The sequence below is a fragment of the Bufo bufo genome, chromosome 3, assembly GCF_905171765.1.
Source record: "Bufo bufo chromosome 3, aBufBuf1.1, whole genome shotgun sequence".
Classification (NCBI taxonomy): Eukaryota; Metazoa; Chordata; class Amphibia; order Anura; family Bufonidae; genus Bufo; species Bufo bufo.
The window spans coordinates 555,324,764-555,446,659 of record NC_053391.1 but is presented as its reverse complement, the minus strand read 5'-3'; the positions used below and the strand labels follow the sequence as shown (position 1 = coordinate 555,446,659).

The 121,896-nt window shown below is 44.8% G+C and overlaps 2 protein-coding genes across 16 annotated transcripts in view; both read right to left on the bottom strand.

Moving 5' to 3' along the window:
• Positions 1 to 539: 539 nt before the first annotated feature.
• PRPF40B (pre-mRNA processing factor 40 homolog B) lies at positions 540 to 100,487 on the bottom strand. 12 transcript variants are annotated; one of them, XM_040425481.1, is made up of 28 exons: positions 100,417 to 100,487; positions 93,966 to 94,046; positions 88,302 to 88,445; positions 84,961 to 85,029; positions 84,140 to 84,173; positions 83,895 to 83,920; positions 82,311 to 82,361; positions 80,180 to 80,290; positions 52,793 to 52,913; positions 52,081 to 52,108; positions 43,776 to 43,961; positions 42,654 to 42,762; positions 41,424 to 41,488; positions 38,056 to 38,220; positions 31,500 to 31,608; positions 30,931 to 31,081; positions 30,665 to 30,798; positions 28,202 to 28,316; positions 26,846 to 26,937; positions 21,169 to 21,285; positions 20,944 to 21,081; positions 19,977 to 20,072; positions 17,242 to 17,397; positions 2,949 to 3,051; positions 2,802 to 2,863; positions 2,543 to 2,710; positions 2,349 to 2,431; positions 949 to 1,073 (listed from the first exon to the last, which is right to left on the bottom strand). In XM_040425481.1, exons 1-27 carry the CDS (start codon positions 100,417 to 100,419, stop codon positions 2,387 to 2,389), a joined length of 2,679 nt encoding a protein of 892 aa, XP_040281415.1. In that variant the 5' UTR covers positions 100,420 to 100,487; the 3' UTR covers positions 949 to 1,073; positions 2,349 to 2,386. The 12 variants fall into 12 exon arrangements, with proteins under 12 accessions (XP_040281411.1, XP_040281412.1, XP_040281414.1 ...); XM_040425477.1 differs by lacking the exon at positions 2,349 to 2,431 and having other exon boundaries at positions 540 to 1,077; XM_040425478.1 differs by lacking the exon at positions 2,349 to 2,431 and having other exon boundaries at positions 540 to 1,073.
• Positions 100,488 to 117,758: 17,271 nt separating this feature from the next.
• ATG101 (autophagy related 101) overlaps positions 117,759 to 121,896 on the bottom strand; it is a 9,680-nt gene continuing 5,542 nt past the window's right edge. For all 4 annotated transcript variants that reach the window (XM_040425473.1, XM_040425475.1, XM_040425474.1 and 1 more), the window contains exon 3: positions 117,759 to 118,367. In XM_040425473.1, coding sequence (XP_040281407.1) covers positions 117,963 to 118,367 — 405 coding nt within the window. In that variant the 3' untranslated portion in view covers positions 117,759 to 117,962. The remainder of the gene's footprint in view (positions 118,368 to 121,896) is intronic.

The following is a 121,896-nucleotide window of genomic DNA, read 5'->3' as shown; positions in this document are numbered from 1 at the left end:
CACATTTATTTTTTAGTCCCCCTAAGGGGCTTTAACATGTGGTGATCTGATTGTTTGTACCATAGACTGCAGTTGCTTACCATTGCAGTCTAAGGGAAAATCATTGTGTTCCTATCAAGCCCTGCCACAGGCAGGGCTTGGTAGGAACTTTGCTAAGGCAGGTCTTGGAGCCGTCAGAAGGCCCCAGACTGCTATAGCAACCGAATGGCTCCTGCAATCTTGTTGTGGGGGAGCCATTCGGTCACTTAGAGAATAGCGATCCTGGTAAATGAGCACTCAGATACAGTGGTCACAATCGACTATGGCATCTGAGGAGTTAAAAGTCTGTGATCGAACTTGTCCTCAATCATGGACTGCTGTGTTGTCTGCTGTGTAAAACTGCAGGCGCCTCATGGCTATGGCTAGAGATGAGCAAATTTCATGTTATGAAATTCATTCACACTTCGTTTGGTGGTAAAAGCAGAATTGCGTTATGGATTCCGTTACCACGGACCATAACGCAATTCTATGACGGAATGCATAATGGAATGCCTTTAGAGGCATTCCGTTATAATAGAAGTCTATGGCCTGCATAACGTATCCCTCCCGTTTCAGTTATGCAGGGGAGGCATTCCGTAATAGAATTGCGTTATGGTCCATGGTAACGGAATCCATAACGCAATTCTGCTTTTACCACCAAACGAAGCGTGAACGAATTTCAAAATATGAAATTCGCTCATCTCTAGCTATGGCCATAGAACATTGGGAATTGTGTCTAAAAACTAGCACAAATCATGAACAGTGATGCTGCCTGGCAACTGATTTCAGCTCTCCTTTTACAAATGAAAGAAATGTTTTGATTGTTGGTCAAGGACATGCACCCCATTTATATTTTGGACTATCTCTATACAAGACCTCCACACTTCTACAGAACCAAACCTCTCAGCTCAAACAGTTGAAATGTATAATCACAGCAGCACTCCAGTTTGTGATGGCCAAATCTATCTATTGATCATCATCCAGCTGCTGCAGTAAACATCGTCGCCTCTTCTCCAGTTCTCCTTCACTGAGCTCGCTGTCTGATGTGTCCCAGCCTGTCTGAAACATAGACAGCAATGAAAAACAGAAAGATGGCGACATTAAATAACCGGACATATGACTGGAATGCAGACACAAAGCAAAAAGAACAAGAAAGAAGAATGTATGAGGCACTGCAGGTATATGTCAGGCTGAAAATGTAGATACATACTGTTAATATACACCTATTTTTCTATATTCCATCAATCTCTGAGTATCTCTTTTCCCCTCCTCGTATGTCCTCGAATCCAGTCATTCTGCTACCCACGGAACTTAGACGTACTTATAGACTTTAATAGCCAAACGAGTGACCTTTTGGCATATATTAAAGGGGTTTTCCAAGACTTTAGTTCTGATGACCTATACTCAGTATAGGTCATCAGTATTTGATCGGTGGGAGCCTGACACCCGGGACCCCTGCTGATCAGCTGTTTGAGAAGGCAGCGGCACTCACAGTAGCGCTGCCACCTTCTCACAGCTTTCCCTAGGCCAGTGATGACACGTTCATCAGTGACATGGCCTAGGCGCAGCTTAGCTTCATTCAAGTAAATGGGGCTGAGCTCGATACCAAGCACAGCCGCTATACAATGTACGGCGCTCACAGGATCGCCGGTGCCTTCTCAAACAGCTGATCAGTGGGGGGGCCCAGGTCTCGGATCCCCACCAATCAAATACTGATGACCTATGGTCATCAATATAAGGCTAAGTTCACACGTACGTGTGTGATCCGTGGCCGTATTGCGGGCCACAATACACGGCCACAGTTCCGTGTAAATTCCGCATCACGGATGCGGACCCATTCACTTCAATGGGTCCGCAAATCCGGAATAGCGGAATGGCCGCACGGAACAGGACCCCTCGGAAGCACTACGGAGTGCTTCCGTTGGGTTGCGTCCCATATTTCCGTTCCGCAAAAAGATAGAACATGTCCTATCTTTTTGCGGAACGGCCAATGCGGCTGACCTACGGCCGGCGATCGTGCATTGCGGGCCGCAGCACGGGTCACACACGTTCGTGTGAACTCGGCCTAAAAGTCTTGGAAAACCCTTTTAAGCCAGTATACTTATACATAACTTTATTAAAATAAATACTTTTCTACACTTTGAAATTCAAGGTGATCCCACAAAAATTTATGTATACATGACTATTTCCAATGTAAATGTAACTATATAAGAATATATTTACATATGTCAATGTCCTGCATCACCCTTCAAACATGTACCAAATGCAGTGTAAACCAAGACTTGTTCTATCAATTTAGCATTCCTGTTTTTTGTTTTTTATCTACAAACCTGTGTGTATCCATGGTAACAGTCAACAAACTTTGTAGTCAGATCCTGCACCTTGCTCCCATCCATCTGTCCTCTACTTCTTGCTAATCAGAAAATAGGGAACAGGCGGAGGGGACTATGAGTGTAGGATCACATTTGCTATTTGAACTTTTTGATGTAGATATTTGTCTGCTTTGACCCCTAAAAACACTCACTTTCTCCTTCTGTGAGGCCTGTTTTAGTAATCTGAGGCGGCTGTCTGCAGACTCTGTCTCTTGGTCTTGGGCTCGGTCTTTCATTCTCTCTTTCGTCTGTTCACTATCTTGATCTCGCTCTCTCTTACTCCTCTCTTTTTCCTTCTCTGTTTCACTCTCAGGACTGTTCTAAAAAAGAAACTATGTTTCATTGTTGACTTCTCTTCTGTTACTGTACACTATAAGGTCACTCCTGAGGAAGGCCTGCCTACAGACTCACCGATTTGTGTCTCTTTTTCTTACTCTTTTTTTTCTGTCTCTTGGATTTCCTGGAGCTATGTTCTGGGCACAAATAAAGACAAAGCAAATAACAACTTGCTGACACCAAGTGCCACATCAAAGGACATCAAGTAGGTACAGACTATACCTGAATCGCCTGATGAGGAGACGTCAGACCCCGACTCTGAATGGTTTCTTTTTTTTCTTTTTTGTGAGCGATGTTGGTGATTTTCCTCTTCTGTCTCTGATGTCTTAAAAAAAATAAGAGTAAAAGTAAGAAGTTATCCAAATACTGCCAAGATACAGCTAGGTGTGCTAGTACTAATAATTGACAGCTATAACATTGTTGAGCTTTTTTCACACCTGTGCCATGGGCCTCTGGGGTTTCTGTAACTTTATAAGGCAAGAACAGTGCAGCATGCAGAGCTATACTTGCGGTCAAAATGGCAAAAACCCCAATGGACCCCATATTATTAACATGGCTCATCAGTTAAGCCTCATTCACAGGTCAGTGCTGTACATGTTCTCCACGGACAGCACACGTCCCCATTCATTTTAATGTGTGTATTCAGATATCAGTGTTTTAGCATGGTCCGTGGGGTAAGTATTTTTATCACGGATGCATGCTCTATTTTGTCCGTGTTCACGGATCCATCACGCCCATTAATAGTCTATGGGTCCGTGAAAACTACGAATGCAACACTGATGCCATCCGTGTTGCATCTGTGTTTCACGAATCATTAAGAAGAGATGCTTTGAAAATAATTTTTCAGCTGTTTAGCGTCAGTAAAACACAGATGGCACACGGACAGCAAAAACGGACACATGGACCTAACACGGATCCTTCACGGACAGCTTCACGGATGCATCACTGACCACCTGCTCACGGATTTGAGCACGAACCACACCTTATGTCATGAACAAAAGCCATAAAGCAAGTGTTAGAGGGGTTCTCCGTTCATTTGCTCTAATTAGCCCATAGTACTAGCCTGCGGAGAGAAGATGTTTCACATAGTACTTACCCTCCCTCGCTCCCCTGATGCCACTGTCTCTGCTGTGCTCACTGCTCTTCCTCTCGGATCCCGACCAGATGTGGATACATCCAGTTAGGATCCAGGAAGAAGAAACCGCAGCATATGTGTAACGGGGCGCCGAAGGCGCACTCGGTCTCCCATCAGCCGCAGACCTGCTGCTTAGCTTCGGGAGCGAGGATCTGTGTTTGGCCTCGTTCCCAGGGCTAGCTGGAAGGCTCCCTGCTCCTAGGTCTGCCTTTAGTGCTGAGCTGATCACTCGGTGCTCGACTTGTCTGTCTGTCATGTGACGCTGGCCACGTCACATGACCCTCACTTCCCACTATAAATACAGGCGGCCTGCTTACTACAGGTTGCCTGTGATTTTCGTCTCTAGGGCTGTGTGTACTATTATTATTGCTTCCTACTTGACCTCTGGTATTGACCTTGTTTGTTTCCTGACTTCGCTTTGCCCGCTCCCTTGGAACCTACGCTATCTCTCGGATTTGACCTCTGCTCGTTCTCGGATTTCGTCTCCTGCCTCATCCCTTGTATTGACGTGACCTCCCGGACCGACCTCGGCTAGTTGACCCGCTATTGCCTTTCCCATCACTGGGTACTGTTGTCTTATCTACCTCCCTGTCTATCCGTTTGCCTTAGTCTTGTGTACCGCCTTCTGCCTTGGCTGTCTGTTCCTCTCTTTCTCTGTTCGCTCTGCTCTACACTTACGTAGGTCAGGAACCGTCGCCCAGTTGCGCCCCGTCACCTAGGGCGGGTGGTGCAAGTAAGCAGGGACAGGGTTGAGGGTGGCAGTTTAGGGGGTGCACTTCTTCTCTACCTTCCTTACCCGTGACAATTTGCAAGTGCAGTGGAGAAGGCAGCATCGGGGGAGCAAGGGGGGGGGGAGTATTAAGTGAAACATCTCCACAGGTTTAGTACCATGGGCTAATTAGAGGAAATAACGGGAGAACCCCTTTAAATTGTCTTGATTAGCCTCTAAATTTCCTTTTGAATTACATTTTTGCTATCAAAACTCTATTCAAATGGGGCGTGGCTAGCAGCCGGCATGAACGGTCGCACCTGATCTGAGCTCCGGCTCCCAACTATAATCCTAAGCAATTCTGAGTGCCATTGCAGCCTATTAAACCGATCTAAAGGTATACAGCAGATTGATCCTTCACAGCAACCGGAGATGAGACCCAGTAAAGCCCAAGCTACTGCAGACCGGCTGAAAGAATTCGCGCGCCAAGAAAATCAAAATGGCGCCGCGGCAGCCGGCACACCTCGCACGCAGCATACCCGCGGCCAGGCGGCACAGCAAGCGGCTACTGAGGCGGCTGAACTCTCTCCGAAAGAGGCACATGAGCAGCTGATGTCGGCGATATTAGTTTGCCAAACTTCCCTCACCACAAAGATAGAGGAGGTACGTGTGGATGTGGGCCTCCTCAGGCACGATGTTCAGCAACTCAGAGAAAGAGTGCGGGGGACAGAGGATAGGATCTCTGAGCTGGAAGACCTCACTCGCCCCATACCTGCTAAAATACAGGCCCTGGAAGGTTCCGTCTCCTTATGGCAGCAGAAATGCGATGACTTGGAGAACAGGGCCAGGAGAAATAACGTGCGCATTCTGGGCCTACCTGAGAGAACAGAGGGACGCGATCCTGCAGCATTTCTTGAGACCTGGTTTAGGTCAACTTTTCCTGAGGCATCTTTCTCTATGGCATATGCAGTGGAGCGGGCCCACAGGGTCCCGGCTCGACCACCACCTCCAGGGGCACCACCCAGGCCGCTCCTAGCTCGCATGTTAAATTGGAAGGACCGCGACATAATCCTCACTCAAGCAAGGAAGTTGCAAACCGTCATGCATGAAAACACCAAGGTATCTTTGTTCCCTGATTTCTCCGCCGAGCTCCAGAAGAAACGGGCGACTTTTGTGGCCGTCAAAGAGAGACTCAGGGACGTGAACTTACCGTATTCCATGGCCTACCCCGCCAGGCTGAGAGTGGTGGATGGAGAGAGATCACATTTTTTCACGGATCCCAAAGAAGCGGATGAATGGGCCGCAAGAAAATCGCGGAGATTACCGCCACCTCCTTGAAGTATATTAATGAGTCAGCAATCCAGTTTTATTTTTGTCCAGGACCTTATTGGTCAGGCCGCATTGTTGATGATACCAACGCAGCCTTAAAATCTGCACCGGACACCGGTTTGATACTGTGCTTTCAGCGTGAGTTTTGCTGTTTACAATGCACACAGAAAGTTAGCTGCAGGCACGACTTATATCGTGCAGAGGGAGCTGGTCGGATACCGGCATATTCTTTTTACATCTAGTAATATGCTGGTCCCTGACTACTCAGCCACAGAGAAATTATTGCCTGATTTTTGGCATTATACTATGTATATTAATGCTAATCCACAACATAGTTGGTTCAGATTTAAATGTTTGTATTATGTTTTGGCACTGTATGGTATAACAATGTATACAGGCAGCAGCATATGTGTATTAGGAGTGATGAGGAGATGCAGACACTGGAGAATCCAGAAAGAGAATAGCCTTATGCATAGATCACTGATATTGATAAAATGGCTGCCATAGTGTTAATGTCATGGAATGTGAGGGGATTGGGGGATCCGGGTAAAAGAATATCTGTCTTTGCACATGTCAGCAGATATAACCCACACATAATTAGCTTGCAAGAGACTCATCTCACAGCCGAAACGGCAGCTAGATTACAGAAGCCCTGGGTACAATGGTCTGGTCATTCGTTTGGTACTTCTCACTCTAAGGGAGTGTCGCTAGTAATTAACCGCTCCATTAGATGGAAAAAACACGCAGTTGAGACTGACACGGACGGCAGGTATATTTTTGTATACGCACATGTGAATAATATCCCGTTTGTGATTATGAACATTTACTGTCCCCCTCCTGCAAATATGTCAGTCCTTCAAACGCAGCCACTTTTGCAGCTCAATACCCACATGCTAGGTTGCTATGCGTAGGGGATCTAAACATGGTCATGAACCCGCGGATAGATCGCTTCCACGATAATCCTGCACCCTGACTCTTAGCCCGCCCAGTTTAATAGCGGCCTGGATCGAGGAGATGGGATGGCTGGACTTATGGAGGGAAAAACACCCGGACTCCATAGAGTACTCCTGTTTTACTCCCTCTTCAGGTGCAATGTCTAGAATTGACTATATGTTTGGTACCCCTGATATGTGCCTGGAACTGTCGGAGATCTCACATGGCCCCCAGAGCGTTTCTGATCATGTGCCATTGATAGCGAGGTTCAATGACACGCTGGAAAGTAGGTCTAATGTTAGGACGAGAATACACCCATTCTGGCTCACCCTCCTGAAAGAACAGGATAGGATCCCTGACCAATTGCAAATGTTTTTAGAAGTACAGGACGCAGATACGAACCCCCTATGGGATACGTTGAAGGCTTATCTTAGGGGATGTCTTAAATCATCCATCTCCTTCATTAAAGGGTTTCTATCACTTCGTATGCCATAATTAGCTCTCAGACACTAGCGATCCGCTAGTGTCTGCTCTGGCCAACCATCCTAATATAAGAGCTTTTTGGGCAGCCGTTTTCCCTCCAGCCCGCCCATCTCCTGATGAATGCGATCCTCCGTGTGACGCAACGGACGAATTCTCGCGCATGCGCCGTGCGCGGCTGTATTCGGCGCATGCGCAGAGAATGTCTGACCGCTTCCCTGCTCAGACATCTCCACTGCGCCTGCGCCGATGACGTCATAGTGCTCCAAGGAACAGGCGCAGTGGAGATGTCTGAGCAGGGAAGCGGTCAGACATTCTCTGCGCATGCGCCGAATACAGCCGCGCACGGCGCATGCGCGAGAATTCGTCAGTTGCGTCACACGGAGGATCGCATTCAGCAGGAGATGGGCGGGCTGGAGGGACGCGCTGGGCGGTGGCTGTGTATGAAGGTAGACGGAGCCTCTAGGTGCTAATGACGCCCACATAGCACCTAGAGGCTCATTAGCATATTTATAAAAGTTCTTTTTTTTAGCAAAACGGCTGCCCAAAAAGCTCTTATATTAGGATGGTTGGCCAGAGCAGACACTAGCGGATCGCTAGTGTCTGAGAGCTAATTATGGCATACGAAGTGATAGAAACCCTTTAAGAGAGACACCAGGAAGAAAGAGGACTCTCTCAACACATGTGTTAGGGAGGCTGAGGCAAGGTTTGTGCTAGATCCCTCTGAAATAAATCGACAGGATTGGATGCAGAAAGGCAGGATGTATTTAGTTCACCTACATGAAAAAAGCAATCGTAAAACTATTCTTTTACAAACAACAGGCTTTTGAGGTGGGAGATAAGGCAGGGCGAGTATTGGCGCATATTGTCCATAAGAATTCATCAGCTCCACCAGTCCTGAGAATACGGGCCCCAAACGGTGAGATTAGGGATTCCGTATCAGATATTTTATCAAACTTCGCTGACTTCTATCAGAACTTATATCATACAAGAGCGGAACACTCGGAACTAGAACTTGAGCACTACCTAAATGAAATAGAGCATCCAACTTTATCAATGGAGGACAGCAATAGGTTAGAGGAAGATATAACCATAGAAGAGATACAGGAGGCTATAAGCGATCTGGCAAATGGGAAAGCCCCTGGCCCAGATGGCCTACCCTTAGAGATATAGTCCAAATATGTAGATATACTAGTACCTCAACTTAAAGTGATGTTTCAGGAGGCCTGGCGGACGGGCAAACTACCAGACTCCCTTTATGAAGCAACCATAGTTGTACTTCTGAAGCCGGATAAGGACCCTTTACTGTGCATCTTATCTGGCAAAGATCTTCGCCAATAGGTTGAACAAGATAATTACTAGCATTATACACAGTGATCAAACTGGGTTTATGCCTGGACGCTCGACCTCTAATAATATTCGTAGGACTCAAGTCATAGCCCAAATCGGAACCCACCATGACAGACATTGGGCCCTGGCCTCACTAGACACAGCTAAAGCCTTTGACTCACTGGAGTGGCCATATTTGATGAAAGTCATGGGAAAGTTCGGCTTTGGGCCTAGGTTTATGCAATGGATCCGGATACTATATAAAAGCCCTAGAGCTAACATCCTAGTAAATGGTACGACTTCAGCTTATTTAATTTGCAGAGAGGTACGAGGCAGGGATGTCCCCTCTCCCCCCTCTTGTTTGCAATTGCCATTGAACACCTGGCCATTCGTATTCGCCAAGATCAAATATACTCAGGAGTCGAGATGGGCGGTAGGGAAGACAGAGTAGGCCTGTATGCAGATGATCTCATACTGTTCATCAATAGAATGGATATCTCTCTACCGCGGGCGATCACTGTTATAGAATTGTTTGGGAAATTTTCCGGGCTGCATATCAATTGGTCCAAGTCAGCACTAATGCCACTATGGAGTTCTGACTGGCCCAATGTCTATCATAATCTTAAGATAGTAGACCATTTTAAATACTTGGGGATTTATATTACTAGAGAGCCAAGAGAGGCCTATACCAAAAATATTGCCCCATTAGAATCAATTTTTTCGGGCAAATTCAAAATTTGGAGAACACTGCCTATATCTTAATGGGAAGAATCAATTTGATAAAGATGATCCTCTTACCCAAGGGGTTATACTTATTGGAACATGCCTGTACTCCAATACCTCGGAGTTTATTTGACCGCCTTCACTCATTAATGGTTCAGTTCATTTGGGGCAGGGCTAGACATAAACTCGCCTTAAACACTCTGCAGCACTCTAAATTACAGGGTGGTGCAGCGCTACCAGACTTCCATTTGTACTTTCTTGCAGGCCAGCTGAGATTTTTGGCTAACTAGGTAAATGGGAAACCCCTTATGAATATGGAATATCATCTACAACAATATTTGGAATTGTCCAATCTATGGCCAGTGCTGGAAGGAGCTGAGTCTATATCTGGGAAACTGTTACAGATCCATAGGTTGGCACAACAGGTCTGGAGAGACACCAAATTGCGTCAATATCAGGACTGGTCAGATGATATACCCTTATGGGATAATCCATTATTCCCGCACTTACAGTCCATAGAGGGTACTCACATTTGGTTATCTTTAGGGATTACTGCACTGCGAGACTTATATAAGGACGGCATTATCTGTTCCTTCTCCCAAATTCAAGAGAAATTTGGATTGGAACGTACCCAATTTTTTAGATATCTGCAGATCAGGCACGCCTTGCAGGAACAATTTAAGGATCGGAACAGAGTCATTTCCTCCTATCCTTTAATTGGAGTCATAAAATCGCAGGGACCTAGGGGCATAATATCAGCTCTTTACACTTACCTGTTGGGTTTACGGATGTCCTCACGGCCCATACTGGCTGAGACTAGATGCAAAGGGAACATTCCCCATCTTACTGCAGAGGATTGGACGGGTGCGCTGGAGGCTGTGATTCATGTGTCCCCCTTGGTTAATAACAGACTCATCCAATTGTTTATGCTGCACCGTAGTTATTTGACTCCTACCAGGCTGCATAAGATGGGGAGTATGTCCCAGCCTAATTGTCTTAGATGCACTCACAATAATGCTGACTTCTGGCATATGATGTGGGAATGTAATCATATCAGATCATACTGGCGTGATGTACTTGAAATTTTATCATCTTTAGGTATGGGCCCTATACCTTTATGTCCCAAGGTATGTCTGCTGGGTATGTTAGATAATGATGGGTGGACTCACTATAATAAAATACTCCTGAGTGAATCCCTGTTTATGGCCCGCAAAGTGATTGCCCTTAAGTGGATGGCAGAGGAATACCCTACAGTAGGTATCTGGAAAAAGCTAGTAAACCAGATCATACCTTTTGAAAAAGTACTATACATGAATAGAAAATGTCCTGAGAAATTTCAGAAAGTGTGGGGTTTGTGGTGTGAATCTAACCTAACTACCTCGTCCGGCTCTGCGGTCTCTATAGACTCTTGAAACTATAGTAATAAATCTTACACGTTTATCATGATTCTAATAGCTTAAACTTATTATTACGGGTGTATGCATTTCATGTATAGTGAATTTAACGCAACTAAATCCGTTGTATTATATTTTATTGTACTTATATCAGAAATAGTCAATTTGCATGTTACTGTATGCTGTATAAGAATACTTTGTGTGCATATGTCTGTACCATGAAAGTGCCTTGTTACTCTTTTTCAATAAAACGAGTTAAAAAAAAAAACTCTATTCAAAATAGGTCCTATTATGTACGAAAGTCGCAATAATGTAAATGGCCATCTTATGCTTGTAACCTTTTGGGAGACGGTTAATGGATGGTTTAGGATGATTGAAATATGAAAACATACATGTTATGACTTTGTAACAACATCCACACTGATTGTAAAGCGCTGCAGAATATGTTGGCGCTATATAAATAAAGATTATTATTATCCAATGCATATGAGTCTATAATGTTAGCGGCACTACTACTAGTATAACTGTGCCCTATACAATTAATCCCAAGTAGGGATTGACCGATTATCGGTTTTACCGATATTATCGACCGATATTCAGGATTTTGAATGTTATCGGTATCTATTTTGCCGATATACCGATAACGTATGGGGAACAAGGATCGCGCTGCTGAGAGCGCGCTCATGTTCCCTCCAGTGGCGTCTCTAGCTTTCAAAATTTGGGGGGGCACACTGGGGGCCAGGACAAAAGTAGGGGGGCAGCTATAACAACGATACATTTACACAAGTACGCTTAGAAATGCTGCGATACTTTACCCAATACCTAAAACCGCAACAGGGAAGAAAAGTTCTGCTGTCTGTGGTTTAAAAAAATAATAAAAATCACTCAGATTTCAACATGTCCTAGTTGCCTGTGGATGACACTTTTATAGGGAGGGGGATCTGTGGATGGCACTGCTATGGGGGGGATCTGTGGATGCCACATACCGTATATAGCATCTTATGTGTCATCCACAGATCCACCCCATGACAGTGTCATCCCCATTTCCCCCTCCATAAGTGTCATCCACAGATCCCCCTCCCTATAACAGTGTCATCCACAGATCTCCCTCCCCGCCTCTCACAGGAGTGTACATTTGACATTTCTAAACTGTAATCCATATCCTGCAGTAACTTTAAATCAGGATTAAGCGGCCGCTCATCTCTACTAGTACCTTAACCTTACACCACTCGGCTAGCTTCGGTAAGAGGGCCAGGCTACAGCCTACAGGCACTGCCTGTTAGTTGTTACCGAGCGAGTGCTGATTTCTGCAGGTCAGAGCATACGGATTACAGTTTAGAAGAAATGTACACTCCTGTGAGCGGTCCAGACCAGTGGCGAATCCAGAGCCTGGTCTCGGGAGGGGCACTTCCAGATTATTTTCTGTCCGCCGCCACAGAACAAGGGTTCTTATAGAACAGACTACACAGTGTATAGGTATACTGTACATTGTGTGGCACAGTGTAGAGGTATACTGTACATTGTGTGGCACAGTGTAGAGGTATACTGTACATTGTGTTGCACAGTGTAGAGGTATACTGTATATTGTGTGGCACAGTGTAGAGATATACTGTACATTGTGGGGCACAGTATAGAGGTATACTTTATATTGTGTGGCACAGTGTATGCTATATGTGTATAACATAAACATATTTCACATGAAAACTTACAATTACTTGGCTTGGCCCTTAGGGATCTCAGACGCCACTTCAACACTTTGGCCAGGGGCTTGCCAGAGCTGATGTTGTGTTTTATCCTAATGAGAAAGATTTAATAATAAGGATTTGGAAAAAGGGCAGAGGGGTCACAGAGCAGGGAGAGGCTGGTGCTGCTACTAGGGGTTCATACCATGGGGGAGTAATAAAGCCCACCATAATGCCCCGCCAGTAGAAATAATTCTCCTTATAATGTGACAATGCAAAAAATACCCCCTTGTAATGCCCCCAGTTGAGCTAATGTCCCCCATAATGTGCCAGTATAAAATACCCCTATATAGTGCCCCCAGTAAATGCCCCCATAGTGCTCCTCTCCCCCCTTCCTCCTAGTGCCCCCCATAATGTACCAGTATAAAAAACCCCTTCTTAGTGCCCCCCGTAGATGACTCCATAGTACTCCTCTCCCCCCCTTCCCCATAGTACCCACCATAATGTGTCCTAGTATAAAATGCTACTGTACAGAGCCCCCCATATAAAATACCCCTTCTTTGTGGCCTCAGTAGATGCCCCTATAGTGCCCATCAATAATTTGCCAGTAATAAGTGCCCTCAATAACGTGCCAGTAATAAGTGCCCTCAATAACGTGCCAGTAACAAGAGCCCCCATCACGTGCCAGTAATAAGAGCCCCCCCAATGTTCCAGTAACAAGAGCCCCCCATCATGTGCCAGCAATAAGCCCCCCATCATGTGCCAGTAATAAGCCCCCCATCATGTGCCAGTAATAAGCCCCCCATCATGTGCCAGTAATAAGCCCCTCATCATGTGCCAGTAATAAGCCCCCCATCATGTGCCAGTATTGTAATAAGCCCCCCATCATGTGCCAGTAATAAGCCCCCCATCATGTGCCAGTAATAAGCCCCCCCATCATGTGCCAGTAATAAGCCCCCCCATCATGTGCCAGTAATAAGCCCCCCATCATGTGCCAGTAATAAGCCCCCCATCATGTGCCAGTAATAAGCCCCCCATCATGTACCAGTAATAAGCCCCCCAATGTGCCAGTAATAAGCCCCCCCCCAATGTGCCAGTAATAAGCCCCCCAATGTGCCAGTAACAAGAGCCCCCCTAATGTGCCTGTAAAACTATTGTAAAAAAATAAAAAAAAAAACACTTATACTTACCTCCATGTCAGCGATGCGATGCAGGCCTCTTCCGGCCTGTGTCCCACGCTGTATGGCTCAGGCAGCGCGATGACGTCATCGCGCCGCCAGCGCCGGCCTCTGATAGGCTGCCAGCCTAGTGCCTGCCGCCTATCAGAGGAAGGGGAAGGGACACGCTTCTCCCTCCCCTGCACCGCCGCAGCACAGGCAGATTACTATGGAGATGAGCGCAATGGAAGCGCTCATCTCCCTGTGCCCGACTGCGGCAGCTCACTTGGGGGGGCATTTTAGTTGGGGGGGCACAGCGTGATGTAGGGGGGGCCGTGGCCCCCCCCTGGCGACGCCACTGGTTCCCTCAGCAGCATAGGGGAGAAGGAAGCAGTGTCTCCCTCCCCCTGTCACAGTCGTTACCTCTAACTGTGACCTTCCGTCCTTGCTCGTTCGGCGCTCCTCGCTGAAGTTTCGTTCCTGTGTTATTTGTGGTTCTTTATGGGTTAACTCCCCTGTGTGCCTATTTGAGGTTAATCCTCTGTCTGCTCCATGGGTGTGGCTTCTCTGCTGCACCCATGGAACCTGTATATAAGGCTGAGGTTTCCTCAGTTCTGTGTCAGCTATCCTGGTGTGTGTTGTCTTGTCCTCCTCCTGTTTGTACTCACTCTCCCATGCTGCTGACCCATGGGATCCGTGTCTGTCTGTCTGTGCTCTGTGGGTTTCCTTGTTCATTTCCGTCCTCTTTGATGTCCTCTTTCCTGTGTTTCTGTTATCTGTTCTGCCAGTTATGTTTTAGTTATCTTGTGTGTATTCATGTCTCTGTTCAGCAAGCCCTTGCTGCACCTTTCTTTGCAGCAGAGTGCCATGGGTAAGGCCATGCAGTTTACTACTGGTGGAGCAAGTCCTTCTCTGCTCATTGTCACTCCTGTTTCCTTGCTATGTACTCCTGCTTGTGTTATTAGTTGCCCTGTTTGTATTTGCGTGTCTATGTTATGTATGCCTATGTGCCGTCGGTACCTTCTGGTACCTGTTGTCCATTCGTTCCTGCTGTCACAGTCTAGTTCATGCTCCAGAGTGGACCCTGGCAACTTCCTGCTGCAAAGCCTAACCCTACCATCTGGGGCTCTAGTGAATACCAGGAGTTGCTTAGTCACGCCCCTCTGGAGTATTACTAGACAGTGGCGCAGTGGGGGTTTTCTCCCACTGTGCTGACGGTACATAGCGCTCATGTTTTGTCTGTGCTGCCTTCCCTGGTTTTTGTTTGTGCAATAAACTCTTGTGTGTCTGTACCTGATTTCCGTTTGTTTATTGCTTGACGACGCGGTGGTCTCTCCTAGGACCTCCTACTCGTGACACCCCCTGTGCTGCTGCTGCCACCAATGAGAGGAGGCAGGACAAGAGGAGGGGAGGAGCTGTGGCCACTGCGCCACCAATGAAGATACCTCTCTCATTAATTCATATACAGGAGGCGGGAGCTGGCTGCAGAATCACATAGCCGGCTTCCGACCTCCATGACAAGTAGCTGCGATCTGCGGTAGTTAACCCCTCAGGTGCCGCGGATCGCAGCTACCGCTCATAGAGGTCGGGAGCCGGCTATGTGATTCTGAAGCTAGCACCCGCCTCCTGTATATGAATTAATCTGCGAGTTATCTTCATTGGTGGCTCATTGTGCGCCCCCCCAACCCCAGTATTAAAGACTTTGGTGGTGCAGTGTGCCCCTCCCCAACCCCAGTATTAATCATTGGTGGCAGTGGCCACAGGGTCTCCTCTCTCCCTCCTCCTCAATGGCAGTTCCGATCAGAGTCCCAGCAGTGTAATCCTGGGGCTCCGATCGGTTACCATGGCAGCCAGGACGCTACTGAAGCCTTGGCTGCCATAGTAAGCTCCATGCTGCTGTCTGCACAGAGCACAGGACAGCAGGGAGAGTGTGAGGTCCTATTCACCATGATAGAGATCTATCAGGGTGAATTGGACAAGGGTTCTAGTCCATAAGAGGGCTAATAGTTAGTAAAAAACAAAACAAAATATTAAGTATAAATGAAAAAGAAAGATGTACAAAAAAAACTACACGTTAACAATAAACATATTCATTTTCATCAGATTTGTGTAGGAATTTTTTTTATTTTTTTTCAAAAATGAAAATTCACAGAATATCGGTATAAATTATCGGCTATAGGCCTGAATGTTCACAGATTATCGGTATCGGCTCTAAAAAATCAATATCAGTCGATCCCTAATCCCAAGCAATGGAAAGGTAGACAGTAGACAGTAAAGTGGTCATATAGCTGTCTGGTCAGTGTTCAGCTCACATGTCTATTTATGTAATTCCAGTCTCTGTGAGCTTCCATAATGCTTTTAGACAAGTGCTAAGCTGGTTCTTAGTGTAAGAACAGAGCAACAAGATTACTAACAGATCTAGCTGCCGAGACAACAGCAATGTAAGGGTATGTTCACATATGGCATACAAACTGAAAATGTTATGACGCAGACTGGCAGGTGCTAAATCCGCCGGGTTTACAGTACTAGCAAAGTGAAATTCAAACCAAACTCATCCACACGCTGCATAAAAAATTTGCAGATTTTAAATCCACAGTTTGTTAATTTAGGTTTGCAATGCAATGCACAGTGTAGAACTCTGATGCAAATCTCCAGCAAAGTCTGAGACAAATGTGTATTTGATGATTTTGATGCAGATTTATGCAAAAAATACTAAAAGTGGCCCTGTTTTGTAATTGGGTCTAAATTCATGGAAGGCAGGGCCAGAAATACCATATTGTGGTACATTATACCACCCCAACAGAGCCAAATACCACAGTCCATCACAAAATACTGCCAGCAGCACAAAATACATCTCCAAAAACGTCCACTGGCCGGCCGTGAGGAGGGCTCAGGCGGCCCCCTGGGCATCAGCCCACCGGGGAATTTCCCTGTAAGGTCTATGGCCGATCCTCCCTGGCCATTTCCATCCAGTGGTGAAATACCCCTAATATTAATTTTAATACATTTTTTTGTTTGTTAAATTCACAGATTTTTGTTTCTCTTTTTCTAATATTACTGCTCCATTTCTTTAACCCCATGCTACATTGTGCCCACTGATTTCAATAGAGATATCCAGCCCTCCAGAACTGATCAGCGGCGCCCATTCTAATAGCTGACCGAGCTCTAACAGAGTATAGGAGAGAAGGTTATCCAGACCTGGCAACCAATTTACAAACAGATGTACAAGCAGGATATCTTTTCTTTGGCGCTGTTTACCCTGGTATCAACATGGTTCAAAACTTCATTTGCAGATTCATGTATATCCTCTGCAATGCAAAAAAGTAGTATTGCTGGTAGCAGACAGAATCTATGACACGTGTTATTATATTGATTACACTTTCTACCAGTATTTTGAATGCCCCCTCATTGTAGTAATGTAATGTACACAGCACATTTCTATTAGTACCTGTGAATCATAGGAATGGTGCGCTGGGCTCTTCCCAAGTACAGCACACACCAGATTCATGAGCGAGGCTCATGCCATGTTTATTAATCTTCTGTTTTTAGGCTTTTCTACTTAAAAAATGTTGGAAATGTTCAATACATTAGGCAAATTGGGAGCTACAATGAAGAAACACACACTTTAAAATGATGTCACTTACTTTCTCCACTGCTCCAGTGGGATCCCATGTAGAGATGTCTGGAACCTTCTTCCTCCCCCACTCTGCTGGGCTGGGTGACTGAGAATGCTTGCGGTGGTGCTTTTTGGATTTTTTGGAGTGTTTCTTGCCCTTAAAATGATGATGCTGACATTCATTCTGCAAAAAAGAACACTAGATGCAAAGCAGAATAATGAAACTAGTTTATCTGAAGGACTGGTCCTCTGTGGACAATCCATACTTATTAGAAGGGTCCTTTGACAATATCATCCCAAGCGATCACCCATAATCAGCGGGAAACCTGGCAGTAAGTGTTCATATCCCTGCAGCGCCACTACAGGAGAAATTAAGCATTACACTTTGCCTATTCATGGCAATGGATTTCTATGTAATGCAAAACAGGAGAGAGAGATGCACTGTGTAACCGTTCTCCACTGTGGCCAAGAGATGAGGATCCTGAACAGGAGACCCTAAATATTATCTCAGAGTTTCCTGATAGGATATACTATATGAAAAGAAGTTCACTAAACCATGTATGTATAATGTATAAGTGAAAACAAATCTACATTTACTACAAATATTACACACAAAATAATTGAATGGCAAGTATTCACTCCCTTCAGTCAGCATACTGAAGAATCTCCAACCACTGGTCTATGTGAATACATCTTTATTAGCGGTGCATGTGGGCTATGAGTGAACAGCAATTCTTAAAAATTCTTAACCAGAAGTCTGGACTCTTACTTGGAGAGATTGGTTCCAGAAATGTCCACTTTATCTAAACGAAAACATGAATAAATCTGAATTGCATAACTGCTATACTCACTATATGAAATTAGTAGTTCTTTGCGCACATTTTTGATTAAAATTGTGTTGGGCCCATCTACCAGCTACAAGGAGGATTCCAACAGACGGGACCAACACTAACAGACTTGCATCTTCTGGGCCAGACGCCTACAGCATACAGTGCAATGTAGAATCCAGCTATGTTATACTCGGATTAGAAGCCCTGGGCAGGAGTGCACGGGAGGCAGCCACTGCCCCAAATGTACAATGCAAAAAACAAAGCTAGACCAGCACCTCCAAACAATATGAAATAAAGTACAGGTGCATGCTTATGCATATAACAATAATGCAATTTAGATTTATTCATGTTTCCAGGATTTACATGTGTCTGGGCATGGAGCAGTGGGTTGCTGCATAGTGTTTTTTTTCCTTTTGCATTGCAGCCATGGTAGCATGCACCTGTACTTTATTACGGTACATATTGTTTGGAGGTGCTGGTCTAAGCCTACTTTCATATCATGGGTTGTGCTGTCCAGTTTTGAGATCCAGCATAGGGTCTCAAAACCGCAGCACAACGCTTCAGTTTTCTCCCCATTCATTGTCAATGGGGACAAAACTAAACAAACCGGAATGGATTGCACCAGAACGCATTCCGTTCCAGTTTGTTGCATTCCCATGCCGCAAGCAGCGTTTTTGTGAGCAGCATGGGAAACTGAACAAGCCAGATCCGGCACCAAAAGCCATGTAAGTCAATGGTGGCAGATATTGTTTTTATGGACACAAAAAAAAACAGGATCCTTCATTTTCGATATAATACAACCGGATCCATTCTGAACAGATGCAACTGGTTGTATTATTATAATGGAAGCGTTCTCAAAACCATACAGCAAAAACACAGGGTAGCCTAACTTTGTACATTTGGGGCAGTGGCTGCCTCCCGTGCACTCCTGCCCAGGGCTTCTAATCAGAGTATAACATAGCTGGATTCTACATTCTCCTATATGTAGGCTTCAGGCTGAGGAGAGGGATGTCTCTTAGGTCCTGTCTGTTGGAAATCACCTTGTATCTGGTAGATGGAACTGACACAATTTTGCTCGAAAATGTGCGCAAAGAGCTTCTAATTTTCATTAGTAAGTATTGCGTATATCTAAATGAGGTTTGTAACAATCTATGCGCATGTTGCAGAAAAAAAAACTTTTTAATGAAGAATTAATTTTTAGTAAAGAGTGAACATACTCTTAGGCCTCATGCACACGACCGTGGTGTGTTTTGCGGTCCGCAAATCGCGGATCCGCAAAACACGGAAAGCGTCCATGCACGTTCCGCAATTTGTGGAACGGCACGGACAGCCTTCAATATAAATGCCTATTCTTGGCCGCAAAGCGCGGACAAGAATAGGACATGTTATATTTTTTATTTTATTTTTTGCGGGGCCACGGAACAGAGCAACGGATGCGGACAGCACACGGAGTGCTGTCTGCATCTTTTGCGGCCCCATTGAAGTGAATGGGTCTGCATCCGAGCCGCCAAAATGGCGGCTCAGATGCGGACCAAAACAACGGCAGTGTGCATGAGGCCTTACAGTAATGATTTAAGCACAGAATGTAATGACTGTGAAAAGCAATGCATTCTATTCTGTTGTTTAATAATTGCAAGGAATCTAGATTACTTAGTAGGTTTAAGGATTTTCTTCGACACCTATGGGCTCATACGTTGCCTATATGGCAGTTTGGCTTCCATGCACTGCTGTATAGGCTGGCAGGTGCCTTGTGTACAGAAATCTTCTTCCTTACATCACACACCTCTGTGGTAGCCCAATTATGCTTTGTACAGAACTACCCTCAATACAGTCATTTGGCACAATAATGTGTGAATATTTATAAGCTCTGAGCATGGAGTGCATGAGTGTTCTATGAAATATACCATTCATAATGCAGTAGTAATGGTCAAACCTCAATAGACAGCATAAATTCTTTGAACAGACGGATCCTTTCCGATTCCACTGTAATCTGGTCAAAAGCACTGTCGCCAACAAAACGCTCTCGCACCTGCAGATATATATGTAGGATCTCACTAAAAATTCTAGAAACCTGAAACATGATGATGAGGCTGAATTTTGGGACCCATAGTAATTAATAAAACACTGCCTGGCCAAAAGATGATTTACAATTCATGCATATGATGCTTAGGCCCAATACTAATCAGTAAACTGAATTCACCACTACGATAAAAAGATTGTTGTGTGAAGTCTTTTACATTTCCATTCAACTATTTCTCATATCTAAGACAGCCAAGTAACCATTATAGTCAACATTTGAACTCTAACCTTAGAGTCACCGAACTCTATGAGACCACCAATGGCAAATCTACCTAGGCATGTGGTTAAATATTTCCAGCTTAGCTAGATAACTAGGCAGAGTCAGGAGTCAGTGGGAGCTGTAATGGCATATTGGTCATCATCCTGACTTACCCCGATTTTTTCGAAAACAGAGCTCCAAACCCTCAAGTTAAATAATTATATTCTAGCACCACTAGAGCTGGCTGAGGCTCACTGCATATAGTGTCTTTATTATGTTCGCTGTATAAACAGTATAGTCAACTCCTAAGCTCCCCCTACTGTGGCAGAATTGTATCATCTAAAGGGAACCTGTCCATGGGATAGGTGATAAATGTATGATCAGTGGGATGATGATTTGACCACTATAATCCCAACTGATCACTAAATTGGAGTTCCAAGATCCTTGTTCTATTGATTGTGGAGGCCAAGTGTTCAGACTCTCAGCGTTCATACATTTATCACCTATTCTGTGGATGGATGATAAATGTTTGTTGTGGCATAATTAATGACAAAGATGTATGAATCTGTAAGGCTTGCCCACAATTTGGTGGCACATGAGTTTCCAGTCATCCACCACTTACATCATCCCAGTTGCTGTCTATTTCCAGAGGTGGAGCCGCCTGCTTCAACATGCTTTTAAATGCAGCTTCCTTTCTTCGAAACTTTCGAGCTTCCTCCTTTCCGCGCTCACGTTCCCGAGCCTCTGCTTTCTCCAGCAGCTAGATATCATGAAGGAGAATAAATAACCAATATAGACTATTTCCTTCTTGTCCCTTCAGCTTATTTCATCCTATTGTAACACTTACACTATTAAATGTTAACTTGATGTTTCCTGCATCAAGTGTCGCTGCTCGCTTGTCAAAACTGATAATGTGTGCAAAGTCTTCAAATGTAGTATTCACCTCAACACTGAAGTTCCGATCCTGTTTGAGGAATAAAAGCGTACAATGAGAAGAACACAGAATAGATGTAGGGGCTGATTCCCATGACCGTGATCGGCTTGGGAAACACGGTCCATGCCCACTGACCGACTGACTGTATCATAAAACACTATGATGCCCAGGGGATGCGGCTGACCACAGTTGTGTGAATCAGAACTAAACATACTACCATACTCAGGAGAATCCTCATGTACAGTGCCTTGAAAAAGTATTCATACCCCTAAACTTTTCCACATTTTTTCCTCGTTACGCCCCCAAACGTATTGAGATTTTATGTGATAGACCAACACAAAGTAGCAAGTATGTGTGAAGTGAAAAGAAAATGATACATGGTTTTCAAAAATTTTATAAAATAACAAGCTGCAAAGTGTGGTGTGCATTTGTATTCAGCCCACCTGAGGCAATACTTTGTAGGACCAACTTTTGCTGCAATTACAGTTGCAAGTCTTTTGGGTGATGTGTCTACCAGCTTTGCATATCTAGAGGCTAAAATCTTTGCCCATTCTTCTTTGCAAAATAGCTCAAGCTCAGTCAGATTGGATGGGGAGCATCTGTGAACAGTAATTTTCAAGTCTTGCCACAGATTCTCAGTGAGATTTAGGTATGGGCTTTGACTGGGCCATTCTAACACATGAATATGCTTTGATCTAAACCATTCCATTATGACTCTGGCTGTATGTTTAGGGTTGTTGTCCTGCTGGAAGGTGAACATCCGCCCCAGTCTCATGTCTTTTGCAGCCTCTATCGGGTTTTCCTCCAGGATTGTCCTGTATTTAGCTCCCTCATCCACACAACTCTGACCAGCTTCCATGTCCCTGCGGAAGAAAATGATGGTGTACTCAGGGTGATGTGCAGTGTTAGTTTTCCACCACACATAGCGTTTTGCATTTAAACCAAAAAGTTAAACTTTTGTCTCATCTGACCAGAGCACCTTCTTCCACATGTTTGCTGTGTCCCCTACATGGCTTGTGGAAAATTGCAAACAGGACTTATTTATGGCTTGCTTTCAAAAACGGCTTTCTTCTTGCCTCTTGCATAAAGGCCAGATTTGTGAAGTACATGACTAATAGTTGTCCTGTGGACAGATTCTCCCACCTGAGCTGTGGATCTCTGCAGCTCCTCCAGAGTGACCATGGGCCTTTTGGCTGCATCTCTAATTAGTGCTCTCTTTGCCTGGGCTGTCAGTTTAGGTGGATGTCCATGTCTTGGTAGGTTTGCAGTTGTGCCATATTCCTTCCATTTTTGGATGATGGATTGACACATTGTTCCATGAGATGTTCAGAGCTTAGTTTATTTTATAGCCTTACCCCTGCTTTACACTTCTCTACAAGTTTATCCCTGACCTGTCTGGTGTGATCCTTGTTTTTCATGATGCTGTTGATCACTAATGTTCTATAACAAACCTCTGAGGCCTTCACAGAGCAGCTGTAGTTATACTGAGAATACATTGCACACAGGTGGCCTCTATTTACTAATTAGGTGACTTCTGAAGGAAATTGGTCAGACTGGATTTTATTTTAGGGGTATCAGAGTACAGGGGGCTGAATATAAATGAACCCCACACTATTCAGATTTTCTTTTCACGTCATACATACTTTGCTACTTTGTGTTGGTCTATCACATAAAACCCCAATAAAATACATTTAAGTTTGTGGGTGTAACATAAAAAAAATGGAAAAGTTCAAGGGGTGTGAATAATTTTTCAAGGCACTACATGTGGCATCATTATTAGACTTTTCAAGCAAAGGTACCCTGTAATCCTGTGCTATGCCAGGATTAGCTAAGCGGAGCGGGCTCCTTCTTCTTCCTGCTTCGCTAAGCTAAAAGCTGACATGCAGGACTTTTAGCTTAGTGAAGCAGGCACAGCTGAGCTAATCCTGGCATAACACATGGTTACAAGGTACCCATGTGCTATGCCAGCATTTAGGAAAGTTCTAGGGGGCATGGGCAGGAGCAGCAATGTGTGCTCCTGACCGTACTCCATGCGTTGTGTCCCCATTCAGTGGCGCACCTACAAGGGGGTGCACCCCCCCCCCCCCCAAGAACAACCAACTAATATATTTTATATTTTTATCCCTCAGGGCCGCACCGCCGATCACCACAGGCGGCACGGCCCTGGTTCTAGTTGCCGGCAGCGGGGGGGGGCAGTAGGAGATGAGCGCTTCGATTGTGGAAGCGCTCATCTTCATATTCATTTGTATCGCCGTCCTCAGGTAAGCGATACAAATGACTGTGCCTGCGGCCTATCAGAGGCTGGCTCAGGCGGCACGATGACGTCATTATCATCGCGCCACCTGAGCCGAGCAGCACACAGCGGGGGAAACAGGCCGGAACTGCCTGCATTGCATCACTGCTAATGAAGGTAAGTATTAGGTTGTTTTTTTTGGGGGGGGGAAGGGGGGAAGGAGCTGGCACTATGGGGGCATCTGGCATTTCTTACAGCCCCATTGTTTGGGGGAGTTGGCACTCTGGGGGCATTTATTTCTTGCCCATTTTTTTTTGGGGGGGGGGTGGCACTCTGGGGGCATTTATTTCTTGCCCATTGTTTTGGGGGGGGGGCACTATGGGGGCATTTCTTACTGGCACATTATGGGGGAGGGGCACCATGGGGGAGAGGAGCACTATGGGGGCTCTAAGGGGGCTTTTTTTTTTTTTTTTTGACACATTATGGGGGGCTCTTACTGGCACATTATGGGGGGGCATTATGGCATCTGGTGGCACTAAGGGGGCATTTTTTTACTGGCACATTATGGGGGCACTATGGGGGAGTGGAGCATTATTGGGGCATCTGGTGGCACTAAGAAGGGGCATTTTTTACTGGCACATTATGGGGGGGGGGCACCATGGGGGAGAAGAGCACTATAGGGGCTCTAAAGGTTTTTTTTTTTTATTGACACATTATGGGAGGCACTATGGGGGCATTATTTGAGGGCACTAAGGGGAAGTGGGGGCTCTAAAGGGGCCTTTTTTCTTATTGGCACATTATGGGGGGCATTATGGCATCTGGTGGCACTAAGGGGGCATTTTTTACTGGCACATTATGGGAGGCATTATAAGGGAGAGCGGCACTATGGGGGAGTGGAGCACTATTGAGGGCATCTGGTGGCACTAAGAAGGGGCATTTTTTACTGGCACATTAGGGGGGAGAGGAGCACTTTAGGGGCATCTGCTGGGGGCACTAAGGGGCAATTTTTACTGGCATATTATGGGGGGACACTATGGGGAAGAGGGAGAGGAGCACTATGAGGGCATTTACTGGGGCACTATAGTGGGGGTATTTCATGTACTGTCATATTATAGGGAGAATTATTACTACTAGGGGGTATTATAGGGAGCTTTACTACTACTCGGGGCAAAGAGGAACTTGATCACTAGTATAGGCACTAAAGGGGCATTATTACTACTAAGTGTGCTCTGGCAGAGAATTATTTATATTGGTGGGATTTTGGGGAGAACTGTTACTTTGGGTAGGCACCCTGGCACAGTATCAGCTTAGAACAATTATTTTTGGGGGACATTATCTTTATACTATTAGTGTCTGGGCGCAGTTATTTTTTAGAGCACTGTGTGCCAATCATTGTTGAAGGGGCACTATCTGTGTGGTATTAGTATTTTCAGGGGGACTGTTTCTGCAGTATAGTATTGGGGGGCACAGTGGGCACAGTGTTGGGGGCACTATCTGTGTGGTAGTAGTATTTCCGGGGGACTGTTTCTGCAGTATAGTATTGGGGGTGGCAGGAAAGGGTGTTCAGAAGATGTGGAGATGATGGAAATGTGGGAAACTAATGTCTGTTTGTCAATCTCTGCAGAAACTGGAGATGGCTGAAAAATCATCATGGCGGTCTGGTCTGAATGGAGAAGATAAAGAAAGAGAACGTCTACAACAAAGCTGATATCACTGGATGTAAGAGGTATGTGGCGCTATGTAGGAGAGGAGATGCTCCGACTCCTCCCTCTGACATTTGCAGAAGGAGAATTCAGAGCTGGGTGAGGACGGCCAAGGGGGGCAGCAGGCCACAGGCGGGTGGCAGATGGTGGGGGGGTGACCACAGGCCTTGAGCAGGATCTGGGGAGGGAGGAGAGCGGAGGAGCTTCCTGGCTGTAGTCTGCTGCTGTTTATTGTATAATGTGAAGCAGGCAGTGCAGCCAGGACAGACCCTCCCCTCTCCGTATGATGTGTAGAGACAGGCCTCAACAATAGAATTTCAGCTGTACAGTGTTTGTTGGGAGTGGCCTATTATATGTAGGAGGGGCTTTTAATAATGAACAGGGCTAAAAAATTGCGCAGCGCGCACATTTTTCCACTCCTACAGAGCTTTTAGAAATGGCCAGGCAAAAGAATCAGCACAACAACCTACGCGCCCCCGCATTTGAAAAATGGGCGGCAAAAGAATTGGCACAGCGCGCTACACGTGCCACATTTTTTGCCTTTCGGACCCCCCCTAGACAAAATTCCTGGGTGCTCCCCTGTCCCCATTGATAAACTGTAGACTCCGTACTCCATACATTGCTGAGAAGTCAGCAGGGTACAGAAAAGTGGATTTTAACTGCACAGGGAAAGATGAGCTTTAGGGAGGGAAAACTCTATTAAAAATTCAAAATGCATTAATGAAGTATATTAGAAAAGTATTATTAGGGAATTTAGGACATTTTACAAAAAAAACTAGCGTTTTAGTTTTCCTGTATTGAGATCCGTCATAGGGACTCGATACCGGGAAGAAAAAAAAAACGCTTCAGTTTTGTCCCTATTCCTTGTCAATGGGGACAAAACTGAACTGAAGAGAACAGGATGCTCCAAAATGAATTCCATTCCGTTCAGTTGCATTCCCATACCGGAAAGCAAACCGCAACATGTTGTAGTTTGCTTTCCGTCCTGGGATGCGGAGTCAATGGGGACGGATCAGTTTTCTCTGACACAATCTGACACAATAGAAAACGGATCCGTCCTCCATTGACTTTCAATGGAGTTCATGACGGATCCGTCTTGGCAATATTAAAGATAATACAACCGGATCCGTTTATAACGGATGCAGATGGTTGCATTATCAGTAACGGAAGCGTTTTTGCTGAACCCTGCCGGATCCAGTAAAAACACTAGTGTGAAAGTAGCCCCCTAAAAGTTTAGTTACTCTTTAAATAAGTGTTTATGACCTTTTAGTAATTTAGAAATAAGGTTTATTAGAAGGCACAAGGTGGAAGAAAAAGTACGATTTACAGACAGTCAACCCTTTGTGACAGAACGGCTGACTATTTTTAATTAAGACCAATTAAAAAAATTATTTTTTGCCCAAAATGAGTAAAATGCAACTGCAATGGTGAATATTTTCTAAGCATTAATAGGTTGCTTCATATTTTTTTTCAATCCATAGGAAATAACTACGGTCACACTATTTTAGCTTTGCAATTTTACTGTGATTTGTGCATGATGGCAAGTCACAGTGTAGACCGGACTTAAAAATATCCAATGTGATGCCTGTACGTGATGAATATATGATGTTTATCTATATATAGACACAGCTTATGGCTAGTCTGCCATGCTCACCTTTAGAATATCTTTTATGATCTTTTTCTCATCATGAAATCGAGCCTTCAGATCCTCCACATAAAACTTAAACAGATCAAGTGGGGTAGAGCCTGAAAAAAAAAGATGACCTCAAGAACAGTCTCTACCAAATTATTTAATATAGCTGACCATAGACATGATGATTATTGTTCACAATCTGAGTGATATTTGTCTATGTATTACTGTCTATATGGTAATGTACTAAACAATGGTTTTATTGGACGAAGCACAACCAGCCATCCAATGTGTTGATTTTCAAAGGTAAGCGCGCTTACTGTTTGTGCTTTGTCCCAAAAAAAACATGTAGGTCAATGGTAATGCACAATATTTCACATAATATGAATATTTTATAAGGGGAAAACTGTTTACTTCAGAATGTTCTAATGTAAAAAAAAAAATTTGGAATGATGATATCGACTTTCCCTCTTATATTACGACTCCTCTGTAAGAAAAGACAACCAAAGAAACATGACACTGGCTAACTAGGCTCAATTCCCCTTTCTTTTTTCATATATAAATGTACTATAGCTTTTAAGGTGGTTTCCCGTCTACAATAAATACAGTTATTGCCTAACGAACTGTCATTTTGTAATATACTTTACTTACCTGTATCTTGAGATCGGAACTCCGGTCACATGAGCCCATCTAATAAACAACACAGCCCTTCCGCCAATGTCCTGTCCACTTCATCTGTCTTCCATTCCAGAGCATGTCACCACCAAAGGACAAATTAAAGAAACTATTTACTGATTATGTTGGACATCTCTCTGGAGAATGTTCTTTCACATGACAGCGCCGTAGTGAGGATCTGCGTTTCATACTTACCTATCCACGTTTCTCGACGTCCCCCTGGTCTGGATCCTTCGTTGCAGTCAGGGTCATCACCAAGTGAGCAACTCAGCTTGTAACTTAGAGCTGTGGTGCCTAGCACACGTACTCAGGTGAGTACAATACCTAATGCCATATTGTAATACTATCCCTCCACAGTCCTACCCACCTGTAAGGAGTAAGGACTCTGGCACCTCCGACTTGACAGCCTACGGTGGTGACGTGCTCCGGACCAAAAGGCAGAAGAAGTGGTTGTGACGTTGGTGGAAGGACCTCCACCTTTAGTGGATGGGGTCATGTGACCAGAGTTGCACTCTTGAGATACAGAGCATACAGGTAAGTTAAGTTTATTATAAAATGCCAGTTCATTGCACATTAATGACCTACATTTATTGTAGACCACAAAAACCCTTCATCCAGTAGAAGCTGTAACATTATTAGTCGCCTCCCTAGAAATAACAGATCACTCTCTTCTTAAAATTAGAATTCAAGGGTAAAGAGAATCACCTGTCTGTCCTAGCATGTTAGAAAAGCGAGTGTCAGTGCTTACTGACGGGTACAGCTCCATCCAAGTAGACATGGAGTGTAGCTGTCCTGTTTCATGCAGCTCATCAAGAAACACCTGCAAAAGGAACGTACAGAAGAACAGTGCTTTATCATTGTGTTAGAGAGGGATAAAAATAATGGGCTTCCATACAGTATAACGGCATAGCACCACTATTTGCTGTCTTTACTATGAGAATCTCTCATAACAAAACTATAAAATAAATCAAAGTAACATTAAATGCAATGTGTTACCCCCCCCCCCCAAGCATAAATAGTAGTGCTGCCCCTGACCTTATATCACTACGTTGTATGTCCATTCTCACCCCCACTCTCTCATTCCCACGATGTGCACCCACAAACCAGCACTGGAATACATTGAAATGAGTAATCCCAGAGTCCTCTCCATGATATCTGCATGCTCATGAGTCCTCACAATATATTCAAGCGCCAGTTTACCAGTGCACAGTGGAGGAACAGGGGTGAGTATGGATATATAAATTAGGCTGGGTTCAAATCACATTTATTCCTATCCAAGTATAGAAAAAATGTATACATTAAACAGATGCCTCAGACTGATGCCATACAGTGGCATCCGTTCACCATAGTTTCATTGTGAAAAAAACTGTATGGGTTTTTTACCACTGTATACTTTTTTACTGCACTGTGCAGGATACAAGAACTTAGTGTGCTGCGTTTTTGTATCCTTTTTTTTTTTTCTAACGTATGCATCAAACGGAGGTAAAAAACGTGATGTAAACCCACCCTTAGTCATCTGGAGTCAGGGTCAGCCATATACTGTTCATGTAGTACTGTATTTCATAGGGCTTGGGGAAGGAGAAAGACTCCCTTTAACCCTCAAGTCACATTATTTTGGAAACACCCTCCTGAAAATGTAAATGTTATTGTAGATTCTGAAATTATGTCTTAAATAAATATATGCAGCAAAAAAAATCAGGAGACTGACATGCATTTTAACTCCTTAGTGACATAACTAATTTTAGCCTTAAAGGGGTTATGCCATGAGTGATGTAATTTTTTTTTAACTCAGACATCATATAGTACGTGACAACCTCTTTCTAACAAAGCTAGAACCAGCCCTGTACCTCACATGGATCCAGAGTTCTCCCCATTCATTGCTCTGCTAGATTTATTTCAGTTTGGCAGCAGTCCTTTCCCTGTTACTGCTAAGGCTTCTAAGAGAAGATAGGGCTGGTGACAGTTGGAGATTTAAACAGACGGCAGGTGGCGCTATACAGATACATTTTAATGAATAGCTCACTGGCTAAACCAAATTTTTATTACGGTACATGCAATTACAATAGTATTCAGATCCAGGTGCCGGTTTCAAAAAGGTAGAATATTTTTACTGGCACAACCCCTTTTAGGACCAGTAACATTTTTCCTCTTCTGTATGACAGGGGGTCATCATTCTTTTATTTTTTCTTCATTTAGGTATATGAGACCTTGAATTTTGCGGGAAGAAATGTAGTTTTTCTTAACCATTTTGGGCTACATATAGTATATTAAATTACTTTTATTTTATTTTTTTGATGGGGTAATTAAAAAACAGCAATTTTAACATTATTTTGGTGGATTTTTTTATGGCATTCACTATGTGGCATAAATAATATGATTTATGGGTCCGTATGATTATGTCAAATTTATGCTATAATACTTGTTTTTACAAAATGATCTGTTTTTATGTTGCTGCATTCCAAGAATCCAAGATTCAGTACATTTTTATTTTTCTGATGACATAACTGTGTGAAGGCTAATATATTAGATTTCTCTCTAGTGATCATTCTTATCATGAGAGGGGATTTTTTTTTTCTGTTCCTGCAGCTTGTCAGTTCCTCCACTACCCCCTCTCCTCCTTCAGCCTGCCTGAGATCACAGCCAGCTGATGAAGGGAAGGCTGCTTTAACCTTTCATATCTTGGGGTATGTATCACTTAGATATGTGGGCCTGGTCTTATCTGAGTTTTGGTCTTATCTTTGAAAGCTGAGAATCTAAGCTTTAAAATGAGACCAGGATCGAAACACTATCTCGGGTCGGGAGTAAATAGCAACTGAAATCTGCTATCACTTTCAGCTACTATTACTCCCGACCCGATTTCTAAAGGCTATATCTCATGATGTAGTGAGGAGATATTTCTGTGATCCTAGTCTTGTTTTAAAGTTTAGCTTGCCAGACACAGCCCGAGATATGAAGGATTAAAGCAGCCCTCCCCCTCACCGGCTGCCCAACCTCTGTTCAGGCTGAACTGTTAGGTCCTTTTCCCAAAGCCTGAGTAAAACTGCTAGGGGGTTAATGCACATAAAACATCATGCACTTTGTGTAACTGAAAACGTAGTAAATAGAAAAAGGCATGTGAGCCGCATTGAATGCTATTTATGGAATATGTATGACCAACTTAGGATGTACCTGAAAAGATTCACGATTTTTACGCTGCTGGCGCCTTTCACGAAGCCGACTTTTTTCCTTTTCTTCAGTTTCGTCTTTTTCCAGAGCTCGGATATGCTCTTCAAAGCAAATAAGTGCATCTTCTTTATCCATATCTACAAAAAATATATCAAGTGACTACAGCACCTAGCCTTTACAAGAGAACCACCAACTTAGTAAGAGTCTGAAGAACCTGCCACTGTTGAATCCTTCACTCTCTCATAGGTTTTCCTTTGTTATGTACTCACTCTGCAGTTCTTCATCCTCAGCAAACATTGGATTATCCATTAGGTACTGCTGAGCTTCTGACCATGTTGTTTGGAAACTAACATTGCTCATATTATCCAAGATATTTTTCAGTGCTTGAACATTGCGTTTCCTCAGCTGCTTTGCTTGTTCCTAGACAGATATAAAACAAACCTTGCTTCCAGCTTTCAGCTGTACTAGGTCCAAAAGAAAACTGGCATAGTTCTGATTGCTCTTAGGTCAGCATCCCATACTGAAGTTCCCTGAAGGAAAAAAACTCAAGGGCATTCTGATTATCATTACAATAACTAACTAGACTGATAGTGTTAAGAACCTAGCCAACAGTTGCTCCACCATGAGAGACTTGCTGTGACCAAATACCACACGGTTGCCCATTGATCTGATTGGATAAATTTTGCAACAAAGCATTGTCATTGGATGTTTTAGTGCATGTTTTGCAAAATGGGGGTTTATGGACGAAAACCTCCCAAGCAAATGTCACACAGAGATCATGTTGCAAGTGAAAAGGGTCAGAAATGAGACATGTTGTACAGTATATGAAACTAGTCACCTTTTCTTTTTTTGCAAGAAAGAAGAGTACATCATCGTAAATTTCTTTGCGATCTCTTTCTGGAACAACTGACCACACTTCTTGTTCTCCAAACATTTGCTCAGCTTTCCTACAAAAACAGACATATTTGATGACATGGTTTTACAAAGAGCGCTAAGGCTTCACAATATGACGGCTGCCATAGATGACAGTGCCCCTGAATCCTTATACACAGCCTTTCTCGCTTAAACCCAGTGATGCTCTGTATTTTCCTGCCTTTAACTTCTGACAGGTTCCACTGTCAGGCATACTAGCTTTTATGGGGCTGCTTTTTAGGTCACTCATTACCAGAGAGCCCACCCTTGTTTCTGAGGTCTCCCTGGTAGTCTAGTTAGAAAACCTACTATTCATCTTTCTCATTATGTGAGACATGATTGAACGAATCTATGCATGTACAATATGGAACATGATTTGGTATCAATGGGCAAATGATTAGTTGTTCATCAAGGATGTGTCAGACCGACCAGGGACTTACATTAGACCCCTAAGCATCCATACACAAGTTCAGCTAATAGAAGTTCCAATGGTGACATCAATAAGTGTGGAAGTAGCTACTTGGATTTCAATAGAAATCAATATATCTAGAAGCCCAGGACATGACTGCATAAAATAATGGTTATACGTTAAGGGGGAGATTCATCAAGATTAGTGCTTTCGGCACCAGTCTTGATATCCCCTGCGCTGCTGGAGGGTGTGCCTAATTTATAACGAGGTGCAGGCCTTATCATAAATTAGGCGCATCCTCTGGCAGTCATTGCGCCTAAACAGAAATCTAAGACAGCTCAGAGCTGCCGTAGATATGTGGCTTAATTAGCGCCATAAAACTGGTCTAAATGGAGATAAGTTTGTCTCTGCTATTGTTCACGCCCCTTTTCTACCCTTGTCATGCCGCCTGTTAGAAAAGTGGTGACAATGGTGTAAAAAGAGGCACTTGCAATTTTTTTTCAAAAAGTCGCATTTTAAAAAGTCACAAACACACAGCTTGTGACTTTTTGAAGCCACTTTTATGATAAATTTTCCCCCCTAGGTGTTTTACAAACAAATGTTGCCCTTCCGAGAAGATATAAGTGAGGGACTGTTGAGGGAAGTGTTGGATTTAAATATATATGTATATATGCCCTAACATATATGCATATATATTGGCCCTTTTGCATGGGCCAGTCCAGGTGGTAGGTGTATACATAGAGATGTATGTATGCCCCTTGTCAGCATACATCTCTATGTATATAATATATGTATAGGTGGGCTTATTGCTGCCCATTCAGACCCCCTGTTTTATATGTATATATATACTTATGGATGTGCCCCAAGCATCTATAAGTGTATATATACAGTTAAACTGTGCACAGAAGTTCCCATGCCCCTGTGTGCCGCTCACCTCCGGCGCTGTAATTACAACGCCAGAGATGTGCGATATCCCCACAGGCAGGAGGATCAAAGGATTCCCTGCCTGGGAGCGCGGGCTGGTGCAGGGCGGGAAAACGGGAGCGAACGCCGCAGGGTTTAAATACCCCAGCGGCACTGAGCTCGGGCAGATCGGGACCCCCCCTGAAGGAGAGCACATCCGGCGCTCAGAACGGGACCCCTCCATCCTCCATACAGGAGAGCGCAGGCAGCGATGTGCTGCGCTCTGAAGAGAGGAGAGAGAGAGCGCAGGCAGCACTGAGCCCTGCACATACCTGATCCGGAGCAAGAGGCTGGCAGCGCTCAGAAGAGAGTTGGAGGGAGCTGAGTCCAGAGAAGTTGAGCCCAGAGCAGCCCAGAGGAGGAGAGCAGAAGGACAGAGCAGAAGTTGAACAGCTGACTAAGTATCGCTTTCCCTGTCCTGCCTCCTCCATAACCCCTGCTGCCCTGAACCCCTAATCCTTCCCTGCATTGCCCTGGGATCCCCTGCATTCTCACTGCCCCCTGCCATTAACCCCTTCAGTGCCCAGCAGCCCCCCTGTGGACCCTGTGATCCCAGCAGCATTGCTGCTGCCCTTAACCCCGGCCCTGCTGCCCCAGTCCACAGTCAGCCTGCTGCCCTGCATCTGCTCTGCAAGTCTCTGCAGAGCATTAACCCTTTCAGTGCTCTGTTCCCTTGCTCTGCATCATTCCCTGCAGAGCCCTGACCATTAACCCCTTCAATGCCTGATCCCTGCTACTGCTGCCCTGATAACCCCTGCCATACCAGATGTTAACCTGTGTACCTTGGCTTGAATGTATTTTCTCCTGCAGTGCCACAATTGTGTTTAACCCCTTGTATCTGGTAGGGACAGTAAGTAGCCAGGCGGGTGGGTTACCGATATTTGTGAGTATGTAAATGTATTATTGTAATGTATAGATAGTGTGTGGGGTGGAATGGTAATTGTGTGTAGTGTAGTTAGGTTTGTATTGTGTTTATTGTAGTACTGTTTCTATACTGCGGTGTGTACGTCTATATGTATATATATTTATATCCATTGATCTATACATATAAATATATATAGATATAGCGTATTGTTAGACTTGTATAATTATATTGTGTAATAAATATTCTTTATTGTTCATAATACAGTGTATGGTGTTTTTAGTAGTCGCCGCTGTAGTATAGTAGTAAGTCGCACGTAGTGTAGTTCAGTGGAGTGTAGAGGTAGCTAGTTAGTTAACCTAGTCACGGATATATATTTATGATTTAGGTATAAATAGGCAGAGTCATCACTAGACGACTCACGCCTATTTATGAATATTAATTATTGAGATTTGCATAAATATCAATAATTAATATCCCCTTTAACAGGGACATGACCATGTGGAGTCACTGTGGGTAGAAATACATAGAGGCAATAACAATAATAAAATACAAATAGGAGTTTATTTTAAGCAACCTAATATACCAGAGTCCACAGAAATTCTACTACTAAACGAGATAGACGAGGCGGCAGATCATAATGAGGTCGTTATTATGGGGAACTTTAACTACCCAGATATAGACTGGGAAACTGAAAGCTGTATATCTCATAAAGGTTCTTGGCAATAACCAAAGACAATTACCTTTCCCAACTGGTTCAGGACCCGTCTAGAGGGACCATCATACTGGACTTAGTATTAACCAATAGACCTGACAGATACTAAGAGAATTAAGTAATGTCATAGCCAGACCCTTATTTCTGATATTTAAGGACTCTATACTGACAGTGAGTGTTCCACAGGATTGGCGCATAGCAAATGTGGTGCCAAAAACAGAGCTTGGAAACTATAGGCCGGTAAGTTTAACATCTGTCGTGGGTAAACTGTTTGAAGGTTTTCTGAGAGATGCTATCTTAGAGCACCTCAATGAAAATAAGCAAATAACGCCATATCAGCATGGCTTCATGAGGGATCGGTCATGTCAAACTAATTTAAGCAGTTTCTATGAGGAGGTAAGTTCTAGACTTGAATCAATAAATGTCGTATATCTGGACTTCTCCAAAGCATTTGACACTGTACCACATAAAAGGTTAGTATATAAAATGAGAATGCTCGGACTGGGAGAAAATGTCTGTATGTGGGTAAGTAACTGGCTCAGTGATAGAAAACAGAGGGAGGTTATTAACGGTACACACTCAGATTAGGTCACTAGTGGAGTACCTCAGGGGTCAGTTTTGGGCCCTATTCTCTTCAATATATTTATTAATGATCTTGTAGAAGGCTTGCACAGTAAAATATCAATTTTCGCAGATGACACTAAACTGTGTAAAGTAATTAACACTGAAGAGGACAGTATACTACTACAGAGGGATCTGGATAGATTGGAGGCTTGGGCAGATAAGTGGCAGATGAGGTTTAACACTGACAATTGTAAGGTTATGCACATGGGAAGGAATAATGCAAGTCACCCGTACATACTAAATGGTAAAACACTGGGTAACACTGACATGGAAAAGGACCTATACATTTTTTTGAACAGCAAACTAAGCTGTAGAAACCGGTGTCAGGAAGCTGCTGCCAAGGCCAATAAGATAATGGGTTGCATCAAAAGGGGCATAGATGCCCGTGATGAGAACATAGCCCTACCACTTTACAAATCACTAGTCAGACCACACATGGAGTACTGTGTACAGTTCTGGGCTCCTGTGAACAAGGCAGACATAGCAGAGCTGGAGAGGGTTCAGAGGAGGGCAACTAAAGTAATAACGAGTGGGTGGACTACAGTACCCAGAAAGATGATCAAAATTAGGGTAATTCACTTTAGAAAAAAGACGACTCAGGGGAGATCTAATTACTATGTATAAATATATCAGGGGTCAGTACAGAGATCTCTCCCATCATCTTTTTATCCCCAGGACTGTGACTGTGACGAGGGGACATTCTCTGCGTCTGGAGGAAAGTAGGTTTGTACACAAACATAGAAGAGGATTCTTTACGGTAAGAGCAGTGAGACTATGGAACTCTCTGCCTGAGGAGGTGGTGATGGTGAGTACAATAAAGGAATTCAAGAGGGGCCTGGATGTATTTCTGGAGTGTAATAATATTACAGGCTATAGCTACTAGAGAGGGGTCGTTAATCCAGGGAGTTATTCGGATTGCCTGATTGGAGTCAGAAAGGAATTTTTTTCCCCTTAAGTGAGGAAAATAGGCTTCTACCTCACAGGGTTGTTTTTTTTGCCTTCCTCTGGATCAACTGGCAGGATAATAGGCCGAACTGGATGGACAAATGTATTTTTTTTTCTTATATACTATGCTAACTATGCTAAATAATGAGACACATTCCCTGAATGGTTATACAGATTAGCTCACGAAAAAGTTGGCCACCTCCAGCGATAGTATGACAAGATGAATGAGCAAGTGGATTGTTTTTTTAATTACCCACAAGTCACAAAAGATGGCCTCCGTTCATATTATGTTGGCTGATACGGCTTGTGATGCTGCGGATAGTGTTTGTGATGTTCTCCTTTAATTCATCCAGGGGATGTGCATTGGTAGCGGACACTTTCCCCGCAGATAAAAATCACATGTGGACAAGTCTGAAGAACGTGGTGGCCATAACCTCTTGCTAACAGTTCATGAACCATGCCAGTGAGTTCTGTGAGGTGTGGCATGTCTCTCATCTTGTTGGAAAAAGCAGGACATTTTTTCTTCTGCCAAATCACTGTTGAAGAGCTGCAAACGGTATCAGCCAACATAATCTGACGTGACTAAAGGTGCATAGACCTGAACGGGGACCACTTTCAGCATCTTTTGTGACTTGTGGGTAATTAAGGAAAAACAATCCACTTGCTCGTGCATCTTGTCATACGATCGCTGGAAGTGGGCTACTTTTTGTGGGCCACGCTGTACTTTAAATTTCGAGAATTGGGCTGTTTGCCATGTTTAGAGAATTTGCCACTGTCCTGAAGAAAGTACCATCATTTCTAGAAATGGTTGATAACTGTAAAATTAATGATTTTCCTAATGTACAGTATTAAGGTTTAGTTCTCTGTTTCTCTGATACTATGGTGTGAAGGCTCCTAAAACAACTTTCATTGTCACAGATAACAGGGATGGACTGGGAACTTAAAGTGGCCCTGGAAAAAGAAATCTTCAAGTGGTCCCATGTTGTAGGCAGATCCAAATTGACAGAAGGTGGGCATCAGAAGTAGCCAAGGGCAGCTATACCATATTGCAAAATATTGCCCCAGCAAAACCAAATACCACAGTGCAGCACAATATATTTCCCCAAAAGTTGCCCTTCTGTGGTGCCCATCAATAGCTGCCATTTTCTGTCCTCCTCCTCCTGCAGTAGTCTCTGATTAGGATATTGGGCAGGGGGCTTGGGAGGTGAGATGCAGGCCACAGTCACACATGACTACCTAATTCTCACAGAGTTAATTACTGCAGAGTGCTCATTATGTACCCAGCCAGCTGCAGAGTGGAGGGCTTGTTGGCCCCTTGGGCATCGCCCCCACCGGAACATTTTCCTGTAGGGTCTATGGCCAGTCCGCTCCTGACAGATAATAATTAAAATAGTGATTTGAAACAGAACAGTGCAGAAAGCAAACATCCGTGAAACATTATGGCTTCAAGTCCTGGGCTAAACTGGTGCTTCAACATGGGGATGTGATGGATAATCAGAAATAAAAGGTGGCAGCGTACGGGGCTTAATTAAAGGGGTATTCCCATTTCTGCCATTCCTTGTTGAGAACAGAAAGAACATGTCCTGTACTTGGCTGCATAATGCAGACCACAGACCCTTTAAAGTCAATGAATCGTCAAAAAAACATATGCAACATAGACGTCACACAGATGCCATCCATATTTTGTGGACTGCAAAATACATACTGTTGTGTATATAAGGCCTTTAGCTTTAATATTATAAATAACTTTGCAATTAAACTGCACCACTAATCCCTGTACAAATACAAGGTAAAGTAGCAGTTGTCCAGCTCCCTCACTCCTATCCCCAGAGGTTGGAAGGTAAACCAAACCAAATATAAAGTCCATTGTCAGCACTATATATTGAACAGGTACTATATATAAAGAAGCAAATTGATTCAAAAAGTTGTCCTTTGCATTTTTATTTCTGATAAAACTTTAGTACCTGTATCGTGTGGTTGACGTCATCTTTTCGTGCTGCTCTAAGAAACTCTGCAGCTTCTCTTTAGCCTCCTTAGCCCTGAGTCTAGTTTCCTCCTTCTCTTCTTTTTCACGCTGAGACTTGTAAGCATTGAATGTCTGCTTCTTTTCACTCAGTTTTGGCAGTGCACTGCGCAAAAATACATTTTCATTACCCCACAACAACAGAGTATATTGCCCAGGACTAACAAACTAGACAAAGTGGAGTATGCTGGGGCCAAAGGCAATGCTCTAGTTGTTCAGAATATAAACCTGCAGTCTTTTTTTTCCTAACAATTTATCTGCAGCTGAATGGGATAACATAAGGGGAAAAAGCATATACTCACTATTAAAATCCCCTGCTAATGTGTAGGGACAGAGATAGGGAACATTTTTCTAATATACTTTATTTAGGGAAATCGTATATTAGCAGTGCTCTCTCAATTGAGAATTGCTAAGGGACATCCATCTTCCTAATATAGCAAAGTGCCGTACTGACGGGAAGACGGGCTGGGCTGTCCCTATATACTGTATAACAGCTACCCCTGCCTCCCTGCATTACTTGTAACCAGCGCTTACCGCTCGCTTAGGCATCTCTCCCGGCAGCTGGTTAATTACTCAGCCTGCCAGGAATACAGGAGAAGAGATCACTGACAGCGCTCGCCACACGGATCAGTGAGCAAGAATTAAAGGGGTTATTGAATAGTGCAAATACCCCCCCACAATGCCCGGGCCCCTCCTATAAACTATACTTACCGGGTCCCCGGCACCCGCGTCCCTCCAGATCCCTGCTCGGCCACCGCTGCATCTACCCTTCATGCGAATCAAGACATCTGGCGATGGGGTGGAGCATCCAACAGCAGACCGCGACAGTGACCTACCTCCCTAGCCTCCTGCCTGGCTTCTCCTGCACTATAGCATGGTGCTTTCAGATTGCATTGCATTTTGAAGTGACAGGTCCTCTTTAACATTTAAATTGCAACACCAAGAAGTAACAGTTGTGGAATTATGGAAATCACAGAATTGATGTTAATGATATGGATCGGAAATGATAAAAAATGGAAACAAATATTCAAAACATCTTCATTTATTCAGTATCGCGTATGAATGCCAGAAATACATGCACTTACATCACCTGGCATGCTATCAATAAGGATATAATGGTTGTCTGAGGAATGTTCTGCATGCAAATCATCAAGATCTGATGCTGGTAGCTCCCTTTGCTATTGCCGATCAAGACTTCCCAGATGTGATTGACAGGAGAGAAGTCCGGAGATGGTGCAGCTTAGGGTAGCACGTTTAGGCTACACAGTCTCATAGTAACATAAGCAAAACACAGTCTGGCATTGTCTTTTTGAAAAATGGCTCTAGGGACACGTTACTGAAATGGCTGTACCACTGGTTCCACAATCAAATCAATCTAACACCAAGCTAATAGTGTACCTAAAATGAAGATGAGAGGAGTAGGACCGGTGTGACATTGCCTTGTGAAGGCCTTTTTATGAGCTGCCCACATAGTCTCCGGATCAATCTCCAGCTCTCATTGTGTCAGAGACAAAAGCAGGACTCGTTGCTTTAGACTAGCAGGCATGCTCAACCTGCGGCCCTCCAGCTGTTGTAAAACTACAACTCCCACAATGCCCTGCTGTAGGTTGATAGCTGTAGGCTGTTCGGGCATGCTGGGAGTTGTAGTATTGCAACAGCTGGGGGGCCGCAGGTTGAGCATGCCTGCTTTAGAGGCTAGGCCATTCCAGCCTTCACTGCCATCGTGCTGTGTACTATGATAGCTTTAGAGACCAGTGGCGTGAGGTTAATGGAACACCTGTAGCTGGACATCTGGCTCGTAGCCCATTCTTGTGTAGTTGTGATGGTTTGTGTAGAGACTGTTTGCCGTCCTAGACTTGGGATGTGAAGTCTATTTCACTTGCAGAACAGAATGGATCACTAGGTGCACTTCTTCTAAACAGACGATCCATCAGTGCAGAGGTTCACCTCTGCGCACCTCTTCATTCCAGGTCATTATTGTTCTCCCAACCACCGGGACGCACAACGTTAAATAGTGCTAACATTTCGGCCAAGGGGTGTAGTGATTTGCCGCAGTGATAAACCAAGTATCTTAGTTCAAGGATTCTGTCCCTCTCAGTTTCTGACAAGTGGCCATAACTGATATACTGACGAACAGGAGGAATCGCATCCCACATGACTTGATCCAATTTTTGAGGTTTCATGTGGTTAAAAAAAACTTTGCTTTCACTCTGGCTTTTATGCCCCTCACACATGCCGCAGATTTGATCATCTGCAGATTTTAGTGACACCTGCTTTCTCAATTTGCATAATCTTACAACTTGTTCTTGGTGTTGCAGTTTCAAGGTTGAGTAGTGTACATGGTGAAGCAATTATGTGTTATATTGGTATGTGGCCACAGCACAAAAAATTTAAAGGGGTTCCTGCAGTTTGTTTTAACTGATGATCTATCCTCTGGATAGATAATCAGCATCTGATCAGCAGGGGTCAGACACCCGGGACCCCCGGCGATCAGCTGTTTGAGAAGGCAGCTGCGCTCCAGCAGCGCCGCGGCCTTCTCACTGTTTACCGCTGGCCCAGTGACGTCACGACTTGTATCAACTGGCCTGGGCGCGGCTAAACTCCGTTCACTTGAATAGAGCTTAGCCCCGCTCAGTTGATACAAGTCGTGACGTCACTTGGCCAGCGGTAAACAGTGAGAAGGCCACGGTGCTGCTGGAGCGCCGCTGCCTTCTCAAACAGCTGATCGGCGGGGTCCCGGGTGTCGGACCCCCGCCGATCAGATGCTGATGAGCTATCCAGAGGATAGATCATCAGTTAAAACAAACTGCAGGAACCCCTTTAAGCACAGCCCAACGTGGGACTATTGGACTGGCAGTGCCAGTTGCACATGATAGGTTTTCACCTCTACCAGCTATACTCCACAGGGGCTTCACAAACACTTACAAATCGGTGTGACACGTTTAGATGGAACTCCAGCTGAGATGCAAAAAAAAATGCTCGAGCACTGCCGTACATAAAATCGGATTCTTAATTTCAAAAGCCGATAAAATATTGACATGTTTTGGGCTACACCATTTTGTAAAAAGGCTACTGTAGCCCAAAACACATCAACAAAAATCCGATTTTATGTACGGCAGTGCTGGAGCATTTTTTCTATATGCTTTTTTCCAAATGTGATCCCATATCCAGCTCCCAGTTTGTATGTTTTTTTAATACTGAAAACCACTTTCAGGTTATTTACAAGCAATCACTGAATTTCCTGTCTTGCTAAGATCTAGAAGTCTAAGATGAAGGTGACACTTAGAAACATAGGAATATGGCTCTTACCTATATCGTGGATCATTTATAATCATTTTCATTGCTTGCTCCCAAGATGCATTAGAAGGAACACCCTAAACAAGTAATAATCCAATATAAGTTGCTCTTTATGGAGGTGTTTAGACGTATTATTAAATTTTTTTTAAATCAGATAATTTTTATTCGTTTTTCAGAGGTAAAAAATAAAATATGAATATCATTGCACATACATATTACAGTATGAGATATACATAATCTCTGTTAATTGATACATATTATCAAAGCCGTATCACACCTTATGCATATTATCTAACAACAGTGCAAGATATTAATATGATTTTCTATCAGTGAAGAATGGTATCTATCATGACCAATTCACTCTTAAAACCCTCAATCCCCATCAAACCCACCCACCCACCTCCCCCCCAGGCGATGAAGCGGGCACGACATCAACCGTACAGTTGATATCCATAGGATAACCATCATTCCTTGAGTACCATACCAGATCTCCAATCATATCAGCCCTCCCATGTATGACTTACATTCACAGGCATGAGCACATGTATACATAGCACTATACTGCCTTCGTATAAAAGCAACTCCATAGTGAGAGGCCTAATTACATTGCACCAGTCCTATAGTCCAGTGTTTCCCAACCAGTGTGCCTCCAGCTGTTGCAAAACTACAACTCCCAGCATGCCCGCACAGCCAAAGGCTGTCCGGGCATGCTGGGAGTTGTAGTTTTGCAACAGCTGGAGGCACACTGGTTGGGAAACACTGCTATAGTCCACCCTGGACCTATTATTTTAGATTGATATGAGATTCACATTCTTCACAATGGCGTCAGGTTTTTCATCATTTTTTTACTCCCACTGGGTCTACAGTAATCTTTTTTCGCATGCAATATAAACTGAAATTTTGAAAAAGCAATAAAAACCTGCAGTAAAAGAACTAACCAAAGGGTGAACAACGAAATTACAGAAGATTGGTAGTGAAGGGTCTCTAAAGGGCTCATGCACATTATATTCAGTTGACCACTGTGATCATATGGAAGAAGGTTGCATGAAGCCAATATTACTCTAAGACCAATCCAAGAAACGTTGGCGATTTACCGTAGCATGCTAATTGACTGGAAATACCATAGGTTCCTGGGCAATCGGCTTGCAGTACTGCAAGTGTAAACTTTTATATGCAGCTCAGATACAAGTGGTTTTCAAAGGCCCCAGAAGTGTTTTAAAGCCTGTCACTTGTATATCTTACCTTATCCTTCAGAAGTTCTTTAAATAATTGTTTAGCTTCTTCTTTTGTGCTCCAGTGATAAAACTGTTTCTCCGGTTCCACTTTGCTATCTTCTATTAGCAGGCTATCGATTTAAAACATCAGGAAAAAAATATAATTGATCAGGAGCATGTAAGCATTTATTGGATGAATACTTCACAGCTACATATACCAATTTCAAGTATTCAGCTATGTTACATTTATATCTATGCACTGTCATAACATAATCAAATCACAGTGGTAAAATGTAAAGGGGTTTCTGGGTGTTTAATACTGATCAGCTATCCTCAGGATAGGTCACCAGTATGTAATCGGTGGGGGTCTGGCACCTACTGCTGATCATGAGCACCACGGCCTCCTCACAGCTTACCAAGCACAACGCTGTCCGACTGAATGGGACTGAGCTGCGCCTTGTCCATGTGACCAATGAATGTGACATCACTGGCCTAGGAAGAGTCTCTTCAAACAGCTAATCGGCAGGGGGCCGGAAGTTGGATGCTTACAGATCACCTATCATGAGGATAGGGCATTAGTATTAAACACTCAAAGAAGCCCTTTAAGTAGTTGTTGACTGCCAGACAAAACGTCTGGTGGTCCGCATATGACTCTATAAGGACATTTGTGAACATCCTTGCCGAGTCTGCAGCTGCACATGCAGTTGCGGAAGCAGGGAGCTGGTTGTCAGTGACACCCGGGCAGCCCATAGAGAAGGTAGAGACAGTTAATTTTCATCTCTGCTGCCCTAATCGCTGTATTCACGTCGGTTTTCCTGGTCCTTTTATATTGATGGTCCGTCCTCAATATCTAATCGACAGGGTCCAAAACACTGCATTTCCACCAATCATCCATTCTGCAGTAGCTCTGCCTCCAGAAGACCCCACAGAGCTACAGCTCGATCCACTGTGTATAGCAGACAAAGCTGGTTACTGCAGTGCTGCTCTTAATAGTGAATGGGAGTAACGCTGCCATACCAGCTGATCAGCAAGAGGGTGGGGGGGGGTTAGGTGTTGGGACCCCGCTGATCAGATATTGATGACCTATCCTGAGGATAGGCCATCAATATAGAAGGACAGGATATCCCTTTTCACAGATCAATGGCCTCACCTATTAATCAGCTCCTTCTGGTTAACTGTGGCATCCTCTTGTGACGTTTCTGTTTCAGTGGTGTTAGCTGTCTCTGGTAAACTAGGCGGCAGCACAAATACCTCTTCAGTAGGTGCCATTTCAGTGTCAGACAAAGCTGCAGTAGAGCGAGGACTGGAGGCTGCAGACTTACTTTCATGATCAATTCTGTAAATATCACAATAACACAATCCATTTTAAATACTTGCTTATTTTCTCACACTACTTTATTCACATTAGTCAGGTGAGCTAAAACTTGTCATGACATAAAATTATAAAATTAGTGAGTGATTGATGTTAAAGGGGTATTCCTACTGTGGGGGTTCGCTCCCTGGCCTGGAACGTGGGGAGTAGTCACCCACCCAGCACTTTGCCTACTCCCAGTAAGAGCCATCCCGGATCAGCTATACAGCCATGCTAAAATAGTGAAGTGTCAATCAGTATTAGTTGCCGCTGACACCTGAAAATACCGGCTCTTACTTCACCAAGGCCAGGAACCTCGGTGACACATACCTTCCGTCAACGACGGACCCTTGCGCCTTCCTACATATTCCACCAACATGTTTCTATTTAGGAATATGAGAGAATATATAATAGGCTGTTAGCACCTATGCGGTAATAATTCTCATAATCCTGTTTGGTACATCATGGGCTTCGCATGAAGTCCAAACACTCCATACTGCAGGTGTCCCTGCTTAACAAGAATCTCATCTCCTGTAGACACTAAATGGCTCATATTTAGTGTTTATATGATCTGTATGGTGAAATATGAATTATGGAAGCATGCCTGTGCCGGCAATTCCTTCTGTACTTGATATTTCATATCTGCCAGTTGGATGGGGAGATGGGGTGAGCATGAATAATGAAGTGCCCCCCCGAGGGCTGGACCCCGAAGGAGAAGGTTGTCCTCCAGCCCTCCCCTTTTGCTGTCGTGAATAAAAAATATGTGAAAATAGACATTTTAATTGACGCAAGTTGTGAGACCCAATCTGATTCGACTGTGTACCTCTTCTTCCCTGTCTCCAGGACAGCAAGGACTTTTACCAAGCAACGGGATAAGTTTTAGACTTTCTGTTTTTCTCCTTTTTTATTTCAAAACTTTGTTAGCACTTGTATATCTGTCTATTTAATTCTTTTTTTAACTATGTACTGTACCTTTTGTACATTAAAGCCTAACATTTTAATGGTTGGCCTTGTTGCCCTAAAAAACTCCAGTGCAACTGGTATTACATTGTGCCTACTTGTGAGAAGAGTGTGTGTTAAAGTATTTGGTAACAGCGAGTGTGTTCGTGGGTATGTGCTTTGCTCTAGTTGTAGCCTGAGTGTGGGGCGAGTGTGAGATTGAGCTCTAGAGTGGCATTACCCCTTAAGCCTTAGAGCTCATGCCCACAAGCGTAAGGGCTCCGTGCCCATGCTGCGGATCGCACATAATGGTCCGCAATGCACAGGCACTGGGAATGTGCGGATGTGGACCCACTGACTTGAATGGGTCCACGATCCGCAAGATACGGCACATGCCTTGTCTTTTGTGGTGCAGAGGCACAGACCCGAAAGCCCACTAAAGCGCTTTGTAGTGTTTCCTATCCATGCCGCCGCTCCACAAATGATAAGACATGTTCTATCTTTGGCCATATCTTGCGGATCGTGGACCCATTCAAGTCAAGGCAGCACGGAGGGAATGTAGCCAGTGCCCGTATATATTGCGGACCCGCCATTTGCGGTCCTCAATACGGGCATGGAGCCCTTATGTTCGTGGGCATGAGTCCTTATTCAAACTTCAGTGAGTTCCATCAGTGACTGTGAGCCAAAACCAGGAGTGGAGGCCACACAGAGAGAGATATAAGGGAAAGATCTGCACCTGTTCTGTGTTTCGAGGCACACCTGCTTTTGGCTCACAATCACTGATGGAAATCACTGACCGAACACTGATGTGAGAATAAGGCCTCATGCACACGACCGTTGTTCTGGTCCGCATCCGAGCCGCAGTTTTTGCGGCTCGGGTGCGAACCCATTCACTTCAATGGGGCCGCAAAAGATGCGGACAGCACTCCGTGTGCTGTCCGCATCCTTTGCCCTATTACGTAAAAAATATAACATGTCCTATTCTTGTTTGTTTTGCGGACAAGAATAGGCATTTCTACAACGGACCGCAAAAAACGGAACAGTCGTGTGCATAAGGCTTAAGGCATTAGAGTCACACCCTGATCACGGCGGTTGAGGGCAGTAGGTTAGGGCTGATTTAAATCTCCATCCCTCGTACGTGACAAATACATAAATATGATAAATCTCCTGCTTTCCTACACATTCTATTATAAAACAGCACTAGGGGGAGTTCAGTGCATAGGACTTTATACAGTTACCACTGATATCAATAGGAACAGTTAATCTCTTTGCATTGTGCTCCCCCTAGTGGTGGCTGCCAGAAAATGCAGTGAATCTATGTTGGAAGAAGCAGTTCAGCGACTGGCACTGGACATGTCCCAGGTGCTCAATACTTTTTCTGAATAGATGACACTCAATTTAAGATTCAAGACATACTGATCAAGCTGTATCAGCACCAAGTCTACTCTCTGAAAGTGTTTAGAAGAGGTGGCTTAGAAAATGACAATGCTATTAAAGGGAACCTGTCATCAACTTTATGCTGACGTCACTGAGGGCAGCACAAATTAGTGACAGAAATGCTGATGCCACCGGTGTGTCACTCATGAGCTAAAAGTAAGTGGTTGCTGAGAACCAGCATCATAATCATTGCAGCTCAGGCCTTGAAAAGAGTCAGATCTACTTGAGAAGAGTCCTGGTTATTCATATCTCCTGCTCTCTCGCCCACCTGCTGATGAATGGCAGTTCTCTCCTAGAGAGAAAGAGAGAAAACTAGGTAGAAGACTGTCAGCCATCAGCAGGTGGGCAGGGGGAGCAGGGATTCATGAATAACCAGGACTCTTCTCAGGTGGCCGGGACTCTTTTCCAGGCCCAGTCTGCAATGATTGTGATATTGGTTCTCAGCAACCACTAACTTTTAACTTATAAATGACAGACCGCTGAAATCAACTCACCTGTCTCTACTTTATACTGCCGTTAGTATGGGCAGCACAAAGTTGATGACAGGTTCCCTTTAAGATAAATCAGAAGCTTGGCATTCAACTCTCCTGATATAACTACCATTAGTCTCTGGAAGGTTAAGGTGGTGACAGCGAGGTCAAAAGCCATGGGAGTTATGAGTTTTTTCTCAGTCCATATCAGTGACCGATACCTGCCAGAAGCTGCTTGCCAAGTCCAGGATTGAAAAGTACTTTACTCAACCAAGCAGGTAAGGCTTCGTTCACATCACCGTTCAGCCTTGCCGTTCTCCTGCTCCGTTTAGGAGCAGGAGAACGGAAAGGACAGAGAAGGAACATAACTGAGCCAAACGGAGCCCTTAGGACCCCATAGACTATAATGGGGTCCGTTATGTTTCCGCTCAGATGATTTTGAAGCGAAGACAAAAGTCCTGCATGCACAACTTTTGTCTCCGCTTCAAAATCATCTTCTGAGCGGAAACATAATGGACCCCAACGTTGTTCAGCTCTATATAATATAATAGGCACATATAGTAGTTGCAAATGTTATTTTTAATGTGCATTTTAAATTTATGGATTAACTCTTTAAGAAAAACTTTTATGAGAGACAATTTCCAGTCTTCACCTGAACAAAAAATATAATTATGACTGTATTAAAAAGATTTTCCGAGTGCTTTATGCGAATGACCTATTCTCAGGATCAGTTTCTGAATGACAGGGGTCTGACTCCCGGCAACCCCGCCGATCAGTTGTCTAAAGAGGCCTCATCAGTCACATGGTCTAGGCGAGCTCAGCCCTATTCAACTGAATGGGAGTGAGCTGCAATACCATGCACAGCCTGTCTCAAACCTCCTCAAACAGCTGATCGTCAGGGGTGTCAGGCGTTGGACCCCCATCGATCAGATACTGATGACCTATCCTAAGGATAGGTTGAAGTAGAAGAGTCACAGCAGCAACTCTGTTTTTTTTCTTTTTTCTTGCAAAAGCTTCACTGCATGTATACAAATAAAGTGCAACGTTTCGGCTGTAACCAGCCTTTATCAAGCATAATCAAAATGTGACATATACCAACATTAAATAGCATAACCACCACCCTCCTCAAATGACATCAGCCAATAGTGTGCGTTCACCTGCCACACAAGATCGATCATGATTGGTCACAATAGTAATCCCTCTTTTGCATAAATCACTTGTCTCACCTGGGTAGAATACATCATAGAAACACTCACTCCCGCCTGATAATCGCGTCCCCTCCTCTGTAGTGCGCAGACTCGCGCTACTCACTGTTTACATGTCCCCACGGCAACCGCGCTGCAAGTTTTTTCGAGGTCCCGCGTGAGCACGTCACAATGTGTGACTATGCAAGCTCCAACGCCGGCACCCAAACAAGCAGTCGCGCGCAGATGTGACATCACACTGCGTCACCGTTGCCAAGGTAACATATAAAGCTTAACGGACATAACGAAACCGGAGTACCGGGAGCAAGGATCCCTCTATCCCATAGTACATGATATATACAGTATATCCCCACCTCCAACACGCTGGGGCAGAGCATATATATGACATTGATAACATGCATATAATTCGAGAATTGGGCATACGGTATATCTAGAACTAGCTGATCACACATATCATTATAAAGGATATAACAAACATATTAAAAATATTTTAAAAATCAATAAGATTATACAGAATACAGAGGATGACATCAATAAGGTGCTTGTATATCTCCTAACTGGGGAATCATCTTATTCGATCCCTACCACACTAAAATCCAAATTTAGACCATGTGGTTGTAGGGAACGCAAGGTGTATATCAACTTGAGCTCTTTCTTCCTTAAGATTTTTTCTCTATCTCCACCCCTTCTAAGGGAACCCACTGCATCGATGACTCTAAACCGCAGCTGATTAATAGAATATCCACGCTCAATGAAATGTCTGGCGACTGGTTTATCCAGCGCACCTTTCCTTATTGTGTTCTTATGTTTGTTGATCCTTTCTCTCACCCACATAGATGAGACTACAAGGGCACTGTATCATATAGATAACATCTTTTGATCGACAAGTAAAAGAAACATTGATTTTAAACGTCTTCCCATTATAGGGGTGAGTAAATGTATCACCCTTCATTAAATTACTACAATTGCAGCATGACAAGCAAGGGAAATTACCATTCTTTTTAGGGTACCCACATCACATTTCACCAGCTTATCCCGTAGGTTAGCATTCCTTCTGTACGCCATAATTGAAGGGACAGAAAATTCCTTAATCTCGGGTAACCCCCGTTGTAAAATATGCCAATCCTTTCTAAGGATATTGGCAATCACACCACTGTCCTGTCCAAAGATGGAAACAAAAGGAATCCTTTCCATAGTCCTGCCACCAGGCATCTCAATGAGCGTGGACTCCCTATCCATTCCCATGATCTTTTTCTTTGTTTTTAATAGCAATTGTCTAGGGTAACCTCGGTCAACAAACTTATTGCACATCTCATCAACTCTCCTAGAAAAGTTCACTTCTTGTGAGAAAATTCTTCTAACTCTCAATAGCTGACTCCACGTCAGGGAGTCAACCATGCGTCGCGGATGATAACTGTCATAAGCCAACAAGTTGTTTCTATCTGTCGGCTTCTGATAGATATCAGTATGTATGACTCCATCAGTGATATGTACCATAACATCAAGGAATTGTAATTCATTTTCTAATGCCGTAACCGTAAATTGTAATCCCGGCACACCATTATTAAGGTGAGTGTGAAACTGCTGCAATTCCTCCCTAGTCCCACCCCATATCATGAAAATGTCGCCGATGTAGCGCAGCCAGCACAGGACACTCCCAAAGAATTCAGATTGATATACCAGCCTGTTCTCCACCTCCGCCATGAACATGTTGGCGTAAGTCGGGGCCACATTGGACCCCATGGCCACGCCACGCTTCTGTTGGTAAAAGGTGTCCTCAAAGAGAAAATAATTCCTCCTCAGGACAACCTCCAAGAGGCGGAGGACAAGCCGGCAAGCATCCAGGGAGAGTCCGGTGCTGGCCAAGGCCACATCCACGACACTTTATCCATAAGTATGGTCAATTGATGTGTACAATGAGACATCGAAGCTGACAAGCAAGAATTGTGAAGGCAATTGGACTTTTATCTTTGGGGTCATCTAAAGGCAATTGTCTATGCTGTGAAGATATGAGATGTGCAGCATCTGAAACTACGGATACTGGAAGCCTGTGCTAGCATTTCTCCTGCGGTGTTGCTATCAGTGTGTGAGGAGTGGGAGAAGAGGGTTGCATTGAAAATCCAACACAATGGGCAGCACATTGAACACATTTTATAAGTGGTCAGAAACTTGTAAATAACTCATGAAAGAATAAAGTTATGTTAAAACCAAGCACACCATTGTTTTTCTTGTGAAATTCCCAATAAGTTTGATGTGTCACATGACCCTCTTCCTATTGAAAAAACAAAAGTTGGATTCAAAATGGCCGACTTCAAAATGGCCGCCATGGTCACCACCCATCTTGAAAAGTTTCCCCCCTCATATATACTAATGTGCCACAAACAGGAAGTTAATATCACCAACCATTCCCATTTTATTAAGGTGTATCCATATAAATGGCCCACCCTGTATATATCATGTACTATGGGATAGAGGGATCCTTGCTCCCGGTACTCCAGTTTCGCTATGTCCGTTAAGCTTTATATGTTATCTTGGCAACGGTGACGCAGTGTGATGTCACATCTGCGTGCGACTGCTTGTTCGGGTGTCGGCGTTGGAGCTTGCATAGTCACACATTGTGACGTGCTCACTCGGGACCTCCACAAGACTTGCAGCGCGGTTGCCGTGGGGACATGTAAACAGTGAGTAGCGCGAGTCTGCGCACTACAGAGGAGGGGACGCGATTATCGGGCGGGAGTGAGTGTTTCTATGATGTATTCTACCCAGGTGAGACAAGTGATTTATGCAAAAGAGGGATTACTATTGTGACCAATCATGATCGATCTTGTGTGGCAGGTGAACGCACACTATTGGCTGATGTCATTTGAGGAGGGTGGTGGTTATGCTATTTAATGTTGGTATATGTCACATTTTGATTATGCTTGATAAAGGCTGGTTACAGCCGAAACGTTGCACTTTATTTGTATACATGCAGTGAAGCTTTTGCAATAAAAAAGAAAAAAAACAGAGATGCTGCTGTGACTCTTCTACTTCAACCTTCTGGCACGACCGCTGTGGATCCGCGTTTTTTTTGCGGCTGATGCATTCTGGTGACCCGATGAGACCGTGTGTGCTGGTTTCATTCCTTTGTTTACTATCCTAAGGATAGGTCATCAGTATAAGGGTCCATTCACACATCCATGTGTGTTTTGCGGATCCACAGATCCGCAAAACACTGACAGTGGCAATGTGCGGTCTGCATTTTGCGGACCGCACATTGCCGGCACTAAGAGAATATGCCTATTCTTGTCCACTATTGCGGACAAGAATAGGACATGTTCTATTTTTTTCAGGATCGGAATTGCGGACCCGCAATTCCGGATTGTGGCCCCATAGAAAGGTATGGGTCCGCAATTCCATTCCGCAAAATGCGGAATGGAATTGCGGATGTGTGAATGGAGCCTAAGGGTACTTTCACACTAGCGTTATTCTTTTCCGGCATGGAGTTCCGTCCTAGAGGCTCAATACCAGAAAATAACTGATCAGTTTTATCCCCATACATTCTGAATGGAGAGCATTCCGTTCAGGATGCATCAGGATTTCTTCAGTTCTTTTTGACTTTTCAGGACGGAGATAATACCGCAGCATGCTACGGTTTTATCTCCGTCCAAAATTCCGGAACACTTGCCGGAATGCTGGATCCGGCATTTTTTCCCATTGACATGCATTAATGCCGGATCCGGCCCCGTGTGTTCTGGCAAAACGGATCCGGCATTGCGGTCTGCGCATGCTCAGACCGCAACAATTTTTAAAAAATAAATGCCGGATCCGTTTTTCCGGATGGCACTGGAGAGACGGATCCGGCATTTCAATGCATTTGTCAGACAGATGAGGACCCTGATCCGTCTGACAAATGCCATCAGTTTGCATACGTTTTGACGGATTCGCCAGGCAGTGTGAAAGTACCCTAAAGCACTCAAAAAAATCCCTTCAAATTTGTTTTGAACTACCACTTTCTTTCAAGAGACCCATATGCGTTTATATGATATACGGTATATTTTATACGTAACTCACCTACTGTCTTCCTCTTGCTTTATCAACACTGCAAAATAAAACACAGACGTTGGATGAGCATATTTCACATAATCAGACCACGAGTCACACAATTTCAGGACCAATCTCTTGCTATATGAAAACAGGTGTCCATTAAACAAGTTCTGCTTATTTAATTAAATACTGGCATCAGCATAAAATCGTCAGTTCAGATGGTACTAGCTTCATATCTTGATCATAACATAGTATTTACTTTGCCAGGGGTGTATACTGAATGTAAGGTAGGTGATTTGTCGGCTCAGCTCTGTTCTGGTACACCATGCTGGTGTGAATAACGTAATACGAGCAGGCAGCGGAAACAACTTGTGCCTGTGTTAAATTATTGAAATGCCGCACTGATGTTCTAGGTCATGGTAGAAACACTACCCTCCCCAATGAAACTGACAAGGTATAATTCACAGACACCCTACTAATCTCCAAATATGATACTACATGGAATGAGGACATGCTTGCTGACCACCCTCCTAACAGTTAGCCAAATACAGTAAGTTAACTATGTACTCAGAAGGCTATAAAGTAACTATAAATGCCCTGGAAACTATTTTATAACTGTACAAAACAGGCAAAGAACTGGAGGTCTGAAATATTGCTTTTCAGAACCAAGGATCTCATGGGAGTCGAGTACATCAGAACCCTGTCTGCTGTCCGCTAAACATTAGTACATATTCCCTACCCTCCAATTCCTCCAGGTCTTTTGGCTTGGTCCAGCGCGACTCCTTCGTCTGAGAGTTGTAGTAATATGGTTTTCCTGTGTCGGATTTATATTCCTTCCAGCAACATTGTGAGAGAAGAAGCTGTAAAGGAAAATGCAAATTCCTCATCTGATTATTTCATACAATTCTCACCGATCTGATGCCCTTTGAGGTTTATTATACAGTCTGTCCTTATCTACTGGTATTCGTGAACTATAAAATAAACACAACCAGGAATTATTATGGACTTTTACACAGAGAAATTACTTTTAAAGCACAAATAGTAGTAGACGTTAAATGTACTCAAATGTATCTATAGATAAATATCACAGGATGTTATATGTGGTTTTCCATAGGTCTTAATTTTTTTTATTCTATTTCTATTAATGTGTATTTTTTGCAGTAACAGACAAGTCTATACCACACAAGATTACAGTGAAACCACGATTAGAGTTGCAATACACAGTAGAGAAAGGGTGGACATATACATAAGATTCTTGTTTGCAGATCATGTCAGATTTGACAGTATTTGCAGACGATCTAATGTCTCTGTTGGTTCATATTTGTTATGGCTCAGATTTACTAATATGTCTGCTCCTAGAATCTGTCTAAAAAGTGGTGCAAATCGGCGTAACTGGGGTTTTGGCCAATATTTTTTTAGAATTGTCTCTCATACTGCCGAGCAGCACTTGTGGATAACAAGGCTGTGGAATCGGTAAGCTAAAGTTCTGACTCCCACTCCTGCATTTTATGACACTCTGACGGCCAATAATTTAGTGGTGGCTGGAGGACCCCGGGAAACCCCCGTGGTCCGGCCACCGCCAAGTACTCTCCCCACACAAGTGTATGAGAGAGCATCGCACTTGCGCTCCCATTCGGCTATTTTCGGCAGCCCCATAAAAATGAATGAGAGCGGTGGCCGCGCAAGCGTAGTGCGCCCTCCATAACTATCAGGGCTCCGTTCTCAGTATAGAGGGACCCAGAGGGACACGCATCTGACAAATGGGGCATATCCTAGCGATATGCCCCCATTGTCTGAGCTGGGAAAATCCCTTTAATAATGTGGAACTTCCTTCTTAAGTAGTTTTCCTTTAATTGGGCTTACCTGGCAAACGAATTATAAAAGGTGTTTGAGATTGATTTCAGTGATCCAAACAGCATTAAGACACAATACAAAATAAACATGACATCTCTATGACAGGCTTCCGTTTTGCATTCCGTCTTACGAATTCCGTTATATTCTGTTATAAATGGAACTTATAACGGAATACCCTAACCCAAGTGCGAACCCATGATCATGCCATGAGAGTGAAGCTTCCCTGTACTGTGTCACGGAAGGTGTACAGCAAACTAGAAGACACAAAAGGAAGATCCGGCTGACTGGATCCAAAACTAAGGAACAAAAGGGATAGCCCTGCAACAGACCTGGCTCTCTCCCTAAACTGCTCAGCCTATGCAAAATTCTCAATGGTAGAAGATTGCATATCCTCGTACCTCGACTGAATAACCCCTGAACACCCTATAATAGTGAGGGGACACGACCACCGGCTCCCTACACTTGATATGGAGGGAGTCAGGGTCTCCTGGGATCCAGCAAACAGGAAAATACAAATGAATAAACAAAACTTATCTGTAGAAGACTCAGTAGTAGCATCCAGCATGCATATACTCCAGGAAGTTGTATAAACCGCAAAGTGATGCAGTATGGGAAGGGATTTAAAGGGATGCAATCAGTGCAACTACATGACAGCTGAGAGAGGCTAACGAGATGAGAAAATGAAAGCAAAACAAAAGGAACCTCAAGGAGGAGGTTCTGAAGGACGTCTGTCAGAGCTTCTCAGATGTCTGGTGGTGACAGTACCCCTCCTTCTACGAGTGGACTCCGGACACTCAGAGCCCACCTTCTCAGGATGGGACCTATGGAAAGCCCTGATGAGACGAGTGGCCTTAATGTCCGTCACTGGGACCCACATCCTCTCCTCAGGACCATAACCCTCCCAATGAACGAGGTACTGGAAAGAACCGCGGACAACACGAGAATCCACAATCCTAGAGACCTGAAATTCAAGATTACCATCAACCATAATCGGAGGAGGAGGAGGCAAAGACGAGGGTACAATGGGTTGGACATAAGGTTTTAATAAGGACTTATGAAAAACATTATGGATCTTCCAAGTCTGAGGAAGATCAAGACGGTAGGCAACAGGATTGATGACGGACAAGATTTTGTAAGGCCCAATAAACTTAGGACCCAACTTCCAGGAGGGAACCTTCAATTTGATATTCTTAGTAGACAACCATACCAGATCACCAACATTCAGGTCCGGACCAGGCACACGTCTCTTATCCGCCACACGCTTATATCTCTCACTCATGCTCTTTAGATTATCCTGAATCTTATGCCAAATCGATGACAAAGATGAGGAGAATCTGTCCTCATCAGGTAAACCAGAAGACCCCTCTCCAGAGAATGTCCCAAACTGCGGATGAAACCCATATGCACCAAAAAATGGTGACTTATCAGAGGACTCCTGACGACGGTTATTTAAAGCAAACTCAGCAAGGGACAAAAAAGAACACCAATCCTCCTGATTCTCCGCCACAAAACAGCGCAGATATGTCTCCAGATTCTGATTGACGCGCTCTGTCTGACCATTCGACTGCGGGTGGAAAGCAGAAGAGAATGACAACCGAACCCCCAAGCGAGAACAGAAAGCCTTCCAGAATCTGGAAACAAACTGTGTGCCCCTATCAGAGACTATGTCTGAAGGAATACCATGCAATTTGACAATGTGATCAATAAATGCCTGCACCAGCGTCTTAGCATTGGGCAAGCCAGGAAAAGGAATGAAATGCACCATTTTGCTAAAACGGTCCACCACCACCAGAATCACAGTCTTCCCCGAGGAACGAGTCAGGTCCGTAATGAAGTCCATGGACAGATGTGTCCAATGACGGGAAGGAATGGGTAACGGAAGGAGAGGACCTGATGGCCGTGAATGAGGGACTTTGGCACGAGCGCAGGTCTCGCAGGCTGCCACAAAACCCTCAACCGACTTACGAAGCGCCGGCCACCAGAATCTCCGAGCGATGAGATCCACTGTGGCTCTTGCCCCCGGGTGCCCAGCAAGGACAGTATCGTGGTGCTCCTTAAAAATCCTGTGTCTTAAAGCGAGAGGCACAAACAACCTCCCAGGAGGACAAAGATCAGGAGCCTCTGACTGGGCTACCTGAACCTCTGCCTCCAATTCAGGATAAAGAGCAGAAACCACCACACCTTCAGCCAAAATGGGACCCGGGTCTTCAAAATTCCCACCTCCCGGAAAACAACGTGACAGGGCATCCGCCTTCACATTCTTAACCCCAGGGCGGAAGGTGACAACAAAATTAAACATTGAAAAGAACAAAGACCATCTGGCCTGTCTCGGGTTCAGACGCTTGGCTGACTCCAAGTAGGCCAGATTCTTATGGTCAGTAAACACGGTAATAGGGTGTCTGGCTCCCTCTAGCCAATGGCGCCATTCCTCAAAAGCTAACTTGATGGCCAACAACTCCCTATCTCCCACATCGTAATTTCTCTCTGCGGAGGAGAGTTTCTTCGAGAAAAAGGCACACGGTCGCCATTTGGCAGGAGAGGGACCCTGAGACAAGACCGCACCCACACCCACCTCAGAAGCATCAACCTCAACTATGAAGGGTAGAGAAATATCAGGTTGTACCAAGATGGGAGCGGAAGCAAAACTCTCCTTGATATTAGAAAAGGCCTTACGCGCCTCTACCGACCAGGAGGAAAAATCTACCCCCTTTCTAGTCATATCAGTGAGTGGTTTAACAACAGAGGAATAATTCAAAATAAACTTCCTGTAATAATTGGCAAAACCCAGAAAACGCATCAGCGCCTTCTGATTCTCAGGAAGCTCCCACTCAAGCACAGCGCGGACCTTCTCGGGGTCCATGCGAAAACCAGAAGCGGAGAGAAGAAACCCCAGAAATTGAATTTCTGGAACCGCAAACACACATTTTTCCAGTTTAGCGTACAATTTATTCTCCCGAAGGATGAGCAAGACCTGACGTAAGTGTTCCTTATGAGTTTTGAAATCAGGAGAAAAAAATCAAAATGTCATCCAGATACACTAATACAAATTTCCCCATTAAATGATAAAAAATGCTGTTCACAAAATGCTGAAAAACAGCTGGAGCATTCATCAAACCAAAAGGCATAACCAAATTCTCAAAATGGCCCTCAGGGGTATTGAAGGCCGTCTTCCATTCGTCTCCTTCTCTGACCCTGACCAGGTTGTATGCCCCTCTTAGATCCAATTTGGAAAAAACTTTAGCCCCCACAATCTGGTTAAACAGGTCCGGGATCAGAGGAAGCGGATAAGGATCACGAATTGTGATACTGTTCAGCTCCCTGAAATCCAGACATGGTCTTAACCACTTCAGCCCCCAGTGCTTAAACACCCTGAAAGACCAGGCCACTTTTTACACTTCTGACCTACACTACTTTCACCGTTTATTGCTCGGTCATGCAACTTACCACCCAAATGAATTTTACCTCCTTTTCTTCTCACTAATAGAGCTTTCATTTGGTGGTATTTCATTGCTGCTGACATTTTTACTTTTTTTGTTATTAATCGAAATTTAACGATTTTTTTGCAAAAAAATGACATTTTTCACTTTCAGTTGTAAAATTTTGCAAAAAAAACGAGATCCATATAGAAATTTTGCTCTAAATTTATTGTTCTACATGTCTTTGATAAAAAAAAAATGTTTGGGTAAAAAAAAAATGGTTTGGGTAAAAGTTATAGCGTTTACAAACTATGGTACAAAAATGTGAATTTCCGCTTTTTGAAGCAGCTCTGACTTTCTGAGCACCTGTCATGTTTCCTGAGGTTCTACAATGGCCAGACAGTACAAACACCCCACAAATGACCCCATTTCGGAAAGTACACACCCTAAGGTATTCGCTGATGGGCATAGTGAGTTCATAGAACTTTTTATTTTTTGTCACAAGTTAGCGGAAAATGATGATTTTTTTTTTTGATTTTTTTTTCTTACAAAGTCTCATATTCCACTAACTTGTGACAAAAAATAAAAACTTCTATGAACTCACTATGCCCATCACGAAATACCTTGGGGTCTCTTCTTTCCAAAATGGGGTCACTTGTGGGGTAGTTATACTGCCCTGGCATTTTAGGGGCCCAAATGTGTGGTAAGGAGTTTGAAATCAAATTCTGTAAAAAATGACCTGTGAAATCCGAAAGGTGCTCTTTGGAATATGGGCCCCTTTGCCCACCTAGGCTGCAAAAAAGTGTCACACATCTGGTATCTCCGTACTCAGGGGAAGGTGGGGAATGTGTTTTGGGGTGTCTTTTTACATATACCCATGCTGGGTGAGATAAATATCTTGGTCAAATGCGAACTTTGTATAAAAAAATGGGAAAAGTTGTCTTTTGCCAAGATATTTCTCTCACCCAGCATGGGTATATGTAAAATGACACCCCAAAACACATTCCCCACCTTCTCCTGAGTACGGCAATACCAGATGTGTGACACTTTTTTGCAGCCTAGGTGGGCAAAGGGGCCCATATTCCAAAGAGCACCTTTCGGATTTCACAGGTCATTTTTTACAGAATTTGATTTCAAACTCCCTACCACACATTTGGGCCCCTAGAATGCCAGGGCAGTATAACTACCCCACAAGTGACCCCATTTTGGAAAGAAGACACCCCAAGGTATTCCGTGAGGGGCATGGCAAGTTCCTAGAATTTTTTATTTTTTGTCACAAGTTAGTGGAAAATGATGATTTTTTTTTTATTTATTTTTTTCATACAGTCTCATATTCCACTAACTTGTGACAAAAAATAAAAACTTCCATGAACTCACTATGCCCATCAGCGAATACCTTGGGGTCTCTTCTTTCCAAAATGGGGTCACTTGTGGGGTAGTTATACTGCCCTGGCATTCTAGGGGCCCAAATGTGTGGTAAGGAGTTTGAAATCAAATTCTGTAAAAAATGACCTGTGAAATCCGAAAGGTGCTCTTTGGAATATGGGCTCCTTTGCCCACCTAGGCTGCAAAAAAGTGTCACACATCTGGTATTGCCGTACTCAGGAGAAGGTGGGGAATGTGTTTTGGGGTGTCATTTTACATATACCCATGCTGGGTGAGATAAATATCTTGGTCAAATGCCAACTTTGTATAAAAAAATGGGAAAAGTTGTCTTTTGCCAAGATATTTCTCTCACCCAGCATGGGTATATGTAAAATGACACCCCAAAACACATTCCCCACCTTCTCCTGAGTACGGCGATACCAGATGTGTGACACTTTTTTGCAGCCTAGGTGGGCAAAGGGGCCCATATTCCAAAGAGCACCTTTCGGATTTCACAGGTCATTTTTTACAGAATTTGATTTCAAACTCCTTACCACACATTTGGGCCCCTAGAATGCCAGGGCAGTATAACTACCCCACAAGTGACCCCATTTTGGAAAGAAGAGACCCCAAGGTATTCGCTGATGGGCATAGTGAGTTCATGGAAGTTTTTATTTTTTGTCACAAGTTAGTGGAATATGAGACTTTGTATGAAAAAAAAAAAAAAAATCATCATTTTCCACTAACTTGTGACAAAAAATAAAAAATTCTAGGAACTCGCCATGCCCCTCACGGAATACCTTGGGGTGTCTTCTTTCCAAAATGGGGTCACTTGTGGGGTAGTTATACTGCCCTGGCATTTTCCAGGGGCCCTAATGTGTGGTAAGTAGGTAAATGACCTGTGAAATCCTAAAGGTGCTCTTTGGAATATGGGCCCCTTTGCCCACCTAGGCTGCAAAAGAGTGTCACACATGTGGTATCGCCGTATTCAGGAGAAGTTGGGGAATGTGTTTTGGGGTGTCATTTTACATATACCCTTGCTGGGTGAGAGAAATATCTTGGCAAAAGACAACTTTTCCCATTTTTTTATACAAAGTTGGCATTTGACCAAGATATTTCTCTCACCCAGCATGGGTATATGTAAAATGACACCCCAAAACACATTCCCCAACTTCTCCTGAGTACGGCGATACCAGATGTGTGACACTTTTTTGCAGCCTAGATGCGCAAAGGTGCCCAAATTCCTTTTAGGAGGGCATTTTTAGACATTTGGATACCAGACTTCTTCTCACGCTTTGGGGCCCCTAGAATGCCAGGGCAGTATAAATACCCCACATGTGACCCCATTTTGGAAAGAAGACACCCCAAGGTATTCAATGAGGGGCATGGCGAGTTCATAGAAATTTTTTTTTTTGGCACAAGTTAGCGGAAATTGATATTTTTAATTTTTTTCTCACAAAGTCTCCCGTTCCGCTAACTTGGGACAAAAATTTCAATCTTTCATGGACTCAATATGGCCCTCACGGAATACCTGGGGGTGTCTTCTTTCCGAAATGGGGTCACATGTGGGGTATTTATACTGCCCTGGCATTCTAGGGGCCCTAAAGCGTGAGAAGAAGTCTGGAATATAAATGTCTAAAAAATTTTACGCATTTGGTTTCCGTGAGGGGTATGGTGAGTTCATGTGAGATTTTATTTTTTGACACAAGTTAGTGGAATATGAGACTTTGTAAGAAAAAAAAAAAAAAATTCCGCTAACTTGGGCCAAAAAAATGTCTGAATGGAGCCTTACAGAGGGTGATCAATGACAGGGGGGGTGATCAATGACAGGGGGAGTGATCAATGACAGGGTGGTGATCAATGACAGGGGTGGTGATCAGGGAGTCTATATGGGGTGATCACCACAGTCATTGATCATGCCCCTGTAAGGCTTCATTCAGACGTCCGGATGTGTTTTGCGGATCGGATCCATCTATCAGTGCATCCGTAAAAATCATGCGGACATCTGAATGGAGCTTTACAGGGGGTTGATCAATGACAGGGGTGTAATCAATGACAGGTGGGTGATCAGGGAGTCTATATGGGGTGATAACCACAGTCATTGATCACGCCCCTGTAAGGCTTCATTCAGACGTCCGGATGCGTTTTGCGGATCGGATCCATCTATCAGTGCATCCGTAAAAATCATGCGGACATCTGAATGGAGCTTTACAGGGGGTTGATCAATGACAGGGGTGTAATCAATGACAGGGGGGTGATCAGGGAGTCTATATGGGGTGATCACCACAGTCATTGATCATGCCCCTGTAAGGCTTCATTCAGACGTCCGGATGCGTTTTGCGGATCGGATCCATCTATCAGTGCATCCGTAAAAATCATGCGGACATCTGAATGGAGCTTTACAGGGGGGTGATCAGGGAGTCTATATGGGGTGATCACCACAGTCATTGATCATGCCCCTGTAAGGCTTCATTCAGACGTCCGGATGCGTTTTGCGGATCCGATCCATCTATCAGTGCATCCGTAAAAATCATGCGGACATCTGAATGGAGCTTTACAGGGGGGTAATCAATGACAGGGGGGTGATCACCACAGTCATTGATCATGCCCCTGTAAGGCTTCATTCAGACGTCCGGATGCGTTTTGCGGATCGGATCCATCTATCAGTGCATCCGTAAAAATCATGCGGACATCTGAATGGAGCTTTACAGGGGGGTGATCAGGGAGTCTATATGGGGTGATCACCACAGTCATTGATCATGCCCCTGTAAGGCTTCATTCAGACGTCCGGATGCGTTTTGCGGATCCGATCCATCTATCAGTGCATCCGTAAAAATCATGCGGACATCTGAATGGAGCTTTACAGGGGGGTAATCAATGACAGGGGGGTGATCACCACAGTCATTGATCATGCCCCTGTAAGGCTTCATTCAGACGTCCGGATGCGTTTTGCGGATCCGATCCATCTATCAGTGCATCCGTAAAAATCATGCGGACATCTGAATGGAGCTTTACAGGGGGGTGATCAGGGAGTCTATATGGGGTGATCACCACAGTCATTGATCATGCCCCTGTAAGGCTTCATTCAGACGTCCGGATGCGTTTTGCGGATCCGATCCATCTATCAGTGCATCCGTAAAAATCATGCGGACATCTGAATGGAGCTTTACAGGGGGGTGATCAGGGAGTCTATATGGGGTGATCACCACAGTCATTGATCATGCCCCTGTAAGGCTTCATTCAGACGTCCGGATGCGTTTTGCGGATCCGATCCATCTATCAGTGCATCCGTAAAAATCATGCGGACATCTGAATGGAGCTTTACAGGGGGGTAATCAATGACAGGGGGGTGATCAGGGAGTCTATATGGGGTGATCACCACAGTCATTGATCATGCCCCTGTAAGGCTTCATTCAGACGTCCGGATGCGTTTTGCGGATCCGATCCATCTATCAGTGCATCCGTAAAAATCATGCGGACATCTGAATGGAGCTTTACAGGGGGGTAATCAATGACAGGGGGGTGATCAGGGAGTCTTTATGGGGTGATCACCACAGTCATTGATCATGCCCCTGTAAGGCTTCATTCAGACGTCCGGATGCGTTTTGCGGATCCGATCCATCTATCAGTGGATCCGTAAAAATCATGCGGACGTCTGAATGGAGCTTTACAGGGGGTTGATCAATGACAGGGGGATAATCAATGACAGGGGGGTGATCAGGGAGTCTATATGGGGTGATCAGGGGCTAATAAGGGGTTAATAAGTGACGGGGGGGGGGTGTAGTGTAGTGTAGTGGGGCTTGGTGCTACTTTACTGAGCTACCTGTGTCCTCTGGTGGTCGATCCAAACAAAGGGGACCACCAGAGGACCAGGTAGCAGGTATATTAGACGCTGTTATCAAAACAGCGTCTAATATACCTGTTAGGGGTTAAAAAAAACACATCTCCAGCCTGCCAGCGAACGATCGCCGCTGGCAGGCTGGAGATCAACTCTCTTACCTTCCGTTCCTGTGAGCGCGCGCGCCTGTGTGCGCGCGTTCACAGGAAATCTCGGCCATCGCGAGATGACGCATATATGCGTGACTCTGCGCAGGGCTGCCACCTCCGGAACGCGATCCTGCGTTAGGCGGTCCGGAGGTGGTTAAAGAACCATCTTTTTTCTTAACAAAGAAAAAACCAGCGGCAACAGGTGACTTCGAGGGTCGTATGTGTCCCTTTCTCAGACTCTCAGAGATATAAGCACGCATAGAGACCCTTTCAGGTTGGGAGAGATTGTATAAACGAGATTTAGGCAGCTTGGCGCCTGGGGTGAGATTAATAGGATAATCGTACTCCCTGTGAGGGTGCAATTCCTGAACAGCACTCTCAGAAAACACATCCGAAAATTCAGAGAGAAAAGATGGCACAGTCTTAGTAGAAACCTCTGAAACAGATGTCGTGAGACAATTCTCTCTGCAAAAGTCACTCCAACCATTTATTTGTCTCGCTTGCCAATCAATGGTGGGGTTATGTTTAGTGAGCCAGGGTAGCCCCAACACTAGAGGAGTAGGCAACCCGTTTAGGACGAAACATGACACATCCTCAACATGAGTATCACTCACAATCAAACGGATATTGTGAACTATGCCCTTTAACGATTTCTGAGAAAGTGGAACGGAATCAATAGCAAAAACAGGTATATGCTTTCCCAACGTGCATACCTGGAAACCATGAGTTATAGCAAATTGATTATCAATAAGATTGACAGCTGCTCCACTATCTACAAAAAATATTCTTGCTCTCTAGCGCCACCCTGGCAGGTAGGACAAAACGGGAACTACAAGCAAACGGAAAACCTTCAATTTCCGCATCAACCTTGCCAATAGTAACAGATGGAATGTTTTTAGAGGATTTTTTTCTTTTTGTTTCTTTATTACTTTAAAAAAACTGCCTGAATCTCCTAGAGGGACAAACATTTGCCAAATGATTTATACCTCCACAACAGAAACAAACCTTCCCATGAGAGCTGAAACCCCTATTGTCAGAGGCAAGCAAACCCAGCTGCATGGGCCCCCTGCTAAGAAGGGATTGAGAGCGACTGAGACCCCTGTGCACTGAATGAGACCGCCGCACTGTCCTTGGACTGAGTATGACAGGAAGGAGTGATCTCTCCTCTCTCTCTAAGACGCCTGTCAATACGAACGGCCCGAGACATGGCAGAGTCCAAGGAGGTAGGTCTCTCATGAAAGGCAAATGCATCTTTTAATCCCTCTGAAAGACCATGGCAAAATTGACTTCGGAGTGCAGCATCATTCCAACCAGTATCAGCTGCCCATCTCCGAAATTCTGAGCAGTATATCTCTGCGGATTGTTTACCCTGGCATAAAAGACGTAGTCTAGACTCAGCCAGAGCAATACGATCCGGATCATCATATATCTGACCCAGGGCTAAAAAAAATTCATCCACTGAAAGGAGGGGCCGTGCCCCCACCGGCAGCGAAAAAGCCCAAGACTGAGCGTTATCCGTGAGCAGCGAGATGATGATCCCCACCCTCCACTCCTCATCACCAGAGGAATGGGGAAGTAAGCGAAAATGGAGTTTGCAAGCCTCTCTAAAACAAACTAAATTCTCACTACCTCCGGAGAACGTATCCGGAAGCGAGATCTTAGGCTCAGAACAAACTCCATGAACGCAAGCAGAAACGGTCACCTCAAACTGAGAGACAGTTTTCCGGAGATCTTCTACCTCCAGTGAAAGACCCTGCATGCGGTCAATCAAGGTTGAAACCGGATTCATGCTTAAGACGGTTTTGGCGGTTTATAATGTCACGGAAGGTGTACAGCAAACTAGAAGACACAAAAGGAAGATCCGGCTGACTGAATCCAAAACTAAGGAACCAAAGGGATAGCCCTGCAACAGACCTGGCTCTCTCCCTAAACTGCTCAGCCTATGCAAAATTCTCAATGGTAGAAGATCGCATATCCTCGTACCTCGACTGAATAACCCCTGAACACCCTATAATAGTGAGGGGACACGACCACCGGCTCCCTACACTTGATACGGAGGGAGTCAGGGTCTCCTGGGATCCAGCAAACAGGAAAAACGAGATTTTTGTATACCTTACCAGTAAAATCTCTTTCTCGCTCTTCCTTGGGGGACACAGGAAACCTTGGGTATAGCTCATCTCCATAGGAGGCGTGACACTAAGTGAAAGACTGTTAAGCCCCTCCTCCAGCAGCTATACCCTCAGCCTGGAGCGAGCGACTACCAGTTATGTGCCCAAGTAGTTAAAACAAAGGCAAGGATCAACCAAATTAACACCAACAAGTCAAAACTCCCGTCAGGGCAACCAAAACAATGGGTGGGTGCTGTGTCCCCCAAGGAAGAGCGAGAAAGAGATTTTACTGGTAAGTTATACAAAAATCTTGTTTTCTCGCCCAACTCCTTGGGGGACACAGGAAACCTTGGGACGTTCAAAAGCAGTCCACAAATAGGGAGGGACCACAACCCAAGAAGAATTAAAGCACCATAGGCATTAAGGCACCACCGCCTGCAAGATCAGGCGGCCCAAAGCAGCATCCGCCGATGCATAAGTGTTCACCTTGTAGAACTTGGTGAAGGTGTGCAAAGAAGACCAGGTGGCCGCCTTACACAATTGTTCAGCCGAAGCTCGATTTCGCTGAGCCCAGGAAGCCCCGACCGCTCTGGTAGAATGAGCGGTAACACCAAAGGGCGGTTCCCTGCCCTTAGCACGGTAAGCCTCAGCAATAGCCATCTTGATGAAGCGGGCAATAACCACTTTAGATGCCGCCAGCCCCCTGCGCGGACCCTCCGGAACCACAAATAGAGAATCCGAGCGCCGAAAGGGTCTAGTTACATCCAAGTAGATCCTCAGAGCCCTAACAACATCCAGACGGTGAAGATCCCGTTCCCGAGGATGAAACGGGGACGGGCACAGAGAAGGAAGGACAATATCTTCATTCAGGTGAAAAGCGGACACCACCTTCGGAAGGAAATCCGGAACCGGGCGGAGAACCACCTTGTCCTGGTGAAAAACCAAGAGGGGTTCTACGCAAGAAAGTGCCGCCAATTCAGACACACGCCGAAGAGACGTGATGGCAACGAGGAAAAAAACTTTGCAAGACAACAAGCGAAGGGAAACCCTGCGCAGAGGCTCGAAAGGAGAAGATTGGAGAGCCGTCAGCACAACATTAAGATCCCAAGATGGAACGGGAGCGCGATACGGGGGAGCATAGTGAGCAACCCCCTGAAGAAAAGTCTTAACTGGACCGAGTGGAGCCAGAGGTCGCTGAAAAAGGATCGAAAGCGCTGAGATCTGACCCTTTAGGGTACTGAGACCCAAACCCAAGTCCAGACCAGACTGCAAGAAGGATAAAATCGTGGGGAGAGAAAACCGAAGGGGATAAACATCTAAGGTCTCGCAGAAATTCAAATAGGCCCGCCAGGTTCGGTAATAAATCCTGGACGATGCCGGTTTACGAGCACGAATCATGGTACGGACCACGTCAGCAGAAAACCCCCGCCGCGTTAGGACCGCGGTTTCAATAGCCACGCCACTAAACGTAGCGACCCTAAATGCTGGTGGAAGATCGGCCCTTGAGAGAGGAGGTCTTCTCTTAGAGGCAGAGGCAAGGGGGCGTCTGCCAGGAGCAACATAAGGTCGGCGTACCAAGGACGACGAGGCCAATCCGGGGCTATTAGGATCGCAGGCGTGCCCTCCGCCGCGATCTTCCGAAGGACTCGTGGAAGAAGAGGCAGGGGCGGAAAAACGTAGAGGAGAGAGAACTCCGTCCAGGGAAGGACGAGCGCGTCCGCGCCGTAAGCGCCCGGATCCTTGGTTCTGGCCATGAAGGTGGGGAGCTTGTGGTTGAATCTGGAGGCCATGAGATCCACGTCCGGACGACCCCAACGGAGGCAAAGAGACTCGAAGACGTCGGGGTGCAGAGACCACTCGCCCGGGTCGATCGTCGTCCGGCTGAGGAAATCCGCCGCCCAATTGTCCACTCCCGGGATGTAAATGGCCGAAATGGCTGGAACATGAACTTCCGCCCAGCGAAGGATTAGAGACACCTCCCTCATTGCCGCCGCGCTGCGAGTGCCCCCTTGATGATTTATGTATGCCACAGCCGTGGCATTGTCCGATTGGACACGAACAGGGTGACCCTGAAGCAGCGAAGTCCAATGCCGGAGTGAGAGGAGAACCGCCCTCAGCTCCAGAACGTTGATTGGCAGTTTGGACTCCGATGGAGACCAAGTGCCTTGTACGGACCGAGGAGGAAACACCCCCCCCCCCAACCCCGCAGACTGGCATCGGTGGTAATCACCAACCAAGTTATCGGTAGGAAGGACTTCCCTTGGAGAGGGGTCCGTAACCACCAGAGTAGAGAGGAGCGAACCTGGGGGGGAAGGGGAAAGTGCTGATCCAGACTTTCCTGGGACTTGTCCCATGCGGACAGAATGGCAGTCTGAAAGGTGCGGGAGTGATACTGCGCGTAGGGGATTGCTTCGAAACAGGACACCATCTGTCCCAAGACCCGCATGCTGAACCGGAAGGAAGGACGGCGGTGGTTCAGAAGGCTCCGAACCGACCGATGAAGGAGCTGGCGCTTCTCTGACGGAAGCCGAACCTCCGCTGCATCTGTATCCAGCAGCATCCCCAGAAAGATCAGTTGCCTGGATGGAACAAGAGCGGATTTGGGAAGATTGATAATCCAACCGAACCGGCGTAAGGTTTGTAGCGAGAGGTCCACACTGGCAGATGTCAGTGACAGAGAGGGTGCCTTGATAAGGAGATCGTCCAAATATGGAAGAAGAAAAACTCCCCTGGAACGAAGTAAGGCGAGGACAGGGGCTAGGACCTTTGTGAAAACGCGAGGGGCCGTCGCCAGCCCGAAGGGGAGGGCAACGAACTGGTAGTGGTCGGACCCCACTGCAAAGCGCAGAAAGCACTGATGACACCGAGCGATTGGAATATGAAGGTAGGCGTCCTGGATGTCGATAGAGGCCAGGAACTCCCCTTTTTCCAGAGAGGCCACCACCGACCTGAGAGACTCCATCCGGAATCGCTGAAGACGAAGGAAACGGTTTAACCGTTTTAGATCCAGAATGGGACGAACCGAGCCTTCTTTTTTGGGGACCACAAAAAGGTTCGAATAGAACCCCTTGAATCTTTCTTCCATGGGAACCGGAGCGATGACCCCTTTGTCCAGAAGGGTGCGAGTGGCAGTAAAGAAATCGGCCGCCCCTTGGGGATCCCGGGGAACCCGGGAGCGAAAGAACCGAACTGGGGGGAGGGACGTAAACTCGAGTTTGTACCCGGAAGACACAACTTCGAGAGCCCAGGCGTCGGAGACGTGCGCCTGCCAGAAGTCCCTGAACAGGAAGAGACGTCCCCCCACCCGGGCGGGTGGGGGCGCACCTTCAGGTAGTGTTCTGCTTGGTCGCGGGAGGGCGAGCAGGCTGTGACTTGCGCCAGGAGGGCTGGGTCCGAAAAAAAGGTTTCTTACGTCTGTCTTGGACAGAGCTAGGGGATGGACCTGAAGAGGTGCGAGGTGCGGGAGCCCTGCGGGAAGACCTGAAGCGAGAAAAAATGGGACGGCCTCGAGTGGTGGTCCTAGTCCTAGATTGAGGAAGATGCGTACTCTTCCCCCCCGTGTCTTCGGATATGATTTCATCCAAGCGGGTCCCGAACAATCGAGAACCAGTAAAGGGAAGGCCAGTAAGAGACCGCTTTGACGTGGAGTCCGCCGTCCAAACCTTTAACCAAAGCTCCCTCCTGGCCGAAACGGCCAGGGCAGACGAACGGGCTATGAGAGCCCCCGCATCAAGGGATGCTTCACAGACGAATTTGCCGGCTTGAACGATAAGTTGGGCTAGAGCACGGAGGTCCTGAATAGGGACGTCGGATTCAAGCTCCTGATCCAGCTGAGAAGCCCACTCTGAAACCGCTTTTCCAGCCCAAGCGGAAGCAAAGACCGGCCGGAGGGCGGAACCGGAGGCTGCAAAGATACCTTTGGTAATGGCCTCTATACGGCGATCCTCAGTGGATTGTAAGGAAGAGCCATCAGCAACGGGAATAGCCGTGCTTTTTGCCAAATGGGCCACCGGGGGGTCGACTTTGGGTGGTGACGCCCAGTTTGTAATGCAATCCACCGGGAATGGATAACAGATATCCAACTTCTTAGGCGGGGTAAAACGGGCATCAGGGCGGGCCCAGGCCTTGGAAACCACCGACGAGAAGTCAGTGTGGAGGGGAAAAACTGCAGACGTCTGTTTTTGGCGAAAAAAGGAAACACTGTTTTTTTCAGAATTAGGAGGATCATCGTGAATCTTAAAGGTATCACGAATATTGTTAATAAGATGGCCCACAGCAGAAGCCAGTTTTGAAGGCAAGGCCGAGTCCATATCACAATCTGAATCAACTAGTTCCCCTTCAGAGGGCATATCCTGTATCGAGGAAGGGCCCGACTGAGAGCGCACCCTTGGGGGTGATACTGAAGCATCCGAGGATGATAGGCGCTCCGCCCTAGACCGCTTCTAGGGTTGATGGGCTCTGGAGGTGTCGCCTGGAGAGAGGGACTCAGACGGGTCAGCTAAGATAGCGGACCCGGAGGGCCCAGCAGGGGAAATATCCGGCTGCGATAAGGGCAATACCTCTGCAAGGCGGCCCACAACGTTAGAGAGGCTGACCACAGCCTGGGAAAGGGATCTAGCCCAGTCAGGGGGATCCAATAGGCCAGGGGGTGACACAACAGATGGCGGACCCTGTAATGGGGCTTTGCAAGCCGAGCAATGCGGGTCAGGCTGCCCTTGAGGGAGGGGCGTCTTACATGCGGTGCAGGTGTGATACCAAGGACCGGCCGGCGCTGAGGGGTCAGACATGTTGGCTGAAGTAATATAAAAGCGTCCAGGCCAGAGGGCTGCAGAACTAGAAAGGGTCAACAGTCCTACCAGGTCACAGTGGGAGTGGACGACAACAGCAGCGACAACAGCAGCGACAACAGCAGCGGCAACAGCAGCGGCAAATCCTGAGGTAAAACCTGAGGTAAAAACCTGAGGTAAAAACGATCCGTCCTGAGAGCAGGCACGAAGAGGAGGCGGGGCCAGCGAGGAGCAGGAAGAAAGACGTCCGCCCCCCCGACTGAATGTCTAACATGTACAGGAGAAGCGGAACGAAGCTCCGCCCCCCGCTGGAACTTTCGCGCGCGCGCACGATTCAAACAAATATGCCGCCGAGAAAATATTGCCCCCCGACCACCTCCTTATACACCGGCGGCGAATGACACACCGGTAGCCGGCAAGAGAAGTCAGCCGGCAGCTGAACACAGCGGCAGCACTGGCCGAGATAACAAAAGGCGGCCCCACAAGGCCGCAGCACCTGAGGTAAACTTGTGCAGTAAACCCTCCCCCACGAGCACCGCTCCGTCCTGCTCCACACACAAGGGGGGGGAAGCCGACAGTAAGCCTTGTAATGTGACAAGGCTAGGCAGAGGGAACACAGAAGTTAAAACCCTAACAGGGGGGGGTTGGAACGGCTCCATAGCCACCTCACCAGTCGACGTTTTCACCCTCAGTCCATCCAGCAGGGACGCCCCTTCAGCCACTGGCACCGAAGTGGCAGGAAGCTGGAGAGGGGCTTGCAGGCGGGCGACCCTTGTGCTGGCGGGATGCAGGGGAGCTGGGCTGCCCTGGTCCTCCTTTTCTTCTGTGGGGGAGGCAGCAGTGCGGATAGCCGGCACTGGCGCTGCTCAACCCCGGGAAAACAGAGAGGTCTTTGCGACTCTGTTGTCCCTGTTGAAAAAAGGAAAAAAGTTGAAAATAATAAAAAGAGAAAAAATAAAATCTTTAGCAAAGACAGCTCTGCAGTGCAGAGAGTGTCTTGCCTCCTTGACACTAAGCAAAAAACTGGTAGTCGCTCGCTCCAGGCTGAGGGTATAGCTGCTGGAGGAGGGGCTTAACAGTCTTTCACTTAGTGTCACGCCTCCTATGGAGATGAGCTATACCCAAGGTTTCCTGTGTCCCCCAAGGAATTGGGCGAGAAATACAAATTAATAAACAAAACTTATCTGTATAAGACTCAGTAGTAGCCTCCAGCATGCATATACTCCAGGAAGTTGTATAAACCGCAAAGTGATGCAGTATGGGAAGGGATTTAAAGGGATGCAATCGGTGCAACTACATGACAGCTGAGAGAGGCTAACGAGATGAGAAAATGAAAGCAAAACAAAAGGAACCTCAAGGAGGAGGTTCTGAAGGACGTCTGTCAGAGCTTCTCAGATGTCTGGTGGTGACATACTGTCAATCACACCTGATGGTACCACCCCTGGCAGACACAAGAAGAGGGGAACTGTGGTGGTGGACGGCTAGTGAAGAACACGGATGGGATAAACAATTTAAAGGGGTTCTGCAGTTTGTTTAAACTGATGATTGGTGGTGGACGGCTAGTGAAGAACACGGATGGGAAAAACAATTTAAACGGGTTCTGCTGTTTGTTTAAACTGATGATCTATCCTCTGGATAGATCATCAGCATCTGATCGGCGGGGGTCCGACACCCGGGACCCCCGGCGATCAGATGTTTGAGAAGGCAGTGGCGCTGGCAGTAGTGCCGCAGCATTCTCACTGTTTACTGCAGGCCCAGTGACGTCACGACTAGTAACAACTGGCCTGGGTGGGGCTAAGCTCCATTCAAGTGAACAGAGCTTAGCCCCACCCAGGCCAGTGATACTAGTCGTGACATTACTGGGCCTGCAGTAAACAGTGAGAAGGCCGTGGCGCTCCTGGAGCGCCGCTGCCTTCTTAAACAGCCGATGCTCAAACAGCTGACCCCCGCCGATCACATGCTGATGATCTATCCAGAGGATAGATCAGTTTAAACAAACTGCAGAACCCTTTTAACTTTTTGACTACTCAAGAACACAAAGAGGCTGACATTTACTCCTTAAAGGGAACCTGTCACCAGGATTTTGTGTATAGAGCTGAGGACATGGGTTGCTAAATGGCCGCTAGCACATCCGCAATACCCAGTCCCCATAGCTCTGTGTGCTTTTATTGTGTAAAAAAAAAACGATTTGATACATATGCAAATTAACATAAGAGTCATATCTTACTTGTGTGACCAGAGAAGAGTCATATTTTCAAGCTCTGACTCATCTCAGGTTAATTTGCATATGTATCAAATCGGTTTTTATACACAATAAAAGCACACAGAGCTATGTGGACTGGGTATTGCGGATGTGCTAGCGGCCATATAGCAACCCATGTCCTCAGCTCTGTACACAAAATCCCGGTGACAGGTTCCCTTTAAATGGTCACTAAGTGTTCAAACAACTTCTTCTCAAAGGCCACTTTAGGTGATCCTCCTGAACAACTGCTTAAATCGTTTTGATTAAAAATTTTCATGTTATTCCCCTTTAACCACCTCCGGACCGCCGAACGCAGCAACGCGTCCTGGAGGTGGTTGATTGTTTCCTCCTGGACGCGCCGGCGCGTTCTCTCGCGAGACGCGAGTTTTCGGTCACAGCCGGCCCGCGCATGCGCATCGCGGGCCGGCAAAAGTTAAAGGACTATTGCATCAGCAACCTGCCAGCCAATGATCGTTGCTGGCAGGTTGCTGATTTTTAAAAAACCGAATCAGAAGCCATCTAACACCTTATATTAGTAAATATAAGGTGTTAAATGGCTTCTCTGCTCCTCTGCTGGTCCTTTTCGTCGGTTGGATACAGCAGAGGAGCAGACTGAACTGTGAGTACCCACCATACACTGCCCTTAGCCCCAGATCACCTTCCATCACCCCCATCATCCAAATTAACCCCTTGATCGCCCCCTGTCAATCACTTAGTGAAAGACAAAAAGTGATCAGTGTAAACTGTCACTTTTTTTTTTCACTAGCATTGGCTGTTAGGTTTTAGGATAGTTTAGGCCCCTTGGTTAGGTAGTTAGCGTCAGTTAGCGCCCACCGCACCGCAGTCACTTTTATTCGCTGATTAGCGTATCGCTAATCAGCAAAAAAAAAATGTCGTGTCTGTAGCAGGAGTGGAATAAGGCGTGACACCCGATATTTCTGTCCTGAATGTCCTGACCACCCTGCCCTATGCTTAGGAGAGTGTTCCGGAAGTACCACACACAGGTACACTTAGCATAGGGATTGCATCTCACAGGACAGGCACACAGGGCTATTAGGGCCCTTTCTCTCACAGCTGCTGCAAACCTCTCCTTTCACCTGGGATAAAGTGCATAACGTACTTCACCACATCTTTGGGCGATTTGCGCATTGCACATTGTCCCATGGGGAAGGAGAGGTTTGTTCTATAAAGGTAAAAAAAAAAAATCATTGGTAAGTATAAAAGTTAACGTTCAGTTCAATAAAGTTTATATGTTATGTTCAAAAGTTATTATAAAGTTAATAAATTTATTGCGTTGCGGCCTGGTTTTTTCTTTTTTGTTTTGTTTTTTTTACCTTCCAGGTGGACCAACCGATCGACTAGCTGCAGCACTGATGTGCATTTAGACAGAAGCATTGCGCTGCTGTCAGATTACACACAAGTCGGTGTATGCGGCGCTGCAAGACGAGATTTCTCCTCTGCAGTAAAAGATACGTTTGCCGAGGCATATGAGCTGAGGAGGTGGCGGTGTTCATATACTTTGGCAAACACTTTGTATATAAAAAAATAAATAAAAATCCCGGCAATGATTTATTCATCCACATTGATCGATGCGAATGAAGAAATCTGTGGCGTTCATTTTTTCTTTCAGCCCAGAGGCTAAACGGAAAAAAAAAATCTCATATGCTCAATATAAGGAGAATAGCAGAAACTCCTAATGCTGGCCATACATGTAATGATTGCGGAGACCCTCAAATGCCAGGGCAGTACAAACACCCCACAAATGACCCCATTTTAGAAAGAAGACACCCCAAGGTATTCGCTGAGGGGCATATTGAGTCCATGAAAGATTGAAATTTTTGTCCCAAGTTAGCAAAAAGGGAGACTTTGTGCGAAAAAAAAAAAAATATCAATTTCCGCTAACTTGTGCCAAAAAAAAAAAAATTCTAGGAACTCGCCATGCCCCTCATTGAATACCTTGGGGTGTCTTCTTTCCAAAATGGGGTCACATGTGGGGTATTTATACTGCCCTGGCATTTTAGGGGCCCCAAAGCGTGAGAAGAAGTCTGGTATCCAAATGTCTAAAAATGCCCTCCTAAGAGGAATATGGGCCCCTTTGCGCATCTAGGCTGCAAAAAAGTGTCACACATGTGGTATCGCCGTACTCAGGAGAAGTTGGGGAATGTGTTTTGGGGTGTCATTTTACATATACCCATGCTGGGTGAGAGAAATATCTTGGTCAAATGCCAACTTTGTATAAAAAAATGGGAAAAGTTGTCTTTTGCCAAGATATTTCTCTCACCAAGCATGGGTATATGTAAAATGACACCCCAAAACACATTGCCCAACTTCTCCTGAGTACGGCGATACCACATGTGTGACACTTTTTTGCAGCCTAGGTGGGCAAAGGGGCCCACATTCCAAAGAGCACCTTTCGGATTTCACCGGCCATTTTTTACAGATTTTGATTTCAAACTCCTTACCACACATTTGGGCCCCTAGAATGCCAGGGCAGTATAACTACCCCACAAGTGACCCCATTTTGGAAAGAAGACACCCCAAGGTATTCCGTGAGGGGCATGGCGAGTTCCTAGAATTTATTATTTTTTGTCACAAGTTAGCGGAAAATGATGATTTTTTTTTTCTTACAAAGTCTCATATTCCACTAACTTGTGACAAAAAATAAAAACTTCCATGAACTCACTATGCCCATCAGCGAATACCTTGGGGTGTCTTCTTTCCAAAATGGGGTTACTTGTGGGGTAGTTATACTGCCCTGGCATTCTAGGGGCCCAAATGTGTGGTAAGGAGTTTGAAATCAAAATCTGTAAAAAATGGCCGGTGAAATCCGAAAGGTGCTCTTTGGAATGTGGGCCCCTTTGCCCACCTAGGCTGCAAAAAAGTGTCACACATGTGGTATCGCCGTACTCAGGAGAAGTTGGGTAATGTGTTTTGGGGTGTCATTTTACATATACCCATGCTGGGTGAGAGAAATATCTTGGCAAAAGACAACTTTTCCCATTTTTTTATACAAAGTTGGCATTTGACCAAGATTTTTCTCTCACCCAGCATGGGTATATGTAAAATGACACCCCAAAACACATTGCCCAACTTCTCCTGAGTACGGAGATACCACATGTGTGACACTTTTTTGCAGCCTAGGTGGGCAAAGGAGCCCACATTCCAAAGAGCACCTTTCGGATTTCACCGGCCATTTTTTACAGATTTTGATTTCAAACTCCTTACCACACATTTGGGCCCCTAGAATGCCAGGGCAGTATAACTACCCCACAAGTGACCCCATTTTGGAAAGAAGACACCCCAAGGTATTCGCTGATGGGCATAGTGAGTTCATGGAAGTTTTTATTTTTTGTCACAAGTTAGTGGAATATGAGACTTTGTAAGAAAAAAAAAAAATAATCATAATTTTCCGCTAACTTGTGACAAAAAATAGTAAATTCTAGGAACTCGCCATGCCCCTCACGGAATACCTTGGGGTGTCTTCTTTCCAAAATGGGGTCATTTGTGGGGTAGTTATACTGCCCTGGCATTCTAGGGGCCCAAATGTGTGGTAAGGAGTTTGAAATCAAAATCTGTAAAAAATGGCCGGTGAAATCCGAAAGATGCTCTTTGGAATGTGGGCCCCTTTGCCCACCTAGGCTGCAAAAAAGTGTCACACATGTGGTATCTCTGTACTCAGGAGAAGTTGGGCAATGTGTTTTGGGGTGTCATTTTACATATACCCATGCTGGGTGAGAGAAATATCTTGGCAAAAGACAACTTTTCCCATTTTTTTATACAAAGTTGGCATTTGACCAAGATTTTTCTCTCACCCAGCATGGGTATATGTAAAATGACACCCCAAAACACATTGCCCAACTTCTCCTGAGTACGGAGATACCACATGTGTGACACTTTTTTGTAGCCTAGGTGGGCAAAGGGGCCCACATTCCAAAGAGCACCTTTTGGATTTCACCGGCCATTTTTTACAGATTTTGATTTCAAACTCCTTACCACACATTTGGGCCCCTAGAATGCCAGGGCAGTATAACTACCCCACAAGTGACCCCATTTTGGAAAGAAGACACCCCAAGATATTCGCTGATGGGCATAGTGAGTTCATAGAACTTTTTATTTTTTGTCACAAGTTAGTGGAATATGAGACTTTGTAAGAAAAGAAAAAAAATAAAAATCATCATTTTCCGCTAACTTGTGACAAAAAATAAAAAGTTCTATGAACTCACTATGCCCATCAGCGAATACCTTAGGGTGTCTACTTTCCAAAATGGGGTCATTTGTGGGGTGTTTGTACTGTCTGGGCATTGTAGAACCTCAGGAAACATGACAGGTGCTTAGAAAGTCAGAGCTGCTTCAATAAGCGGAAATTCACATTTTTGTACCATAGTTTGTAAACGCTATAACTTTTACCTAAACCATTTTTTTTTTACCCAAACATTTTTTTTTATCAAAGACATGTAGAACGATAAATTTTGAGAAAAATTTATATATGGATGTCATTTTTTTTTGCTAAATTTTACAACTGAAAGTGAAAAATGTCATTTTTTTGCAAAGAAATCGTTAAATTTCGATTAATAACAAAAAAAGTAAAAATGTCAGCAGCAATGAAATACCACCAAATGAAAGCTCTATTAGTGAGAAGAAAAGGAGGTAAAATTCATTTGGGTGGTAAGTTGCATGACCGAGCAATAAACGGTTAAAGTAGTGTAGGTCAGAAGTGTAAAAAGTGGCCTGGTCATTAAGGGTGTTTAAGCTATAGGGGCTGAGGTGGTTAACACTTGAAACCTCGGTCATTAGTGGTCTCCTTTCTAGCAATTTTGTAGTAGTCTCATAGGCTTCCACTTTACTGTTACTAGGTGAATCCCGTTCTTAGAAGCAGAGAACAAGCTACGACAGACTGAAGGAAGGGGGTGTTTCTTTCTTCACTGGCTGGTTCCTTGGCTCATCGCAAAGGCCCCTCCCCCACCCAAAGCTCAGCACTTAGACACTGCATAATGCTCTGCATCTCAGACTGCTGCTCTCTGTGTGTGACAGTCACATCTTCCCTCCAGTACATAGTAAGTGCATTTCTTACTCCAGTCATAAAAGAATACATTTACAAAGTGCATCCCTCACTGGACTGACTCTGCATCAGTTTACATAGTCCCTGCCACATCTGTGCGGTAATCAATAGAGTCTCTTGTGTTCTGGATCTTTCCCCTCTGTGTGCTGGGAGCATAAACTATCTTTGTGACCTGCAATTTTCCCCTCCCTGTGCTGTCCTGATAATGTGTCTTCTGAGTCCTAGATCATCCCTTTCTGTTTGCTGTGAGCATAAACTGGTCCTCACACTGTTCCCTGCAAAAGCAGAAGTTCATTAGTGAGAAGCTCTAAAACTCAGTTTCCATTTAACTATCAGGGAAGCTGGTGTTGACCGTTCCATTATCCAGACCACCAGGGACGCTGTCATTAACACCACTTGGGAGCTGACAATAAAGCTGGCCATACACATTAGACAGAAGTTGGTTGATGGTTGAACAGCAGTTAAACAACTAAACATCTGGTGAACATTTGTCTTGTTAAAAAGTGAATCTTCAGCCCAGTCTGAGCTCCAGAGCACACTGGATCAGGATTTAATTAAGAATATCTCTGTACTTTGTCCCATTTGGCCCAGTTTTTCCTCAATTCTGACCAGTCTCCTCATTATGTAAAAAAAAAAAACATAGCATGATGCTGCCACCACCACGCTAGACTCTAGGGATGGTACTCGGAAGGCGATAAGCAGTGCCTGGTTCCTCCATACATTGCACGTGGAATTGAGGCCAAAAAGTTTAATCTTGGTTTCATCAGACCAAAGAGTCTGAGGGTCCTTTAGGTGCTTTTTTTTGCAAACTTTCATGTGTCTTTTACTGATGAGAGGCTTATTTCTGGCCACTCTGCCATACAGCCCAGATTGGTGGAGTGCTGCAGCGATGGTTGACCTTCTGGAAGTTTCTCCAATCTGCAAGCAGGATCTTTGGAGCTCAGCTAGAGTGACTATTGGGTTCTTGGTCAACTCTTGTACCAAGTCCCTTCTCCCCCAATTACTTAATTTGGTGGGGCAGTCAGCTGTAGGAAAAGTCATGCCTATTACAAACTTCTTCCATTTAAGAATTATGGAGGTCACTGTGCTCTTGGGAATTTCACAATCCTGTCTCTGAGCTCTAGAGGCAGTTCTTTCCTCCTCATGGGGCTTGGTTTTTGCTCTGATATGTATTGTCAGTTGTGAGACCTTATGTGGTGTGTCTTTCCAAATCATGTCCAATCAACTGAGTTTACCAAAGGTGGACTCCAATCCAGGTGTAGAAACATCTCAAAGATGATCAAGAGAAATGGGAGGCCTCCAGAACAATCACAAGAATACAAGGGCAATCAATCAAATGCTAAACCAATTTTAGAATCAAGCTAAAGACTTTTGTAAAGTAACGCAGATGGTTTAATATGCGTTTTGTAGGTGACAGCTTCCTTTTAACACAAGGCTGCAACATAACATAATGTGAAAAAGTAAAAATGTCAGAAGAATTTCCGAAAGCACTGTACATAATGATAAGACCTCGTAAATTGATAGTCACCCCCCTTTTTCCCCGGCCAGAGTGATGGTCCGACTAAGACTTAAGGGGAACCTGTCATCATAAAATGCTACGCAATCTGCAGGCAGCATTTTGTAGAGCAGGAGGGGCTGAGCAGATTGATATAGTTTTGTCGGAAAAGATTCGGTAAATCTTGTAATTTATTCATTAAAATCCCTGCTTAGTCTGGGTTTTGAGGTCAAGGAGGATGATTGACAGTGATTGACAGCTATCTGTGTATACACAGTCATAGAGGGAAGGCTGTCCGTCACTGATAGGACCGACTCCTTGACTTCAAAGCCCAGAATGAGTTTGAATGAAATACAAGTTATACTGAATCTTTTCCCATAAAACTTTATATCAATCTGCTAAGCTCCTCCGGATCTGTAACATGCTGCCTCCAGCTCAGACACCATATTCAATGTGACGGGTTCCCTTTAAAAGGGTTGTCCAAGTTAAAAACATAATTAAAGGGAACCTGTCACCGGGATTTTGTGTATAGAGCTGAGGACATGGGTTGCTAGATGGCCGCTAGCACATCCGCAATACTCAGTCCCCATAGCTCTGTGTGCTTTTATTGTGTAAAAAAAACCGATTTGATACATATGCAAATTAACCTGAGATGAGTCCTGTACGTGAGATGAGTCAGGGACAGGTTAATTTGCATATGTATCAAATTGGTTTTTTTACACAATAAAAGCACACAGAGCTATGGGGACTGGGTATTGCGGATGTGCTAGCGGTCATCTAGCAACTCATGTCCTCAGCTCTATACACAAAATACCGGTTACAGGTTCCCTTTAAATGTGGTAAAATAACAAAAGAATCAATACTCCTACCTTTTATTCCAGCACTGATCTTCAGTCAGAAAGTTGTGCCATTCCTCTATTATTCCCATTAAAGGGTTTGTCAGAATGTGTAATAAAGCTACAGTTGGGGGTGTGCTCCTGCGCATTATGAAATCAGTACTGCCAGTGTCAGTCTGTGCAGGGACTCCCCTACAAATGGTAGAAACCAATGGAGCTTTATTGATAAACTTCCAGTAAGAATATTAGATGAATGGCAGAACATAGAGTCATAAGAACAGATACAAGGAATACAAGTAGTTAATAAAAAGACACGTCAGGAGAGATTGCAACTACTCCAATACCCTCGACCACCAGCTCAGGTTAGCCTGGAATATTTTCTTCCTTATTTACTGATGTCTTAACTATTGTGCATGTCTGTGCAGTTTGTGATGGAAGTTATAGTAAATCCGGCGGGCTGCAGGAAGCTCCACCCGATTTATCAACACTTTGGAAAAGTGGAGAGAAGCTTTAAAAGGTGCACATATGGTGCGCCATCATTTTGCGACTTTTTTTTTTTTTTTAACGCCACAATAATGGCGTAATGCCCTTAGTAAATGTCCTTCAATGTCCACAACATTTTAATGAACGTCCTGCAGGTAGCTAAAGACAAAGTAGCTAAATCAAAACTCTTGCTCATCGGGTGAAAGCAACATTTATGCAGACACCTAAATCATCATTTCTGGGCAGCAGACCATGCTGTGTGAACAGTGCTCAGCTGCCCAGAAACAAGGACTCTGAGGAAGAGCGATGGCAGTATCCATCGCTTGTCCCCATATAGTGAAGGTGACTGCTGTATGTAAATTCAGGCCTTTACCTTCACGATGAGTAGGCAGAATCGGCGTCTTCCCAATAGTTGCCTGCTCGTTTGGCGCATATAAAGTACCTACAAGGCCTTTTGCATCCATTACCTATTTACCATGAACTTAAGGTCTTACCTCTGTTTTGGATTTTAGATCATCTGGCTTCTCCCAGGAGGACTGCTTGGTTTCAGTGTTGTAGTAGTAGGTACGCCCATCTGGAGCTTTGTGCTCAGTCCATAGAGACTTCTGTGGAACAAAAAAAAAAAAAAGCAAAAAACATTTCTATTATTCTACAAATACACTGCCCTGTGCACGTCTCACATTATGTTAGACTTTAACCCTACATGCCATTCAGAGAAGGTGGGCAATAGCTGGGCAAGGCTTGGGAAAGCGTTGTATAGATAAGAACCCCCTATATACATAACTGCATCTGCAGTATTTTTATTCTTCTATTCACTAAAATGGGACATTTTGCCATTGTGGTTTAATATGCTAAAAAAGTGTCCAATAGTGAGATGGGAATCCATGCAAATGTTTGCACATCAGTTATGTAGCCGAGTAAAAGCAGAACAGCTACATCCTTACACCTTCTGACCAGTCTAGGAAATAAAGCTTACTAACTGAATAATGATATGCTATGTCATTTTGCAATATACTTAGCAGGAGAATTATCCCCATATGCCAGAAACCCGATGTAAAAAAGTAGCTAAATGTGAGTTTGCAACCTTTTGAATGGCAGTTGCCCAAGTGCCATTTCTATGCCGCCATTGCCAGTTTCTGAACAGGGGTAGTGGTGTGGACGGGGCCAGATCTATCATCATTTACACCAGTTTTCTGGCATAAATAATGACTGAAATCTACGACAGCTATGAACTGGCATAAGCTTCATTCTAGGTGCATGGACTGCCAGAAGATGCGTCTAATTTAGGGCGAGGTCTGCACCTCATCAGAAATTAAACACATCCTTTGGCGGCGCAGGCGATATCAAGACTGGGGTAGAAAAGCCACTTCTGGTAAATCTCCCTCACAGTGTTTCAGTTCCTTACCTTTTTAAGGTCTCTGCTTCTTGTCATTGAAAGAACATTTTATTATTTACACCCAGGAGCTGAAAATCTGTACAGACCTAATAACTAGCACAGCTAGCACAGAGCCGGATACACTGCATGACAAACCCTTGTGGTACCTGACAGTCACCACCGACTTATAATGCGGCCTGTTGGTTCCTGTCCAGGTGTAAATCATTTTGACAGGAGAAACAGAGAAAGCTGGAAAATGACAAAATCTGCCAAAGAGGGTCCTAACTAAGCCGCTGATGCACAATAGAGAACTACCTGGACTAGATAGATTTGTAGCAAACCCTCAGCTGTGAGAAACATATCGCTATATCTATGCTTTTCAGTCACTAGGCCAAAGAAGGGCAGGCAGGGATCTTGAAAATAATGAGGTAATGAAACAGTGATTAAAGGGGTTGTCCATTAATTTGATGAATATTGATGATCTATTCTCATGATAGGTCATCAATATCAGATCAGAGGGGGTCCGACACCCGGCACCACTATCGATCAGCTGTTTGAAAAGCCTGCTGAGCTCACCAGACCTATGGTGAGCAGTGCAGTCTCTTCACAGAACCGTACACTGTACAGTGGTTGTTCTTGGTATTGCAGCTCAGCCCCATTCACTTGAATGGGATTGAGCTGCACCTAGGCCATGTGATCAATGTGATGTCACTGGTCTAGGAATAGGCCTAAGTGCTCACGGAGATGGATGCAGCTAATCACTTGCTGTGCCGTTGACCGACTCCCCTTATGCCATGACAAATGAGCACATGAAGCAAGGGGATCTGGCCACTGCCACGACCAGCGATTGACTGCAGCCGTGTCAAACCGGGTGTTTTCAGCAAGGGAACCCAGCGGAGTATCGCAGGCCAGGAGGAGAAGGAGCGGGATGCCAGCACCAGGCAGCAGGTAAGTAATCTTTCCTTTACAGATTCTGCCAAGTGTGCCCCCTCTGCCATTCTAATATAATACGAAAATGAAGCCTTATTGATCATGAAAATATATAACCTTTAAAAATAGTTTAAAACAAATAATATAAAATACCTTGTGATGACAAAAAAAGTGTCTTGTACCATAAAAGCTTATAAAATGATTGGAAGGAAGGGGTAGAGCTGCGCCACCAAAATGTGACTCTGCTGCAAGCATGGGAATTTCTATTTAGTATCTATGGAAGATAAATGTAAAGAAGATTTAATATTGAGGTAGAGAACCTTTACTGGAATGTCTTGAGAGGATGAGCTGTCTTCCGCAGCTTTCTGTGTCTGTAAATGAATAGTGCAAAAGAGAAAACAATGTTATAAACAGCACAACTTCCCTCACCTCCTGTCATAGTCTGAAGAATATCTGGGAAACATGAGCCCTACATGGGGGGAATTTATAAAAACTGTGACCTGTTCCTAATTTACTAAAAGGTGTCCGGATGCTGGAAATTCAGATCTATGCCACCTATGAGATGACGTATATTTCAGCTATAATTTATCCAAATTTCTGGCTTAAATTATAGTTGCCAGATCATGCTCCCTCCTGCTGTTCCCTGCCTATGCTATGGCAATTTTTCCGCAATGTGGTCAGCGTGGCATAGTAGAGCAAAAAGTTGAAAATGTTTGCGCAAAAATGGGCTTGTGCAAGAGTCTGTGGCTTTTTTTTCAATGCCAACTTTGATACCGTACCCCATGTGTCTAGTTACACAAAACTGCAGATACATTACAAGTGATTAAAACATAAAACTGACATGTGGTTTAGGATAGTGGTGGCGAACATTATGGCACGGGTGCCAGAGGCAGCACTCAGAGCCCTCTCTGTGGGCACCCACACCATGGAAAAAGTCTTTGGTGTACCAATATGCCTTAGACTTTTCCTGCCATTCATCAGCGCAGGGCGCACTATGGACGGCACAGGCAGCGCACTGAATGTAGGCAGGTTATTATAGCTGAGTGATTAAGTACATGGAAGATATAATATACTGGACTGTGGTATTCAGGTTAAATTGCCGTGTTGGCACTTTGCGTTAAATAAGTGGCTTTTGGTCGCAGTTTGGGCACTCGGTCTGTAAAAGGTTTGCCATCATTGGTTTATAAACTTCAAGATCATTAAAGGGGTAGCAAATGGCATTTATCATGTAGAGAAAGTTAACAAAAGGCACTTACTAATGTATTGTGATTGTCCATATTGCCATCACATTATACACTGCTCGTTTCCAGGGGTTTCCAGGAGATGGGAGCTCCCATGGTCCCGGCCACCAGAGAGGCAGGCATTTTTCCTGTAGTTTGCAGACACAGCCACTGCTGCTGGATTACAGGGTGGTCATAACCATGGAAATGAGCCGTGTATAATGTGATGGAAAAACAAATCCAGCCAGCAAAGGAGGTAATATGGATAAGAACAAAATCTTAGTAAGTGCCTTGTATTAACTTTGTCTACATGATTACATTTTCTGAAATGAGACAACCCCTTTAAGGCTGGTCCACATGTACCTGGAAATTTAGCAGAAAAGTCTGCTGCGGCTTTTGAACTGAATGTATTACATGTTTTTTTCCCCCACCACAGAAATAGCAGTGAATTTTACCCTCTCCATTGCAAAGGGTGAAATCCGCAGAGGAGATCTGCAGCATAAATTAACATGCTACAGATTTCACATCTGCTGTGTATGCAGCATGTGGATGAGATTTCTGAAAATAATACTACTCCCTGCACAGCTTCTTATCAATAGTCATAAATGCACAGTATGCACATAAGTACTAAAGAGTTTTCCACAAAATAAAGATGGGGAATTTCGGAGCTTCTTGGCTACTCACGGTCGGAGCTGGTTGAGTCACAGGTGCTGAAAATACAACCAAGATACGAAAGGGGGAAAAAGAAAGAAAATAAGCATTGGAGATCTGCCAAGGATGTCATTTAGGCAAAGGGACAACAAAGCTCTTCCAATTAGTCTATGATATAAATTGAAAAGGAATGCAAAAGGAAAATGAAATATTTAAATATTCATGTGATCTAAGCTGCTTGTAACTCTGCTTCCCCCTTAGTCCACAAAAGTACTCACAGCTCACAGCTTCTGTTCCAGGAGCAGTCGCCTGCTAAGAAAGAAGTATTATTTCTGTATATCGGAAAATTGCTAATTAAAAAAACTTAAAACCTGCTTTACAGATGAATAGATTACTGCAAAACTGTAAGTCAGAATAGGGCACTTAGGGCAAAGTTCATCTCTGGCCTGTAACCTTCATCTAAATGCTCTTTCTAATGGCTCCCGGTTCTTGGTGATAGAAGGTTGTTTGAGCAGGGGAGCCTCTTCTTAAACATCCATAGGCCCTAACAGACCATACGGACAGGGAATGTCTTGCATAGACTACTCCTTTAAAAGGGGCTGTCTATTCAGAGATAGCTCCTTACAAAATCTTGCTTCTGGCACCTATAGCAAACAGCTAAGGCTGGGTTCACACGAGCGGATGCCGTGCGTGGCATCCGCTCCGTTAAAGAGTGCCAAGACCCGATGCAGACTGCAGAAGCACGGAGCATTAACATGACTGATAATGCTCTGTGCCTCTCTGTGACCTCTTTACTACGAAATCACAGTGAGATAAAGTTGTCACTGTGATTTCGTAGTAAAGAGATCACAGAGAGGCACGGAGCATTATCAGTCATGTTAATGCTCCGTGCCTCTGCAGTCTGCATCGGGTCTTGGCTGTCATTCACGGAGCGGATGTCACGCACGGCATCCGCTCGTGTGAACCCAGCCTAATTTTGCCGAGGAATCCATGGCCAGTCAGGTATTTCCTCTGCAGCACATGTGAATATTCCCTTATTGTGAATGACACTTTGAGCAAATTATTTTTCATTTCACATTTTGTATCTCAGAATACTGACTGTAGTAGTGCTGGTCGTTATGGCTGGCAGCATCAAAGTCGGCATCATTGGTGGCACAAGACTTGGGAGCTTTGGTTAAAGACAAAATTAAGTAAGCCAATGTTAATTCTTAGGAGAAGACATCAGGATATTGTATGATATCAGTATAATAAAATGTGACATGTGAACATCAACAGGAATCGGTCACCCTGATTTTGGACCATTATGTACAGTATTACATGAGTAATACTGCAGATAAGAAGTCCACATCATTATTTTTTATTTTCCTACTACCCGCCATTCCCTTGCTGTCAGCGCTCAAAGCTGCACTGAAATACATTGTCAGGACTGCTGTGCATGCACACGAGTCCTATCCACTATGTTGGAATAGCACAGCAGTCCGGACTGTGTATTTCAGTGCAGCTTTGAGTGCTGACAGTGGAGAAATAGGGGGGCAGTGGGAAAATAAAAAAAATATAAATCTGGACTCCATATCTGCAGTATTCCAAATGTATTACTGTAGATAATAGTCCAAAATCAGGGTGACCGATTTTCTTTAAAAACATAAAGTGAACTGCGGGCATTGTGTAGCTACAAATGTGGCCCAATGCCTAAGTAACTTGTTATTGTCTGTACAAATATTTTCTGGTTCTCGTGATCTACAACTTATTTGTTAATATTGGGAGCCTGTCAGCATTAGGTGTTAGAAAATCCCTTTTATAGAGTAGGTGGCATACAACTCATATTTGGAGAATAAGTTGCTATCAAACCAAGGATCCTGTCATTCGAACATATAGTAGCTTTCTATAACACATAATGAAAAAATGTCACCCTGTATTGTATATAGCCAACATCAGGGGCGCAGAACGTTTTCCAGCCTGAGAGCTTAACTGTCATATTGTACTATTCCTAAGGACCGCAGTAAATGTAAAGGGGTATTCCTATATGAGTGTCACGGCCTATGTTATTTTGACCGTGACACGGTTGCCGTGCAGACTTGTTGCCGATGGCAACGTGTAGTTTTCGGTTTGCACTTCCCCTTTAAGGTGAGTCTTCCTGCTGTTTGGTGAGCGTGGGGTTAATTTCCTGACTAGGTGTGGATCAGGGTGTGGTCTCTTGGAGCTATTTAGCCTAGGCTTGTAGCATGGAGGTTAGTTGTGCTCTAGCCTGGCTGTGGGCTGGAAGCTATGCTCCATGCTTGGGAAATTCCATTTGCCCAGTCATTGAGGGCCACCTTGTTGGACATCAAGGTCTTTTAGCAATGTCATCCCTATGTCTTCTCCATGTCTCTACCCTTCCTTATGTGTCTGTTTTCATTTGGGGTTTGGTTGTTATGTCTAGTGCGTTGTTACATGTCTGGTCTGTTGATGTTGTGTCCAGCATGTCTGCTAGACATTTCCCCTGTTCGTCTTCTCCTCTGAAAGGGGGTCCCTGGAAGTTCCCCGGAGGGGGAACTATTAGAAGCGCTGCCTGGGGCTGCCATGCATCATCTCTCATAGTGGTCCAGGTAGTGGTTACTGAATTCTGTGTTTGGGTGTTGGTGCTGGGTCCTTCCTGGTGTGTGTTTGGGCCTAGGTGCATTACTTATCCAGTGGTTGTGGCGTGGACGGCTCTAGTTTCTGGTTGTAGCTGCGTCAGGTAAGTGTCCATGTTTGTCCTGTTGGCAGTTGTGTTTGCTGCTTCTGGACACTCACCTGTCGTGTCGTCTGTTGCTAACTGCCATCATTCCCTTTGTTGCTAGGTCTGTGTAAGATTCCGGTTCCTCTGTTTGTTGGAGGAATCGGTTGTCTCTGCCTCCTGATGCCATTATGCAGGGATCGATAGGGTCAGTAGGGCCTAGGTTCGTGAGTATGAGCCTCCCTACCATCAAGGGCGGCTCATACAGTCAGGAGGTCAACTATAGGATTTAGGAAAGCATTAGGAGGTGCCCTGCTCCCATATCCCTGATTTCAGGCCTAGTTGCTTTCTTCCCCAGACGACATTGTACAGTGGGGGGTTTCCCCCACTCCCCACTGTGACAGTATGTCCAACAAGGTGGCCCTCAATGACTGGGCAGATGGAATTGCCCAAGAATGGAGCATAGCTTCCAGCCCACAGCAAGGCTAGAGCACAACTAACCTCCATGCTACAAGCCTAGGCTAAATAGCTCTAAGAGACCACACCCTAATCCACACCTAGTCAGGAAATAAACCCCACGCTCACCAAACAGCAGGAAGACTCGCCTTAAAGGGGAAGTGCACATGCAAACCGAAAACTACACGTTGCCACCAGCAACCGTGTCACGGTCAAAATAACATAGGCCGTGACAATGAGACAAGGTATAGTGACAGTATATTGACACTGACCCTTCTATTAGTTCTAGCCAAAGTCCCTCCATAACAGTGGCAACCAAATGTTGGGCTCCATGCTCGACATCCATATCTTTTTCCACCACGGGGACAGACCAACATCTGTGTCCTGACAGCTGAAGAACCCACAGAAAGATCTTGTGGGCCGAATGCACCCCCTGGGCAGAAGCTTGGTCTACATTATGCTTTACCCATGGTTATTGGGATAACACCTGATTATGTACACGTGATATATCACACTTTAAGAAATAATGCTGAATTTATGAAGGGAGACTTGATAACTCTTGAGAGGGGTACTTCATCTCTGCTGAGGATAACAGGACTAGAGATAAGTGAACCTTTTGAGATTCGGTTTGTTTGAGAGAGACTCTCATTATAGAGGGTGCCTAGTATGCGTAGTATGTGTGCATATGAGTATTATAGGCTGGGCATTGCCCCTTTGGATTTCTGGGAAAGCTAGCTTTCCTAAGCCTATCTGATGCCAACAGATGTAAGACAAGCTAATTTTTATGTTTTTCCCAGAAACCCAGAGGAATGTTGACTGGCTTACGATACTCCTAACGCATACTCAGTGCCCTCCATAACAAGAAATAGTACCCTAACTAAGGCCTCTCAGGCAGCCAATCAAAGTTAGTTAAAGAGCTGAATTCCTGGTATGAGACAGTTTTCCTTTCCGTTTGGAAAGGAGAACAGCTTGCAACCTCTCCCTCCAATTCGCCTGAAATTAATCACAAAAAAATTGGGTTCGTATTTGGCAATAGCACAATATTGTGCTACATCAGTCTAATAATTAACCACATTAGAAGGTATCTTTTAACATGTTATCCTTCTATCATAGTTTTTGTCTACAAAAATTTGTATTTAATATGACAAGTGCATATGACATCTCTAGTCTGAATATAACATAAGAATTAAAAGGCATAATTTTTAGAAATAAAACTTTTAAAGGCATGCTAAAAAGTTATATGAATTATAGGTTTGTGACCCATCAGCAGCCATGTCTGAAACCTGTACCTGAGAGAGGAGAGGTGGTCCTGCCATGGGTGGGATCATAGGTGGCAACATTGCATGTGGAATTGGGGGCATTGCTGGTGGTCTCTGTCCTATTGGTGGAAGTCCAATTGGTGGAAATGGAGGTGGAAGGCCAGGGGGTGGCATCTAGAAGTCAAAACAATAATGTGACTCATTAAAATACAAAAAACATACTCTGTAAAACATGAGCAAAAGGTCAGAAGACAATAGTCAAGCACTGACAGCAGAAACGGAAAGACTATGTTCATATCACTGTTGGTTCTCTGAGAGAGAGAAGCAAAAACAAAAAATAAATTTGAAGTGCTGGATCGGGCATTTGCCGAACACCAACAGTGCCTGTTGTAATGAATCTGTCAAGTGTCCATTATGGTTTCCGTAATTCTACCGAACAAAAGACCATTGCATGCAGTGGTATTTTGTCTTTTTTTTTTTGGGGAATTTGCAGGGGCTCCAGCCGCAGATGTGAACCTAGCCAAAATCTGAATGACTGTTTTAACATCTAAGAAGTAAACTCTGAGTTTAAAAACTGCCCTGTGTATTAAAAGAAACCCGCCATTAGGTTCTATTTAATTTGCTTTACTACATTACACAAGAGATATTATTTATATATACAGTACAGACCAAAAGTTTGGACACACCTTCTCATTCAAAGAGTTTTCTTTATTTTCATGACTATGAAAATTGTAGATTCACACTGAAGGCATCAAAACTATGAATTAACACATGTGGAATTATATACATAACAAACAAGTGTGAAACAACTGAAAATATGTCCTATTCTAGGTTCTTCAAAGTAGCTACCTTTTGCTTTGATTACTGCTTTGCACACTCTTGGCATTCTCTTGATGAGCTTCAAGAGGTAGTCCCCTGAAATGGTTTTCACTTCACAGGTGTGCCCTGTCAGGTTTAATAAGTGGGATTTCTTGCCTTATAAATGGGGTTGGGACCATCAGTTGCGTTGAGGAGAAGTCAGGTGGATACACAGCTGATAGTCCTACTGAATAGATTGTTAGAATTTGTATTATGGCAAGAAAAAAAGCAGCTAAGTAAAGAAAAACGAGTGGCCATCATTACTTTAAGAAATGAAGGTCAGTCAGCCAAAAAATTGGCAAAACTTTGAAAGTAAGGGCTATTTGACCATGAAGGCGAGTGATGGGGTGCTGCGCCAGATGACCTGGCCTCCACAGTCACCGGACCTGAACCCAATCGAGATGGTTTGGGGTGAGCTGGACCGCAGAGTGAAGGCAAAAGGGCCAACAAGTGCTAAGCATCTCTGGGAACTCCTTCAAGACTGTTGGAAGACCATTTCAGGGGACTACCTCTTGAAGCTCATCAAGAGAATGCCAAGAGTGTGCAAAGCAGTAATCAAAGCAAAAGGTGGCTACTTTGAAGAACCTAGAATATGACATATTTTCAGTTGTTTCACACTTGTTTGCTATGTATATAATTCCACATGTGTTAATTCATAGTTTTGATGCCTTCATAGTCATGAAAATAAACTCTTTGAATGAGAAGGTGTGTCCAAACTTTTGGTCTGTACTGTGTGTATGTGTGTGTGTGTGTGTGTGTGTGTGTGTGTGTATGTATGTGTGTGTGTGTGTGTATATATATATATATATATATATATATATATATATACCCACACACTCACTTGCTCTGCTCCAGCAAAGAACTGGCTTCAGCAGTGACATGGCCAGAAGCAGCACATTGCCACTCATGCTAGTTATTGGCTGCAGTGGAGCATGTGACCATGCCCATGCTGTGCCAGATGTCAATACTTTGGGGACCGGAGGCAGCATGGAGGACCAGAGTGGTGGGGAGCAGATAAGTAAGAATATTCCCTTTACATAGGCAGGCTGCGGGTATTAGATAAACAGTTATTCCTGGAGAACCCCTTTAAGGGGAATGTTGGCATATGAAAACAAATATATGCAGAAAGCGCCAATCTTGATAAATCTCTCCCACTGAGTCAGGGAAGTAGAGAGGCCTAGTCTACACTTTCCACTGTCACGGAGCATAACCTTCTCCTGAGCTGCATTCAGTAAGTGGCTGACACAGTAAGTAACTGGTAAGTAACTGGTTCATGCGACGACTACTCTTACTGATATCAGATAAATGGTGCATGAGCTGCACCCACACCAACTGCACTAGGGGCAAACTCATTCCTGCACATCCAGTTGGAACAGATACAACAACTGTTTTCACCTGGTTTGGGGCGACTAAACCTCCAGCATGCCGTCATAGTGCTGGGTTCAGGATCCTAAACCTGCCATAGCAAAACAATCCGTCCCTGCAAAAAACAGTAAATGAAAATCAATGTTACCAGAAGAGGCGAGGCACGGGGCACACGAGCACTGCATTGCTGAAGCCGAGGACAGCACACCTCGCTTCACTGCGCATGTGCCTGAAATGCAGTGTCCCCCAGTTCATCAGCGCATGACGCCAATGCCACTGGAGAAGACATGCTTCGCAGGGGAGGATGGGTTTGCTACGGGCAGGTCCCAGGACCCTAAACCCCAGCTGCATAGGGGCATCCTGGTAGATTAGCGGACTCAAACCTGGAGTAAGGCTCCATTAATAAGTAAAAATTTTACCGGAGAATCTATAGCTTATTCTAAGTCCAGGTTCACACATTGCGGATTTTTTCAGCATTTGGGCCTTGATTCCAAACCCATATAGTGACAGAATCTGCTAGCATTGCCCCAGCGATACATGTGAATGGGGTATTTTATGCGCCATTTTTATGTTCCAAGAAAATTAATGTGGAATAATGAATGTGCTACATTCTTGAAAAGCCCTGGTATTATTGATGTGTACCTAGCGCTATAAAACCATTGAGACAATCCGCATGTGGATCGGCACACTGATCCGGAGCAGAAATCGGCTGTTCCAAATCAACAGCAAATTTGCCTAGTACCTCTGTTCTTTCCCCGCATCCAATTAGTAGATATAGGCAGCCATTTGCCCTAACTCTTTTTTTAAAGCGACCCTCCAGTTCAAGAGGAAAAAAATCTAAGTAACTCGGGAAGGGACAGAACACTTGCATGGTGACCTCCTTTTCATCTTTTTAATTGCAGATCAGCTAATTCTAGAGCTCATCTTCTGCCATCCAAGATGGCAGCACCGCTTCTCAGACTACCTCATATACACTGTGGATTTGTTAGTCCAAGTCACTTCCTATTCGTCCAATCCTGCTCTGGGATTGGCCAGCACTGTTCATGTGAGCAATGCTGACCAATCTGGGGGCAGCAGGAAGTGCCTTGGGCTACCAACTGCACAGTATGCCACAGGTAGTCTAAGAAGTGGTGCAGCCATCTTGGATGACAGAAGAGGAGCCCAGGAATAAGTGGATCTGCAGGTGAAAAGATATGTGTTCTGTTCCTTCCCTAATTTTCTAGTGAATATTTTTTCTTTTATCTTTTATTAGAATCAAAAGAAAAATAACTTATAAAAGAGCATGAATTCAAACAATCCTACCCGCCCACCCATGGACACTCGGAGGTCCCCCTTGAGTTACTTCAAGGATGATTTTCCATCCACTTAGCCCATAATACACAGCATTTTTCCTGTTTACCATACTCCTTATAACGTGATTTCTCCGCTATTAAAAACAAATTGACTGTCAATCTTTTTTCTTGAAATGGAAGGTGACATTAAAGGGGTTGTCTCATCTGAGACACTGGTGGCATATCATTAGGATCTCCAGAAAGGGACCCCAGAAGTAGGCAAAGAGCAGCTGTGCGTGCACGGCTGCCCTCTATTCATTTGTGTGGGACCAACGAAAATAGCCAAGCGCTGGCTCGGTTATCTACAGAAGTACCATAGAAGCGCATGGAGCGGTGGCACACTCGCTCGGCTTTTTTCGGAACTCCTATAAAAATGAGTGGAGAGCACTCCGCACTCTCCGTCACTTTCAGGGGCCCGTTCTGGAGACAGGTAAGGGTCTTAGAGGTGGGACCAGCACTATCTGCCTTTGCAAGTAACTTACACTAGATAGCGGCTCACTGATACTGCAATATGGAGAACGTGGGTGCTCTAGCTTATTGGCTGTCCGAATAGCCAAATACTGCGCAATAACTGAGTATATAAAGAATAATAGTGGGAGTGTCAGCTTTATTCTTTATATACGAGGGGATGCTGAGAAGGTGCTGGCTTTGCCCCCTTCCGGTTGGAATTGAAAAATGAATTTGGTCCCATATAAAAGCTTGATATCTTGTTATGTAACTGTGCAAATCTCAGATGTTTACGATTGTTAGAACTATTTTTAATTTCAGGTAGAATCTGAGATGGCAGAGGAAGTGTCACGTGTGTGGAGTTACGGGCCGTCATTAAGTTTTTGTTTCTCCAGAAAGTCTGCAAAGGACATTCCCACTGAGATGTGCGAGGTAGTGACAGGCCTCATACATGAGGGAAGATATGTGTCTCCTAGAGTGGTGCAGGAAACCTATTAGAAGGGATATATGGTGAAGTGCATGGTAGAGGTGTGGTGGGGGTGTATATCTCAGTCCACACCCCTAGTCCACTACAGATGTTCACCTGGCCTGAGGTGAGGCCAGGTGCGATAATCACTTGGGGATAAAGCAATCCCCAGATAGTCACAGCTAGGAGGGCTGTTGGACCGCGATCCCCACAAGGTTGCGTGTCACAGCCAGGACCAACACGCGGATCTGCAAAACACGGATACCGGCAATGTGCGTTCCTCATTTCACGGACCGCACATCGCTGGCACTATAATAGAAAATGCCTTTTCTTGTCCGCAGTTGCGGACAAGAATAGAACATGTTCTATTTTTTTCAGAAAAGGAATTGCGGATCCGGAAATGTGGATGCGGACAGCACATAGTGTGCTGTCCGCATCCGTTCCGGCCCCATTGAAAATAAATGGGTCTGCACTCGTTCCGCAAAGTTGCGGAATGGATCCGGACCTAAGTTGGGGACCTGTGAATGGACCCTTAGAGGTGAGATAGAAACCTATGTGTTAGTTAGAGCCCAGACGGGCAAGTGTTTATTTTGTATTTATGCTTTCTGGTGCTGGAACCTCACCCAGTGACATAACTGGAAAGATCATCTGTACTGCTTAAAGTGACACAATAAAGCACTGTTTGGGCTTGGAAACCCCTTGTTTGATGAGAAGTCTGTCACTGCTGACCCCCCGTGAAAGAGCGATCCCTTACAGATGTCACAAACACTAGGGGAGAAGTGTGATCGTCCTTTCCCTGGAGAAACAAAACCTTTATGACGGCCCGTAACTCCAGACATGAAATTTCCTTGTGCCTCTGCCATCTCAGGTTCTACCTGAAATTAAAAATAGTTATAACAATCATAAAAACATCTGAGATTTGCACAGTTACATAACAAGATATCAAGCTTTCATATGGTATCAAATTAATTTTTCAATTCCAACTGGAAGGGGGCAAAGCCAGGAACTTCTCAGCATCCCCTCGTACTATCTGCCTCTGATGGCTAATCCAAGTGATATCCCATCAAAGGCTGAGATGACACAACCCCTTTTAAATTCATGTTTCATACATACGGTTTCCATGCAAAGCAAGCCTACACTAAGAAATCAACCCCCAGTCATCCCAGCATACAGCTATACCATACATGAAGTAACAGCACAGTACTACACATACACAAGGTCACTTACAAAAGGTGGAGGCATCAGAGGAGGAGCATTGGGGAAAGGGGCTGTCTGACCAGGTGGAGCTGTTCCAGAGTCTGGTGCTGACTGCAAAATGAGAGGACAATAGAGATGCTCAGACGGGTGCGAGGACTACAGTTTATTCTATCTTACATTTTGTTAAAGGGACTGTGTCCCTGAATTTATTTATTTTTTTCTTGCCAGTTAAAACCAGATAGCTATACATATCCTTTTCTAATCTGTTTTTAATTTTCTAATTTGAAGATTTTTTTTAATTGTATTTCCTGAACATGATTATGGTGGTTCTGAGCTTGTTAACAGCATTTACAGATATGCTTTACAGCAGCCACATGTACCATAGACACAATGGACAGGAGTGGACCTCATTCACTTCTATGGGAAAGTTTTGTGGGCATGCTCTGAGACCGGTGCAGAGGGGGTAGATAAACTGTGATATCCCCTATTGTGAATGGTGGATGCTGTGTTATCTATATATAGGTGATATCTGTCATTGTAATCCTCCCTGTGATGATAATGACTGCTGAAAGTGATCTGTTCAGACCAAGTGGTGCTGATTATTAGCATGGTGGCACTGGTGCACTGCAGCCTTGGGGTCCTGAGTTGGAATCTGATCAGAATTGCATGGGTCTGATTGTTTGCATGGGATTCCTCCAGTTACTCTGGTTTGCTCTCACACTCCAAAGATATACAAATAGGTAAATTGGCTTCCTTCAAAACTGACCCTAGTGTGCTTTATGTGTTCGAGTCAAACGCCTATACAGCAGCCTCTGACTTCCCAGGGAGTCGTCCCAGACACACAACTATCCCTGAGCTTTGAGTCCCTGTGAGAAACGTGCATGTCATAATGACATGAAGAATTAATAAAATTACCAATTCTTTACAAATGTGTTTAACATAAAAGTATGATTTAAACAATAGGTCATTTACTGATAAAACATTCCCCTTAAGTTCTATTTATTATAAGATATAATAAATGTAATGTCAGATCCCTAATATATTTACAGTCTGGCTTGTCTCTCCATCTCAATGTGAAAGAACAGTACAAATAAGAAAATAGCATACATTTACAGTGGCATGCAAAAGTTTGGGCACCCTCAGTTAAAATTACTGTTACTGTGAACAGTTAAGGCTACCTTCACACTAGCGCTTCTATTTTCCGGTATTGAGAGTAACCATAGGGTCTCAATACCAGGAAAAAAGGCTTCCGTTTTGTCACCATTCATTGTCAATAGGGACAAAACGTAAATGAACAGAACGGAATGCTATCATGGAAAATGCCTATTCTTGTCCGCAGTTTTGGACAAGAATAGGACATGCTCTATTCTTTTTGCGGGGCCGCGGAACGGAACTATGGAAATGAATGGGCCCGCACCTAAAATAGCGGAATGTATGTGGACTCATTCATACGGTCGTGTAAATGTAGCCTTAGAGTGGAAAAAGAAAATAAGTACCTTGCAAAATTATGAGAACCCGAGGAGATTCGAGCACTCAGACAGCTTTAAATAGCCTGTTAGGGTTAAAGGGACACTGACAGGCCGTTAGAGCATATAAAGTGACATATATTCTTCTATTGGTCTTAATATGATAAATTAAACTATACCATTATCACCCCTCAGTGCCTTTCCGTTACTTATAAAAAAAAGTAACGGAAAGGCAGTGAGGGGTGATAATGGTATAGTTTAATTTATCATATTAAGACCAATAGAAGAATATATGTCACTTTATATGCTCTAACGGCCTGTCAGTGTCCCTTTAAGGCTTTTTCACAGTCATCGTTAGGAAAGGCCAGGTGATGCAAATTTCAAAGCTTTATAAATACCCAGACTCCTCTAACCTTGTCCCAAAAAACAGCAGCCATGGGTTCTTCTAAGCAGCTGCCTAACATTCTGAAATGGCTGAGGCCCACAAAGCAGGAGAAGTCTATAAGAAGACAGCAAAGTGTTTTCAGGTTGCCATTTCTTCAGTTCAAAATGTAATTAAAAAATGGCAGTTAACAGGAACAGTGGAGGTCAAGAGAAGGTCTGAAAGACCAAGAAAAATTTCACAGACAGCTTCTCGTAGAATGCTAGAAAGGCAAATCAGAACCCCAGCTTGACTGCAAAAGACCTTCAGGAAGATTTAGCATACTCTGGAGTTGTGGTACATTGTTCTACTGTTCAGCAACACCTGCACAAATATGGCCTTCATGGAAGAGTCATCAGATGAAAACCTCTCCTGCGTCCTCACCACAAAATTCTGCATCAGAAGTTTGCAAAAGAATATCTAAATAAGCCTGATGCATTTTGGAAACAAGTCCTGTGGACCAATGAGGTTAAAATAGAACTCTTTGGCCACAATGAGCAAAGGTATGTTTGAAAAAAAACGGGCACAGAATTTCATGAAAAAAACAGCTCTCCAAAGATTAAGCATGGGGGTGGATCAATCATGCCTTGGGTTGTTTTGCAGCCAATGGTACGGGTAAAATTTCACAGGTAGAGGGAAGAATAGATTGAATGAAATTCCCGCAAATTCTGGAAACAAACATAACACCAACTGTAAAAAAAGCTGAAGTTGAAAACAGGATGACTTCTAAAAATGGATAATGATCCTAAACACACCTCAAAATCCACAATAGACTACCTTAACCCGTTCGCTACCAGTGCAAACACGGCGCCCGCTTGCACGCACAGCGAGCATCATGGCCGGCGGGTCTCTACTGTTTCAAACAGCAGATGCCTGCGGCTAAAGACCATGAACGGCAATAATGGCGATCGCAGTCATTACAGTAAAGCCTTTAGATGCCGTGATCAAGTGAGATCAGGGCATTTAAAGGGTGAAAAACCCAGAAGCTCGTACTTCCGGGCTTCTTACAGGCATCCTCTGCGGCCAATGAGGATGCCGGTAATTGATTTCAATGCGCTGGATCTCTCTGAAGAGACCCAGGGTACTGAAGCTGCAATTCTTATTTTGGCCAGCAGGTGGCAGGCCAACATAAGAAATTAGCAATTCTGTACAAATCATGGGTCTTGAGGGTTTAGCATAAAAAAAAAAATTGGTTTTATCGGCTCAAAAAAGTAAAAAAAAACTGTTAAAAAGTTTATAAAATATAAAAAAATATTACAATTTTAATCACCCCCCTTTCCGCAGAATAAAAAAATAAATAACAAAAAATATAAACATCATGGGCATCACTGTGTCGGAAAATGCCCGTACAATCAAAATATAAAAATATTTTTCCAATACGGTGAATGGCGTAACGGAATAAAGGATCAAAATGCCCAATTTGCCATTTTTTCATCGCTTCTCTTACCCAAAAAAATTTAATCAAATGTGATGAAAAAGTCACACATACTCTAAAATGGTGTCAATAAAAACGACAGATTGTCCCGCAAAAAAATAAGCCCCCACACAGCTCAGTAGATATACCGTAACTATAAAAAAGTTATGGGGGTCAGAATATGGTGATGTAAAAAAATAATAATTTACATTTATTTTTAAACTATTTAGACATAAAAAACCTATACATATGTGGTATCGTTATAATTGTACTGACCCAGAGAATGAAGGGCACAGGTCAGTTTTGCTGCAAAGGGTACAAAAATCGTAAACCGGTGGTGGAGTTACTTTTTTTTTTTTCCAATTCCACCCCAATTTTTTTACCGCTTCCCACTACATTGTATACCCTATTCAAGGGGTTGTCCGGGTTCAGAGCTGAACCCGGACATCCCTCCATTTTCACCCCGGCAGCCCCCCTGACATGAGCATCGGAGCAGTTTATGCTCCGATGCTCTCCTTTGCCCTGCGCTAAATTGCGCAGGGCAAAGGCATTTTTTGGAGATCCGTTGATGTAACAGGGGTTTCCGTGGGGCTGCCAGGAACCCCGGTGACGTCACCGGCACTGATGGGCGGAATTTAGCTCTGCCCTAGCCAGTAAAACGGCTAGGGCAGAGCTAAAGCCCGCCCCTCAGAGTCGGTGACATCACCGAACACACTGCCGGGTATAAGTTACCGCCCGGCAGTGTGTTATTAAAAACAAAAGAGCCCGTGCCCTGCGCGATTTAGCGCAGGGCAAGGGAGCGCATCGGAGCCTCATGGGGGCTGTCTGGGTGAAAATAAGGGTATGTCCGGGTTCAGCTCTGAACCCGGACAACCCCTTTAAGTGGTGGCATTAGAAAGTACAACTTATCCCACAAAAAATTAGCCCTCATACAGCTATGTGAACGGAAAAAAAAAGTTATGGCTCAAGGAAGATAGAGAAGAAAAATGAAAACGCTAAAATTAAAAACCTCCGGTATTATAAGGGTTAAAAGGCGCAAGCTGAAGGTCTTACTATGGCCTTCATAGTCCCCTGATCTGAACATCATTATAAATCTGTGGATAAACCTCAAAAGAACACTGCATGCAAGACGGCCCTGGAATCTCACAGAACTGGAAGACTTTTACAAAGAAGAATGGATGAAAATCCTTCAAACGAGACTTGAAGACTCTTGGCTGGCTACAAAAAGCTGTGATACGTGCCAAAGGGGGTGCTACTAGGTGGTACTAACCAGGCAGGGTGCCCAAAGTTTTGCTTTGGGCCCTTTTCCTTTTTTGTTATTTTGAAAATGTAAAAGATGAAAAGAAAAAAGGTTTTGCTTAAAATACAAAGGGAATGTGTCATCTTTAACGTTATGCCTTTTGGAGATCATTTCATCTTCAACTTGCTTAACCGTTCACAGTAACAGTTTTGACCAGGGGCGCCCAAACTTTTGCAGCCCACTGTATATCAGGTACGGCCATGAACCATGAAGAAAGTAAATACATGTATCTGTGCACCACCGAAAATGGCACAAAAAAAGGCATCAAAAGCAAGGTGCCGAAGCATAATAGTTCGCCTATGTACCACATCTTCCCTCACTTCTCAGAACCCACAGACAAAGACTCTGTAGAACGACCGTGTGCCCCCCCCATGGCCGTATTGAGGCCCGCATACGGCGAGTCCGCAATACACGGGCACTGGCCATGTGCATTCCGCATCACGGACCCATTCACTTGAATGGGTCAGCAATCATGGAGATGCAGAAAGGAACCACGGATCGGAACCCCACGAAAACACTACTGCGTGCTTCCGTGGTGTTTCTGGCCCTGCCTCCGCACCGCAAAAAAGTAGTGCGGACTCTCGGATGCGGATCGCGGACCCCATTTAAGTGGGTGCCCGTGCATTGCGGACCGCAATTTGTGGTCCGCAGCACGAGCACGGAGCCCTTACGTTCGTGGGCCCTAAGAATGCAGGACTTTGTGTATGAAGGACAATTCTGCACATATCACTTCATACACCGTCATATACTGTCCTCTGATATATATAGTTCAGGTAGTGTAGGAAAGTCGGTCTAAGTCGAGGGGCTGTGTACAGTATAAGGGTCTATTCACACGTCCGCATAATGGGTCCGCATCAGTTCTGCAGTTTTGCCAAACGGGTGCGGACCTATTTATTTCAATGCATCCGCATTTCCGTTTCGCGGCCCCGCAAAAAATAAAAGAGCATGTCCTATTCTTGTCCGCAGCCACGGACAAGAATAAACACTTCTATCATAGTGCCGACCATGTGCGGTCTGCAAAATGCAGAACGCACATGGCCGGTGTCTGTGTTTTGCGGATGTGTGAATGGACCCTTTACCAAATGGATCAGTTACTTGCCTCTAGAACTTAAAGGGGTTGTCCGAGTACAAAAAAAAAAGTAGGTAAAAGGCAGGGAAGGCGTTAAAACAATAAAAAAAAAAGTTATATTCACTGTTTTCAAGACACTGTTTTTCTCTGATCCACTCCACCACTGCAGCCTTGTTCTTGGTTGCAGTGGTCATAAGCATCATCGCAGCAGCCAATCACAGCATCTTTTCATATAACTCTATGTTCTGCCACTCCTCTATCATTCCTACTAGAAGTTATGAATGAAATTCTAGTAGTTTGCAACGAAGGTTCAGATGGGTGTTACCAGTTGGGGGGGGGGGGGTATATTTCTGCACAGTGTGACACTATCCAAACAGTGCTGCCAGTGTCATACTAGCAGGAATAATAGAGGAATGGGACTACATAGCTTCATATGGATAGATGCAAGTAGTTACTAAAACAGACATGTTGAGGTGACATGTATTCCATATCTGTGGCTCTATAACAGAAGGTCCACTCCATCTATTAATACATGATGCCCGTCATGCCCTTGTAATGCAGCCCAGGTGCCAAGTGGCATTCCTCTGGTGACACTTCACAGTTGTTCATGTGCCAGCCCAGGCTCACATTGCGCTGTATGCCTACAGAGCCCATGTATATACGGGTCTGGAAGGATACACCCCCTGCACCAGCACTCAATAGCCTGCTCCCCAGCACCCCTGCCCCCCATACCGGGCGCTGCCCCCACCGTCAAACGCTCACGTCAGCCCCCCCCTCCAAGCAGGGACCCAGAAAAACAAAGCTACCTTACCATCCCTGCTCCAGCCGTGAGCTGCCGCAGGCTCCGCCCCCTCAACAAGCTGCACACCCATTGGCAAAGGCTGTCACGGAGGGCGTGTCCTGCAGTGTAACCAGTGCTGTACCGCTGCGGTCTGTCAGCGGTCTTCTCATGCCGCATGTGCGCGCACTAGTTCTGTCATATCATGTAATACCCATGTATAGTGAAGTGGCCTGAAGTCATGGAGCATCCTGGTGCTGAGCTCAGCCTCTCAAATACGGAAGGTGGAAGGGATATACGCAGAGTTCCCCCATAACAGTGCCAGTCTCTGTGCTGTCATGTCAGTGCTACCAGGGGCACTGCTATAGACACTACAGGGAAATGTACAGTAGGGCCGCCTGAGCCCTCCTCATGGACGGCAAATGGAAGTTTTTGGGGATGTATTTTGTGCTGTTGGCAGTATTTTATGAAGGACGGTGGTGAAGTGGTATAATGTGCCACAATATGGTATCGCTGGTCCTGCCTTCCATCAGTTTGGACCCGACTACAAAACAGAGCTACTCTTATTTAAATTTCCAGTCCGCCCCTGAGTGCCACCAACAACCAAGAAGCCCCAAAAACTAACATATCTGCCAAATTTGCACCCTGATGGTTAGGCTACTTTCACACTTGCGGCAGAGAGATCCATTCAAGCAGATCCGTCGCCGGAACTCCCTGCCGGATCAGGCAAAACGTATGCCAACTGATGGCATTAGTAAGACTGATCAGTCTTAAAAATGCCTGATCAGTCGAAAAAATGCATTGAAATGCCGGATCCGTCTTTCCGGTGTCATCTGGCAAAACGGATCCGGCATTTATTTTTTTTCACCTTTTTTTCAGTCTGCGCATGCGCAGACCAGAAGGACGGATCCGGCACTAATACATTCCTATGGGAAAAAATGCCGTATCCGGCATTCAGGCATGTCTTCAATTTTTTTAGCCGGAGATAAAACCGTAGCATGCTACTGTTTTCTCTTTTGCCTGATCAGTCAAAACGACTGAACTGAAGACATCCTGATGCATCCTGAACGGATTACTCTCCATTCAGAATGCATGGGGATAAAACTGATCAGTTCTTTTCCGGTATAGAGACCCTGTGACGGAACTCTATGCCGGAATAGAAAAACGCTAGTGTGAAAGTAGCCTTAGGCCTCTTTCACACTTGCGTTGTTGGGATCCGGCATGCACTTCCATTGCCGGAGGTGCCCGCCGGATCCGGAAAAACGCAAGTGTACTGAAAGCATTTGAAGACGGAACCGTCTTCCAAATGCTTTCAGTGTTACTATGGCAGCCAGGACGCTATTAAAGTCCTGGTTGCCATAGTAGGAGCGGGGGAGCGGTATACTTACAGTCCGTGCGGCTCCCGGGGCGCTCCAGAATGATGTCAGAGCGCCCCATGTGCATGGATGACGTGTCCAATGCGATCACATGATCCATGCGCTTGGGGCGCCCTGACGTCACTCTGGAGCGCACGGACGGTAAGTATGCTGCTCCCCCGCTCCCCGCTACACTTTACCATGGCTGCCAGGACTTTAGCGTCCCGGCAGCCATGGTAACCACTCTGAAAAAGCTAAATGTCGGCTCCGGCAATGCGCCGAAACGACGTTTAGCTTAAGGCCGGATCCGGATCAATGCCTTCCAATGGGCATTAATTCCGGATCCGGCCTTGCGGCAAGTGTTCCGGATTTTTGGCCGGAGCAAAAAGCGCAGCATGCTGCAGTATTTTCTCCGGCCAACAAACGTTCGTTCCGGAACTGAAGACATCCTGAACGGATTTCTCTCCATTCAGAATGCATTAGGATAATCCTGATCAGGATTCTTCCGGCATAGAGCCCCGACGACGGAACTCTATGCCGGAACAGAACAATGCAAGTGTGAAAGAGCCCTTAGACTTATCATAAAAAAGCCTATGGTATAATAACTTAAATAAATACCTATAAAGCAATACCAGACCGCTTGCAAATCCAATACAAAACTTTATTAAAGACATCAGAACAGGGAAAGGCGACATCAACTGGAGGAAGACACAGCAGATACAAAGCTCAAAAATTGTCCATATTGATATACAAAACCAAACCAAATAAAGTGCATTAGTGTATCAAATACGTATAAGGGACAAAGAACAGTTACCCATGCTGTGTCTCCACCAGGATGGCGTCATATAGAAGAAACCGCAGCACTCTCCTGTCTTCAATTCAGTGGAATTTATTTCACCAGCAAAAAAATGCGACGTTTCGACCGTAAAGGTCTTTCTCAAGCAACATCTTGAGAAAGACCTTTACGGTCGAAACGTCGCATTTTTTTGCTGGTGAAATAAATTCCACTGAATTGAAGACAGGAGAGTGCTGCGGTTTCTTCTATATGACGCATCCAAGGGGGAACTTCTGACTGGCTCCCAACACGGCTGGCACCACCACAAGATAAGACTTTAATTTTTCGTTGTGCTGCTATACGCATTTTTTCCACCAGGATGGCGCCAGCCCCGACGCGTGTTTCAGCGAACCTCCTGGCGCCATCCTGGTGGAGACACAGCATGGGTAACTGTTCTTTGTCCCTTATACGTATTTGATACACTAATGCACTTTATTTGGTTTGGTTTTGTATATCAATATGGACAATTTTTGAGCTTTGTATCTGCTGTGTCTTCCTCCAGTTGATGTCGCCTTTCCCTGTTCTGATGTCTTTAATAAAGTTTTGTATTGGATTTGCAAGCGGTCTGGTATTGCTTTATAGTTTTTATTATTTTTTTTGTTTTTTTTCCCTGAGTGCCACCATAGCAGCCCCATTACTTACCCCATAATATAGTACCAGCCACACTGCCACCATTACCCCACATAATGCTGCTCACCATAAAATAAAAAGATTTAGCTAATTTATAGATACTTATAATAGGATCAAAAAAATCTAAAGTGTTCCAGCGAAATAGACCCCTATAAAATGTAACTTTTATTCATAAACAATTGATACAACGAACCCACCACAGTGGTTCACCAGTGGAATCTGTGAAGGGAAGATAGTGTCGCTAGTGCTGCTCACCATAAAACACTCAAAAAGTAGTATTTCAGTTTCAGCCAATCCATGTTTTTGTGTGTGTGTAATAAAAACGCAGATAAAGGCCTCCTGCACACGACTGAAGTTTTGGTCCACATTCAGAGGCGGATTGGCCATAGAACTAGGGTGTCCACTTGCAGAACCCCAAAAAGGAGGACATCGTACCGGGGACAGTGGCGTACAATAGGTCAATACTACACCATGCAAGATACTACATTATACAGATACTATTATGAACCATTGTGAACCAGTTTCTTGCAATTTTCAGGCTCTCTGCTTGCTGTCATTCAATAGGAACATTCAATGGGGGAGAATTATCAAAACAGGTGTAAGGGAAAACTGTCTTAGTTGCCCACAGCAACCAATCAGATTCCACCTTTCATTTTTCAGAGCTCCGTTGAACAATGAAAGGTGGAATCTGATTGGTTGCTGTTTTCCTTTACACCAGTTTTGATAAATCTCCCCCATTGGGTGCTGTCAGTGGATCCAAATCTGTCCTGGTTATCTGATGAGTTCTCTCTAGTGATAATATTGCCGCTGATCATTGCCCATGCTTTTCTCATCTGTTAGCTGTTAGGTCAGTGGTTCATCCGTGAAGATGTCTGTGAAGGATCTCTGTTTGGTTCATATGTCCGTTTTTTGCCCTCCGTGTGTCATCTGTATTCCATGGATACTGCAAGGCTGAAAAGGAATTTCCAGAGCATCTTCTACCAATGGTCCGTGTTGTGTCAGAGGTTTTCGGGGACCCATAGACCTCAGTGGGTGTATTTGGGCTCCATTGCGGACCAAAGTAGTACGTGTCTCCATGATATGTAAATCAATGGGTACATGTGCTGTCCGTGATTCACTGACATGTGAAAGAGGCCACTGAACAAAAACAAAAGGTATAATACGTAACGTATCCAGAATCTATCTAAAAATTCACTGCCTGTATGGATACTAAAATACAGATCAATAACTCTTAAAGTGAACCTAGGCACTTTTTTGCGCAACATAACAGATCCACAATAGGGCTTGATTATATTTCCAAGGGCTTTAGACGGATCTAACATCCATGGGTCTTAGGATATGGTCCAAAATAATTCCAGAACAAAAGTTCAACCCGGAAATTGAATTTTCTACCTCTAGGTTCTATACAGTAGTCTATCCGGGACTACTATATTCAGGTCCTAGTTTGCTTCATTTACACCAGGGGACCTATTACTAGAGGTTAGTGCCTGGGATACAAGGGGCACTTTACCCTTTTGAAGGTTTTAACACATATTAATAAAGAGTTATTGTGTTGTATTTTAGTATCCATACAGGCAGTGAATTTTATACATGTGAAAGAGGCCCTAGATTTTGGGCAATCATGTTTAATTGAAACATGATCATATAATAAAGTATTAAAATGTTATAAAGGCAAAATCTAGCACACTCAGAACAAGTTACCTGTATTACTAATCTGTCACAATCCGTGGTTGTTCACTTTAGATGCTGCTGACCCGCTCACGACTTAGGGCCCTTTCACACTTGCGTTCTTTTCTCCCGGCATAGAGTTCCGTCGTCGGGACTCTATGCCGGAAGAATCCTGATCAGGATTATCCCCATGCATTCTGAATGGAGAGAAATCCGTTCAGGATGCATCAGGATGTCTTCAGTTCCGGACCGGAACGTTTTTTGGCCGGAGAAAATACCGCAGCATGCTGCGCTTTTTGCTCCGGCCAAAAATCCTGAACACTTGCCGCAAGGCCGGATCCAGAATGAATGCCCATTGAAAGGCATTAATCCGGATCCGGCCTTAAGCTAAACGTCGTTTCGGCGCATTGCCGGATCCGACGTTTAGCTTTTTCTGAATGGTTACCATGGCTGCCAAGACGCTAAAGTCCTGGCAGCCATGGTAAAGTGTAGTGGGGAGCAGGGGAGCAGTATACTTACCGTCCGTGCGGCTACCCGGGCGCTCCAGAGTGACGTCAGGGCGCCCCAGGCGCATAGATGACGTGATCGCATGGCACGTCATCCATGCGCATGGGGCACTCTGACGTCATTCTGGAGCGCCCCGGGAGCCGCACGGATTGTAAGTATACCGCTCCCCCGCTCCCCACTACTACTATGGCAACCAGGACTTTAATAGCGTCCTGGCTGCCATAGTAACACTGAACGCATTTTGAAGACGGATCTGTCATCAAATGCTTTCAGTTCACTTGCGTTTTTCCGAATCCGGCGTGTAATTCCGGCAAGTGGAGTACACGCCGGATCCGGACAACACAAGTGTGAAAGAAGCCTTCGCTCCACTGAAAGGAGCTGTAGCCGCAAGTGGATAGTCGCCGCAGCTTCAAGTGGCGCAGTCTGCAAACCCCTCCAAGATGGGACATGTCCCTTGTTGGTGTGGTCACCGCTTAAAAGGGAATCTGTCACCAGAATCATCACCATTAAACTAAAACTATTGTCTTGTAGCACTTACTACCTCCTTTCCAGATGTGCTTTTCTTTCCTTGCGGCTTGGTTTCTTTCTTGGAAAAATCCACTTTATTCCTTATGCAAATGAGCTAGAAAGCCGCCCAGGAACGCCCCCATTGAGTGCCCAGGCCCGCCCTCCAGCAGACCCCAAGCACGCCTCTCCTCGGCTCATACTCTACGCCCCCAGCAGCGCCGTTCTCCATCCCCCCACACTATATGACTAACAGCAGAGAACCCCGCCCACCCTTGCCTTCAGTGTCACTGACAAATCTCGCCGCGCTCTTCCAGCAGAGGATGAAACCGCCACTGGGCTCGGCACATGCCCAGTAAAACATTTGAGGCTGATGCCCTCAGTTAAACCGGAAGAGTGGAGGCGCAGGCAGCGTTCGGAACTGCTGGAAGAGCGCGGCGAGATTTGTCAGTGACACTGAAGGCAAGGGTGGGCGGGGTTCTCTGCAGTTAGTGATATAGTGTGGGGGGGATGGACAACGGCGCTGCTGGGGGCGTAGAGTATGAGCCGAGGAGAGGCGTGCTTGGGCTCTGCTGGAGGGCGGGCCTGGGCACTCAATGAGGGTGTTCCTGGCCACCTTTGAACAAAAATAACGCCCCTCTGGGCACCTTACTAGCTCATTTGCATAAGGAATAAAGTGGATTTTTTTCAAGATAGAAACCAAGCAGCAAGGAAAGAAAAGCACATCTGGAAAGGAGGTAGTAAGTGCTGCAAGACAATAGTTTTCATTTAATGGTGATGATTCTGGTGACAGATTCCCTTTAAATCGTCAGCCAGCGAACTTCAGCACTGCCTTCCACTAAATAGAATGAGAGGCATATACTACCTGGCCACCAGCTGAGTTTTGTTGTTGTATCGGCACTAAAATACTGTCAGCAAAATCCGCTGTGTGAACGATCCCTTTTGTATCTCTGTCCCAGTTCAGCTAATTATCATACTAATTGGATCAATTTTTCATTGTGTCATATATGATCAGCGACAGACTGAAGTCCCTTGAGCCCACCAGAGGCAATGATTCTAGGGGTCGACCCTCTGTGTATATAGGACCTTAAAGGGGTTCTACACTTTTTGATTACTGACCATCTTTCCTTTGGATAGATCAGCAGCATCTGATAGGCAGGGGTCAGGCACCCGGGAACACCGATGATCAACCATTATCACTGGCCTGGGTGCAGCTCAGCCCCGTTCACTTTAATGGGGCTGACCCGCGCCCAGTGATAATAGTCGCTTACCTCCCAACTTTTTGAACATTCAAAGAGGGACACTTAGGCCCCTTTCACACGAGCGTGACGGATTGGCTCCGGATGCATTCAGGGTGCGTTCAGTGAAACTCACACCATTTTGCAAGTTCAGTCAGTTTTGTCTGCATAGGTGCAATGTATTTTGATGCGTTTTTCATGCGCGTGCAAAAAACTGAAGGTTTACAAACAACATCTCTTAGGCCCCATTCACACGTCCACAATTTTGTTCCGCATTTTGCGGAACGGAATTGCGGACCCATTCCGCAATTGCGGACAAGAATAGGCATTTTCTATTAAGTGCTGGCAATGTGCGGTCCGCAAAATGCGGAACACACATCGCCGATGTCCATGTTTTGCGGATCCATGGATCCGCAAAACACACACGGACGTGTGAATGGACCCTTAGCAACCATCAGTGAAAAAACGCATTGCACCCGGACTCCATCTGGATTATATCCCGATGCAATGCGTTTTTCTCTGAAGCCCCATTCACTTCTATGGGGCCAGGGCTGCGTGAAAAAACGCAGAATATAGAACATGCTGCATTTTTCGCGCAACGCAGAACTGATGCGTGAGAAAAAACGCTGATGTACACAGACCCATTGAAATGAATGTGTCAGGATTCAGTGCGGGTGCTATGCGTTCATGTCACGCATTGCACCCGCGCGGAAAACTCGCTCGTGTGAAAGGGGGCCTTATGGTTCATTGTGTGAAATATCAATTTCTCCGGCATATCTGTACACCTAAATAGTTTTCTCTTACGAAATAGCGCAAAAATTATCTGAATATAGAATTTTTTTAAATTCAAATAGCATTAAATAATAAAATAATATGCAAGGAGGGCTTTAATATGCACTTGGGAGCCAGACAAACACTCTGGGGCAATATTGTAAATACAGTAATGTAAATCTATATGTCAGATCAAAAAGAGGGACATGTAAGGAGTAAAGAGGGACAGAGGGACTTGGGTCCAAAAGAGGAACACTTGGGAGGTCTGTAGTCAGAACGTTGTAGAACCCCCTTTAAGGGCCCTGTTTTTATTAGGGGTCCATTATTGTCAGAGCTTGGGCCCACTGGAGGATCCTCTGGTGCTGTGGTGGGCCAGTCTGACCCTGTACATGATTTTAGTAATCCTTTGTTTTTCTGAGTGTGCTAGTTTTTGCCTTTTTTAAATTTTTATACTTTATTATATGATCGTGTTTCAGTAAAGCATTTACATATTTATAATTACATGTGTTTTGTGCTATATAGACATATTAGGAAGTTTGCTTGATTTTTTTAGGTTTCGGCTACACAGCGCTCTTGGTCACTCAACAGTTGTAGTGCCCAAGGATTGCAGTGTAGTGGTGCTAGCATAGAAATGAATGGGGTCACAGAACGACTCACACGCGTGCCATGATCGTGACGCCAAAAAATTAAACACTCCTGGAATTTACGGGATTCTGGGTTGCGGCACACATGTGAGTCATGCTGCAACCCCATTCATTTCTGAGCTAGCACCGCTACACTGCGAAATCCTTGTGCGGTACAGCTGTCCGGTGAACAAGATCGACGCAGTGTAGCCGAACCCTAAGGCTGGGTTCACACTGGTGTTGCGGGAAAAGATGCGGGTGTGTTGCGGGAAAATGCATGATTTTTCCGCGCGAGTGCAAAGCGTTTTAATGCGTTTTTCACACGCATGAGAAAAATCGGCATGTTTGGTACCCAGACCCGAACCCGGACTTCTTCACAGAAGTTCGGGTTTGGGATCGGTGTTGTGTAGATTTTATTATTTTCCCTTATAACATGGTTATAAGGGAAAATAATAGCATTCTTAATACAGAATGCTTAGTAAATTAGGAATGGAGGGGTTAAAAAAATTTATAATAATAATTAAACTCACCTCATCTGCTTTCTTCTTCTTTGAGGACCTGGGAGAAAAAGGACCTTTAGTGACGTCACTACGCTCATCACATAGCCCATCACCATGGTGATGGACCATGTGATGGCCATGTGATGAGCGCAGTGACGTCACCAGAGGTCCTTTTCCTTACAGATCATCAAAGAAGAAGACAGAAGAGAAGCCGGGCTACGCGAATGTCACGGCGGGGAGTGGGGGAAACCCCCCACCGTGCGGTGTCAAAGGGTAAAGGGGATCAGCCTGGCCAAAAGGAGTAATAAGGGAGCAGGTCACCTCCTACTGCGTCCCTAATCCTCTCCCTGACTCCTCACTGTATGAGTGGACCCCGATGGTAGGACGACTCATACTCAGGATTCCTAGAAACCCTAAGTCGCCCTGGTAATCCCTCACATAGGAGCAGGGGAGAGACAACCTGTTCATCCCAGTAATGGAGGAAAAGGAGTCTCTATCTGAGGCCAGGCTGCAAGGAGAGGGGAACACATACAGCTATAGAGATGGCAGGTAAGTGAAACCAGTAACACACTTACCTGCCACAGACACACTGACTGGAGCCCGTGCACAAGTGCTGGTGTCCACACCAACATTAAAAGAACACAGCACACACCAAAAACTACACAGGAACCCAGGACACCTATAGCTGCAATAAACGTGAGACACCATAAGAACATCAACTCTCTTCTATGACCACAAGGGTGGCCCTCACTGGACAAATGGAATATGAAGACCAGGAGGATAGCTCCAGCATACACCATGGCTGGAGTACCCCTCAGCTTCAGGCATCCAGCAGAGGCTAAATAGCCCAAGCAGACACACACACATAAACCCAGTGTTAACAAAACACTAGGAAGGGAGTTAACCCTTCCAGCACCAGACAAGGGGAGGAAGCCACTTAAAGGGGAAGTGCACACACAAGCATGGAAAGCTACACGTTGCCGCAGGCAACAATGTCACAGCAATCACCCAGAAGGCTGAGACACTGCCACCGCATGCACACACAGCAACACGTTGCCGCGGGCAACTGCAAGTGTAGCAACAGTGTCACAGCGCACACCATAGGCCGTGACAGCGAACAAGTGGATGAGGGGAGTTAAATTATTTTTAATTTTTTTTTAACCCCTCCATCCCTATTTTACTAAGCATTCTGTATTAAAGGGGTTGTCCGGGTTCAGAGCTGAATCGAACATCCCTCCATTTTCACCCCGGCAGCCCCCCTGACATGAGCATCGGAGCAGTTCATGCTCCGATGCTCTCCTTTGCCCTGCGCTAAATCGCGCAGGGCAAAGGCATTTTTAGGAGTTCTGATGGGCGGGATTTAGCTCTGCCCTAGCCAGTAAAATGGCTAGGGCAGAACTAAAGCCCGCCCCTCAGAGCCGGTGACGTCATCGAACACACTGCCGGGCGGAAGTTACCGGAGCGTGAGATGCCCAGATGCTAGCCTCAGGGGGGCTGTCTGGGTGAAAAAAAGGGTATGTCTGGGTTCAGCTCTGAACCCGGACAACCCCTTTAAGAATGCCATTATATTCCCTTATAACCATGTTTCACGCAACGCACAAGTGATGCGTGAAAATCACCGCTCATCTGCACAGCCCCATTGAAGTTAATAGGTCCGGTTTCAGTGCAGGTGAAATGTGTTCACCTCATGCATTGGACTCGCACGGAAAACACGCCCGTGTGAAAGGGGTCTAATAGACACAGGAGGTTTTGGACAATCATGGTCTGGAGAAGGTCTTTTGACCAAAAACCTCACTACCTGTCCGATTTGCCTTTAAAAGTTTATCCAAATAAAAATAAGCTGTATTACTGCTCAGATTGTAGGAAACACCCAACCCTACAGTCAGGGACAGGCGGACTACAAGTTTATGTAGCTACAACCCACAACCCACCGGCACTGTTCTTGCTGTGCTTCTGGCTTTGGAGGATGCAAGAAACAGCTGATCGGTCGGGGAGCCAGGTGTCCTGAGGATATAATTAACACAAATACGGATGGCTCAGTATGCGTTCAGTGAAACTCGCACCATTTTAGGCACATTTTTCACACTCGCGTTTTGGCTTTCCGTTTGTGAGATCCTCTCACAAGCGGCCCAAAATGTATCAGTTTTGCCCTAATGCATTCTGAATGGATAAGGATCCGCTCAGAATGCATCAGTTTGCCTCCGATCAGTCACCATTCCGCTCTGGAGGCCGACACCAAAACGCTGCCTGCAGCGTTTTGCTGTCCGCTTGACGAAACTGAGCCGAACGGATCCATCCTGGCACACAACTTAAGTCAATGGGGACGGATCCAATTTCACTTTCACAATAGAAAACGGATCTGTCCTCCATTGACTTTTAATGGTGTTCAAGACAGATCCGTCTTGGCTATGTTACAGATAATACAAACTGATCCGTTCATGACGGATGCATGCGGTTTTATTATTGCATCCGTCTTTGCAGATCCATGACGGATCCGCCCAAAACGCAAGTGTGAAAGTAGCCTTACAAGCAAGTTCAGTCAGTTTTGTCTGCATGGGTGCAATGCGTTTTGATGCGTTTTTCGTGCGCGTGCAAAAAAAATGAAGGTTTACAACAACATCTCTTAGCAACCATCAGTGAAAAACGCATTGCACCCGGATTCCATCCTAATGCAATGCGTTTTTCACTGAAGCCCCATTCACTTCTATGTGGACCATATGTGGAACCACTCATTTCCAATGGGCCCGCATAAAAAACTGAAGTTACTCACTATTCATAGCAATATTTTTGACTTGTTGTGAATAGCAATTTTACAGGCATTCTATTGCATCATGACAACCAATCTTCCCCCGCATTTTCGGCACGCACAAAGGAACAATCAGAAGAACTGTCGCTACTGACCACAGCATCTGAGACATTCGAGGGATCAGAGTTATCTCCAATCCTGGCTGCATCAGACGGGTGTCAACTGTATAACACAGCCGGCACACCCATACACTCCTCTCGCACCTGCGACGTACAGTGACATCCAGGTGCATGAAGGGGTTAATAAATTGAACCCATGTGAAAAAACTGAAATAAAAGTATCTAAAAACGCTGAAAAAAATATATTTTAATAGGTTGACTAAGATTTTGATATTAAGGAGAGGTTATCAATATCTGATCGTGGGGGTCCGACTCCTGGCAACCCTGCCGATCAGCTGTTTAAAGAGGCTACAGGAAAAGCTGCTTCCTCTTTCTAGGCCAGTGACGTCACGTTTATCGGTCACATGGACAAATCCCATTTAAGTGAATGGTCCAGAGCTGCAATGCTAAGCACAGCCACTATACAAAGTATGGTGTTAGCACTCGCTGGAGTGGTGGGAGTCGGACCGCCATTGATCAGATATTGATGTTCTATACTGAGGATCGGCCATCAATATCAAAATCTTGGACAACTTCTTTAAAAAAAAAAATTCTAAATGTCAAAAAAAGCCACTAAACCAGATTTAGGCCTTAACCCCTTAAGGACATAGGACGTACCGGTACGCCCTATTTCCCGAGTCCTTAAGGACCAAGGACGTACCGGTACGTCCTGACTTAAAATCGGAATTCCGGCACCGCGGGGGTTAATCGGAATGGGACGCCGGCTGAAATCATTCAGCCGGCATCCCGTAACAACGCAGGGGGGGGGTCATTTGACCCCCCCGTATCGGCGATCGCAGAAAACCGCAGGTCAATTCAGACCTGCGGTTTTCTGCGTTTCCGGTCCATTCGGGTGTCCTGTGACCCGATGAACCGGAAAAAGACTGCGATCGGTGGCGTAATTATACACCACCTATCGCAGTCCGAAGATTTGGAGAGGCGGTGCTGGCCCTGGTGCTGAACGCCGCTGTCCAGGGTGCTGATTGGTGCAGGGGAGAGAGGCGCGAGATTCAAACTTCCTGCGCTCCTCTCTCCCCTCCTCTTCCTGTCCAGCACCAGCTCCTGCGTCCCCCTAATCGGCATACATCACCCTCCTGCACCGTTAGGCAGGGAAAGAAGGGAAAAGTAAGTTAGAAAAAAAAAAAGAAAAAGTACTTTTATTCCAAACTTCCATCTATCCATCTAACCCTAACCCAGACCCCCCCTGCCACTTGCGCGCCCCCCCCCCCCCTTTCCCCCCCCTCACCACCACTTTTTTTTTTTTCTGCGTGCGCTGACTGGCCGGCACTTTTTAGCGTCCGTCCACTGTTAGCGCATCGCCCGCCCCACCACCCCACCGACCGCTGATCAGCGTTGTACCGCTGATCAGCAAGTTTTAACTTTTTTTTTTCCTAACACTTGCCCTTTTTTTTTTTGCCTTTTTTAGTACGCGAACACCCGTTGCCCCCACACACACGCACACCTACACGCACACACACCCATGGCCCGCCGGATGTTCTCGGCCGAGGAGGCATACGCCCAGATTGCCTCCGACTCTGAGAGCCCCAGTGAGGATGAGGATGACCCCACATTCCTTTTATCATCCGCATCCTCCTCATCATCATCATCGGATGACGATGAGCCACCAAGGCGGCGGAGACGCCGCCAGGCGGAGCCAGGGGCCCCACATGCTAGGGATCCTGTGGCCCACCCTAGTACGAGCCGCCCTGGGGTTCGTACTGGTTTCCCGGCCCACCAAATAAGTCCACCGGAGCCCCCTGCCGATGAACTTAGTTGGTGTCCCCCAGTGGACTTTGAGCCTGAGATTCCGGATTTTGCTGGCAATCCTGGAATCCAGATTCCCACAGTGGGGTTTACTGAAATAGACTATTTTAGTTTTTTTTTCAGTAACCCACTGGTGAATTTGATGGTGGAGCAGACGAATCTGTACGCCCAACAGTTCGTCGCTCAAAACCCAGGCTCAGTTTTGGCTAGACCCGGTGGCTGGACGCCGGTCAGTGCAGCCGAAATGAGGACATTTTGGGGCCTCGTGCTGCATATGGGTCTAGTCCAAAAACCCAGTGTCAGGCAATACTGGAGTGGGGACGTCCTATACCAGACCCCACTGTACAGTATGGTCATGACACGTACACGGTTTGAGGCCATCCGGAAATGTCTGCATTATTCCGATAATGCAGCATGTCCACCCCGAGGTGATCCTGCCTATGACCGGCTGTATAAGATACGGCCGGTCATCGGTCACTTTGGGGCCAAATTCATGGAGGCCTACGTACCTGGAAGGGAGGTAGCGGTTGATGAGTCTCTCGTTGCGTTCAAGGGGAGACTCAGTTTCCGCCAATACATTCCCACAAAGCGGGCGAGGTATGGCGTGAAGCTATACAAAATTTGTGAGAGTACCTCAGGGTACACTTACAAATTTCGTGTGTACGAGGGGCGAGATTCCCGTATTCAACCCCCAGAATGTCCCCCCACTCTGGGTGTTAGCGGGAAACTCGTGTGGGACCTTATGTACCCACTGCTGGATAATGGTTACCACTTGTACGTGGATAACTTTTATACCAGCATTCCCTTGTTCAGGTCCCTTGCCGCCAGATCCACGTTCGCTTGTGGGACCGTGCGGAAAAATCAACGCGGCCTCCCTGCCTACCCCCTCTAGGTACCTATCCCCAGGGGTGAGACCCGTACCCTTACCAGTGGAAACCTGTTACTGGTTAGGTATAAGGACAAGAGGGATGTCCTTATGCTGTCCACAATCCACGGTAACGGCACCACCCCTGTCCCTGTGCGATGTACCGCGGCAACGGTCCTCAAGCCCGATTGTATCGTCGACTACAATCAGTATATGGGAGGAGTTGATCTCTCTGATCAAGTCCTCACGCCATATAACGCCATGCGCAAAACCCGGGCATGGTACAAAAAAGTTACGGTCTACTTGGTACAGGTTGCCATGTACAACTCTTTTGTACTATCCCGAAGCGCTGGCAGCACAGGGACATTCCTCCAGTTCTATGAGGCAGTCCTCAAGGCCCTGATCTTTTCGGACCGGGAAAGAGCAGGCCGGAGTACCTCGGGAACTGGAGGCGCCCGGATCGTCCCTGGCCAACACTTTCCAGGTGTGGTCCCCCATACTGGAAAGAAGGGACGAACCCAAAAAAAGTGCAGAGTGTGTCACAAGAGGGGGATACGGAAGGACACCACTACTCAATGTGACACGTGCCCCGATCATCCGGGCCTCTGCGTTATCAATTGCTTCAGGGAGTATCACACTTCCATGGAGTACTAAATTTTTATAATCCCCAACAGTCCACTAGAGAACATAAAACACTATGGCTCTCAGACTTTGGAGACACGGAAACAATTTTTCTTTCCCCAAAAAATATTAGTTTTAGTGCAGGCATCCTCAAACTGCGGCCCTCCAGATGTTGTAAAACTATAACTCCCAGCATGCCCAGACAACCTACAGCCATCAGCAGGCCATGGTGGGAATTGTAGTTTTACAACATCTGGAGGGCCGCAGTTTTAGGATGCCTGCTTAGTGTTTCCAAAGTCTGAGAGCCATACATATTGGGCATCGTCGCGTGCGTAAAAGTCGTCGCTATAAAAATAACTTTTGACCAAGCGCCTCGGATGAACGGTGTTAAAAATATTAAATAAAAACTGTGCCAAAACACCCATTTTTGGGCAAAATTTCAATTTGAATCCATTTTGCCGGTAATAAAGCAAGGGTTAACAGCCAAACAAAACTAAATATTTATTGCCCCGATTCTGTAGTTTGCAGAAACACCCCATATTTGGTCGTAAATGGCTATATAGCCGCACGGCAGGGCATAGAACGAAGGGAACTCCATACGGTTTCTGGAAGGCAGATTTTGATGGACAGTTTTTTTTTTTTTTACACCATGTCCCATTAGAAGCCCCCCCTGATGTAGCCTAGACTAGAAACTCCAAAAAAGTGACCCCATCTAAGAAACTACACCCCTCAAGGTATTCAAAAGTTACTTTACAAACTATGTTAACCCTTTAGGTGTTCCACAAAACTAAATCGCGAATGTAGAAACAATTTTAGAATTTAATTTTTTTGTTACATTGCCTCAAAAAAGAGTAAAATAGAGCAACCAAAAATCAAATTTACCCCAAAAATAGTCCCAAAACAACAACCACCTTATCCCGTAGTTTCCTAGATGGGGTCACTTTTATGGAGTTTCTACTCTAGGGGTGCATCAGGGGGCTTGAAAGGGTACATGGTGTAAATAAACCAGTCCAGCAAAATCTGCCTTCCAAAAACCATATGGTGTTCCCCTTCTTCTATGTCCTGCCGTTTAGCCAAATAGTAGTTTACGACCACATATGGGGTGTTTCTGCAAACTACAGAATCAGGGCAACCCATTTTAAGTGTTGTTTGGCAGTTAACCCTTGTTTTACTCCTGGAAAAAATTGATTATATTGGAAAATTTTCCAAAAAATAGAAATTTCAAAATTGTTTCTCCATCTGCCATTAACTCTTGTGGAACACCTAAAGGGTTAACAAAGTTTGTAAACCCAGTTTTGAATACCTTAAGGGGTGTACTTTCTTAGATGGAGTCACTTTTTTGAAATTTCTATTCTAGGGGTGCAACAGGGGGCTTCAAATGGGACATGGTATAAACAAAACCAGTCCTGCCAAATCTGCCTTCCAAAACCCATATGGTGTTCCCCTCCTTCTATGTGCTCCCGTTCGGCCAAACAGTAGTTTACGACCACATATGGGGTGTTTTTGCAAACTACAGAATCAGGGCAACCCATTTTGAGTGTTGTTTGGCAGTTAACCCTTGTTTTACTCCTGGAAAAAATTGATTATATTGGAAAATTTTCCAAAAAATAGAAATTTCAAAATTGTTTCTCCATCTGCCATTAACTCTTGTGGAAGATCTAAAGGGTTAATAAAGTTTGAAAAAACAGTTTTGAATACCTTGAGGGGTGTAGTTTCTAGAATGGGGTCATTTTTGGGAGGTTTCTATTATCTAAGCCTCACAATATGACTTCAAACCTGAACTGGTCCATAAAAAGATTTTGAAGATTTCTGAAAATTTCAAAATTTGCTTCTAAACTTCTAAGCCTTGTAACATCCCCAAAAAATAAAATATCATTCCCAAAATGCTACAAACATGAAGTAGACATATGGGGAATGTAAAATCATCACAATTTTTGGGGGTATTACAGAAGTAGAGAAACTGAAACTTTGAAATTTGCTAATTTTTCAAAATTTTTGGTAAAAATTGTATTTTTTTATGCAAAAAAATTAACTTTTTTGACCCAATTTTAGCAGTGACATGAAGTACAATATGTGACGAAAAAACAATCTCAGATTGGCCTGGGTAAGTCAAAGCGTTTTAAAGTTATGAGCACTTAAAGTGACACTGGTCAGATTTGCAAAAAATGGCCTGGTCCTTAAGGTGAAAATGAGCCCGGTCCTTAAGGGGTTAAAGGCGTTGTCTGAGATAATTAAAAATGGAAAATCTCAGAAAAGCCACCCAATTGAATAAAATAAAAAAATCATGTTATACTCACCTCTTTCTCCAGAGCCATTCTCTGCACTGCTGGTCTGGTCCCCCTGCTGCTGCTCATTTACAAACTGCAGCAGGGTCGGTATACATGACCACTGCAGCCAATCACTGTCCTCAGTGGTAGACGACAGCGAGTCCCTGCGCTTGTCACGTGCTGTATACCTGCATATTACGGCTACAGTGCTCCACATCCGATACGCATTTTTTGTGGAATGGATGCGGACCCCCATCACTTCAATTGGTCTGCAAAATTGGTCGCTCTAGGCAACAAAACTGTTTTAGAAATTTTAATCAGTTTCATAAATCCGCTCCAATTTTTTTTTATTCAACGGTATCTACATTAAATATAGCAAGTTTCAAATATAGTGTACAATCTTCTGTACAGGATCGTGTTTATTATTGTAAGAATTACAGATATATACATAGGGCATGGATTTAGGACAATTTATGACATATGTAATGGAGTCCATACTATAAATCTAGTGGAAGAGGCAGGAGCTCTTACAGAGCCAAAGTGTCTTTGATAAGTCTCCGCATTGTGGTGGTGACGGACGTTCCCAGAGAGTCAGTAATCTGATAAGAGATTTTGTACAGATATGGCTGTACATCCTTCAGGCTCGTATCAAACACATTGTCCACTTCTGACTGTGTCGGCATTTTGGGCAGATATTCATGTCTGTTCATCACCTCCACAATGTTAATAATCTTCTCGCCAAGTTTCTCTCCGACTTTCTCCCTGCAGATCTGCCGCTCCTGCTCAGTAGCTAGTGACACAATGTTCACTTTGATGGTCCAAACCTCCCATGGGATGCACTCGTCTGAGAACGGCCAACGGGACTTTTTCTTCTGATAGAATTCCAGAGACACCTGACCAATGCCATCACTTCCAGAATTCCTCAATGCGTCCTGGAAGAAATAGACAGATTGAATGAATGAATGAATAACATTTTTAAATGTTTTCTGTACAGTATTTCTACATAATGTCATCAGGCAGTATTCAGACTGTCATCATACAGTGCATAACTAGCGTCAAGAATGGGATCATTTCCCAGGAGGACAAACCAAGGATTTCTGTTGCAATCTTTGGGGAAGGATTCTTTGCTTTGTATTAATGAGATCCAATCTTATTCTTGGGACTAAACATACGGATCTAGGCCTCAATCAGCTATAATCTGTGAGGGAACCTGACAGCGAAGTCTTTTCTTCCCCTACAGCACCACCACAGGGGAAATGGAGTACAATTCCTAAAAAATACATGGACATGCCAGGTCCATCAGAGAAAAACGCTCCTTTTAGCCGTTCTCCACTTTAGCCATGTTACCTGTACGCTATTAAAGAGGTTGTCCCGAGAAAAATATTCTGCAGTTTTAAAACCAGCATCTGGATCCGAATACTTTTGTAATTGTATATAATTAAAAAATTTGTTATTCAATCAAATGTATCCGATTAGCGCCACCTGCTGTTTGTTTTTTCTTATTTCTCTGTCCACCTCACTGAGGTGGACGTACATGTTCCATTCCATCCTTCAAAAAACTATGCCAGAAGAGCTATTTTTTGGTCACCTTGCCTCCCCAAGTGATCAAAAAGTCGTATATACCCCAAAATGGTACCAATGAAAACGTAAACTCATACCACAAAAAACTAGCCCTCACAAAAGATGAAAAAGAAAAAATATATGGCTCTTAGACAATGGTAACATAAAACTGATTTTTTTTTCAATAATGTTTTAACTGTGTGAAAGTAGCAAAAAACTATATAAAATTGGTATCTCTGTAATTGTACTGACCAGCAAAATAAAGTTCATATGCCATTTTCCCGCACAGTTCACGCTGGAATAATAAAACTCAAAAATGACAGAATTGCTTCCTTTTCTTTATCCTACTTCCCAAAAAGAGCTAAATAAAAAGCGATGGAAAAGTTCTATGTACCCCCAAAAAATAGAACCAATGATAACGGCAACTCATCCAACAACAAAAATAAGCCCCAGACGGCTCCATCGAGAGAAAAATAAACGTATGGTTCTCAGAAAATAGCTGTACTGGTACCTGAGAGGCTGTTTGAAAGTGACATGGCATCGATCAAAATATGTGCTGCAAAAGCCAAAAGGTGGCTTTTCCAGTCTTAACCCTGCAGTGTAGCCAAACCGCAGTTTACGTCCACATTTAGAGCATTTCCTTACCCAGTAGTACCCACCTAACAATTTAAGGGGTGTGGTGTCTCAGATGGTACAAGCTGGACTCTGAAATGCCATGTCTGTGGAAAACTTCATTTTGCACAGTCCCCTGCTCATTAAAGGGGTTGTCTCATGGCAGACAATGGTGGTATACCCTAGCGATATGCCCCCATTGTCTATGATGAGACAACTCCTTTAATTTCTGCAAAATACATGTGGCATTGAAAGTTGTAAATCACCACATTGGGCCTCAGATACGCATGGTGCTCTTTTACTCCCGAGCCCTGCTGTATGTCCAGGCAAAAGATTAGGGCCATATGTAGGGTGTTTCTAAAACCAGGAAGCACAGCATAATAATAAGAGGACTGTTTTTTTTTTACACTGGCATACAATGGGAACAACATATTGGGCACTAAAAAGGCATATTTGTGTAAAATTGCGATTTTCACTTTTCATCTGCTGCGCATTAATTTTTGCAAAACACCCAGCGGGTCAAAATGCTCACATCACCCCTTGGTAAATTCTGTGAGGAGTGTGGTTTCCAAAATGTGGTCAGTTCTTGGGAATTTCTTTATTTCACCTCAGAGCCTCTGCAGCTGTTGGCCAGTGCTGTATAAATTACGCCTTAAATGCACATGGCGCTCTTTTTCTTCTGAACCCTGCAGTCTGCCCACACAGCAGTTTATGACCACAAAGGGGGTGTTGTCATACTTAGATTAATATTAGCTAACAAAATTTAGAGTGCTTTTTCTCCTATTACCACTTGTGAAAATGAATCTATTTTGCTTTAATTCCTTGGGAACACCTAAAGGGTTAACAAAGTATCTAAACTCCGTTTTGAATAATTTGAGGGCTGTAGTTTTTTGTTAAATGGTTTCTATTATGTAAGCCAAAGTGACTATGATAAGGCCCCTTTCACCCGGCCTGAACTCCCAGCACTGCCGGGGTCGCATAGTATTATATTGGTGTATAATGCTATGTAACCCTTAGGCCCCTTTCACACGGGCGAGTATTCCGCTCGGATGCGATGCGTGAGTTGAACGCATTGCACCCGCACTGAATATCGACCCATTCATTTCTATGGGGCTGTTCACACGAGCGGTGATTTTCACGCATCACTTGTGCGTTGCGTGAAAATCGCAGCATGCTCTATATTCAGCGTTTTTCACGCAACGCATGCCCCATAGAAGTGAATGGGGTTGCGTGAAAATCGCAAGCACCCGCAAGCAAGTGCGGATGCGGTGCGATTTTCACGCACGGTTGCTAGGAGACGATCGGGATGGAGACCCGATCATTATTATTTTCCCTTAGAACATGGTTATAAGGGAAAATAATAGCATTCTGAATACAAAATGCATAGTAAAATAGCGCTGGAGGGGTTAATAAAAAATAATTTAACTCACCTTAATCCACTTGCTCACGCTGCCGGCATCTCGCCTGCCTCCTTCTTTGCTGAACAGGACCTGTGGTGAGCATTCCTTCCAGGACCTGTGGTGACGTCACTCCGGTCATCACACGATCCATCACATGATCTTTTACCATGGTGATGGGTCATGTGATGACCGGAGTGACATCACCACAGGTCCTGGAATGAATGCTCACCACAGGTCCTGTTCAGCAAAGAAGGAGACAGACGAGATGCCGGCAGCGCCAGCAAGTGGATTAAGGCGAGTTAAATAATTTTATTTTTTTTTATTAACCCCTCCAGCGCTATTTTACTATGCATTCTGTATTCAGAATGCTATTATTTTCCCTTATAACCATGTTATAAGGGAAAATAATACAATCTACAGAACACCGATCCCAAGCCCGAACTTCTGTGAAGAAGTTTGGGTACCAAACATGCACGATTTTTCTCACGCGAGTTCAAAACGCATTACGATGTTTTGCACTCTCGCGGAAAAATCGCGGGTGTTCCCGTAACGCACCCGCACATTTTACCGCAACGCCCGTGTGAAATAGGCCTTACAGTTCTGGAATGTATTGGATAACACTGACATAATGCTCGTCTGAAAGGGGCCTAACTGAACTGGTCCTTCTAAGAGAGGGTTTTGGAAATTTTCTTGAAAATTTGAAAAAAATTGCTCCTATAATTCTATAAGTTTTCTAATGTCCAAAACATATCGACCCGAATGTATCATTACCATGAAGTAAAAGGTGTAAAAAAAAACAAAACAAAAAAAAAACCACAATCTCAGAATGGCTTGGATAAGTAAAAGCATTCCAAAGTTATTACCACAAAGTGGCATGTTAGATTTGAAA

Bases quoted from the DNA above. Each gene is read 5' to 3' on its own strand.
- PRPF40B (XM_040425477.1), bottom strand. The intron at 21,082-21,168 runs GTAAGTGTTACA...CATGATATCTAG, and splicing joins TCAAGTTAACATTTAATAGT to CTGCTGGAGAAAGCAGAGGC. The intron at 20,073-20,943 runs GTAAGTGGTGGA...ATATATCTGCAG, and splicing joins TAGACAGCAACTGGGATGAT to GTGCGAGAGCGTTTTGTTGG.